Source organism: Staurois parvus, unplaced genomic scaffold (genome assembly GCF_062004578.1).
Source record: "Staurois parvus isolate SC_StPar_1 unplaced genomic scaffold, SC_StPar_1.0 ptg000172l, whole genome shotgun sequence".
In the NCBI taxonomy this organism is placed as follows: domain Eukaryota; kingdom Metazoa; phylum Chordata; class Amphibia; order Anura; family Ranidae; genus Staurois; species Staurois parvus.
Window position 1 is genome coordinate 5,091,526 of NW_028317968.1, and position 121,896 is coordinate 5,213,421.

The 121,896-nt window shown below is 43.8% G+C and overlaps 2 protein-coding genes and 1 long non-coding RNA gene across 4 annotated transcripts; 1 reads left to right on the forward strand and 2 right to left on the reverse strand.

The window, feature by feature from the left end:
* Positions 1 to 58,357: 58,357 nt before the first annotated feature.
* Positions 58,358 to 97,583, reverse strand: UNC45B (unc-45 myosin chaperone B). The gene is made up of 20 exons (XM_089676607.1): positions 97,357 to 97,583; positions 93,647 to 93,808; positions 89,922 to 89,958; positions 89,598 to 89,773; positions 88,305 to 88,394; positions 87,908 to 88,075; positions 87,105 to 87,270; positions 86,391 to 86,561; positions 83,703 to 83,874; positions 82,350 to 82,650; positions 80,493 to 80,587; positions 79,522 to 79,663; positions 79,298 to 79,438; positions 78,913 to 79,040; positions 78,016 to 78,082; positions 77,771 to 77,884; positions 76,564 to 76,679; positions 74,004 to 74,121; positions 70,126 to 70,284; positions 58,358 to 64,448 (listed from the first exon to the last, which is right to left on the reverse strand). The coding sequence occupies exons 1-20, from the start codon at positions 97,366 to 97,368 to the stop codon at positions 64,188 to 64,190; spliced, it is 2,796 nt and encodes a 931-aa protein (XP_089532733.1). The 5' UTR covers positions 97,369 to 97,583; the 3' UTR covers positions 58,358 to 64,187.
* LOC149462612 (uncharacterized) lies at positions 94,649 to 97,062 on the forward strand. The gene is made up of 3 exons (XR_016312637.1): positions 94,649 to 94,732; positions 94,828 to 94,944; positions 96,890 to 97,062. It is a non-coding gene; the product is annotated as an uncharacterized LOC149462612 (long non-coding RNA).
* A 6,870-nt stretch (positions 97,584 to 104,453) lies between the features above and the next one.
* On the reverse strand, positions 104,454 to 120,250 carry LOC149462613 (uncharacterized). 2 transcript variants are annotated; one of them, XM_089676609.1, is made up of 9 exons: positions 120,195 to 120,250; positions 117,885 to 117,948; positions 116,912 to 117,083; positions 114,662 to 114,724; positions 112,998 to 113,069; positions 112,829 to 112,885; positions 110,395 to 110,451; positions 107,002 to 107,054; positions 104,454 to 105,633 (listed from the first exon to the last, which is right to left on the reverse strand). In XM_089676609.1, the coding sequence occupies exons 1-9, from the start codon at positions 120,238 to 120,240 to the stop codon at positions 105,543 to 105,545; spliced, it is 675 nt and encodes a 224-aa protein (XP_089532735.1). In that variant the 5' UTR covers positions 120,241 to 120,250; the 3' UTR covers positions 104,454 to 105,542. The 2 variants fall into 2 exon arrangements, with proteins under 2 accessions (XP_089532735.1, XP_089532734.1); XM_089676608.1 differs by having other exon boundaries at positions 110,395 to 110,454.
* Between the last annotated feature and the right edge of the window lie 1,646 nt (positions 120,251 to 121,896).

Genomic DNA, 121,896 nt, shown 5'->3' on the forward strand with positions numbered 1-121,896 from the left:
AACGCTCACGACCGCAGGTGTGCGCGTGCGCGGATGGGCGAGGGTACTTTTCTGATTTATTTAATTATTTTTACACTGTCCCTTTAATTTTTTTTTTATCACTTTTAATGCTATCTCAGGGAGGGGGAGGGGGGAGCATTTTCTCCCGCTGCTTGTAAAAGCAATTCTGCAGCTAATTTGCCACTAGGAATGCTTTTACATGAAAGCCCATTGCCGGCTGAAACAAATGATACCAGGATGATGCCTGCAGCTGCAGGCATCACCCTGGTATAACCATTCAAAGTCCAGTGATGTACCAGTACGTCACTGATCCTTGTTGGGTGTATATGCTATGTTCTTTTTTTCTTTATGCAGCCTGTGGGCTGAATGAAAAAAAAGAGAAGAAATCTCTTCGAGAAAAAGTGTGTGCTATGCCCACCATTAGAAAACCTCCCTGCATCCACCCACTTCTAATGGTGGGCACACATGAAATGTGCCAACAAATATAAAATATATATGCCGAAGCATAGGGGCCATCCACCCACTGGCCACCCCAGGCCCCCATGCTTTGGCATATATTCTCTTTTTTTTAACTGTGGATGAAAAATCTCATCCGACAGCACTGCACACACCTACTTATGTCTATTCTGAAAGCAAGACCCTGTTGCTGTCAGAATAAACAGGTCAGTGCTGCAGTTTGACATTCCTGCAAAGAAGTCAACAATGGTTAACAATAAAACAAACTCAATAAAACAACTTTATAAGGAAAAGTGTGTGGTGGTATGCCCACCATTAGAAAACCTCCCTGCATCCACCCACTTCTAATGGTGGGCACACATGAAATGTGCCAACAAATATAAAATATATATGCCGAAGCATAGGGGCCATCCACCCACTGGCCACCCCAGGCCCCCATGCTTTGGCATATATTCTCTTTTTTTAACTGCGGATGAAAAATCTCATCCAACAGCGCTGCCCACATTGATTTATGTCTATTCTGAGAGCAAGTTCCTGTTGCTGTCAGAATAAACAGGTCAGTGTTGCAGCTGAAAACATTCCTACAAACAGAAATGATTAACAATAAAACAGTAACAATAAAACAGTAAAAGTAGAACAATCACAAAAAATGACAACAACAAAAAAAACTATAACTATTTTTGGTTTTTACATTTTTTGATTTTTGGGGGGGGATTTGTACTTTTAATTTTTTTTTTTTTTCAAACTTTAAACATTTTTAAAACAGATGGTCGGGTCTCTCCAAATGCGATAGCCAGTTTCCTGACTACCTAACATCTTTCGAGACCCTGTGTAAATGTGCCCTGAACTGTGCCGTGCTGTACCCTATACTAATAGTTCACTAGTGTATGGTAGAGGCGGAAGCAGGGCTTGACGCAGAGGCCAGGTTGGCCAGGACAGGAGGGACAACAATAGCGTCTGTCACGCCTAATTCCACATTTGCTACAGACACAACATCTTTTTTGGGGTCTTCTTTGGGTTGGGGTACCAGGAATGGTATCGGGAAATGTCTCTCATGCAGACGGCTAACTGCATCTGGGATGGGGGTTTGGGGCGCAGCACCTTCTGGATACAAAAGGGCCCTGATGATCTCTAACTGGAATTTTAGGTAGGATTCATTATGTCCAGTTGCTTTGTAGAGAACAAAAGCGTTATATACAGCCAATTGAAAGAAATAAACAGACCCTTTTTTGTACCAGCGTCTGGCTTTTCGGGAAACTAAGTACGGCTTCATCATCTGGTCGTTGAAGTCCACCCCTCCCATGTTAAGGTTATAATCGTGGACACAGAGGGGCTTCTCAACAACACCAGCTGCCGTGGCAATTTGGACGGTCGTATCTGCGTGAATGGAAGACAGGAGGTAAACATCCCGTTTGTCCTTCCACTTCACTGCGAGCAATTTTTCGTTTCTCAAGCAGGCTTTGTCCCCCTTTCTAAGACGGGTATTTACAAGCCGTTGGGGGAAGCACCGGCAATTAGGTCGCACAGTGCCACATGCGCAAATTCCCAGATTGAACAAATGTCTAAATAGTGGCACGCTTGAATAAAAAAATATGAAAAAAGGATGACACCAAGTCCCAAACTATCTTGCCACTGCTCCCCATGTAGTCTGGGCATCCGGGGGGCTCCACGTGACTATCTTTTCCCTCGTAAATCCGAAACTTACATGTATAGCCTGTTGCCCTCTCACAGGTCTTAAACATCTTGACCCCACATCTGGCACGCTTGCTGGGGAGAAATTTTTTGATTACAAGGCGGCCAGAAAATTGAATGAGGGACTCATCGATGCAGATGTTTTTATGGGGAGTATACATATCTGCAAATTTTTGGTTAAAGTGATTTACGAGGGGCTGAATTTTGTGGAGCCGGTCAAATTCAGGGTCACCCCGAGGACGACTGAGTGTGTTGTCGTAGAAGTGCATAAAACGCATTATCGTCTCATATCTATGCCTGGCCATGGCAGTAGAGAACACGGACATATGAACAAGCGGGTCTGTGGACCAATACAACCGCAATTGATTTTTTTTTATTAATGCCCATGTTGAGGGTTAGGCCCAAAAAAACTTTAAATTTGGAAACCTTAATGGGTTTCCATGCGAATGGTCTGGCAAGGTTTGAATTTGGGTTGGTGGCGATAAACTGTTGTACATATAAATTGCTTTGATCCACAATCAATCCATAAAGATCATCTGTGAAAAACAGCTCAAAAAAATCAAGGGGAGTATTTAAATTTGCTGTTTCCACCTGAATTCCGGGTTGGGCAGTGAAGGGGGGAAGTACGGGTGCTGCAGAATTTGTGGGCTGCCAATCGGGATTTGCAAGCACATCCGGAAGGATACTAGGGGTTCTACGGGCCTGTCTATGAATTCTTGGTGGCCGCGGGACACTACTTGTGCTTGCCACCGCACCAGCTTGTACTGCACTTATGGGACTCGCCACGTCACCAAGTGATACTGCAGTGCTGGTATGTATAAGACCAGGATGTACTAGGCCGCTGGTGCTCGCCAGTTCACCAAAAGGTAGTGCGGCACTTGTACTGACACTCTGCTGCATATGAGAGTCATCATGCAGTTGTACCACCTCAGCAACCTGGGAATGGGGTCGGGTACACCTGATCTTAGCAGGGACCTCTTCCTCGTCGTCTGAGCTATCTGTCAGGGTGCCGCTGCTGTCTATAGGTTCGTATTCTGAGCCCAATTCTGCCAGTGAGTCTTCCCCTTCGCTCTCACCTGACATGCTCAGAATCCTATAGGCCTCTTCACTAGAGTACCTTTGCTTGGACATTTTGGCCACTAAATTTACAGGTACCTAGTGCGACTCACGGGAAAAAGAGCGCCTGGCTGTCAGGGACTGCTTGAACCGCTACCAAAAATTTACCGACAAGTGCTAACAGAGATCAGGCCTGATTCTGTGAACACTGCGGTTTTGTGTGTAATGTATCAAGTGACAGTTATCTACTGACACTGCACTTGCTGGGGGAGAAGGGGGGGGGGCGTAAGGGCTAAATGCAGGTGCTAGCAGGTGTCGGGGCTGCGTTTTTCAGGATACTATAGTAATGTGAACGCTGGTATAGCGCTGATCTGATCAAAGATATTGATCCAATCAGACACTATACTAGCAATGGAGGTTTAGCATCTGACGCTATCTGGGAGGGGCGCTAACTGACGCTAACACTATCGGAAGTCACCAGTGACACTAATACAGTGATCAGTAAAAATCTGTTCACTGTAATCAATGACACTCGTGACAGGGAAGTGAAGGCGTTAACTGGGGGGGTGGGCGATCAAGGGGTTAAAAGGGATTACTGGTGTACTAGCGGGCAAACTGGCGCTATCTGGGAGGGGCGCTAACACTATTGGAAGTCGCCAGGGACACCGATACAGTGATCAGTAAAAATCTGTTCACTGATCAATGACACCGGTGACAGGGCAGTGAAGGGGTTAACTGGGGAGGGGGGAGCGATCAAGGGGATAAATGGGATTACTGGTGTACTAGTGGGCAAACTGGCGCTATCTGGGAGGGGCGCTAACACTATTGAAAGTCGCCAGGGACACAGGGACTGGGGTGACAGTGGTTGGGGGTAGGTGAGAGTCAGACGTTGGGGGTAGGTTTTAGTGGTTGGGAGTATTTGGGTGTCAGTCTAGGGTGTCAGTGGTTGGGGGTAGGTTGGTGTCAGTTTGGAGTGTAAGTGGTTGGGTGTAGATGGATGTCAGTCTGCGGTGTCAGTGTTTGGGGGTAGGTGAGAGTCAGATGTTGGGGGTAGGTGTCAGTGGTATGGAGTATTTGGGTGTCAGTCTGGGGTGTAAGTGGTTGGGGGTGATGGGTGTCAGTCTTGGGTATCAGTGGTTGGGGGTTGGTAGGTGTCAGTCTGGGGTGTCAGTGGTTAGGGGTGATGGGTGTCAGTCTGGGGTATCAGTGGTTGGGGGTAGGTAGGTGTCAGTGGTCGGGCATAGGTGAGAGGCGAAGGCTGGAGGCAACACAAAATACTGCCTCTTTTCTGACACATTGACACAGATTATGTCACGTGAGAGAACAAAAAACAGCCATCTCTGCCCCTGGTTGCCCCAACTATCTGTCCTTCGTAGGAGAGCGCGAGCGACATCAGTTACTTAGTGAACACTGCTTTGTATAGTGATTATTGCTCTTTGTCCTGGGGTGGTAGGTTGGTGTCAGTGGTTGGGGGTGATGGGTGTAAGTCTGGGATATCAGTGGTTGGGGGTAGGTGGGAGTCAGAGGTTGGGGGTAGGTGTCAGTGGTTGGGAGTATTTGGGTGTCAGTCTAGGGTGTCAGTGGTTGGGGGTAGGTTGGTGTCAGTTTGGAGTGTCAGTGGTTGGGTGTAGATGGGTTTCAGTCTGTGGTGTCAGTGGTGTGGGGTAGGTGAGAGTCAGACGTTGGGGGTAGGTGTCAGTGGTTAGAGGTGATGGGTGTCAGTCTTGGGTATCAGTGGTTGGGGGTAGGTAGGTGTCAGTGGTTGGGGGTAGGAGAGAGTAAGACGTTGGGGGTAGGTTTCAGTGGTTGGGAGTATTTGGGTGTCAGTCTGGGGTGTCAGTGGTTGGGGGTGATGGGTGTCAGTCAAGGGTGTCAGTGGTTGGGGGTAGGTTGGTGTCAGTCTGGGGTGTCAATGGTTTAGGGTGATGGGTGTCAGTCTGGGGTATCAGTGGTTGGGGGTAGGTAGGTGTCAGTGGTCGGGTATAGGTGAGAGGCGATGGCTGGAGGCAACACACAATACTTCCTCTTTTCTGACACATTGACACAGATTACGTCACGTGAGAGAAAAAAAAACAGCCCTCTCTGCCCCTGGTTGCCCCAACTATCTGTCCTTCGTATCAGAGGGGACTTATCTTCGTCCCGTTCATCACAGTTGTGACTGCGCACACAGACCAGATAGCAGGGTGGGATTTACACTAGAATATTGATAATAAAAATCATCGTCATCATCATCTGCGTTTATATGCAATCAGAGGCGCCCTCCCATCGCACATAGAGGCATTGTGAAGAGTGTAAAGGTAAATCCCAGGCAGGAGGAGGAGAGCGCGAGCGACACCAGTTACTTATTGAACGCTCCATTGTATAGAGTTTATTGCTCTTTATCCTGGGGTGGTAGGTTGGTGTCAGTGGTTGGGGGAGAAGGATGTCAGTCTGGGGTATCAGTGGTTGGGGGTAGGTTGGAGTCAGACGTTGGGGATAGGTGTCAGTGGTTGGGAGTATTTGGGTGTCAGTCTAGGGTATCAGTGGTTGGGAGTAGGTTGATGTCAGTTTGAAGTGTCAGCGGTTGGGTGTAGATGGGTTTCAGTATGGGGTGTCAGTGGTTGGGGGTAGGTGAGAGTCAGACGTTGAGGGTAGGTATCAGTGGTTGGGAGTATTTGGGTGTCAGGCTGGGGTGTCAGTGGTTGGGGGTGATGGGTGTCAGTCTTGGGTATCAGTGGTTGGGGGTAGGTAGGTGTCAGTCTGGGCTGTCAGTGGTTGGGGGTGATGGGTGTCAGTCTGGGGTATCAGTGGTTGGGGGTAGGTAGGTGTCAGTGGTCGGGTATAGGTGAGAGGCGATGGCTGGAGGCAACACACAATACTGCCTCTTTTCTGACACATTGACACACAGATTATGTCACGTGAGAGAAAAAAAACCAGCCCTCTCTGCCCCTGGTTGCCCCAACTATCTGTCCTTCGTATCAGAGGGGACTTATCTTCGTCCCGTTCATCACAGTTGTGACTGCGCACACAGACCAGATAGCAGGGTGGGATTTACACTAGAATATTGATAATAAAAATCATCGTCATCATCATCTGCGTTTATATGCAATCAGAGGCGCCCTCCCATCGCACATAGAGGCATTGTGAAGAGTGTAAAGGTAAATACCAGGCAAGAGGAGGAGAACGCGAGCGACACCAGTTACTTAGTGAACGCTCCTTTGTATAGTGTTTATTGCTCTTTTTCCTGGGGTGGTAGGTTGGTGTCAGTGGTTGGGGGTGTTGGGTGTCAGTCTGGGGTATCTGTGGTTGGGGGTAGGTTGGAGTCAGACGTTGGGGATAGGTGTCAGTGGTTGGGAGTATTTGGGTGTCAGTCTAGGGAATCAGTGGTTGGGGGTAGGTTGGTGTCAATTTGAAGTGTCAACGGTTGGGTGTAGATGGGTTTCAGTCTGGGGTGTCAGTGGTTGGGGGTAGGTGAGAGTCAGACGTTGAGGGTAGGTATCAGTGGTTGGGAGTATTTGGGTGTCAGGCTGGGGTGTCAGTGGTTGGGGGTGATGGGTGTCAGTCTTGGGTATCAGTGGTTGGGGGTAGGTAGGTGTCAGTCTGTGGTGTCAGTGGTTGGAGGTGATGGGTGTCAGTCTGGGGTATCAGTGGTTGGGGGTAGATAGGTGTCAGTCTGGGGTGTCAGTGGTTGGGGGTGATGGGTGTCAGTCTGGGGTATCAGTGGTTGTAGGTAGGTAGGTGTCAGTGGTCGGGTATAGGTGAGAGGCGATGGCTGGAGGCAACACACAATACTGCCTCTTTTCTGACACATTGACACACAGATTATGTCACGTGAGAGAAAAAAAACCAGCCCTCTCTGCCCCTGGTTGCCCCAACTCTCTGTCCTTCGTATCAGAGGGGACATATCTTCGTCCCGTTCATCACAGTTGTGACTGCGCACACAGACCAGATAGCAGGGTGGGATTTACACTAGAATATTGATAATAAAAATCATCGTCATCATCACCTGCGTTTATATGCAATCAGAGGTGCCCTCCCATTGCACATAAAGGCATTCTGAAGAGTGTAAAGGTAAATCCCAGGCAGGAGGAGGAGAGCGCGAGTGACACCAGTTATTTAGTGAACGCTCCTTTGTATAGTGTTTATTGCTCTTTGTCCTGGGGTGGTAGGTTGGTGTCAGTGGTTGGGGGTGATGGGTGTCAGTCTGGGGTATCAGTGGTTGGGGGGTAGGTGGGAGTCAGAAGTTGGGGGTAGGTGTCAGTGGTTGGGAGTATTTGGGTGTCAGTCTAAGGTATCAGTGGTTGGGGGTAGGTTGGTGTCAGTTTGAAGTGTCAGTGGTTGGGTGTAGATGGGTTTCAGTCTGGGGTGTCAGTGGTTGGGGGTAGGTGAGAGTCAGACGTTGAGGGTAGGTATCAGTGGTTGGGAGTATTTGGGTGTCAGTCTTGGGTGTCAGTGGTTGGGGGTGATGGGTGTCAGTCTTGGGTATCAGTGGTTGGGGGTAGGTAGGTGTCAGTCTGGGGTGTCAGTGTTTGGGGGAAGGTGAGAGTCAGACGATGAGGATAGGTATCAGTAGTTGGGAGTATTTGGGTGTCAGGCTGGGGTGTCAGTGGTTGGGTGTAGATGGGTTTCAGTCTGGGGTGTCAGTGGTTGAGGGTAGGTATCAGTGGTTGGGAGTATTTGGGTGTCAGGCTGGGGTGTCAGTGGTTGGGGGTGATGGGTGTCAGTCTTGGGTATCAGTGGTTGGGGGTAGGTAGGTGTCAGTCTGGGGTGTAAGTGGTTGGAGGTGATGGGTGTCAGTCTGGGGTATCAGTGGTTGGGGGTAGGTAGGTGTCAGTGGGTGGGGGTGATGGGTGTCAGTCTGGGGTATCTGTGGTTGGGGGTAGGTAGGTGTCAGTGGTTGGGTATAGGTGAGAGGCGATGGCTGGAGGCAACACACAATACTGCCTCTTTTCTGACACATTGACACACAGATTATGTCACGTGAGAGAAAAAAAACCAGCCCTCTCTGCCCCTGGTTGCCCCAACTATCTGTCCTTCGTATCAGAGGGGACTTATCTTCGTCCCGTTCATCACAGTTGTGACTGCGCACACAGACCAGATAGCAGGGTGGGATTTACACTAGAATATTGATAATAAAAATCATCGTCATCATCATCTGCGTTTATATGCAATCAGAGGCGCCCTCCCATCGCACATAGAGGCATTGTGAAGAGTGTAAAGGTAAATCCCAGGCAGGAGGAGGAGAGCGCGAGCGACACCAGTTACTTAGTGAACGCTCCTTTGTATAGTGTTTATTGCTCTTTATCCTGGGGTGGTAGGTTGGTGTCAGTGGTTGGGGGAGAAGGGTGTCAGTCTGGGGTATCAGTGGTTGGGGGTAGCTGGGAGTCAGACGTTGGGGATAGGTGTCAGTGGTTGGGAGTATTTGGGTGTCAGTCTAGGGTATCAGTGGTTGGGGGTAGGTTGGTGTCAGTTTGAAGTGTCAGCGGTTGGGTGTAGATGGGTTTCAGTCTGGGGTGTCAGTGGTTGAGGGTAGGTATCAGTGGTTGGGAGTGTTTGGGTGTCAGGCTGGGGTGTCAGTGGTTGGGGGTGATGGGTGTCAGTCTTGGGTATCAGTGGTTGGGGGTAGGTAGGTGTCAGTCTGGGGTGTAAGTGGTTGGAGGTGATGGGTGTCAGTCTGGGGTATCAGTGGTTGGGGGTAGGTAGGTGTCAATGGGTGGGGGTGATGGATGTCAGTCTAGGGTATCTGTGGTTGGGGGTAGGTAGGTGTCAGTGGTCGGGTATAGGTGAGAGGCGATGGCTGGAGGCAACACACAATACTGCCTCTTTTCTGACACATTGACACACAGATTATGTCACGTGAGAGAAAAAAAACCAGCCCTCTCTGCCCCTGGTTGCCCCAACTATCTGTCCTTCGTATCAGAGGGGACTTATCTTCGTCCCGTTCATCACAGTTGTGACTGCGCACACAGACCAGATAGCAGGGTGGGATTTACACTAGAATATTGATAATAAAAATCATCGTCATCATCATCTGCGTTTATATGCAATCAGAGGCGCCCTCCCATCGCACATAGAGGCATTGTGAAGAGTGTAAAGGTAAATCCCAGGCAGGAGGAGGAGAGCGCGAGCGACACCAGTTACTTAGTGAACGCTCCTTTGTATAGTGTTTATTGCTCTTTTTCCTGGGGTGGTAGGTTGGTGTCAGTGGTTGGGGGTGTTGGGTGTCAGTCTGGGGTATCTGTGGTTGGGGGTAGGTTGGAGTCAGACGTTGGGGATAGGTGTCAGTGGTTGGGAGTATTTGGGTGTCAGTCTAGGGTATCAGTGGTTGGGGGTAGGTTGGTGTCAGTTTGAAGTGTCAGCGGTTGGGTGTAGATGGGTTTCAGTCTGGGGAGTCAGTGGTTGGGGGTAGGTGAGAGTCAGACGTTGAGGGTAGGTATCAGTGGTTGGGAGTATTTGGGTGTCAGGCTGGGGTTTCAGTGGTTGGGGGTGATGGGTGTCAGTCTTGGGTATCAGTGGTTGGGGGTAGGTAGGTGTCAGTCTGGGGTGTCAGTGGTTGGAGGTGATGGGTGTCAGTCTGGGGTATCAGTGGTTGGGGGTAGATAGGTGTCAGTCTGGGGTGTCAGTGGTTGGGGGTGATGGGTGTCAGTCTGGGGTATCAGTGGTTGGGGGTAGGTAGGTGTCAGTGGTCGGGTATAGGTGAGAGGCGATGGCTGGAGGCAACACACAATACTGCCTCTTTTCTGACACATTGACACACAGATTATGTCACGTGAGAGAAAAAAAACCAGCCCTCTCTGCCCCTGGTTGCCCCAACTATCTGTCCTTCGTATCAGAGGGGACTTATCTTCGTCCCGTTCATCACAGTTGTGACTGCGCACACAGACCAGATAGCAGGGTGGGATTTACACTAGAATATTGATAATAAAAATCATCGTCATCATCATCTGCGTTTATATGCAATCAGAGGCGCCCTCCCATCGCACATAGAGGCATTGTGAAGAGTGTAAAGGTAAATCCCAGGCAGGAGGAGGAGAGCGCGAGCGACACCAGTTATTTAGTGAACGCTCCTTTGTATAGTGTTTATTGCTCTTTGTCCTGGGGTGGTAGGTTGGTGTCAGTGGTTGGGGGTGATGGGTGTCAGTCTGGGGTATCAGTGATTGGGGGTAGGTGGGAGTCAGACGTTGGGGGTAGGTGTCAGTGGTTGGGAGTATTTGGGTGTCAGTCTAAGGTATCAGTGGTTGGGGGTAGGTTGGTGTCAGTTTGAAGTGTCAGCAGTTGGGTGTAGATGGGTTTCAGTCTGGGGAGTCAGTGGTTGGGGGTAGGTGAGAGTCAGACGTTGAGGGTAGGTATCAGTGGTTGGGAGTATTTGGGTGTCAGGCTGGGGTTTCAGTGGTTGGGGGTGATGGGTGTCAGTCTTGGGTATCAGTGGTTGGGGGTAGGTAGGTGTCAGTCTGGGGTGTCAGTGGTTGGAGGTGATGGGTGTCAGTCTGGGGTATCAGTGGTTGGGGGTAGATAGGTGTCAGTCTGGGGTGTCAGTGGTTGGGGGTGATGGGTGTCAGTCTGGGGTATCAGTGGTTGGGGGTAGGTAGGTGTCAGTGGTCGGGTATAGGTGAGAGGCGATGGCTGGAGGCAACACACAATACTGCCTCTTTTCTGACACATTGACACACAGATTATGTCACGTGAGAGAAAAAAAACCAGCCCTCTCTGCCCCTGGTTGCCCCAACTATCTGTCCTTCGTATCAGAGGGGACTTATCTTCGTCCCGTTCATCACAGTTGTGACTGCGCACACAGACCAGATAGCAGGGTGGGATTTACACTAGAATATTGATAATAAAAATCATCGTCATCATCATCTGCGTTTATATGCAATCAGAGGCGCCCTCCCATCGCACATAGAGGCATTGTGAAGAGTGTAAAGGTAAATCCCAGGCAGGAGGAGGAGAGCGCGAGCGACACCAGTTATTTAGTGAACGCTCCTTTGTATAGTGTTTATTGCTCTTTGTCCTGGGGTGGTAGGTTGGTGTCAGTGGTTGGGGGTGATGGGTGTCAGTCTGGGGTATCAGTGATTGGGGGTAGGTGGGAGTCAGACGTTGGGGGTAGGTGTCAGTGGTTGGGAGTATTTGGGTGTCAGTCTAAGGTATCAGTGGTTGGGGGTAGGTTGGTGTCAGTTTGAAGTGTCAGCAGTTGGGTGTAGATGGGTTTCAGTCTGGGGTGTCAGTGGTTGGGGGTAGGTGAGAGTCAGACGTTGAGGGTAGGTATCAGTGATTGGGAGTATTTGGGTGTCAGTCTTGGGTGTCAGTGGTTGGGGGTGATGGGTGTCAGTCTTGGTTATCAGTGGTTGGGGGTAGGTAGGTGTCAGTCTGGGGTGTCAGTGTTTGGGGGAAGGTGAGAGTCAGACGTTGAGGGTAGGTATCAGTGGTTGGGAGTATTTGGGTGTCAGTCTTGGGTGTCAGTGGTTGGGGGTGATGGGTGTCAGTCTGGGGTATCAGTGGTTGGGGGTAGGTAGGTGTCAGTGGTCGGGTATAGGTGAGAGGCGATGGCTGGAGGCAACACACAATACTGCCTCTTTTCTGACACATTGACACACAGAATATGTCACGTGAGAGAAAAAAAACCAGCCCTCTCTGCCCCTGGTTGCCCCAACTATCTGTCCTTCGTATCAGAGGGGACTTATCTTCGTCCCGTTCATCACAGTTGTGACTGCGCACACAGACTAGATAGCAGGGTGGGATTTACACTAGAATATTGATACTAAAAATCATCGTCATCATCATCTGCGTTTATATGCAATCAGAGGCGCCCTCCCATCGCACATAGAGGCATTGTGAAGAGTGTAAAGGTAAATCCCAGGCAGGAGGAGGAGAGCGCGAGCGACAGCAGTTACTTAGTGAACGCTCCTTTGTATAGTGTTTATTGCTCTTTGTCCTGGGGTGGTAGGTTGGTGTCAGTGGTTGGGGGAGAAGGGTGTCAGTCTGGGGTATCAGTGGTTGGGGGTAGCTGGGAGTCAGACGTTGGGGGTAGGTGTCAGTGGTTGGGAGTATTTGGGTGTCAGACTAAGGTATCAGTGGTTGGGGGTAGGTTGGTGTCAGTTTGAAGTGTCAGCGGTTGGGTGTAGATGGGTTTCAGTCTGGGGTGTCAGTGGTTGGGGGTAGGTGAGAGTCAGACGTTGAGGGTAGGTATCAGTGGTTGGGAGTATTTGGGTGTCAGTCTTGGGTGTCAGTGGTTGGGAGTGATGGGTGTCAGTCTTGGGTATCAGTGGTTGGGGGTAGGTTGGTGTCAGTCTGAGGTGTCAGTGGTTGGGGGTGATGGGTGTCAGTCTTGGGTATCAGTGGTTGGGGGTAGGAAGGTGTCAGTCTGGGGTGTCAGTGGTTGGGGGTGATGGGTGTCAGTCTGGGGTATCAGTGGTTGGGGGTAGGTAGGTGTCAGTGGTCGGGTATAGGTGAGAGGCGATGGCTGGAGGCAACACACAATACTGCCTCTTTTCTGACACATTGACACACAGATTATGTCACGTGAGAGAAAAAAAACCAGCCCTCTCTGCCCCTGGTTGCCCCAACTATCTGTCCTTCGTATCAGAGGGGACTTATCTTCGTCCCGTTCATCACAGTTGTGACTGCGCACACAGACCAGATAGCAGGGTGGGATTTACACTAGAATATTGATAATAAAAATCATCGTCATCATCATCTGCGTTTATATGCAATCAGAGGCGCCCTCCCATCGCACATAGAGGCATTGTGAAGAGTGTAAAGGTAAATCCCAGGCAGGAGGAGGAGAGCGCGAGCGACACCAGTTACTTAGTGAACGCTCCTTTGTATAGTGTTTATTGCTCTTTATCCTGGGGTGGTAGGTTGGTGTCAGTGGTTGGGGGAGAAGGGTGTCAGTCTGGGGTATCAGTGGTTGGGGGTAGCTGGGAGTCAGACGTTGGGGATAGGTGTCAGTGGTTGGGAGTATTTGGGTGTCAGTCTAGGGTATCAGTGGTTGGGGGTAGGTTGGTGTCAGTTTGAAGTGTCAGCGGTTGGGTGTAGATGGGTTTCAGTCTGGGGTGTCAGTGGTTGAGGGTAGGTATCAGTGGTTGGGAGTGTTTGGGTGTCAGGCTGGGGTGTCAGTGGTTGGGGGTGATGGGTGTCAGTCTTGGGTATCAGTGGTTGGGGGTAGGTAGGTGTCAGTCTGGGGTGTAAGTGGTTGGAGGTGATGGGTGTCAGTCTGGGGTATCAGTGGTTGGGGGTAGGTAGATGTCAATGGGTGGGGGTGATGGGTGTCAGTCTAGGGTATCTGTGGTTGGGGGTAGGTAGGTGTCAGTGGTCGGGTATAGGTGAGAGGCGATGGCTGGAGGCAACACACAATACTGCCTCTTTTCTGACACATTGACACACAGATTATGTCACGTGAGAGAAAAAAAAACCAGCCCTCTCTGCCCCTGGTTGCCCCAACTATCTGTCCTTCGTATCAGAGGGGACTTATCTTCGTCCCGTTCATCACAGTTGTGACTGCGCACACAGACCAGATAGCAGGGTGGGATTTACACTAGAATATTGATAATAAAAATCATCGTCATCATCACCTGCGTTTATATGCAATCAGAGGCGCCCTCCCATCGCACATAGAGGCATTGTGAAGAGTGTAAAGGTAAATCCCAGGCAGGAGGAGGAGAGCGCGAGCGACACCAGTTACTTAGTGAACGCTCCTTTGTATAGTGTTTATTGCTCTTTGTCCTGGGGTGGTAGGTTGGTGTCAGTGGTTGGGGGAGAAGGGTGTCAGTCTGGGGTATCAGTGGTTGGGGGTAGCTGGGAGTCAGACGTTGGGGGTAAGTGTCAGTGGTTGGGAGTATTTGGGTGTCAGTCTAGGGTATCAGTGGTTGGGGGTAGGTTGGTGTCAGTTTGAAGTGTCAGCGGTTGGGTGTAGATGGGTTTCAGTCTGGGGAGTCAGTGGTTGGGGGTAGGTGAGAGTCAGACGTTGAGGGTAGGTATCAGTGGTTGGGAGTATTTGGGTGTCAGGCTGGGGTTTCAGTGGTTGGGGGTGATGGGTGTCAGTCTTGGGTATCAGTGGTTGGGGGTAGGTAGGTGTCAGTCTGGGGTGTCAGTGGTTGGAGGTGATGGGTGTCAGTCTGGGGTATCAGTGGTTGGGGGTAGATAGGTGTCAGTCTGGGGTGTCAGTGGTTGGGGGTGATGGGTGTCAGTCTGGGGTATCAGTGGTTGGGGGTAGGTAGGTGTCAGTGGTCGGGTATAGGTGAGAGGCGATGGCTGGAGGCAACACACAATACTGCCTCTTTTCTGACACATTGACACACAGATTATGTCACGTGAGAGAAAAAAAACCAGCCCTCTCTGCCCCTGGTTGCCCCAACTATCTGTCCTTCGTATCAGAGGGGACTTATCTTCGTCCCGTTCATCACAGTTGTGACTGCGCACACAGACCAGATAGCAGGGTGGGATTTACACTAGAATATTGATACTAAAAATCATCGTCATCATCATCTGCGTTTATATGCAATCAGAGGCGCCCTCCCATCGCACATAGAGGCATTGTGAAGAGTGTAAAGGTAAATCCCAGGCAGGAGGAGGAGAGCGCGAGCGACACCAGTTACTTAGTGAACGCTCCTTTGTATAGTGTTTATTGCTCTTTGTCCTGGGGTGGTATCAGTGGTTGGGGGTGTTGGGTGTCAGTCTGGGGTATCTGTGGTTGGGGGTAGGTTGGAGTCAGACGTTGGGGATAGGTGTCAGTGGTTGGGAGTATTTGGGTGTCAGTCTAGGGTATCAGTGGTTGGGGGTAGGTTGGTGTCAATTTGAAGTGTCAGCGGTAGGGTGTAGATGGGTTTCAGTCTGGGGTGTCAGTGGTTGGGGGTAGGTGAGAGTCAGACGTTGAGGGTAGGTATCAGTGGTTGGGAGTATTTGGGTGTCAGCCTGGGGTGTCAGTGGTTGGGGGTGATGGGTGTCAGTCTTGGGTATCAGTGGTTGGGGGTAGGTAGGTGTCAGTCTGGGGTGTCAGTGGTTGGGGGAAGGTGAGAGTCAGACGTTGAGGGTAGGTATCAGTGGTTGGGAGTATTTGGGTGTCAGTCTTGGGTGTCAGTGGTTGGGGGTGATGGGTGTCAGTCTGGGGTATCAGTGGTTGGGGGTAGGTAGGTGTCAGTGGTCGGGTATAGATGAGAGGCGATGGCTGGAGGCAACACACAATACTGCCTCTTTTCTGACACATTGACACACAGATTATGTCACGTGAGAGAAAAAAAACCAGCCCTCTCTGCCCCTGGTTGCCCCAACTATCTGTCCTTCGTATCAGAGGGGACTTATCTTCGTCCCGTTCATCACAGTTGTGACTGCGCACACAGACCAGATAGCAGGGTGGGATTTACACTAGAATATTGATAATAAAAATCATCGTCATCATCATCTGCGTTTATATGCAATCAGAGGCGCCCTCCCATCGCACATAGAGGCATTGTGAAGAGTGTAAAGGTAAATCCCAGGCAGGAGGAGGAGAGCGCGAGCGACACCAGTTATTTAGTGAACGCTCCTTTGTATAGTGTTTATTGCTCTTTGTCCTGGGGTGGTAGGTTGGTGTCAGTGGTTGGGGGAGAAGGGTGTCAGTCTGGGGTATCAGTGGTTGGGGGTAGCTGGGAGTCAGACGTTGGGGGTAGGTGTCAGTGGTTGGGAGTATTTGGGTGTCAGACTAAGGTATCAGTGGTTGGGGGTAGGTTGGTGTCAGTTTGAAGTGTCAGCGGTTGGGTGTAGATGGGTTTCAGTCTGGGGTGTCAGTGGTTGGGGGTAGGTGAGAGTCAGACGTTGAGGGTAGGTATCAGTGGTTGGGAGTATTTGGGTGTCAGTGGTTGGGAGTGATGGGTGTCAGTCTTGGGTATCAGTGGTTGGGGGTAGGTTGGTGTCAGTCTGAGGTGTCAGTGGTTGGGGGTGATGGGTGTCAGTCTTGGGTATCAGTGGTTGGGGGTAGGAAGGTGTCAGTCTGGGGTGTCAGTGGTTGGGGGTGATGGGTGTCAGTCTGGGGTATCAGTGGTTGGGGGTAGGTAGGTGTCTGTGGTCGGGTATAGGTGAGAGGCGATGGCTGGAGGCAACACACAATACTGCCTCTTTTCTGACACATTGACACACAGATTATGTCACGTGAGAGAAAAAAAAACCAGCCCTCTCTGCCCCTGGTTGCCCCAACTATCTGTCCTTCGTATCAGAGGGGACTTATCTTCGTCCCGTTCATCACAGTTGTGACTGCGCACACAGACCAGATAGCAGGGTGGGATTTACACTAGAATATTGATAATAAAAATCATCGTCATCATCATCTGCGTTTATATGCAATCAGAGGCGCCCTCCCATCGCACATAGAGGCATTGTGAAGAGTGTAAAGGTAAATCCCAGGCAGGAGGAGGAGAGCGCGAGCGACACCAGTTACTTAGTGAACGCTCCTTTGTATAGTGTTTATTGCTCTTTCTCCTGGGGTGGTATCAGTGGTTGGGGGTGATGGGAGTCAGTCTGGGGTGTCAGTGGTTGGGGGTAGGTGTGGGAGTCAGACGTTGGGGGTAGGTGTCAGTGGTTGGGAGTATTTTGGTGTCAGTCTAGGGTATCAGTGGTTGGGGGTAGGTGGGAGTCAGACGTTGGGGATAGGTGTCAGTGGTTGGGAATATTTGGGTGTCAGTCTAGGGTATCAGTGGTTGGAAGTAGGTTGGTGTCAGTTTGAAGTGTCAGCGGTTGGGTGTAGATGGGTTTCAGTCTGGGGTGTCAGTGGTGGGGGGTAGGTGAGAGTTAGACCTTGAGGGTAGGTATCAGTGGTTGGGGGTATTTGGGTGTCAGGCTGGGGTGTCAGTGGTTGGGGGGTGATGGGTGTCAGTCTGGGGTATCAGTGGTTGGGGGTAGGTAGGTGTCAGTCTGGGGTGTCAGTGGTTGGGGGTAGGTGAGAGTCAGACGTTGAGGGTAGGTATCAGTGGTTGGGAATATTTGGGTGTCAGGCTGGGGTGTCAGTGGTTGGGGGTGATGGGTGTCAGTCTTGGGTATCAGTGGTTGGGGGTAGGTAGGTGTCAGTCTGGGGTGTCAGTGGTTGGGGGTGATGGGTGTCAGTCTGGGGTATCAGTGGTTGGGGGTAGGTAGGTGTCAATGGGTGGGGGTGATGGGTGTCAGTCTAGGGTATCTGTGGTTGGGGGTAGGTAGGTGTCAGTGGTCGGGTATAGGTGAGAGGCGATGGCTGGAGGCAACACACAATACTGCCTCTTTTCTGACACATTGACACACAGATTATGTCACGTGAGAGAAAAAAAAACAGCCCTCTCTGCCCCTGGTTGCCCCAACTATCTGTCCTTCGTATCAGAGGGGACTTATCTTCGTCCCGTTCATCACAGTTGTGACTGCGCACACAGACCAGATAGCAGGGTGGGATTTACACTAGAATATTGATAATAAAAATCATCGTCATCATCATCTGCGTTTATATGCAATCAGAGGCGCCCTCCCATCGCACATAGAGGCATTGTGAAGAGTGTAAAGGTAAATCCCAGGCAGGAGGAGAGCGCGAGCGACACCAGTTACTTAGTGAACGCTCCTTTGTATAGTGTTTATTGCTCTTTGTCCTGGGGTAGTAGGTTGGTGTCAGTGGTTGGGGGAGAAGGGTGTCAGTCTGGGGTATCAGTGGTTGGGGGTAGCTGGGAGTCAGACGTTGGGGGTAGGTGTCAGTGGTTGCGAGTATTTGGGTGTCAGTCTTGGGTGTCAGTGGTTGGGGGTGATGGGTGTCAGTCTTGGGTATCAGTGGTTGGGGGTAGGTAGGTGTCAGTCTGGGGTGTCAGTGGTTGGGGGAAGGTGAGAGTCAGACGTTGAGGGTAGGTATCAGTGGTTGGGAGTATTTGGGTGTCAGTCTTGGGTGTCAGTGGTTGGGGGTAGGTAGGTGTCAGTCTGGGGTATCAGTGGTTGGGGGTAGGTAGGTGTCAGTCTGGGGTGTCAGTGGGTGGTTGGGGGTAGGTAGGTGTCAGTCTGGGGTGTCAGTGGTTGGGGGTTATGGGTGTCAGTGGGTGGGGGTAGGTAGGTGTCAGTCTGGGGTATCAGTGGTTGGGGGTAGGTAGGTGTCAGTCTGGGGTGTCAGTGGTTGGAGGTGATGGGTGTCAGTCTGGGGTATCAGTGGTTGGGGGTAGATAGGTGTCAGTCTGGGGTGTCAGTGGTTGGGGGTGATGGGTGTCAGTCTGGGGTATCAGTGGTTGTAGGTAGGTAGGTGTCAGTGGTCGGGTATAGGTGAGAGGCGATGGCTGGAGGCAACACACAATACTGCCTCTTTTCTGACACATTGACACACAGATTATGTCACGTGAGAGAAAAAAAACCAGCCCTCTCTGCCCCTGGTTGCCCCAACTATCTGTCCTTCGTATCAGAGGGGACTTATCTTCGTCCCGTTCATCACAGTTGTGACTGCGCACACAGACCAGATAGCAGGGTGGGATTTACACTAGAATATTGATAATAAAAATCATCGTCATCATCATCTGCGTTTATATGCAATCAGAGGCGCCCTCCCATCGCACATAGAGGCATTGTGAAGAGTGTAAAGGTAAATCCCAGGCAGGAGGAGGAGAGCGCGAGCGACACCAGTTACTTAGTGAACGCTCCTTTGTATAGTGTTTATTGCTCTTTGTCCTGGGGTGGTATCAGTGGTTGGGGGTGATGGGTGTCAGTCTGGGGTGTCAGTGGTTGGGGGTAGGTGTGGGAGTCAGACGTTGGGGGTAGGTGTCAGTGGTTGGGAGTATTTTGGTGTCAGTCTAGGGTATCAGTGGTTGGGGGTAGGTGGGAGTCAGACGTTGGGGGTAGGTGTCAGTGGTTGGGAATATTTGGGTGTCAGTCTAGGGTATCAGTGGTTGGAAGTAGGTTGGTGTCAGTTTGAAGTGTCAGCGGTTGGGTGTAGATGGGTTTCAGTCTGGGGTGTCAGTGGTGGGGGGTAGGTGAGAGTTAGACCTTGAGGGTAGGTATCAGTGGTTGGGGGTATTTGGGTGTCAGGCTGGGGTGTCAGTGGTTGGGGGGTGATGGGTGTCAGTCTGGGGTATCAGTGGTTGGGGGTAGGTAGGTGTCAGTCTGGGGTGTCAGTGGTTGGGGGTAGGTGAGAGTCAGACGTTGAGGGTAGGTATCAGTGGTTGGGAATATTTGGGTGTCAGGCTGGGGCGTCAGTGGTTGGGGGTGATGGGTGTCAGTCTTGGGTATCAGTGGTTGGGGGTAGGTAGGTGTCAGTCTGGGGTGTCAGTGGTTGGGGGTGATGGGTGTCAGTCTGGGGTATCAGTGGTTGGGGGTAGGTAGGTGTCAGTGGTCGGGTATAGGTGAGAGGCGATGGCTGGAGGCAACACACAATACTGCCTCTTTTCTGACACATTGACACACAGATTGTGTCACGTGAGAGAAAAAAAACCAGCCCTCTCTGCCCCTGGTTGCCCCAACTATCTGTCCTTCGTATCAGAGGGGACTTATCTTCGTCCCGTTCATCACAGTTGTGACTGCGCACACAGACCAGATAGCAGGGTGGGATTTACACTAGAATATTGATAATAAAAATCATCGTCATCATCACCTGCGTTTATATGCAATCAGAGGCGCCCTTCCATTGCACATAGAGGCATTGTGAAGAGTGTAAAGGTAAATCCCAGGCAGGAGGAGGAGAGCGCGAGCGACACCAGTTACTTAGTGAACGCTCCTTTGTATAGTGTTTATTGCTCTTTGTCCTGGGGTGGTAGGTTGGTGTCAGTGGTTGGGGGAGAAGGGTGTCAGTCTGGGGTATCAGTGGTTGGGGGTAGCTGGGAGTCAGACGTTGGGGGTAGGTGTCAGTGGTTGGGAGTATTTGGGTGTCAGTCTTGGGTGTCAGTGGTTGGGGGTGATGGGTGTCAGTCTTGGGTATCAGTGGTTGGGGGTAGGTAGGTGTCAGTCTGGGGTGTCAGTGGTTGGGGGAAGGTGAGAGTCAGACGTTGAGGGTAGGTATCAGTGGTTGGGAGTATTTGGGTGTCAGTCTTGGGTGTCAGTGGTTGGGGGTAGGTAGGTGTCAGTCTGGGGTATCAGTGGTTGGGGGTAGGTAGGTGTCAGTCTGGGGTGTCAGTGGGTGGTTGGGGGTAGGTAGGTGTCAGTCTGGGGTGTCAGTGGTTGGGGGTTATGGGTGTCAGTGGGTGGGGGTAGGTAGGTGTCAGTCTGGGGTATCAGTGGTTGGGGGTAGGTAGGTGTCAGTCTGGGGTGTCAGTGGTTGGGGGTAGGTAGGTGTCAGTCTGGGGTGTCAGTGGTTGGGGGTTATGGGTGTCAATGGTTGGGGGTAGGTAGGTGTCAGTCTGGGGTGTCAGTGGTTGGGGGTTATGGGTGTCAGTCTGGGGTGTTAGTGGTTGGGGGTAGGTAGGTGTCAGTCTGGGGTGTCGGTGGGTGGTGGTAGGTAGGTGTCAGTCTGGGGTGTCAGTGGTTGGGGGTAGGTGTCAGTCTGGGGTGTCAGTGGTTGGGGGTTATGGGTGTCAGTGGGTGGGGGTAGGTAGGTGTCAATCTGGGGTATCAGTGGTTGGGGGTGATGGGTGTCAGTCTGGGGTATCAGTGGTTGGGGGTAGGTAGGTGTCAGTCTGGGGTGTCAGTGGTTGGGGGTTATGAGTGTCAGTGGGTGGGGGTAGGTAGGTGTCAGTCTGCTGTGTCAGTGGTTGGGGGTAGGTAGGTCTCAGTCTGGGGTGTCAGTGGTTGGGGGTTTTGGGTGTCAGTGGGTGGGGGTAGGTGTCAGTCTGGGGTGTCAGTGGTTGGGGGTGATGGGTGTCAGTCTGGGGTATCAGTGGGTGGGGGTAGGTAGGTGTCAGTCTGGGGTGTCAGTGGTTGGGTGTAGGTAGGTGTCAGTCTGGGGTATCAGTGGGTGGGGTAGGTAGGTGTCAGTCTGGGGTGTCAGTGGTTGGGGGTAGGTAGGTGTCAGTCTGGGGTGTCAGTGGTTGGGGGTTATGGGTGTCAGTTGTTGGGGGTAGGTAGGTCTCAGTCTGGGGTGTCAGTGGTTGGGGGTTTTGGGTGTCAGTGGGTGGGGGTAGGTGTCAGTCTGGGGTGTCAGTGGTTGGGGGTGATGGGTGTCAGTCTGGGGTATCAGTGGGTGGGGGTAGGTAGGTGTCAGTCTGGGGTGTCAGTGGTTGGGTGTAGGTAGGTGTCAGTCTGGGGTATCAGTGGGTGGGGTAGGTAGGTGTCAGTCTGGGGTATCAGTGGTTGGGGGTAGGTAGGTGTCAGTCTGGGGTGTCAGTGGTTGGGGGTTATGGGTGTCAGTGTTTGGGGGTGTTGGGTGTCAGTCTGGGGTATCTGTGGTTGGGGGTAGGTTGGAGTCAGACGTTGGGGATAGGTGTCAGTGGTTGGGAGTATTTGGGTGTCAGTCTAGGGTATCAGTGGTTGGGGGTAGGTTGGTGTCAGTTTGAAGTGTCAGCGGTTGGGTGTAGATGGGTTTCAGTCTGGGGTGTCAGTGGTTGGGGGTAGGTGAGAGTCAGACGTTGAGGGTAGGTATCAGTGGTTGGGAGTATTTGGGTGTCAGGCTGGGGTTTCAGTGGTTGGGGGTGATGGGTGTAAGTCTTGGGTATCAGTGGTTGGGGGTAGGTAGGTGTCAGTCTGGGGTGTCAGTGGTTGGGGGTGATGGGTGTCAGTCTGGGGTGTCAGTGGTTGGGAGTGATGGGTGTCAGTCTGGGGTATCAGTGGTTGGGGGTAGGTAGGTGTCAGTCTGGGGTGTCAGTGGTTGGAGGTGATGGGTGTCAGTCTTTGGTATCAGTGGTTGGGGGTAGATAGGTGTCAGTCTGGGGTGTCAGTGGTTGGGGGTGATGGGTGTCAGTCTGGGGTATCAGTGGTTGGGGGTAGGTAGGTGTCAGTGGTCGGGTATAGGTGAGAGGCGATGGCTGGAGGCAACACACAATACTGCCTCTTTTCTGACACATTGACACACAGATTATGTCACGTGAGAGAAAAAAAACCAGCCCTCTCTGCCCCTGGTTGCCCCAACTATCTGTCCTTCGTATCAGAGGGGACTTATCTTCGTCCCGTTCATCACAGTTGTGACTGCGCACACAGACCAGATAGCAGGGTGGGATTTACACTAGAATATTGATAATAAAAATCATCGTCATCATCATCTGCGTTTATATGCAATCAGAGGCGCCCTCCCATCGCACATAAAGGCATTCTGAAGAGTGTAAAGGTAAATCCCAGGCAGGAGGAGGAGAGCGCGAGCGACACCAGTTACTTAGTGAACGCTCCTTTGTATAGTGTTTATTGCTCTTTGTCCTGGGGTGGTAGGTTGGTGTCAGTGGTTGGGGGTGATGGGTGTCAGTCTGGGGTATCAGTGGTTGGGGGTAGGTGGGAGTCAGACGTTGGGGGTAGGTGTCAGTGGTTGGGAGTATTTGGGTGTCAGTCTAAGGTATCAGTGGTTGGGGGTAGGTTGGTGTCAGTTTGAAGTGTCAGCGGTTGGGTGTAGATGGGTTTCAGTCTGGGGTGTCAGTGGTTGGGGGTAGGTGAGAGTCAGACGTTGAGGGTAGGTATCAGTGGTTGGGAGTATTTGGGTGTCAGTCTTGGGTGTCAGTGGTTGGGGGTGATGGGTGTCAGTCTTGGGTATCAGTGGTTGGGGGTAGGTAGGTGTCAGTCTGGGGTGTCAGTGTTTGGGGGAAGGTGAGAGTCAGACGTTGAGGATAGGTATCAGTTGGGAGTATTTGGGTGTCAGGCTGGGGTGTCAGTGGTTGGGTGTAGATGGGTTTCAGTCTGGGGTGTCAGTGGTTGAGGGTAGGTTGGTGTCAGTTTGAAGTGTCAGCGGTTGGGTGTAGATGGGTTTCAGTCTGGGGTGTCAGTGGTTGAGGGTAGGTATCAGTGGTTGGGAGTGTTTGGGTGTCAGGCTGGGGTGTCAGTGGTTGGGGGTGATGGGTGTCAGTCTTGGGTATCAGTGGTTGGGGGTAGGTAGGTGTCAGTCTGGGGTGTAAGTGGTTGGAGGTGATGGGTGTCAGTCTGGGGTGTCAGTGGTTGGGGGTAGGTAGGTGTCAATGGGTGGGGGTGATGGGTGTCAGTCTAGGGTATCTGTGGTTGGGGGTAGGTAGGTGTCAGTGGTCGGGTATAGGTGAGAGGCGATGGCTGGAGGCAACACACAATACTGCCTCTTTTCTGACACATTGACACACAGATTATGTCACGTGAGAGAAAAAAAAACAGCCCTCTCTGCCCCTGGTTGCCCCAACTATCTGTCCTTCGTATCAGAGGGGACTTATCTTCGTCCCGTTCATCACAGTTGTGACTGCGCACACAGACCAGATAGCAGGGTGGGATTTACACTAGAATATTGATAATAAAAATCATCGTCATCACCTGCGTTTATATGCAATCAGAGGCGCCCTCCCATCGCACATAGAGGCATTGTGAAGAGTGTAAAGGTAAATCCCAGGCAGGAGGAGGAGAGCGCGAGCGACACCAGTTACTTAGTGAACGCTCCTTTGTATAGTGTTTATTGCTCTTTGTCCTGGGGTGGTATCAGTGGTTGGGGGTGTTGGGTGTCAGTCTGGGGTATCTGTGGTTGGGGGTAGGTTGGAGTCAGACGTTGGGGATAGGTGTCAGTGGTTGGGAGTATTTGGGTGTCAGTCTAGGGTATCAGTGGTTGGGGGTAGGTTGGTGTCAATTTGAAGTGTCAGCGGTAGGGTGTAGATGGGTTTCAGTCTGGGGTGTCAGTGGTTTGGGGTAGGTGAGAGTCAGACGTTGAGGGTAGGTATCAGTGGTTGGGAGTATTTGGGTGTCAGCCTGGGGTGTCAGTGGTTGGGGGTGATGGGTGTCAGTCTTGGGTATCAGTGGTTGGGGGTAGATAGGTGTCAGTCTGGGGTGTCAGTGGTTGGGGGTGATGGGTGTCAGTCTGGGGTGTCAGTGGTTGGGGGTAGGTAGGTGTCAGTCTGGGGTGTCAGTGGTTGGGGGTTATGGGTGTCAGTGGTTGGGGGTAGGTAGGTGTCAGTCTGGGGTGTCAGTGGTTGGGGGTTATGGGTGTCAGTCTGGGGTGTTAGTGGTTGGGGGTAGGTAGGTGTCAGTCTGGGGTGTCGGTGGGTGGTGGTAGGTAGGTGTCAGTCTGGGGTGTCAGTGGTTGGGGGTAGGTGTCAGTCTGGGGTGTCAGTGGTTGGGGGTTATGGGTGTCAGTGGGTGGGGGTAGGTAGGTGTCAATCTGGGGTGTCAGTGGTTGAGGGTGATGGGTGTCAGTCTGGGGTATCAGTGGTTGGGGGTAGGTAGGTTTCAGTCTGGGGTGTCAGTGGTTGGGGGTTATGAGTGTCAGTGGGTGGGGGTAGGTAGGTGTCAGTCTGCTGTGTCAGTGGTTGGGGGTAGGTAGGTCTCAGTCTGGGGTGTCAGTGGTTGGGGGTTATGGGTGTCAGTGGGTGGGGGTAGGTGTCAGTCTGGGGTGTCAGTGGTTGGGGGTGATGGGTGTCAGTCTGGGGTATCAGTGGGTGGGGGTAGGTAGGTGTCAGTCTGGGGTGTCAGTGGTTGGGTGTAGGTAGGTGTCAGTCTGGGGTATCAGTGGGTGGGGTAGGTAGGTGTCAGTCTGGGGTGTCAGTGGTTGGGGGTAGGTAGGTGTCAGTCTGGGGTGTCAGTGGTTGGGGGTTATGGGTGTCAGTTGTTGGGGGTAGGTAGGTGTCAGTCTGGGGTGTCAGTGGTTGGGGGTTATGGGTGTCAGTCTGGGGTGTCAGTGGTTGGGGGTAGGTAGGTGTCAGTCTGGGGTGTCGGTGGGTGGGGGTAGGTAGGTGTCAGTCTGGGGTGTCGGTGGGTGGGGGTAGGTAGGTGTCAGTGGTTGGGGGTTATGGGTGTCAGTAGGTAGGTTTCAATCTGGGGTGTCAGTGGTTGGGGGTGATGGGTGTCAGTCTGGGGTATCAGTGGTTGGGGGTAGGTAGGTGTCAGTCTGGGGTGTCAGTGGTTGGGGGTTATGAGTGTCAGTGGGTGGGGGTAGGTAGGTGTCAGTCTGCTGTGTCAGTGGTTGGGGGTAGGTAGGTCTCAGTCTGGGGTGTCAGTGGTTGGGGGTTATGGGTGTCAGTGGGTGGGGGTAGGTAGGTGTCAGTCTGGGGTGTCAGTGGTTGGGGGTGATGGGTGTCAGTCTGGGGTATCAGTGGGTGGGGGTAGGTAGGTGTCAGTCTGGGGTGTCAGTGGTTGGGGGTAGGTAGGTGTCAGTCTGGGGTATCAATGGGTGGGGGTAGGTAGGTGTCAGTCTGGGGTGTCAGTGGTTGGGGGTAGGTAGGTGTCAGTCTGGGGTGTCAGTGGTTGGGGGTAGGTAGGTGTCAGTCTGGGGTGTCAGTGGTTTAGGGTTATGGGTGTCAGTGGGTGGGGGTAGGTAGGTGTCAGTCTGGGGTATCAGTGGTTGGGGGTAGGTAGGTGTCAGTCTGGGGTATCAGTGGTTGGGGGTAGGTAGGTGTCAGTCTGGGGTATCAGTGGTTGGGTGTAGGTAGGTGTCAGTGGTCAGGCATAGGTGAGAGGAGATGGCTGGAGGTACACAAATAATAAGGGCCGGTTCTCACCATCATTTCGGCATTCCGATGCGCTGATTCAGTTTTGATGCATTCCTCTTTTCTGTGCATTCTGGTGCTTTTTCCATGCATTCTTTTCCATGCGTTTCTGATGCAGATGAAGGATAATGTGGTGTGAAGCAGCCCAGACAAACAACACACAATACTGCCTCTTTTCTGACACACAGACCAGATAGCAGGGTGGGATTTACACTAGAATATTGATAATAAAAATCATCGTCATCATCACCTGCGTTTATATGCAATCAGAGGCGCCCTCCCATCGCACATAGAGGCATTGTGAAGAGTGTAAAGGTAAATCCCAGGCAGGAGGAGGAGAGCGCGAGCGACACCAGTTACTTAGTGAACGCTGCTTTGCATTGTGTGCCTTTGCTCCAGGTCCTGCCTTCTTTTTATAGACCTGTGTGGGGGTCCTTCCACTTGTTTACTTCCAGACTTCCAGGCGTCCTGGGCACTGCCTGCTGGGATTCTTTTTTTAGGTGTCCATGGCACTGCCTGCATAACCAGGACAACCCCTTTTTTGGCTGCCCAGTGAAAGAGGACCAACACCAGGGAGGAAACTGAGTGGGGGGGACTCAGGTGAGAAGAATCTCCTTTGCCCAACCAGAACCAGCAAACACCTGGCAGGGGAGTTAGAGGGGGCGATAGAACTATCAAGTGTATCTGAAACCAAAACCTTTGTGTGTCTCTAGTTAGTCCTCCTGTCAGGTTCCTGTTGCTGGATATTGTGACACTTCAGGGATTTATTTACTGACAGGTCCACTTTCTATCCTCTAAACCTTCTTCAGTCCAGTCCTCTCATTGTCACGGCTTTATCTGAACACGCGGCTGACATCTGTCTTGTGATTGGTTGATTGTTTTGTTTCATAATAAAAGGTTAGACATTGTCATATGACGGAGTAGAGCCTCATTTTTCCGTCCCACAAATATTCCTAGAAAAGGCCCATTGTATAATGCAGGGCTCTCCGATCCTTATCCCTTACACAAAGGGCCAGCTTTATGTCCTTCTGACTTTAGGGGTTCAAGAGGTGATCAGTGGGAGGAAACAATGCCCCATCCTTGGTGGCTGTGGGAGGAATATAGGGCCGGATAAAGCCAAGTACAGGGCCGCATCTGGCCCCAGGGCCACAGTTTGGAGACCACTGTTCTAAACAAATGGAAGTGAGGGGGAAAAGCACGAGCACATTTTTCTGTTTGATTACATATGATTTATGAAATTGTATTTATTGATCATTTTTCATATTGAGCTCTCCTATTTTTGGCTATAAGGATATGTAATCATTTGATATTAAAGGATAGCTGCTCTGTTTTTTTCTTTTTTTAAGTGCTTAAAGCACTATGGGGTTTATTGTGTTTGTTTTTTTTACTAAAGTAACCCCTGTCAGCACTGAAAAATACTGATCTTCATGTGTGTAAATGTTCATATTATTAACCGCTTCCCGACTGCCGTATAGCAGAAATATACTGCTACAGGACGGCACGGGTTCGTAAAATCAAGTATATATACTTGATTTGGCATTTCCAGGTAAGGGGCACACCCTACCTGTGCCGCTATTTGCGGCCACGGCTTTCAAACACCGGGTCCCAGCCTGTGATTACTGAGGATCTCCGACGAGGAGGAGAACTGTTTTGTTTACTAACAGTTCTCCACCCTGTCAGCTCGGGCATACTGCTTTGGATGGCTTACAGTGAAGCACACAGACACAGCCCCATAGTAAAACACACCAAGCACACAGTTAACCCTTTGATCACCCCTCACGTTAACCCCTTCCTGCCCAGTGCCGTTAGCACAGTGTCAGTGCTTTTTTTTTTTAGCACTCATCACTGTATTGGTGTCAATGGGGATGTCAGTGACGCCAAGTCAGTTCCCCCCAGTGTCAGAATGTCCGCCGCAGCCCCGCTATAAGTTGCTGATCGCCGCTATTACTAGTAAAAATAAAAAAATCCCAGTATATATACTGCCATTTATAAACGCTATAACTTTCATGTAAACCGATTAAACGTATTGGGATTTTTTTTTTAGCAAAGACATGTAGCAGAATACATTTTGACGAAATTTGACTTTTTAAATGTTTTTTACTGGACATGTTTAATAGCAAAAAGTAAAAAATATTGTTTTTTTTCTCAAAATTGTCTTTTTTTTTTTTTTACTAAAAACCGCACAGGCAATCAAATACCACCGAAAGAAAGCTCAATTTGTGGGAAAAAGAGGATGTAAATTTAATTTGGGTTTAGCTTTGCATGACTGCGCAATTGTCAGTTAAAGTAACGCAGCGCCGTAACGCAAGAAATGGCCTGGTCAGGAAGGGGGGGAAATCCTCTGGAAGTGGTTAATCTTTCTAGGGAGTATATTTATCACCTTAAAAGGCCAGCAAAGCTAGATTAAACTTATAAAAGAAGGATTTTCGCTTTGTTATGTTTTTTTTAAAGCATTGGTGTATTGTCATTGCTGCTTTCTGAATATTTCCATTCATGCACTTAAATGCTTTTGATTGTGTTGGCATGTGTTATAATGTAGTAAGACAATGAAGGAAAAATGAGAGAATCACGAAAATTACAGACCTTATAGAATATGGCATTGTGGATAGACATGTGCAAAACGAAAACATTTGTTTAGTTTTGATTCGAAATCTGTGTAGTTGGATTCGGTAAATTTCTTTTCGAGATTTGTTTCGGTAATTCGTATTCAAATTCAATTCGAAAACATTTTGGCCAAATTCGAAAAGTCGTTTACATTCAAAATTGGTTCAATCGAATTCAAAATTGATTCAGCAAGATTCGAAAAGTTGTTCGAAATCGAAGATTTCAACCGAATTCGAAAAAATTCGACCGAATTTGAAAAGTTAAGCTGTAGTAGATTTTCATCCGAAAATATTAGTTTCAAGAATGTTCATCTGATTTTCCAACCGCTAGTGGGGTCAAATCGATGTTTGTTTGCGACAGCAGTGAAGAAAATTCAAAGGGGCAGGAAGGAAAACTTTTTTTTCTCGATCAAACAAATTTTTGGCCATTGTATGTGGTTCTCATTCAGCAATTCCATTCATTTTAAAATTGAATGTTAAAAGCAAAAGACAATTTTCAAATGACATTCGTCCATTCATCGAATATGCAAAGAATTTTCATACAACATTTCTTACAAATATTCTCGGCTGAAAATCTAAACGTGTATGGCCAGCTTAAGGCTCGCCATACACATGTAGATTTTCGGCCGAGAATATTAGTTTCAAGAATATTCATTTGATTTTCTAATAGTTAAGCTGGCCATACATGTACAGATTTTCATTCGAGAATTTTCGTTTAAAAAATATTCATTTGAGTTTCTAATCGTTATTGGGATCAAATCGATGTTTGTTTGCGACAGCAGTGGCAGAAATTTCGGCAAGTGTATGTGATTATCGTTCAGAAATTACATTCATTTTAAAATCGAATGTTAAAAGCAAAAGACAATTTTTGAACAACATTCATCCATTCATCGAATTTGCAAAGGATTTTCGTACGATTTTTCTTACAAATATTATTGGCCGAAAATCTACATGTGTATGGCCAGCTTAAATCAGGGGGGGGAAATTAGAATTTCGAATTCGATCAAGATCTTTTCAAAGAAAGGAAGTTGATGGGACACTAGTAGTACCGAGTTTTCTGTGCACTGGTACAATTTTACAGTGATTTGTGGTGCACAGTAACAGATCTTCTTGTGCGCTGTTGCATTGTTGGAGATGTTTTTTGTGCAGGGATACACTGACAAATGTTGATGGGGCGCTGGTACAGTGACAGTTCTTTGATTTTCTATTCTAATCTTTTCTATTCTATTCTTTGATTTTCTTTTGTCTTGTAAAATATTGATTCTATTCCTTTCAATTCTATTCAATTTTATTCTTTTCTTTTGCAATCTATTTTATTATATTTTTTAATTTTTTTTTATTTTTCCTCTATTCTTTTCTACTCTACTATTTTCTATTCTATTTTATTCCTTTCTTTTCTTTTCTAGAATCTACTTAGTTGTATTCTTGTTTTCAAATTCGAGTTTAAAGTGGAGTCCCAGTGAAAAAAAAATAAATAAAAGGCAGCAGCTACAAAAACAGACACTTACCTGTCCCTCGATCCCGCGGTGTCCTCCCTGCAACCCGTTTCACTGGCCGCCCTATGTTCCCAGTGTCGGCTTCTTCAGTGTGGGCACCTGGATGTCACAGCTTGCAGCTTCACAGCTGGGTGCTCACTGCACATGCGCCAGTTTGGTGATTGAAAACAAGGGGTATAATTCCTGCCACTGCCTGCAGCTGTGAAATTTGCACACCCCTGGCTGCTGCCTCTGCAAAGGGGGTAGAGGTTAAGGGTGGTAAAACCGTGGTTTTACCATCCCCCAAGCTCAAGTGTGAACAAGCCCTAATATTGCAGCCAGTCACAGTGTCTCTGATCACCACCACCCCAGTCACAGGGTTGCAAGATCAGTGGAGCCAGAATTAGTGTTCCTGATTGCTGCCATACCACACCAGTGCAGCCAGAAACAGTTATCCTGATCACTACCATACCAGTCCCAGTGTCTCCAGAACAGTGTATGCCAACAACAGTGTTACTTTTCACCGTTACACCACTTGTGATGTCACCAGATAATTGTATGCCAAAACCAACGTTTCCAAATGATGCCACACAAGTCCTAGTGTCACCAGACCATTGTAAGCCATTGTTCCTGATCGCCACCACACCAGACCAGCCTAAGCCAGCAAGAGTGCTCCTGATCACCGCCAGACCAGTGTAAGCCATCAAAAGTGTTCCTGAATGCTACCACACCAATGACATTGTCTCCTCACCAGTGCAGTGGGTAACAGTGTTCCTGATTGCCATCATATCAGTAGTGTCACCAGAGCCCGTACAGCCAGCAACACTCTTCTGATCACTGCCACACTACTATAGTGTTGCTTCTGCCTGCCACATGTATGGACCTTGACCTTTTTATTGACCATGTTGCTGCCTGCTATCTCCAACAATCCTTTGCCTGTTTGCAAAACATGTCTTTGCCTGCCACCTGAACTTGACCCATCTGCATGTCCCATTGACTACGTTCTGGCAAGAAACTAGTCCCAGCCTTCCCCTGCGGACAACTGCCTTCCTGGAACCACAAGAATCCTTTTGTTCTTTTCTTCAGCCTTCTCCACTTCCTGGCCAGTGAACATGGCATTCCTGAGGGCAGTCATGTACCAATAGCCTCGGCTTGCTTAGCTTAAAGGAATGGGGACTGCTATAGGTGGTACTACACCAAAGTATATTCTCTGACCACTTGTACAGAGACACCCATTACAATTCACTGGTTTTGATAAAATTAGTTGATTATTGTCATACACAAGATACAATGTCCGATACATAATTAGTCCAAACACTGAAAATGTTTCACACGTGGTATCCATATACAGTTGTGTTCAAAATAATAGCAGTGTGTTGAAAAAAGTGAATAAAGCTCAAAATCCTTCTAATAGCTTTTATTTCCATACACACAAATGCATTGGGAACACTACACTATCTATTCCAAATCAAAACATGAAGAAAAATATATCACATTTGTGTTGTTCCTCTAAAAAAATTGAAGAAAAGTGAATATTAGAAAAAAAAATAGCAGTGTTTGTATTCTTTACAAACTCAAACATTCACTATATAAACTGAAAAATGTTTGAAGATTTTGCTTTCCTTTGAATCACTTAATGAATATTTAGTTGTATAAGCACTGTTTCTGAGAACTGCTGTACATCTGTGTTGCATGGAGTCAACCAACTTCTGGCACCTGTGAACAGGTATTCCAGCCCAGGATGATTGGACTACATTCCACAGTTCTTCTCTATTTCTTGGTTTTGCCTCAGAAACTGCATTTTTGATGTCACCCCACAAGTTTTCTATTGGATTAAGATCCGGGGATTGGGCTGGCCACTCCATAACGTCAATCTTGTTGGTCTGGAACCAAGATGTTGCACGTTTACTGGTGTGTTTGGGGTCGTTGTCTTGTTGGAACACCCATTTCAAGGGCATTTCCTCTTCAGCATAAGGCAGCATGACCTCTTCAAGTATTTTGATGTATTCAAACTGATCCATGATCCCTGGTATGCGATAAATAGGCCCAACACCGTAGTATGAGAAACATCCCCATATCATGATGCTTGCGCAACCATGCTTCACTGTCTTCACAGTGTACTGTGGCTTGAATTCAGTGTTTGGGGGTCGTCTGACAAACTGTCTTTGACACTAGACCCAAAAAGAACAATCTTACTTTCATCAGTCCACAAAATGTTGCGCCATTTCTCTTTAGACCAGTCAATGTGCTCTTTGGCAAATTGTAACCTCTTCAGCACGTCTTTTTTTTCAACAGTGGGACTTTGCGGGGGCTTCTTGCAGATAGCTTGGCTTCACATACGCTTCTAATTGTAACAGTACTCACAGGTAACTTTAGACCTTCTTTGATCTTCCTGGAGCTGATTGTTGGCTGAGTCCTTGCCATTTTGGCTATTCTTCTATCCATTCGAATGGTAGTTTTTCGCTTTCTTCCACCTCTTTCAGGTTTTGGTTGCCATTTTAAAGCATTTGCGATCATTTTAGCTGAGCAGCCTATCATTTTCTGCACTTCTTTATATGTTTTCCCCTCTCCAATCAACTTTTTAATCAAGGTACGCTGTTCTGAACAATGTCTGGAACGACCCATTTTCCTCAGAATTTCAGAGAGAAATGCATTGTAACCAGCATGTACAACATTTGCTGCCTTCCTTCCTTAAATAAGGGCAATAATTGCCACCTGTGTTTCAAAGAATGAATGACCTCACTAATAGAACTCCACACTGCTATTATTTTGAACATGCCCCTTTCAATTAGTGATTCAATTACACAGAATCAGCAGCATGCATGTCATGACTGTTGGGTCTGTTGGATTTCTATTACTCTACTACACCTGCTAGTAAATTATTTGCCATATAGAAATATCAATTCTACCAAAAACAGTGATTGATCAGGTTAGTGATGTCTGACTGCTATTATTTTGAACTCAACTGTACTTGGGAGGAGTACCAGAATGTGTTTTGGGGTGAAATTCCAAGTATACCCGTGCTGTGTTTGAAAAATATCTTATTAAATTAACTAATTTGTATTAAAAAAACAAAACACCATTCCTCTTAAAAAGTACCTTTGAGTTTTTACTCTCCAAAATGGGGTGATTTTGTAGGTGTTTCCACTGTCCTGGTGCTCAAAGGCCTCCATAATTGTGAAAGGTATTCAGAAGATGAAATGACTAGTTTATTGTGCAGGATAACGATATCCCCACAATGGCCAATCCAGAAGCCTAAAACCTGGCATCTGGAGGTGTAACCACCGCATCACTGAAAGGTGGGGGTTCTGGGGGTTTAGTTCCACTTCAAAGGACAGCTATAGACATAGCATAACACTTTCAAACAGTGGTCTCTAAACTGTGGTCCTTTGCATTCCTTTATCCAGGCTTTGGAGCGCTATTCCTCCCACTGACGCCTACACCGGGGCACTGTTCCTCCCACTGATAGCAACAATTGGCACTATTCTTCCCACTGATACCAACATCGGGGCACTATTCCACCCACTGATAGCAACAATTGGCACTATTCCTTCCACTGACGCCTACAGTAGGGCACTGTTCCTCCCAATGATAGCAACAATTGGCAATATTCCTTCCACTGACGCCTACACCGGGGCACTGCTCTTCCCACTGATAGCAACAATTGGCAATATTCCTTCCACTGACACCTACACCGGGGCACTGTTCCTCCCACTGATAGCAACAATTGGCACTATTTCTTCCACTGACGCCTACACCGGATCACTGTTCCTCCCACTGATAGCAACAATTGGCAATATTCCTTCCACTGATACCAACATCGGGGCACTATTCCACCCACTGATAGCAACAATTGGCACTTTTCCTTCCACTGACGCCTACACCGGGACACTGCTCCTCCCACTGATAGCAACAATTGGCACTATTCCTCCCACTGACGTCTACACCGGGGTACTGTTCCTCCCACTGATAGCAACAATTGGCAATATTCCTTCCACTGACGCCTACACCGGGGCACTGTTCCTCCCACTGATAGCAACAATTGGCACTATTCCTTCCACTGAGGCCTACACCGGGCCACTGTTCCTCCCACTGATAGCAACAATTGGCACTATTCCTCCCACTACTGGCAACAATTGACCTTAATCTTCCCACTGACATGAACATCGGGACATTATTCCTGCCACTGTTAGCAACAATTGTTACTATTCCTCACACTGACACCAACACTGGGGTACTGTTCCTCCTGGTGATACCAACAATTAGCACTATTCCTCCTACTGCTGGGAAGTGATCCTGTCAATCAACTCCAGTGGTGAGGGGCTAGGGGCTGAGCCCCGCTGTCTGTGTAAATGGACACAAAAGTAGAGCTCATGAGTGAGCTTGCACAAGTACCCTCATGTGAATCAGCTTCCTATTGGGGGCACCAGCAAAAGAAGAGGAGCCCTGGCGGGGGACCCGAGAAAAGGAGTATTGGGGCTGCTCTGTTCAATTCTATTGCACAGAGCAAGAAAGTATGAACATGTTTGTTATTTAATTTTTTTTTTCCTTTACAGCCACTTGCCCTCTGGAAAATTTACAGTGCCTTGAAAAAGTATCCATACCCCTAGAAATGTTCCACATTTTGTCATTTGTTACAACCAAAAATGTAAATGCAATTTTATTGGGATTTTATGTGATAGACCAACACAAAGTGGCACATAATTGTGAAGTGAAAGAAAAATTATATATGTTTTTTCATTTTTTTTACAAATCTGAAAAGTGTGGTGTGCATTTGTATTCAGCCACCCTAAATCAATATTTTGTGGAACCATATTTGGCTGCAATTACAGCTGCAAGTCTTTTTGGGGATGTCTCTATCAGCTTTGCACATCCAGACAGTCGAATTTTTGCCCATCATCAAAATAGCTCAAGCTGGCAGATTGGATGGAGAGCATCTGTGAACAGCAAAGTCTTGCCACAGATTCTCAATTAGCTTAAGATCTGGACTTTAACTGGGCCATTCTAACACATGAATATGCTTTGATCTAAACCATTCCATTGTAGTTCTGGCTGTATGTTTAGGGTTGTTGTCCTGCTGGAAGGTGAACCTCAGCCCCAGTCTCAAGTCTTTTGCAGACTCTAGCAGGTTTTCTTCTGATATTGCCCTGTATTTGGCTCCATCCGTCTTCCCATCAACCTTGACCAGCTTCCCTGGCCCTGCTGAACAAAAGCATCCCCACAACATGATGCTACCACCACCATGTTTCACGGTGGGGATGGTGTGTTCATGGTGATATGCTGTGTTAGTTTTCCACCACACATAGCGTTTTGCTTTTAGGTCAAAAAGTTCAATGCTGGTCTCATCTGACCAGAGCACCTTCTTGCATGTTTGCTGTGTCCCCCACATGGCTTCTCGCATACTGCTAACAGGACTTCTTGTGGCCTTCTATCAACAATGGCTTTCTTCTTGCCACTCTTCCGTAAAAGGCCAGATTTGTGGACTGCACAACTAATAGTTGTCCTGTGGACAGATTCTCTCACCTGAGCTGAGGATTCTTGCAGCTCCTCCAGAGTTACCATTGGGCCTCTTGGCTGCTTCTCTGATTAATGCTCTCCTTGCCCGCCCTGTCAGTTTAGGTGGACAGCCATGTCTTGGTAAGTTTGCAGTTGTGCATTTCCATTTTTGGATGATGAACTAAACAGTGCTCTGTGAGATATTCAAAGTTTGGGATTTTTTTTTATAACCCAACCCTGCTTTAAACCTCTCCACAACTTTATGCCTGACCTGTCTGGTGTGTTCCTTGGCCTTCATTATGCTGTTTATTCACTAATATTCTCTAACAAACCTCTGAGGGCTTCACAGAACAGCTGTATTTATACTGAGATTAAATTACACACAGGTGGACTCTATTTACTAATTAGGTGACATTTGAAGGCAATTTGTTCCAATAGATTTTATTTAGGGATATCAGAGTAAAGGGGGCTGAAAACAAATGAACACCACACTTTTCAGATATTTATTTGTACAAAATTTCAAAAACCATTTATCATTTTCCTTCCACGTTACAATTATGTGGCACTTTGTGTTGGTCTATCACATAAAATCCCAATAAAATACATTTATGTTTTTGGTGGAACGTGGAAAATTTCAAGGGGTATGAATACTTTTTCAAGGCACTGTACCCCCCCTTCCTTATCAGGCCGTTTATTGCTGTACGTCACTGCGTTACTTTAACCTCCCCGGTGGTCTGATTATGTCAATATTTTTGAATGTCAAAGCAAAGTACATTGTTTTACATGGAAATTTGTTGTTTTATATTGTAGGCCTGTAATTCTTAGGAATAACTCAGTTAAATCTGTCCAAACAAGAGTCTAGTAAACATCTCGAGTATGATAAAGTTTGAAACACGAAATCATAAATTATAATCTAATAAATAATTATAAAAAATAATATAATAATAAATTTAATTCAATAATGTAATCAAACGAAAAACACTGAAATTTGTCCAAACAAGGGTGCAATATTACTAGACACTGCATATTGGTTTAGTAAACATCCCGGGTAAGAAACATTTTGAAACATGGGACTGCACAAAGTTCGACGTCAGTATCAGGCACTGCCTGATCTCTACCACAGTCAATAGAGCACCAAGTTCACACATCATTGAGCTCAGACGCAATATAGTCGCTGTTGTCTCTTTCAGTGTCTGATGACGAATTTCCCCACTAATCACTCTGCAAGTGATTCTAACTCACTATTGCTGTTCTCTAGCTGCTCTAAAACCGCTTTTGACCTAAAGGGATGCTTTTTGGATGCCATGGACGTTTTCAAGTTTCCAGGCAGGATGAACGGTAAAAGTGCAGGCAGGGCTCTGGACAAAGCACTAGGGACAAAACTGAGGTGAAATGGTTTGATACAGTAATGTAATCCTAACAGATCACAATATATTGTGTGTATGTCATGTTTTGCTTACTTTTTTGAATCTCCCGCAGGTTCCGCCCTCCTGCGTTGCGGCTCTCGCAGGGAAAGGAACCTGGAAGACAGATGCCGGCATCAGCAGGAGGACACAGTGGGAGGACATCGGGGGATTGCAGGGACAAGGTAAATTACACGATTATGTAATCCCCTTGGAGACTTCAACATCCCTATCAACATCAAATACCCGGCTACATCCCAACTCCTCCACTTAACCTCGCCTTTTGCACTCGCACAGTGCATACAATCCACCATCCACTCCGACGGGAACATCCTGGACCTTGTCTTCCCTCCATCTCTGCACTCCCCACAACCTCACAAACCCCCCTTTCCCTTTCTCTGACCACAACCTTATTACCTTCTCTGTCTCCTCGTCCTCTAACACCTATCCCTCCAAATGGTAAACTATTACCAACCGAAACCTCCGCAACCTGAACCCTGCCCCCTTCCACTCTGCAGCTGATCAACTTTACGACAGTATCCTTCCCTGTCCTGCCCCAACCTGGCCACGACTGCCTATAACAACTCGCTGTCAACCGCTCTAGACTCACTAGCGTCTTTAATCACAGGAAACATTAGACCCCAACCGCTTTAGTCCTGGCAGACTGATCATACCAAAACTCTCAAACGACGCAGTCACGCGCTGGAGCGACTATGGCGCAAAATCAGATCCCAACTAGCGTTCACCCGTTATAAATCTTCCTTCCACACCTACACCTCCTCCCTCCATGCTGCCAAACAAGCCTACTTTCTGACCCTCATCAATACCCTCTCCTCCAATCCTCGCAGGCTCTTCTCTACTTTCAACTCTCTCCTCCCCAACCTCCACCCAGTACCTCACTCACCGCCCACGAGATTGCCAATCACTTCAAAAACAAGATTGACACAATTCGCAGGGACATCGCCGCTGCTCAGACTTCCACCCCGCCTATCACCTCTCACACAGTAACCCCCTTAACACCCCTCTCCCTTGGCCTCACCACTGTCCAGACCTCCACCCCACCTAACATCCCTCAAACTGAAGCCCCCTCAACACTCCACTCCTTCGACCTTACTACCACTGAGGAGGTCACTAAGGTCTTCTCTGAAGCCCGCCTCACCACCTGCCCCCTCGACCCTGTCCCCTCACAACTCCTACGATCTCCCTCCTCCTCCATCCTACGCTCCCTCACCCACATCTTTAATCTCTCCCTCTCTTCTGACGCTTTCCCCTCCCCTCTGAAGCACGTGCACATCACTCCCATACTTAAAAAGCCCTCCCTGGACCCTACCGTCCTTAAGAACTTTAGACCCATCTCCCTGCTGCCATTTACATCCAAACTCCTTGAGCGCTTAGTCTATAATCGCCTAAGCTCCCACCTCAACGACAACAACCTCCTCGACCCTCTACAGTCCGGCTTCCGTCCCCTACACTTCACCGAAACTGCCTTACTCAAACTCACCAACGACCTGCTAACCACCAAAGCTAATGGCCACTATTCAGTGCTCCTACTCCTCGACCTCTCTGCAGCTTTCGACACAGTTGACCACCCCCTCCTCCTCAAAAAACTACACTCCCTTGGCCTCAGAGACTCCGCTCTCTCCTGGCTCTCGTCCTACCTACCACAACGCTCCTTCAACATTACCTATAACGTTACCACCTCCCCCTCACTCGCCCTTTCTTTGGGGTCCCTCAAGGCTCTGTCTTCGGGCCCCTTCTTTTCTCCATCTACACCTCCTCCCTTGGCCAACTGATACACTCTCATGGCTTCAACTACCACCTCTATGCCGACGACACGCAAATCTATCTCTCGACCCCTTGCCTCACCCCTTCAGTCTCCGCCCGAATCACTAGCCTACTGATCGACATATCGGATTGGCTGTCGCTCCACTTTCTTAAACTGAACCTCTCCAAAATCGAGCTCCTAGTTTTCCCTCCAGCCCGTGCTTGGCCCTTGTTGGTCGCGATTTCTCCATCACGACCAACAATGCGACCATCAGTCCCACCCCGCAAGCCAGAGTACTTGGTGTCATTCTAGACTCCAATCTGTCCTTCCAGCCCCAATCGCTAACAAACTCATGCAGACTTCACCTCCGCAACATCTCCAAGATACGCCCATTCCTAACCCCGGAGACTACTAAGCAACTCATCCACTCCCTCATCATATCACGACTCGATTACTGCAACTCCCTCCTCACTGGCCTGCCTCACCACAGGCTATCCCCGCTTCATTCAATCCTGAATACGGCGGCCAGACTCATCCACCTTACCAACCGCTCCGTTTCCGCCACCCCCCTATGCAAATCCCTCCACTGGCTTCCGATTACCCAATGGATCAAATTCAAAATGCTAACACTGACGTACAAAGCTGTCTATAACTCTGCCCCAAACTACATCACCGACCTAATATCCAAATACCACCCAAAACGCACTCTCCGCTCCTCACAAGATCTCCTTCTCTCTAGTTCCCTGGTCTCCTCCTCCCATGCCCGCCTCCAGGACTTCTCCAGGGCATCACCCATCCTATGGAACTCCCTACCCCAATCTATCAGACTATCACCTACTCTCCTCTCCTTTAGGCGCACCCTGAAAACCCACCTCTTCAGGGAAGCCTACCCTGCCCTCTGCTAATTGCCGATCTCCTCCACTCTTCCTACCACTCCATCCCCCACAGTTATTCCTCCCGTACCACTATCCCCTCCCTCCTAGATTGTAAGCTCCTAGGAGCAGGGCCCTCGAACCCCTCGTGTATCGCATTGTATTGTTATTGTACTGTCTCATGTATTGTCTCACATTGTAATGTACAGCGCTGAGCGAACTGTTGGCGCTATATAAATACTGTATAATAAAATAATAAATACTGCTTTTGGTACTGAAAATTAACCCCAAGCCACACTCAGAATTATCGCCAGGGAGGTTAACTGACAATTGCGCGGTCATGCAACGCTGTACATAAATGAAATTCATGTAATTTTTTTTCACACAAATAGAGCTTTCTTTTGGTGGTATTTGATTTTGATTTTTTGTGCAATAAACAAAAAAAGTCTGTCAATTTTGAAACAAAATCCCAATATTTTTTACTATAAAAGATATCCAATAAATACATTTAGACCAATATGTATAACAAAAATCCAAATAAGCGTATATTGATTGGTTTGTGCAAAAGTTATAGCGTCTACAAACTATGGTATATACTGGAATTGTTTTTTACTATACTAGTAATGGTGGCAATCAGCAATTTATAGAGGAACTGTGATATTGACAATCTGACACTGACACTTTGTGGAAACTAGTGACACTAATACAGTGATCAATATTAAAAATACACACTGTCACTGTAATAATGACACTGGCTGGGAAGGGGTTAAACATCTAAGGTGATCAAAGGGTTAACTGTGTTCCTTAGCAGTGCTTTTGTGCGTTTGTGCACACAGTGTGGTGATTTTACTAGGCAATCTGCTGGATTTTCTTTCTCTGTTTAGCAGGGAATGAACATCCAGCAGATCACCACTGATAGGACACCAGCTCTGCCTTGTTTACATAAGCAGAGCTGTGTTCTGTCACTCTCCTTGCTGATCAATGGGTGTTAGCTCTCATCCATTGGCCAGCAACCATTGATCTACTTCTGCTGTGACTAATTACAGCAGAAGCAGCACGTTGGGGGCACATTCACTCCCCCTACACCAGGAAGTGCAAAATCATATATATATATATATATATATATATATATATTACAGAATTTATATATTGCCAACATTTTATGTGGCGCTTTACAACATAAGGGCAGACAGTACAATTACAATACAAATTAATACAGGATTCAGAGGGTCCTGCTCATTACAGCTTACAATCTAAAATGGAGGTTATGTGATTTTGCACAGAACGGCTGCCCTGTAGCAGTATACCCATTATAGGGTGGTTGACAAATGGCTTATAAAAGGTTGTGCAATATATTGGAGTGCTGGCTGACAGAGTAGAGGATGTAATTGTTTTTAGGGTGGAACTTTATGTAAATGTCACCCTTAGAGGGTATGATGCCGAATGCCAGTGTTACAGAGGACATGGGTGCAATGTTAGAATTGCAGGGTGACATGGGGGTGCTGGGTGAGAGGAGCTAGATGACAAGGGATACAATGCCAGTGTTACAGAGGACATGGGTGCAATGTTAGAATTGCAGGGTGACATGGGGGTGCTGGGTGAGGGGAGTTAGATGACAAGAGATACAATGCCAGTGTTACAGAGGACACGGGTGCAATGTTAGAATTGCAGGGTGACATGGGGTGCTGGGTGAGCGGAGTTAGATGACAAGGGATACAATGCCAGTGTTACAGAGGACACGGGTGCAATGTTAGAATTGCAGGGTGACATAGGTGTGCTGGGTGAGAGGAGCTAGATGACAAGGGATACAATGCCAGTGTTACAGAGGACACGGGTGCAATGTTAGAATTGCAGGGTGACATGGGGTGCTGGGTGAGGGGAGTTAGATGACAAGAGATACAATGCCAGTGTTACAGAGGACACGGGTGCAATGTTAGAATTGCAGGGTGACATGGGGTGCTGGGTGAGGAGAGCTAGACGACAAGGGATACAATGCCAGTGTTACAGAGGACACGGGCGCAATGTTAGAATTGCAGGGTGACATGGGGGTGCTGGGTGAGAGGAGCTGGACGACAAGGGATACAATGCCAGTGTTACAGAGGACACGGGCGCAATGTTAGAATTGCAGGGTGACATGGGGTGCTGGGTGAGGGGAGCTAGACGACAAGGGATACAATGCCAGTGTTACAGAGGACACGGGCGCAATGTTAGAATTGCAGGGTGACATGGGGTGCTGGGTGAGGGGAGCTAGACGACAAGGGATACAATGCTAGTGTTACAGAGGACACGGGCGCAATGTTAGAATTGCAGGGTGACATGGGGGTGCTGGGTGAGGGGAGCTAGACGACAAGGGATACAATGCCAGTGTTACAGAGGACACGGGCGCAATGTTAGAATTGCAGGGTGACATGGGGGTGCTGGGTGAGGGGAGTTAGACGACAAGGGATACAATGCCAGTGTTACAGAGGACACGGGCGCAATGTTAGAATTGCAGGGTGACATGGGGGTGCTGGGTGAGGGGAGTTAGACGACAAGGGATACAATGCCAGTGTTACAGAGGACACGGGTGCAATGTTAGAATTGCAGGGTGACATGGGGTGCTGGGTGAGGGGAGCTAGACGACAAGGGATACAATGCCAGTGTTACAGAGGACACGGGTGCAATGTTAGAATTGCAGGGTGACATGGGGTGCTGGGTGAGCGGAGCTAGACGGCAAGGGATACAATGCCAGTGTTACAGAGGACACGGGTGCAATGTTAGAATTGCAGGGTGACATGGGGGTGCTGGGTGAGAGGAGCTAGACGACAAGGGATACAATGCCAGTGTTACAGAGGACACGGGTGCAATGTTAGAATTGCAGGGTGACATGGGGGTGCTGGGTGAGGGGAGCTAGACGACAAAGGATACAATGCCAGTGTTACAGAGGACACGGGTGCAATGTTAGAATTGCAGGGTGACATGGGGGTGCTGGGTGAGGTGAGTTAGACGGCAAGGGATACAATGCCAGTGTTACAGAGGACACGGGTGCAATGTTAGAATTGCAGGGTGACATGGGGGTGCTGGGTGAGGTGAGTTAGACGGCAAGGGATACGATGCCAGTGTTACAGAGGACACGGGTGCAATGTTAGAATTGCAGGGTGACATGGGGGTGCTGGGTGAGAGGAGCTAGACGACAAGGGATACGATGCCAGTGTTACAGAGGACACGGGTACAATGTTAGAATTGCAGGGTGACATGGGGTGCTGGGTGAGCGGAGTTAGACGACAAGGGATACAATGCCAGTGTTACAGAGGACACGGGTGCAATGTTAGAATTGCAGGGTGACATGGGGGTGCTGGGTGAGGGGAGCTAGACGACAAGGGATACAATGCCAGTGTTACAGAGGACACGGGTGCAATGCTAGAATTGCAGGGTGACATGGGGGTGCTGGGTGAGGTGAGTTAGACGGCAAGGGATACAATGCCAGTGTTACAGAGGACACGGGTGCAATGTTAGAATTGCAGGGTGACATGGGGGTGCTGGGTGAGGGGAGCTAGACGACAAGGGATACGATGCCAGTGTTACAGAGGACACGGGTACAATGTTAGAATTGCAGGGTGACATGGGGTGCTGGGTGAGAGGAGCTAGACGACAAGGGATACGATGCCAGTGTTACAGAGGACACGGGTGCAATGTTAGAATTGCAGGGTGACATGGGGGTGCTGGGTGAGGGGAGTTAGACGACAAGGGATACAATGCCAGTATTACAGAGGACACGGGTGCAATGTTAGAATTGCAGGGTGACATGGGGGTGCTGGGTGAGGGGAGTTAGACGACAAGGGATACAATGCCAGTGTTACAGAGGACACGGGTGCAATGTTAGAATTGAAGGGTGACATCAGAGAGATTGGTGGGGAGGAATGAGAGATATGGGGGTGCATTGTCATCTTTACTAGGTGACATGAAAGTGCTGGGCTAAAGAACATGGAAAAGTAGCACTGGACCCATAGGGGTTATCACTATTGCTATCTTAACCACTTGCCTACTGGGCACTTTTATTATTATTATACAGGATTTATATAGTGCCAACGGTTTTCTCAGCGCTTTACAATATAAAGGGAGACAATACAGTTCAATACAAGAGTGATAGGAGGACCCTGATCCTGGGAGCTTACAATCTACTTTTACCTTCCTGCCCAGACTAATTTTCAGCTGTCGCACTTTGAATGACAGTTGTGCAGTCAAAAGATCGAAAATCCTCCTGCGCTTTACAAATGGAACTAACTAAACCTTTAACTTTAAGCTGCCAGCACTCAAAAACTGATACCAAATAACAGTGTCAATGAATAGTAAATGAACAGTGCAGCGCTCTGAAAAACTAAAACTCAATAATAATAATAACAACAAAGATAACAATAGTGATATGAATAAAAAATTAGTGCCAACCCATATAAAAATAAACATAAAAAATTAAGTGCAAAAACCGTGACCATAAAAATAATGTGCCCGCGATTAAGTATGATATTTGACACACCAAGCGTCATCCAAAGAAAACTTTAGCAGTGCTCACAAAGTGCCACAACAATAAATCCACATAATATATATATCAAATGCAATATCCAAAAATGAATCAACATAGGTATATACAATATATATAAGGACATTGCTCTAAATATTGTATATACCTATGTTGATTCATTTTTGGTGATATATATGTCGATCTATGTATATTTTATATCACTGCTGCACATCGCATGATTTGTTTTATATTCCACTAAAAGGATATTGCATTTGATATATATATTATGTGGATTTATTGTTGTGGCACTTTGTGAGCACTGCTAAAGTTTTCTTTGGATGACGCTTGGTGTGTCAAATATCATACTTAATCGCGGGCACATTATTTTTATGGTCACGGTTTTTGCACTTAATTTTTTATGTTTATTTTTATATGGGTTGGCACTAATTTTTTATTCATATCACTATTGTTATCTTTGTTGTTATTATTATTATTCAGTTGTGCAGTCAAGCAACACTGTACCCAAACAAACTTTTTATGATTTTTTTTAAACAGAGCTTTCTTTTGGTGGTATTTAATCACCATTTTGTTTTTTTATTTTTTGCTAAACAAGCTAAAAAAGACAATATTTTGAAAAAGAAAAGTTTTTTTCTTTGTTTCTGTGATAACATTTTGTAAATAAGTAATTTTTCTCCTTCACTGATGTGCACTAATGAGGCTGCAGTGAGGAGGAACTGATGGGCATTGACAGGCATCACTGGTGGGCACTGATAGGCGGCACTGACTAGTGCCAATAGGCGCACTGATTAGTGGCACTGATAGGCATCATTGACTGGCACTGAAAGCTATGAGGGGCTTTATGACGACTTAAATATTTAGCCGCTTGCTCGCCACCCTGTAGTGGAAGTACTGCTGCAGGTCTGTGATTTGCATTCCGCTATTGGTGGCTACAGATGTCAATCTCTGGGTCCTGGCCGCTGATTCTCCGCCGGCACTCAATGATTGTTGGAGAAAGCTGACAGAGGAGAGACCTGTATGTAAACAACACAGGCCTCTCTTGTCAGCGAGGACAGCAGAAAAATACAAAACAGCATGTCTCCATAATAAACCACACACAGCACATAATGTGCAATACACACAGCACAGTTAACTCTTTGATCGCCCCAGATGTTAACTGTATTAGTGTCACTGGGGATGTCAGTGGCAGTCAGTTCCCACTCAGTGTCAGAATACCCGCCCCAGTCCCTCTATAAGTCCCTGATCACCGCCGTTACTAGTATAAAAAAAATATAATTCCAGTATATACTGTATATCACCATTTGTAGATGCTGTAACTTTCAAATAAATCAATTTATTTACCGTATTTTCCGGCGTATAAGACGACTTTTCATCCATTAAAATCTTCTGAAAAGTCGGGGGTCGTCTTATACGCCGGTATACGGCGAGCCGGTGTCAGGACGGCACTTTTTCGAGGGGCGGCGCCCCCCTCCTCCTCCAACGGACACTAAGTACAGGGGTGGGTAGAGGGGCTGCTGTACCTTACCTGGCTCCGGTCCTGGTCCCACGACGATCCGGTCCAGGAAGCGCGGCTGCTCCTTCTTCAGTTCGGCCGCTCAATGGTCGCGCGGCCGCTCGGCTCCGCCTCCTCACCGGTGATTGGGCGCCAGCACTGGAAAGGCACACAGGCGACCAATCACCGGCGAGGAGGCGGAGCCGAGCGGCAGAACTAAAAGAAGGAGCAGCCGCTCCTCTCCCCCACTGACACTAACGATGGGCACTATTCCTCCCACTGACACCAACGATGGGGCACTATTCCTCCCACTGACACCAACGATGGGGCACTATTCCTCCTCCCCACTGACACCAATGATGGGGCACTATTCTCCCCACTGACACCAACGATGGGGCACTATTCCTCCTCCCCACTGACACCAATGATGGGGCACTATTCTCCCCACTGATACCAATGATGGGGCACTATTCCTCCTCCCCACTGACACCAATGATGGTGCACTATTCTCCCCACTGATACCAATGATGGGGCACTATTCTCCCCACTGATACCAATGATGGGGCACTATTCCTCCCACTGATACCAATGATGGGGCACTATTCCTCCCACTGATACCAATGATGGGGCACTATTCCTCCCACTGATACCAATGATGGGGCACTATTCCTCCTCCCCACTGACACCAATGATGGGGCACTATTCTCCCCACTGACACCAACAATGGGGCACTATTCCTCCTCCCCACTGACACCAATGATGGGGCACTATTCTCCCCACTGATACCAACGATGGGGCACTATTCCTCCTCCCCACTGACACCAATGATGGGGCACTATTCTCCCCACTGATACCAATGATGGGGCACTATTCCTCCTCCCCACTGACACCAATGATGGGGCACTATTCTCCCCACTGATACCAATGATGGGGCACTATTCCTCCCCCACTGACACCAACGATGGGGCACTGTTCCTCCCCCACTGACACCAACAATGGGGCACTATTCCTCCTCCCCACTGACACCAATGATGGGGCACTATTCCTCCTCCCCACTGATACCAATGATGGGGCACTATTCCTCCCCCACTGACACCAACGATGGGGCACTATTCTCCCCACTGATACCAATGATGGGGCACTATTCCTCCCACTGACACCAATGATGGGGCGCTATTCCTCCCACTGACACCAATGATGGGGCGCAATTCCTCCCACTGACACCAATGATGGGGCGCAATTCCTGCCACTGACACCAATGATGGGGCGCAATTCCTGCCACTGATACCAATGATGGGGCGCTATTCCTCCTACTGACACCAATGATGGGGTGCTATTCCTCCCACTGACACCAATGATGGGGTGCTATTCCTCCCACTGACACTAATGATGGGACACTATTCCTCCAACTGACACCAATGATGGGGCACGATTCTTCCCACTGACACCAATGATGGGGCACTATTCCTCCCACTGACTAATGATGGGGCACTATTCCTCCCACTGACACTAATGATGGGACACTATTCCTCCCACTGACACTAATGATGGGGCACCATCATTGGTGTCAGTGGGAGGAATAGTGTCCCATCATTGGTATCAGTGGGAGGAATAGTGTCCCATCATTGGGGTCAGTGGGAGGAAAAGTGCCCCATCATTGGAATACCATACTGAAATAGCATACCATATTGAAATCAAATCTGATGTTTTTTCATTTTTATTTGGTGTGCGTTGGAAGAGGGGTAGTCTTATACGGCGAGTATAGCTCAAACCCTATATTTTAACAGGAAAAGTAGGGGGTCGTCTTATACGCCGGAAAATACGGTACACATATTGGGATTTTGTTTTAGCAAAGACGTGTAGCAGAATACATTTTGCCCTAAATTTATAACGACATTTGATTTTTTACTTTTTTTTAGTGGATGTTTTATAGCAAAAAGTCAAAAATATTGGGGGGGTGTTTCAAAATTGTCGGTCTTTTTTTACAGCACAAAAAAAAAAAGCAGAGGCGATCAAATGCCACCGAAAAAAGCTCTATTTGTGGGGGAAAAAAAGGACATAAATTTCATTTATGTACAGCGTTGCATGACTGTGCAATTGTCAGTTAAAGAGACGCAACGCCATGTCGCAAAAAATGGCCTGGTCAGGAAGGGGGTAAATCCTCTTGAGGGCAAGTGGTTAGCATTGCACTGTTTATCTCCTCCTTGCCTCCCTGCCTGTCTCCAGCACTGTACCCGGGGACTAGCAGGGAGGGGAGAGACCTTGCAGTGTAATGAACACCAATTGGGTGCTCGTCAGGAAAGGGAAGTGTCAATCTTATCCTTTATCTCTTTCACTGCTAGAGTCATTTTTGGACACGTTTAAAAAAATCATTTTAGGCCTGAACATTACACAAAACACGCAACACATATATTTTCTGAAAGCAGACAACCTAGAGAATAAAATAGCGGTAGTTCCAAATTTTTATGGCACACGATATTACCACAAAGGGCTAGGAAACGCAAAATTTCAGTCAAAATTACACTTAAGCTAATTTTAGGACAAAGAAAAGCAATAAATTATGCAATGTTTTTGTAAAATATAAAAGATGAGGTTGCACTGAGTAAATAGATATCCAGCATGTCAAACAATAAATTTGCATGTGCTCATGAAATGGCGACAAACTATAGTACCCTATATTTTCTATAGGGGACACTTTTAAAGCCCCTTATACAGTGGATATAAAAAGTCTGTCAAAATGTCAGGTTTCTGTGATGTAAAAAATGAGACAAAGATAAATCATTTCAGAACTTTTTCCACCTTTAATGTGACCTATAAACTGTACAATTCAATTGAAAAACAAACTTAAATCTTTTATGGTGGGGAAGTAAACATAAAAAAAACTAAAATAATGTGGTGGCATAAGTGTGCACACCCTCTTATAACTTGGGATGTAGCTGTGGTCAGAAATAAGCAATCACATTCAAAATCATGTTAAATAGGAGTCAGTACACACCTGCCATCATGTAAAGTGCCTCTGGTTAACCCCAAATAAAGTTCAGCTGTTCTAGTAAGTCTTTCCTGACATTTCTTAGTCGCATCCTACAGCAAAAGCCATGGTCCGCAGAGACCTTCAAAAGCATCAGAGGGATCTCATTGTTAAAAGGTATCAGGAGAAGGGTACAAAAGAATTTCCAAGGCATTAGATATACCATGGAACACAGTGAAGACAGTCATCATCAAGTGCAGAAAATATAGCTCAACAGTGACATTACCAAAAACTGGGCGTCCCTCCAACATTGGTGAAAAGACAAGAAGAAAACTGGTCTGGGAGGCTGCCAAGAGGCCTACAGCAATATTAAAGGAGCTGCAGGAATGTCTGGCAAGTACTGGCTGTGTGGTACATATGACAACAATCTCCCGTATTCTTCATACTGTATGCCTGGATATGGGGTAGAGTGGTAAGACAGAAGCCTTTTCTTACAAAGATAAACATCCAAGCCTGGCTAAATTTAGCAAAAACTCATCTAAAGTCTCCCAAAAGCATGTGGGAAAATGTTGTATGGTCTGATGAAACCAAGGTTGAACTTTTTGGCCATGATTCCAAAAGATATGTTTGGTGCAAGAACAACACTGCACATCACCAAAAGAACAGCATACCCACAATGAAGCATGGCGGTGGCAGCATCATTCTTTGGGGCTGTTTTTCTTCAGCTGGAACTGGGGCCTTAGTCAAGGTAGAGGGAATTATGAACAGTTCCAAATACCAGTCAATATTGGCACAAAACCTTCAGGCTTCTGCTAGAAAGATGAAAATGAAGAGGAACTTCATCTTTTGACTTGACAACGACCCAAAGCATACATCCAAATCAACAATGGAATGGCTTCACCAGAAGAAGATTCAAGTTTTGGAATGACCCAGCCAGAGCCCAGACCTGAATCCAAAGGAAAATCTGTGGGGTGATCTGAAGAGGGCTGTGCACAGGAGAGGTCCTTGTCACGAACCGACTGACGGTAGCCTCTAGTGACCCACAGGCCGGAGTCCCTCAGGGCGCGGAGTCTAAGCCTCAGTCTGCTGGTTCACCAGAGCCCCTGATGGTGGGGATGGACTTGAAGCAGCCTGAGACCAGGTCGCGACCCCCGAGTAACACCAGCTGTGGTAAAGGCAGCCGCCAATGGCGTATAGCAGGTAAGAGCCAGATGTGAAGAGGTATAACGTGGTCAGACAGGCTGGGTTGGTAACAGCGGAGCAGACAGTACAGAACGGCAGGCAAAGAATAATCAGGTCACAGGCTGGGTTCAGCAACAGGAGGTCAGGCAATAGGATCAGTCAGAGAATGGTCAGGACCAGCCAAGGGTCAGAGCAGGAGAAGACAACAGTATCAGGATCAGGCTGGGTCGGCAACAAGGCAGTCAGAAGTACAGGACAATCAGGAACAAGACCATAAGGAGATTTGGAGATGCACAGGGCTGGTTTAAATAGGGCGCCCTGTGCTCTCATTGGTGACAGGCGCGTGAGTGCGCATGTGCGGCTGACGCGATCGCCTAAGTCTCAGTGCTCGCCGGTGATCTGCGCATGCATGCACCCCCTAGCGGTCGGGATCCCTGACAGCCCTTGCAATCTGACAGATTTGGAGTGTTTTTTGCAAGGAAGAGTGGGCAAATATTACCAAGTCAAGATGCTGATAGACTTATACCCAAAAAGACTGAGTGCTGTAATAAAATCCAAAGGAGCTTCAACAAAGTATTAGTTTAAGGGTGTGCACACTTATGCAGCCATATTATTTTGTTTTTTTTATTTTTACTTCCCTCCACCTAAAAGATTTCAGTTTGTTGTTTAACTGAGTTGTACAGTTTATAGGTTACATTCAAGGTGGAAAAAGTTTTGAAATAATTTATCTTTGTGTAATTTTTTTTACATCACAGAAACCTGACATTTTAACGGTTGTGTAGACTTTTTATATCCACTGTAGGTCATCAGTATAGTGTTACGTAAGAGGTCTTGTGCTAGAATTATTGCTCTCATTCTGGCATTCGCGGTCATATGTAACATGTATCGCAATCAACGTTTTCATGCATGGGCACCCCAGCATGTGCACCTCCACATATATATGTGCTTTTGCATATATATGTAGGGGTGGGAGGCCTCAAACTTTTTTGGGGGGAGGGAGGTTATGTGCTTGGGTGTAATTTTAATGTTTTACAATTAAATTTTTTTATTTTTGTTCATTACATAGGGACCTCTATGTGATGATTTTTGGTGACAGGTTCTCTGTATTGAGACATCCAGGGTCTAAAAGACCCTGGATGTCTCCCCTCTACTCAATTTGATGTAAAGCAGTGCATATCACACTGCATTACATTCTTTCCCGGCCACAGTGGCCAGGAAATCTGTCAACGGGGTAAAGAAGGAAGGGGAGGGGAGTGGATATGTCCGCTTCCCTATATCTTCTGGCACCCACTGAACCGATCCCAGGTCTGCAGATGGGCAAGCGGAGCCTGGGACACATAGTGAAGGGAAGGGGGGGGCGGCCACAGGCTGACTTTGTAGCGGAGTGTGTGGAATCATTCGGGCGGCAGTGAGCTCTGCTGCTTGCCCTTTAGCAGGACTAAGGATTAGAAAAAACTACATGCCTGGCGTCTGAAACTGCATGTCCTGGGCGTCAGGCGATATAAATTCAACATCCCTGAAAGGGTATGGGGTTTTTTTGGGGTTTTTTTTTTCTAATAAACAGGTTATACTTTTTCATACTACAATGTAGCGCTCGAAGTATTAAAAACAAAGACATTTAAATGCAAATCCAGCTATTACCTTGTAAAGCTCAATACATAAATACATCCATGTAGCAACAGTGAAAATTCTTCAATATCTCAACCATTCAAAATATGTGCAAAACATATACATTTGATAAACTAAAGTCCATGAATAAAAGTCCCAACTCCATGTGAAGCCAAACAGGTATAAAGTGAATATCAATCGCTTGGCAATAAAGTATTGTCTTCACATGCAAAACGTGTCACCCCACTCTGTGCTCCAAAAGGCTTACCATATATGTCTGACCATCATAATATTGAGTGCTCAAAAACAGCTCAATGTTAACAGATAATGCCGACTCAAGCCTCCTCCACACCATCCAATGTAGCACAAATAGCGTTCACCCACTCCATGGGGACCATTAACTCCTAATGCGGCAGACATCCAAATGGCATGTATATAAAATAGTAGCCCTTCCATAGTGTAAATCCTTCTTAAAATTATTTCTGAAAATCAAGGTATGCACTTATAAAGTCCAAAGTGAGATATAACGCTGTACAATCAAAAAACTTGACATATTCCCACATCAAAAATGGCTGTGAAAGTGTACGCATGCGTGGTGACGTATGCCCACACTCTTACCAACGCATTTCGTCATAATTGACATCAGTGGTCAAAATTCTTTCTTTTTTTTTCATTGCAAGTTCCCCTCTGATCTAGAGCAACTGCACTTCCAAGTGCACAACCTATTCGCCTTTAGTAAATCAACCCCTTAGTGTTGCCATGCCTTGTCCTTACCTCTGTCACGTGTTCATTTGGAAAAAAAAAAAAAGGCTTGTGAAATATAAATAAGAAAGAAAAGTAACTTTACTCTTAAATTAAATATCGATCTTGGTTCTTTAACCCTTTTGCTGACAGAACCCTTTTTTCATTTTTCACACACATTCTCATATTTGGCCCGAAGATTGCCTAAAACCCCCAAAACATTACATATTTTCTAAAAAAAAAGCATAAAGAATGAAATGATGGTAGTCACATTTTTTTGTGTCAAACGATGTTAATGCAACTGTTTACCAAATCTATATTTTCAGTAAAAAAAACTACTGAAATAATTTTTTTTATACATTCTTTTTTTATGTTCACCAGTTAAGAACATTTCCAAAGTAAAAGAAAGACCACAGTGGATACAGTAGCTAACACCAGTTAGTTTAAAGTGGTTCTAAAGGCAGAACATGTTGTACGCTAACGCATTCCCCCTTATACTTTCCTGAGTCCTATCTCAATCCAGCGCTGTGCCCATCCACGGTGCTGGTCTCTCTCTTTCTCCTCACAGGACGTAGCAGCAGTAGTCATTGGTGAGATATGTGTAAACAGTAATTGTACCACATGTGAGGTATCACAGTCAATGTCAGAAGGAGAGCAATAATGCTAGTGTCCAATTCTTGATTACCGTATTTTTCACTCCATAAGACACACCTAACCATAAGACGCACCTAGGTTTTAGAGGCAGAAAACAGGAAAAAAAATATTCTGAACCAATGGACTGCAGACATAGTACAGGAGATGAACAGAGACTGCGGACATAGTACAGGAGATGACCAAAGACTGGGGACACAGTACAGGAGATGACCAGAGACTGGGGACACAGTACAGGAGATGACCAGAGACTGCGGACACAGTACAGGAGATGACCAGAGACTGCGGACACAGTACAGGAGATGACCAGAGACTGCGGACACAGTACAGGAGATGACCAGAGACTGCGGACACAGTACAGGAGATGACCAGAGACTGCGGACACAGTACAAGAGATGACCAGAGACTGCAGACACAGTACAGGAGATGACCAGAGACTGCGGACACAGTACAGGAGATGACCAGAGACTGGGGACACAGTACAGGAGATGACCAGAGACTGCGGACACAGTACAGGAGATGACCAGAGACTGCGGACACAGTACAAGAGATGACCAGAGACTGCGGACACAGTGCAGGAGATGACCAGAGACTGCAGACAGAGTACAAGAGATGACCAGAGACTACAGACACAGTACAAGAGATGACCAGAGACTACAGACACAGTACAGGAGATGACCAGAGACTGCGGACAGTACAGGAGATGGACCAGAGACTGCGGACACAGTACAGGAGATGACCAGAGACTGCGGACACAGTACAGGAGATGACCAGAGACTGCGGACAGTACAGGAGATGACCAGAGACTGCGGACAGTACAGAGATGACCAGAGACTGTGGACAGTACAGGGGATGACCAGAGACTGCGGACACAGTACAGGAGATGACCAGAGACTGCGGACACAGTACAGGAGATGACCAGAGACTGCGGACACAGTACAGGAGATGACCAGAGACTGCGGACAGTACAGGAGATGACCAGAGACTGCGAACAGTACAGAGATGACCAGAGACTGTGGACAGTACAGGGGATGACCAGAGACTGTGGACAGTACAGGAGATGACTGCTGACCTTTGGGGAGGGGGGGGAGCGGGTACCTGAATTTGACAGGTACCCGCTCTTACTTCCGCAGAGTTGTTCTTTGGTTAGTGTCCGCACTGCAGCGGGACCTTACCTGTTCCTCTATCCAGCGGCAGGCTGTCTTCACGGCTTCTGTAGTGTGGGCGTTCGGCTTGACAGCCGGGTGCCCAGTGCGCATGAGCGAGAAGCTCTGCGCTTTGTGATTGGTCAGGCGGCTTCTGGGACCTGTCATGTGTCCCAGGTGCCGCCTTACCATTCACAAAGTGCACCGCTTCTTGCGCATGCGCACTTGGCACCCGGCTGTCAAGCCGAGTGCCCACACTACAGAAGCCGAGAAGACAGCGCGGCACTGGATAGAGGAACAGGTAAGGTCCCGCTGCAGAGCTGAGCGGCCGGCCCGGTATTCTGACACGACGGCGGTGGAAATACCGGAGCAGCCACTCCATATTCGCTCCATAAGGCGCACTGACATTTTCCCCCCTTTTTTGCGGGAAAAAAAGTGCGTCTTATGGAGCGAAAAATACGGTAATTCTAAATTGATAACCTGTAAAGGCTTTTTTTAAAGCATCCCCTAAGGACAAATGTAGGTAAATTGGTTTGCTGCCATTTCACTGGCATGTACAGTTTTTATTCTTGACATGTTTGGTATCTGTTTACCTGAAACAACGTCATCTTTTTATATTTCACCTAAAAATGTGTATTATATTGTGTTTGTATGAACTGAAATTCATTTAAAGTGGTTGTAAAGGCTGAAGGTTTTTTACCTTCATGCATTCTTTGCATGAAGGTAAAAAACCTTCTGTGTGCTGCTCCCCCCACAGCCCCCCTCCAATACTTACTGAGCCCCCTCTTGATCCAGTGATGTGCCTAGAGCGCCTAGACGGTCCTGTTTTTCTCTCTCCTCTTTGGCTGAGACACAGTAGCAGAAGCCATTGGCTTCCACTGCTGTCAGTCACAGCTAGTGAGCCAATGAGGAGAGAGTGGGGGAGCAGGGGTGAGCCACAGCTCTATGTGTCTTATGGATGCATAGAGCAGGGCTCAGGAGCGAGCACACACCAGTGCCCCCATAGAAAGCGGCATGCTATTGGGGGCACTGATCAAGGGGAGCAACCACCAGCACCGGAAGGGGACCCGAGAAGAAGAGGATGGGGGCTGCTCTGTGCAAAACCATTACACAGAACAGGTAAGTATGAAATGTTTGTTATAAAAAAAAACCTTTAGAATCACTTTTAAGTGTATTTTTATTTGCATTTGATAAACGGCTGCACAAATATGTAACATAAAAATTACTTCCACCATTTTATTCTCCAGGGCCTCTGTTTTCAGAACATAATGTTTGCGGTTTCTAAGTAATTTTCTAGCCAAAAATGCTGATTTTAAAAATGTATGTGAATGTTTTCAAAGTGGTTAAAGTGCATGTATACCCCCAATTTTCTTTTGTTTCGGATAGAGTAGGAAAGCATTAGAACCCCTGTCAAGTTTATAGTGCTGTTGATGTCTCTGCTGGGTATATTAATTTTTTCTACTTGTCCTGGTGAATTGATACAAAATAGGAAGGAAAGTTCAACATTTTTCACATTTGTCATGCAATAGGAATTTAGGGAGATGTATAAATTTCCCTTTCTTTCCTCTTACATCCTATTGCCTCTCTGGGACAGAAGAGGGAAAGAAAATCTCCCCAAAGCAACACGGACACCTAAAACAAATAAACCGACAAGGACTTTAATTTTTTGTTATGCTAACCAAAGTTTAGAGTGTTTGACCAGTCAAAACTTTTTCTCCTAATTTTGGATAAAGTAGGGAAGGTTTTGAACCTCTATCAGGTATTAACTGTTATCCAGGGCTGATTTTTTTTTCTCGCTTCCTGTGTTGCTGATATTTTGAAGTGAACTCTCCAACAGCAATACAACCACACATTTTTTTTTTACTAGAGTAGGGGATAGGCTAAAAAAAAGTGTCTGCTTTTTGTTTTCTCTCTTCTCTTCACTTGTGGTAAAACCATTGCCAAAAGGAAAAAAGTGAGGGGGAAAAAAAGTTCCAGCATGTGTGGTAATCATGTGGGCCATCCAAAAAAAAAATAAAATCATCTATTGCTCCAGCCCAATCCCACTAGGTAGTTTAGAGCAGCAAAAATGGCCTCTTTCACACAGGTCAGACTCTGTTATGATCAGCAGGGGATCTGTCCCGCTGATCCACTGATGATCAGAACAGAGCAGGTGGATGACAGGTCCGTATCGGTTCAGTTTATGAAGAGCAAACATGGACAAAGCCCACTCTGCTGTATGGGTGGCCGGGGGTAAATGAACTCCACTGTCCATTTAGACCCTGTGACAGAAGCGTAGGCAGGACAGAACACACAAAGAAGATGGGGAACACACAAAGCTTTATTGAACTATGAAAGATACTAAATCAGGACAGTTCAAGGCACTCCACGACATGCGACTTGTAGGGACACCCACGGTAAGGGGGCTCACGGGGACTCAATGGGACCTTGGCTGTGGAGTCTGGCCTCAACACAGCTCCCACCCAGCTTTCTAGGGACATCGGGCACACAGGGACTCAAGGGGACTTGGGCTGTGGAGTCTGGCCTCAACACAGCGTGCTAGGGATGACATCAGGCTCACGGGAACTCAACGTGACTTTAGCTGTGGAGTCTGGCCTCAGCACAGCTCCCACCCAGCTTTCTAGGGACATCGGGCTCACGGTGACTCGACGGGACTTGGGCTGTGGAGTCTGGCCTCAACACAGCATGCTAGGGACGACATCGGGCTCATGGGGACTCAAGGGGACTTGGGCTCTGGAGTCTGGCCTCAACACAGCGTGCTAGGGACGACATCAGGCTCACGGGGACTCAACGGGACTTTAGCTGTGGAGTCTGGCCTCCGCACAGCTCCCCCCCAGCTTTCTAGGGACATCGGGCTCACGGGGACTCAACGGGACTTAGGTTGTGGAGTCTGGCCTCAACACAGCATGCTAGGGACGACATCAGGCTCACGAGGACTCAACGTGACTTTAGCTGTGGAGTCTGGCCTAAGCACAGCTCCCACCCAGCTTTCTAGGGACATCGGGCTCACGGGACTCAATGGGACTTGGGCTGTGGAGTCTGGCCTCAACACAGCCTGCTAGGGACGATTCAGGGTACGGGTGGTCTGTGCACACAACAGGGACAGTTCAGGAAACGGGTGGTCTGTGCACACAACAGGGAAAGTTCAGGACACGGGTGGTCTGTGCACACAATAGGGACAGTTCATGACACGGGTGGTCTGTGTGCACAACAGAGACAGTTCAGGACATGGGTGGTCCTGTGCGCACAACAGGCACAGTTCAGGACACGGGTGGTCTGTGCACACAACGGACAGTTCAGGACACGGGTGGTCTGTGCACACAACAGGGAGAGTTCAGGACACGGGTGGTCTGTGCGCACAACAGGGACAGTTCAGGACACGGGTGGTCTGTGCGCACATCAGGGACAGTTCTGGACACTGGTGGTCTGCGCGCACAACAGGAACAGTTCAGGACACGGGTGGTCTGTGCGCACAACAGGGGCAGTGCAGGACAAGGGTGGTCTGTGCGCACAATAGGGACAGTTCATGGCTTCTAGGGACACTCACAATAGGCGTCTTGCAGGTGCTTAGCAGCAGGCGGCTTCCAGGAAGGTAGGCGACTTGCGGACGCTCAGCAGCAGGCAGCCTTCAGGGACAAAGCGGCCAGCAGACAGGTCGGCTTCCCAGGGGCCCCACGATCAGCAGACAAGGTGGCTTCCCAGGGCCCCAGCGATCAGCAGACAGGGCGGCTTTCCAGGGCCCCAGTGATCAGCAGACAGGGTGGCTTCCCAGGGGCCCAACGATCAGAAGACAGGACGGCTTCCCAGGGCCCCCCAGCGATCAGCAGACAGGACGGCTTCCCATGGGCCCCACGATGAGCAGACAGGGTGACTTCCCAGGGCCCCAGCGATCAGCAGACAGGGCGGCTTCCCAGGGGCCCAACAATCAGCAGACAGGATGGCTTCCCAGGGCCCCCAGCGATCAGCAGACAGGACGACTTCCCAGGGGCCCCACGATCAGCAGACAGGGCGGCTTCCCAGGGGCCCACTGATCAGCAGACAGGGGCACAGCGGGCTTCGGCAGGTAGGGGCACAGCAGGCTTGCAGGGGCTCGGCAGGGTCTTGGCAGTGCGGGGTCTGTGCCTGGGATGGTTCTGAGCTTTGGGAGAGTTTCATGCAGAAGGCTCAGCAGGGATGGCTGCGGAGGCCCGGTCCCCACCCGGACCTCCCAGCGGCTTCCAGGGAGATGATTCCAGCAGCATGCACAGGGACAGAGAGGGCGGCGTGGTCCCGCGCCAGCCTTTTTAAAGCCGTGTGGGACACTTCCGGGTTGCCCCGGCAATGGCTGGCCCAGCACCGCGTTGCCGAGGCAAGGAGGCACGCCCCCCTCACTCCTGCCACGTGGGGGGGAGTGCGGCCTTTGTACCCAGCTGTTTTGCCAGAGGAGAGGTGCTAACCGCACAACAGGGGGCATTTCCTCCCGTCCTGCACAGCCTTTTGATGTAGGCTGGCAGGACTGAGGAGTCTGCAAGGGGGGAGGGAGGGGTGGAGGGATCCGGCAGAGGGACAGCAGGCAAAGGGGGGTGTGGAAGGCACGGGCACTCCGTGACAGACCCAACTGACCTCCAGTCTGCCTTGATGGAAGGGGCAGTTCCCCTTCCATTTTTGATCAGACTGGAGGAAGGCAGTTGTAAACAAACACTGACCCATTTACACCTGTCAGTCCATAGGGGTGAATGGACCATCTGATCAAGTCCACCTGATAAACTGATCTCAGCCTAATAGTGATTTGTTTCTTATTAAAAAACAAAATGGAAAACACAATAAATACTAATTCAGTTTTATTACGCATCAACTATAGAATTTATATGAATGCTGCCATATTTAAAAATGGGAACAAGAACCTCTAAAAAAACAACCTCATGTCACTCTTCATAATAGAAAACATTGAATACATTTTATACCATTTATACAAATGCATATATTTTTTTAAACAAACATTTAAAACAATAGGAAAAACACCAGTTCCATTTCATACAGCATACAAACTTAAAATACAGGTGTACCTTTGGTTAAAAAAATGTGTATGCCACGCCCTGTTTGATATTACACCAAAAAATGACTGCAGCATGGTGCCCTATTACACTGTCTGTATTTCCTCTGCATTAAGTATTGTTTACTTTCAGTTTTCCTCCAGGCCAAGCCCAGCTCTCCTATTCATCCCTATGAAGGCTGTGATTGTGCATGTGCGCTGGTGCACAGAAGCTTGAAGAAAAATTTAAAGTAAACAATGCTTGGCACAGTTGTAAGTTGGGCAATCTTGACATTGTGCTGCATCTGAGGTTCAGTTTTTTTGTTTTTTGATAGAAAGCTAATGTAGTGGGGAACTGCGTAGACAGTCTTTTTTATGCAAATGTAGAGCTGTCCTTGAGAGGACAAGTTCACTTTAGTAAAAGTCCACGCTCCCTAGCCCCAAACTGAAGCTAACCTATAAACCAATTAGCCGAACGCTTACCCCTTACCACAACCCTCACTGCTCTTTACCTCTTCTGGGCCTAAATCCTCTTCAACACTGGCCAAGCCTGTGCAGTAAGACCTTAAAGCTTGAATAGAGTCAAATTCTTTGAGTCTCAAGATTCATTGTGTAGAGGGTGGACTTGCAGTTTTTTATTTTAAAAGTAAACTTGTCTTTCAACCATAATTTGAACAGTCCAATCACCGCTGTATTACAAATGAGACATAATACAGATATAACCACAAACCTGTACTTAAAGCGTATCTATGGTCAAAAAGTAAACTCATGTATTAAAGTGGAACTTCACTCTGTCGATCAGCATTGACTATTTTTAATCCTTATGCTGCTAGCATTAGTAATTAGATAGGAACATACTTACAGGTGAAACTCGAAAAATTAGAATATCGTGCAAAAGTTCATTTATTTCAGTATTGCAACTTAAAAGGTGAAACTAATATATGAGATAGACTCATTACATGCAAAGCAAGATAGTTCAAGTTGTGATTTGTCATAATTGTGATGATTATGGCTTACAGCTCATGAAAACCCCAAATCCACTATCTCAGAAAATTAGAATATTGTGAAAAGGTGCAATATTCTAGGCCAATGGTTCTTAACCTGGGTTCGATCGAACCCCAGGGGTTCAGTGAGTCAGTCTCGCGGGTTCGGCAGAGGTGAAGACCCACACCCGACTCATATGATTCGTGCAGTAAATATTCATTATTATGTTTTTGTTTTTGTGTGAAAATCATGTTTTAATGGTTTTGTTCTTTGTTCTTAACGGTTTTGTTCATTTTGCGCACCTATGTATAAATATATACCTATGTTTTGAATTTTAAAAATCATATTTTATTTTTCCAATTAAGAAGGGTTCGGTGAATGCGCATATGAAACTGGTGGGGTTCAGTACCTCCAACAAGGTTAAGAACCACTGTTCTAGGCTCAAAGTGTCCCACTCTAATCAGCTAATTAAGCCATAACACCTGCAAAGGGTTCCTGAGCTTTTAAATGGTCTCTCAGTCTGGTTCAGTAGGAATCACAATCATGGGAAAGACTGCTGACCTGACAGTTGTGCAGAAAACCATCATTGACACCCTCCATAAGGAGGGAGAGCCTCAAAAGGTAATTGCAAAAGAATTTGGATGTTCCCAAAGTGCTGTATCAAAGCACATTAATAGAACGTTATGTGGAAGGGAAAAGTGTGGAAGAAAAAGGTGCACAAGCAGCAGGGATGACCGCAGCCTGGAGAGGATTGTCAGGAAAAGGCCATTCAAAAGTGTTGGGGACTTTCACAAGGAGTGGACTGAGGCTGGAGTCAGTGCATCAAGAGCCACCACACACAGACGGATCCTGGACATGGGCTTCAAATGTCATATTCCTCTTGTCAAGCCGCTCCTGAACAACAAACAACGTCAGAAGCGTCTTACCTGGGCTAAAGAAAAACAGACCTGGTCTGTTGCTCAGTGGTCCAAAGTCCTCTTTTCTGATGGGAGCAACTTTTGCATCTCATTTGGAAACCAAGGACCCAGAGTATGGAGGAAGAATGGAGAGGCACACACTGCAAGATGCTTGAAGTCCAGTGTGAAATTTCCACAGTCTGTGTTGATTTGGGGAGCCATGTCATCTGCTGGTGTTGGTCCACTGTGCTTCATTAAGTCCAGGGTCAATGCAGCCATCTACCAGGAGATTTTGGAGCACTTCATGCTTCCTTCCACAGACGAGCTTTATGGGGATGCTGACTTCATTTTCCAGCAGGACTTGGCACCTGCCCACACTGCTAAAAGCACCAAAACCTGGTTCAAAGACCGTGGGATTACTGTGCTTGATTGGCCAGCAAACTCACCTGACCTGAACCCCATAGAGAATCTATGGGGCATTGCTAAGAGAAAGATGAGAGACATGAGACCCAACAATGCAGAAGAGCTGTAGGCCACTATTGAAGCATCCTGGTCTTCCATAACACCTCAGCAGTGATAGCTTTCTTAGATAGATTTCTGATAGCTTCCATGCCACACCGCATTGAGGCAGTAATTGCTGCAAAAGTGGCCCAAACCAAGTACTGAGTACATATGCATGCTTATGCTTTTCAGAGGTCCGATATTGTTCTATGTACAATCCTTGTTTTATTGATTGCATGTAATATTCTAATTTTCTGACATTGTGGATTTGGGGTTTTCATGAGCTGTAAGCCATAATCATCACAATTATGACAAATCACGGCTTGAACTATCTTGCTTTGCATGTAATGAGTCTATCACATATATTATTTTCACCTTTTAAGTTGCATTACTGAAATAAATGAACTTTTGCACGATATTCTAATTTTTTGAGTTTCACCTGTATATACTTATATATACTTGTTTTAAACTATTGTTTTACATTTTTTGAAATCTTGCCTAGGATAACGATGTCATACATCCCAGGCGGGAAGGAGGGATTTCTCAGCTAAACACACCCTCCTGCTTGTATGCCTGAGCTTAGTGCAGATGGATTCCAGGAAGTAAATACTACATTAATCGTCTGCCCTTACTCAAGATGGCCATGACCAGAAATGCTGAAAGTGACCATGACCTGAAATTTCAAAGTGATTTCTCAGCAAAATAAAGCATGGAGACATAGAATAATAAAAATGAATTAAATAGCAATTTTGTTTTGTGGTGCTCAGATACAGTGTAGTTCTGCTTTAATTTCCACATTATTGTTAAATTATTCCTAGGCTACTACTATTTACCTGAATGATCTTGAAGTCTCTAAACTTACTTTGTGAGATCTCCACACATTAACTTCCTTGAATTCTGTAACATATATTCACTATGTCCTGCGAGTAGAAATTGCTGTGTCACACATTTCACAGAGCCTGCCTTTTGAAGTACAGAGGTGCTGAGAGGAGGAGGTTCTAGAGTCAGTACAAAAGTCGCTGCTTGCAGGCAGCAAGGTATTTGGGGTATGTGTGAACACCAGTAAAAAACAAAAAGGAGCTACAACCCAATTAGGGTTATCACTAAGACTGTTTTCAACCTATTGTATTTTTTATGTAATTTGTTGTGGTCGTTTCAACAAAGAGGAAAATTTTAGTGCAGTGGCAGTTGTGCTGATCTTTTTTCCAATTGTGGAGTATGTAGTCCTTTGAAATTAAAAGTAAACAGCAGAGGAGAAGCTGCAAAGCATGCAGGGAAAACAGAACGTTGTGGACAACATGAAAGGAGATTTGTAACCACTTGCCCTCCTGAAGATTTACCCCCCTTCCTGACCAGGCCATTTTTTGCATTAGGGCGCTGCATTACTTTGACAATTGCGTGGTCATGAAACGCTGCACCCTAAATTAAATTTACGTCCTTTTTTTTTTCATGAATTGAGTTTTCTTTCAGTGGTATTTGATCACCTGTGCATTTTTTAATTTTTTGTGCTATAAAAAAAAGACCGATAATTTTGAGGAAAAAAAACTATATTTTTGACTTTTTGCCTTAAACATGTCCAGTAAAAAAAATGTTAAAATCAAATTTCGTCATATATTTAGGCCAAAATGTATTCTGCTCCATGTCTTTGCTAAGAAAAAAATCCCAATACATGTAAATTAATTGATTTATTTGAAAGTTATAGCGTCTACAAACGGCGTTATACTGGAATTTTTTATTTTTTTTATACTAGTAATGGCGGTGATCAGTGACTTATAGCAGGACTGCAGTGGGTGTTCTGGCACTGGGTGGGACCTAACTGCCACTGACATCCCCAATGACACTAATACAGTTAACATCTGGGGCGATCAAAGGGTTAACTGTGCTGTGTGTGTTGCACATTATGTGCTGTGTGTGTTTTACTATGGAGACATGCTGCTTTGTATTTCTCTGCTGTGCAGAGAAATACAAAGCAGCATGTTCTTGCTGACAGGAGAGAGAACTGTTTTGTTGTTTATACCCAGGTCTCTCCCCTGTCAGCTTTCTCCGACAATCATCAAGTGCCTGCGGAGAATCAGCGGCCAGGACCCGGGGATTGACATCTCTAGTCACCAACAGCGGAATGCAAATCACCCTGCAGCAGTACTTTTAATATAGGGTGGCTGGCAAGCGGCTAAATATTTAAGTCATCATAAAGCCCCTTTTGTTTTTTAAAAGCCCCAGACGTAATAAGACACTTGTAATGGTGGCAATCAGCGACTGCGGGATAGCGGGACTGCGACAGGTATTCTGACACTGGGGGGAACTGAGTTGGTGTCACTGACATCCCCAGTGACACCAATATAGTGATCAGTGCTAATAAAAAGCACTGACACTGTACTAATGGCACTAGGCAGGAAGGGGTTAACATGATGGACGAATAAAGGGTTATTTCTGTGCTGGGAGTGTTTTACTGGGGGGGTGTTGTTGCTTCACTGTAAGCACTCTGTTCTGGGTGGCTGTGCTGTGCACAGCCATCCAGAGCAGTGTGCCAGAGCCAACGGGGGGGAGGACTGATAGTAAACAAAGCAGCCCTCCTCCCTGTCAGAGATCCTCGGTAACCACCGGGTGCCGGCGGATAATCACCAGGCAGGACCCGGTGATTGACAGCCCGGCTGCGAATGGTGGCGCGGGTAGGGTGCATTCACGGCTCGCGCTCTCCCCCTACCAGCAATTACAGAATCAAGTATATATACGTGATTTTGCGCACCCCTGCTGCCCTTTAGCAGTATATCTGCTATAGGACAGTCGGGAAGCAGTTAAAGGAACCTTAAATGACCATAGAACTCCTTTAATATGTGGCAGGTGTCTGCAGACATTGAGGAGTGAAGTGGAATCAATATACTAAAAATGAACACATAGGGGTATATTTACAAAGCAGCATGTGACATTCACCCATCAGTCACTGCAGGTGAATTAGTCCCCATAATTTAAAACACAAGAACTAGGAAGGTGCACCTGGCAGAGAATGTTTGGTGAATGACCAATTTTACTGTTTCATAAAAATAGTCCATATTGTTGTTGCTTTCATACTTTAAAGATAACTGGACAATAACAAGTATATTAATATGTTTGTTTTAGTTTATGTTAAGAGGGAATCTGTTTTAGCTGCTGCCTCAGACAGAATGACCAAGTGTACCCTCACTCCATTTCAACCATCATACAAAAGGAATGCAGCACTAAGTGGGTTTGTGTTATAGAGCACTCAGGAAACAGGCTTAATGAGGCTATAATCTAGGCATTTGACCAGGGCTTCTCTGGCTACAGCTATAATGTGTTCCTTCTTTGGATTGTTCTCCTCTTTTCCAATAACCGTTAGGATCTCCAGCATTTCAGCCTCCACCAGTTTCTTTGCAAGCTCTTTGTCAGCATTAATCAGGTTGTAGGTAATCACAACTCCACGGTGCTGAACCTGCAAGTCTTCATTAAGGCAAAGTCTCTGCAGGATCTCCATCCACTGTGTAGTCTAAAAAATGCATGCACACATAAATTATTTATATATAAAGGGATATGTCAAAATGCAAAGCCAAATTTAAGAATGATAAATAGAAACAAACACTAAACTAAAAGCTTCCCATATAATGTTCCTATTATACTGTAGCTTTTGCACAGTCCAAAAGAGTTTTACAGTTCTGCCCAGTGCACTGACCAACATACCTGTCATAAACACCCCTTTTTTCCAGCAATACAAGTATGCGTGAGGATGAACTTAGAATCCATAAGATTCAACTAAATGTGTCTTCTCTTTCACTTACATTTTAAGACAAAACCTGTTTCAGCTTGCACTAATTACTTGAGATACCCACTGCATTGCTGGATGGACACAAATGGTCAAAAAACATCTTGTGTATGTAAATACTTCCAGTGACCTATGCCATGTCTCTCTCTTCAGAGAGAAGACAAGTGAAGGCTTCTTTACGTACAATTACTGATAATGATGTTACTGTTAAAACATAGACCACCAATGTGAAGATGCGCAGTGGTTGCAGCCAAGTCACTTGAAGATCTGAGGCCTATGGGACTAATTACATAATCCGGCTTATATATGTAAAGGAGACCTTTTCAAGGAGAAATATGGAGGACATCACTGTAAACTTTTCCTTCTGCAAAACGTAGTTTCCTGTCAATCATGCTGACCTTCATGCTTCAATATTTGATTCATTTACCAAAAAAGTATGCAGATAATATGATTATGATTTTACTCTGGCGTTTGTGATATCAAGAATGGTTCCAGGTCAATGACTTCGAAAGAACTGAAGCTAGTGGGTCAGCGTAATAGCCAAGTAACTATAATTTCAGAAGGAGGTAAGCTATGGCAGCCCCATATTACTCTCTAGGTTTACTTGAATCAGCACGTTCTTTGTTCAAATTTTAACTGCTTCAAAACCAAGTTACAACCCCTTCCTATCCACTCAATTTGACAGTTTTCAGTGCTGGGATTATTTGACTATTACTTGGTCTCCTTGTCTTCCTTATTTTCTAGTATAAAACATATTAAATAAAAATACCAATACCGTATGTAATGCCTATGAAATGTGTTGGCCTTTGACCCTTTGTTTTTTGTGGAATCATTACAATAAAGCATCGTTGCCCATATGCCAGAAGCACGAGAAATGACATTGATGTCATTTCTCTAGGCTAATGCCGGCCATAGAGGGTTCGTTTATGGCCGAATTTTCAGCCGAAAAACAAAAAATCGGTCATTCTGTTGCCACCAATGCTTACGAAAATCGGTCGTTTTTTGTAAATTTTCCAGCATGACCGATAAAAGAAACGAGGAGGAACCACGAAAATCGGCTGACGACATTGCCCCACTAACAGTGTGAATATCGGCCAATTATTCTTTCTGACGAAAATTCGACCGATAAACGAACTGTCAATGGCCTGCATAAAGGAACAGAAGACATTAGACTGCTTAAAGCAGATAAGAAGTGTTTGTGGGATTGAATGTGTTTGTGACATCTAGAAATGTTACATTGGACTACTTAAATTAGATAAGATCTTGTTTGTGCATTTAAAAATGTTTACTTGTTAGAAATCTTTAAGTTAAGGGTAGATAAGAAGCTGATTTGTGAAAAGTGTGATAATACTAGAGAAGATGTTTGCTAGTAAAGTGACTGGGTGTGACTAACGGAACCTTTCTGCTAACTCCTCCTAGAGTGGGCGTGATGCCTGCCCATTTTGGAAGAGTTGCCATGAGACTTTAACAGGGAATATAAGGAGAGGCTGAACACGGTCAATTTGGGGGAGCCTTTCTATGCGAAAGGGGACGCTCTGACGCTGGGATTTTTGCCAAGGTTATGTGGGCTCATCAAATTGGTCGTGTTTAAGGCTTCTTCGCCACCCCCTGTGCATTATGGTTCCGATGGGGTCTGTTCCTTCCCGTCTTCCCATAGTTTTGGTAATGTATTAATTCTATGCTGTGACGCTGTCAAAAGATGTGTGTATCTCATGCTGTAATGCTCACATTATTATTGGTGTGTGTTAATATGCAGATTGTGAGGCCTATAAGATATATCCTCCTGTGTGTCATGTGATAATAAAAGTGGAGGTTTTGACAGTGCAAGAATAATGCAGTTGGAATCTGTTATTTCTTGGAGTTTTGAGTGAATGCTATGATGTGCCAGGGCAGGTGTTCATTTGGTAGTGGGTCTCTCACATGCTTAGAATAATTAATGGTGTAAATGCTGGATAAATCATACCTGTGTAGTGTGTGTGACTTGTTTTTGGTGCTTTAATCCAGCATTGCATTACACCGTAGAAACACAGCCAAAATAAAAAACATTGTAAAATACCCCCCCTTCCCCAAGGTGATTCTTTTTTGTCTGCATTATTTGGAAATGAAATATGCTGGTACTTAGGTGGCTTAAGGTGTGCATGGCCTTTAACACATTGTTACTGTTTCACAGGCTCGCACAATTTTAGGGCTTAACATGTTTGGTATCTATTTCATTGGCACAACCTCATCTTTTATATTTTACAAAAATGGGTAATCTATTGTGTTTTGTACACTAAAATTAATGTTGGTGCATTTTTTTTTACTGAAAACATGGGTTTGATAAACAATTGACAAAACAATCCCACAACCATTGGTGGTCATTGGCATTTTAACTCCACCCCCCCCCCCCCCTTTCCTCACTGGATTGCAAGCCACCCTCTGCTTCCTTTCTCTTCTCTTCTTTCATCAGGCTGTGATCCTTCCTTTTGCATGCTTTTGTTATGAGAAGGAGTGGCGAGCACTCAAATGTAAATAGTAGTATAGTAAGTCCCTGACTTACGAACATTTGAGTTGCAAACTTTCACAGATACAAATGGACCTTGCATTATGAACATTCGTAGATGTGAACAAAGCGCTGGAAGTAGCTCACGTGTCTGCCGGACATTGTCACAGCTGCGCTGCTGTGTGATTACTGTACATTACAGTGCGATAGTGTAATGTACAGAGCCCAGGATGTCCGGAAGCAAGAGGAAAAGCAGTGGTGATGTGGGGGGGACTGCTAGGAAGCGCAAAGCAATAACCATGGAAACAAAGTGAAAATAATTGAGAGATTAGACCGAGGTGAAAAGATGATAGACATTGCTCGTTCATATAACTTGAATCGCTTAACTATTGGCACAATTCTAAAGAACAAGGCCAAGATCATGGAACATGTGAAGTCTGCTGTGCCTATGAAGTCAACAGTAATATCCAAAAAGTGTGGTAAAGTGATAGAGGAGATTGAGAAACTTCTCAATGTGTGGATGCAGGATCTGCATCAGCGTCAGGTCCCACTCAGCTTAATGCTTATTCAAGAAAAAGCTAAAAGCCTGTTTTGAAGACTTGAAGAAAAAATGGGGTGAACCGTGTGCATCTTTTACTGCCTGCCATGGATGGTTTAACAGATTCAAGGCTAGAGCCAACCTTCACAATGTAAAAGTAAGTAGTGAGGCTGTGAGTGAAGATACCATAGCTGCCAAAGAATTTCCAGCAACACTTACAGAAATTATTGACAAAGGTGCTTATATACCCCCACAGATTTTTAATGTCAATGATACAAGACTGTACTGGAACAGGATGCCAGAACGAAGTTACATCAGTAAAGAGGAAAAGGTGATGCCAGGCTTTAAAGCAGCAAAGGACAGACTTTCTCTGTTGTTTGGTGGCAATGCTTCTGGTGATAAGAAACTAAAGCCTCTCTTAGTTTACCATTCAGAGAACCCAAGAGCCCTCAAAAACATGGCCAAGGGCTCTCTACCTGTTGTGTGGAAGAGTAATTCCAAAGCCTGGGTTACACAAGCTATTTTCCGGGACTGGTTTTTCAACCACTTTATCCCAGAGATAGAGAAATATTGTTTAAGAGAAAGATATCCCATTCAACATTCTTTTGCTGCTTGACAATGCACCAGGTCACCCCCAATTCATGGATGACTTTCATCCCAACGTCAAAGTAGTGCATCTGCCCCCCAATACTCAAACCTATGAACCAAGGAGTTATTGCGACTTTCAAAAAATATTATTTATGTCCCACTTTTCATCAGGCAGTGACATTGCCTGACAATTTGCGACAATTTAGGAAGGACTATAACATCTACAGGCCATAAAAACATCAACTTTGCTTGGGGTGAGGTTTCGGCTGTCACCATGAATGGGGTTTGGAAGAACCTTTGCCCGCAGTTAGTTCATGGACTTGAGAAGATGGGTAAGGAGTCCAAAGAGGTCTTCAACAACTTAGTGACCCTTTGCACGAAGCTGGAGCTAGATCTGCAGGAGGACAACTTTATTGAACTCCTTACTGTGCAACATGAGGAGCTTACTAATGAGCACCTGATGGAATTAGAGGCCCAGCGAAAATACAAAGACAGCCAAGAGGAAGATGTAACTGAACCAAAGAGATTCACAACACAGGAAATGACAAGGGGATATACTTTACTTGAAGAGGCAATGTTAGTTTTTGAGGTACAGGACCCCATCGTAAAACGATACACAAAGGTTGCAGCAGCCGTTCAGAATGCCATCCAGTGCTACAGAGTCATCTATGATGAGAAAAAAAGAGCTACTACTCAGACATTTCTGGATCATTTTTTCCAGAGGGTAGTCAGAAGTGAATCCATCAAAAAACCTGTGTCATCAACATCAGGTGTGAGTGAAATTCCATCTTGCCCTCCATCTCCTATTGTTGATGATCCTTCAGCTCCATCAACATCAGGTATGGGCCAAATTCCATCTTGCCCTCCATCTCCTATTGCTGATAATCCTTCAGATCCATCAACATCAGGTGAGGGCCAAATTCCATCTTGCCCTCCATCTCCTATTGCTGATGATCCTTCAGCTCCACCATCTCCCACCTACCTTCCCTCTTCCAGTTAGTAACTCTCTTTCACTACTTGCCAGTTGTGGTACTGTACTGTACCACCATTTTAAGGTAACTGTTAAAGTGAAAATTTTTACAGTTTTCCTATACCACCATTTTAAGTTACAGTAACTGTAAAAGTAAAACATTGTTTATTTACAGTATTTTTTTGTGTGTGTGTTTTTTTTTATGCTTTACATTGTATATTTGTGTCAAAGGTGTATAAGACTCACTTTGTCGGACTTACGAACGAATCCGATTTACAAACGTTCTCCCGGAACGGAACTCGTTCTTAAGTCAGGGACTTACTATACTGTTTACATTTTTGAATGCTGTGTTGGTCAATCTGATTGGCTCTGTGTCTTTTGCTTTTGATATCTGCTGTCTAATGACAGTGGGATCATAGGCATTTTGTGAAAGCCTGGCCTGCTTTAAGAATGAGGATGTTTATAAATGACCATTTAGAACTGCAGCACTCCTGACTGGCCATTTATCTACATCAGTTATTGAAGTGGTAGTTAAACATGATCATTGTATTTGATTTTGTTTGGGGTTTTTTTGCATTAATGTGGTTTGTTTTTGTTTTTACATTATTTAAGAGCTTTTATGAGATATAAAAATTAATTACCTTAAACAAAAATTTTTTTCTTCTGAATGAGATCTCATTTACCCTAAAGCTGCTTAGAAGCATGGCTTCTCATTTGTTTACTGAATTATTCACCCCTATTTTAAGTTAATTTTTGAGCCAATAATTCCATATATTTTCATCTAAATATGTTTTTTTAATGTTAGCTTACAATGAGCTGTACTCACCACTTCTGTCATCTTGTGGCATAGCTTCTTCTCAGATGCCGTCAGAACAGCTAGGGTTCCTGCTGCAGCTCTTTGCAGTTTTACTTCATCCTCTTCACCGCACAATAACACTACCAATTTCAAACGATCATTTCCTTCTGCCAAGAACCTTTCCTGGATCTACAAGAATGCAAGAATGACACCATGAACTAAAGTGGGTAGAGATTTTTGTATTTTGACTATTAAAATGTAAAGTGGTTTTTCACTTATTAAAAAAAAAAAATGTGTAAAAATCCTTCAGGGGAGAGGTTAATTTCCAGCATTCAGTTTTTGTCTTGTAGCCATTATTTGTAAGCTCAAAGAGGTTATGAATGTTCCATATTACATACTAAGTATGAAACTTTACATGGATAACATAAACATGCCTAAAAAGATTAGAGCAATATGATAATGTGCTAAAACTGAATAGTGCCATGAAAGAATTTAGAATTACTGTCAACAAAAGAAATATTGTTTTACAAGAATGAATCTGTTTAACTATTATGTTTTATTAAAGAACATAGTGGTACACAATGCAAAGTTTTAATAAGTATGGCATAGCCCAGACAAGCTGCATCATGTGCCACTGTGTGCTTCAGTAAAAGATGACTGTTAGGGGCAGAACTGTTCTCTGTGGCCTTAATGGTTGTGGGACTCCTGGGTAGGACACCTGTCACATCCTTTAGTGTTCCTCAACCCCCTTGAAGCCATCATGGTCTGCATACTTTAGAATGGATCTGGTATTCAGTGACATGAGAGCCTCTGAAGAAGTTTGTTTACTGAGCTAAATCAGTCCCTTGATGTCTTGGGACTACTAAGTTGTGAAGATGGACATTTTACTTTGTCTATTCTCATGGGCGCAGTGAGTGATTTTTATTTTCTTTATTTATCCTGGATGGTGATTTCTTTCTGAGGGTTTCAATGCAAACTGTAGACATATGCTCTGGCTTCTGATGCCTCAGTCGTCCATGAAATTCACTGTGAACATATGGATTTCCTCTCAGTATACCTCATTTCAGGATAAATCCACTGTGAATGCTAAAGACATTGTTATCCATTGACCCTTCGTGGATTGACATTTGCTTTTTGGAAATCTTATATATCTGTGTGGATTCATGGAATTTTTTTTCATTATTCACCGCCAGGCTTAATGATTGATGGAACACCCAGTATGTCTGTCACATTATGAGGATATGATGTACAATCTTAATCACTCAATGCAGCTAGTGGTCCCTGATGAAGCTGACGGTAACAGTATGGATGGATACTGTCCATGGGATAAATCCACCAGCCTGTTGTGACACTTTATATGATACAACAATATCCATATTCATCAGTCTATTTCTTGCTTAGCCAGGGGCGTACTGACAACTCATGGGGCCCCCAGGCAATAGGGGATCATGGGGCCCCTGTGTTCTTGCCCAAACTCAAAAAAACCTATGAAAAAGGTACCAGGGGCATCTCATGGGGCCCCCTACTGACCTCGGGCCCTCGGGCAGTGCCTGAGTTTCCAAGTGGTCAGTCCACCCCTGTGCTTAGCTATTTTATGGGTTTTGGATTTCCTGCACCCAATCTTTATAATGGCCTTGTACTTCCGCTATATATAGAAGTGCAAGTAGTAAAGTAAATCTTTAGAGCCATTTATTTAGAAGCTTCACTATATAAGTATTCTAGATTCAATACTCTATATTTATTCTATATTTTGTGATTATATGATCTAAACAAGAACAGGGAAGGCGGATTATGTATGTGTTTTTTTATGGTCTACCAAATGTTGTTTTGTCTTGGTTTTAATATTTGTGATTATGAATAAATTTTGTAAAGTGAATAGTTGATTAAGTTTATACATTTTTGCTCCAAGGGATGTTAGCCCTGTGAACAGTAATTCTGTGAGATAAAGGTGTTTGTTAAATTAAATACAGTTGTGTATGGCCAGCATAAGGAACTACAAAAACACCAAGATAGAAGTATTAACAAAATCCACATCAAATAGCACATATGTTTGGCCATGTGTTTCTAATTTTGTTTCCTGGTTTGTTTCAGCTGTGAAAATGCTAGTGTTTCAGATATATAATAAGTTTAGATTTTGTATGGAAATTTCTGAGGGAAATTAGTCTGATTCCTATCTTAACCCGTTTTGATACATCAACATATGAACCAAAAACTGGACGCATTAGGGAAATGCCCAAAACATACAGAATATCACTGTATATAACGAAGCCCTGATGGATTCAAATGGTCAAAGGATGCAGAAAATAAGCTAGTTGTGGATTAAGACATTAATAATATTGTAAACGGCTGCCCTCCTCCATTCTTTTAGTTACCTAAATGTTTTTCTTCTACTATACTATACTCCTCAGTGACTGGCTGCAATTTATCCTGGCAAATCGATGGCATGTCCCCGCTGTAGTATGGTTGAGGGCACATTTAACCACCTTTCGGTTATGTTCGTGGCTGCATCCCTTTTGGAAAGGGATATTGAACACTATCAACACAGTTGGTAACCTGGCTGTTCCTATGGACCCTCTGATATGGCTGTTGGGACTTACTGATCTTATGGAGGCACCTAAGCATAGTAAGCTGTTTGTCTTCTTCTCTACTTATTGCGCTAGAAGAGAAATGTTGAGATGGAAGCTGCCAACCCCACCCACGGTCTCTGGTTGGAAGGCAGCAATTAATGGTGCTCTTCCTCGCTATAAGCTTACGTACATAAGGCACAACTGTCCAACAAAATTTTAGAAAATCTCGGCTGGTAGAGTGGAGGCACAGGGTCTCTCAATATAGGTTGTGATGTCTCCAGTTATTTATTTGAAGATTTTTATAGCACCCGAACAATGTGTTGCTACCTGTACCACCTAATCTCCTCCCAAGCCCTCTGTCTTGCCCTTCTTCAACCCCCCCCCAGCTCCTGCCCTCCACCCCTTTCTCCCCACTTTATTCCCCTCATCCTCCTTGTCCCCCCCGCTCCCCTTCCCCAGCTGGACACCGGCCTTTGGGTCACACTAAGTTCCTGTTTGACTAGCTTGCTCTGGTTGTGTCTTTGGTAGAACTCAAAATTTTGTCAGGATGCTATTGTAGGACTCTTCTGTTTTAGGATATTAGTGTATTCTGTTTACCTTGTTGTATATTGCACGCTTGATTAGGTTTTATGTACCTCTGTTTGTATGTACCACTGTACATCTTGAATAAACACAACTGTAGAAAAAAAGTTTCTCTTCTGGGCTCATTCCAAATTCATTGGTTGTAGCTCTCACCCAAAATTAGGTGTTGTACACATCCAATAAGCTACCACGCCATCCACTTTAACAAAGCTATTTCTTAGCAAACAATGATAAGCATAAGTGGGAAGGATTAGCTCGCCTTACAGCTGCTAGGAGGCATGTAAACAAGGTGGAATAGTGTGGGCACCTACCTGTTTAGGTATCCCATACAGGACACAGAGTAGATGTGATATCTGCACATCTGAAGAATTCAGACAGTATGACAGACCCTGACCAAAAGGCATACTCAATAAAGAAGCTTAGAATTCTGCTCAACATTCGTACATTTTTGAATTGGTAAACTCTACCCCAAGAGCAGCATTCTAATCCATTGACTATGTGTTATTAAGAAATATAATCCAGGGATTTTAAAATCTATTAATATTAAAGATACATATGTAAGTGAATTGACATTTAATTTCAAAATATATTAAGCTGACTAATATATTAATATGTTAGCCCACAATCGTATCCCTTGTATTTTGTAATTTCTTGCATTCCCATAAATGGAACAAGCCTCCAACTACACATAGGTGAAAACCTCATGAAGCAATTGTTGCCCTAGCTGGTACCAAAGCAAGTAATGTATGTCTCACTTACCTCTTTATTTACTACCAAGTTGCACATGCATTCAGTGGCAGCTTGTCGAATCTGTTCATGATTCTCAAACATGTAATTCTCAATGTCAGGCAGGGCCTTCTCCTTAATGATTTTTTTCCTTTACAAGAAACATTTGAAAAAGATCACTTAGAAATGTAATGCATTGCTTTTCAACTTTTAGCAACATTTTCACTTTCAGCATTTTCAGCATTCATAGAAGTTTCCACCATTTACTGCTTGTGAAGTGAGAGGTTTTTTAGCAGCTAGCTGAGAAGTGCTCAATTCTGTAATCTAAATTATATAAAGGAACAATATGGTGCCAAATTAATACAATACCAGTTAGTTTTCAAGGTTAATAGAATTATGTATTTTCTATATGTCTTTATCAATGAAGTAACAGACCTCATACTGGACATACTTTGTAAATGCCATGCAGACTGTGCATTATGTTTATAGGGCCAACTTTCCCGGGGATCTAAAAGCTATCCCAGATCTGCTGGAAGTTATAATCATTCTAAATTGCTTTGGAACTACTTCAGCACCTCCACCCCAATGGAGGTGCCTGATATAACTCTTAAGGGAACCTCCCAGGGACATTTGAATGTAGATCTTTAGCACCAAGAATGTGGTACTGATAGTTCTTGGTGTGGAGTGTGCAGTTCTGCAAACAGGTACAGTGCTGTAAAAAACTATTTGCCCCCTTCCTGATTTTTTTTTGTGTGTGCATATTTGTCACACTTAAAATGGTTGTAAAGGTTCAAGGTTTTTTTAACTTGATGCATTCTATGCATGAAGGTAAAAACCCTGCTCAGTGCAGCAGCTCCCCCTACCCCTCCCCCCCAATACTCACCTAAGCCCCTTCTTGATCCAGCGATGTGTACTGGAGTCTCTGTACTGAGTCTCAGTCTCTGTACTGAAGGACTCAGTTAAGGTCAGTGTTCATGATTCAACAATAAGAAAGAGACTGGGCAACAAAAGCATCCATGGGAGAGTTCAAAGGCGAAAGCTACTGTTGACCAAAAATAACACATAGGCTCATCTCTGGGCTTTAACCTAATCCTTAGAATCAATTCCTAACAATCACCTTAGCCTAACCCAGTGGTGGGCAACCTTTTTTTTCAACTGAGCCAAATCTCGCCAAAACCACGATTGAAATGTATTTTGAGAGCCACATTTTTAAAACTGAAAATACATAGGATGGTACACTGTTTTTAGTTTCAATAAGTTTTTATAGTAATTCATCCCCCATAGTAATTCATCCCCCATAGTAATTCATCCCCCATATAGTAATTCATCCCCCATAGTAATTCATCCCCCATATAGTAATTCATCACCCATATAGTAATTCATCCCCCATAGTAATTCATCCCCCATAGTAATTCATCCCCCATATAGTAATTCATCCCCCATAGTAATTCATCCCCCATATAGTAATTCATCCCCCATATAATAATTCATCCCCCATATAGTAATTCATCCCCCATATAGTAATTCATCCCCCATAGTAATTCATCCCCCATATAGTAATTCATCCCCCATAGTAATTCATCCCCCATATAGTAATTCATCCCCCCCCATAGTAATTCATCCCCCATAGTAATTCATCCCCCCTATAGTAATTCATCCCCCATAGTAATTCATTCCCCATATTAAGTCCCCAAGTCCCCCCTGTGTCAATTCACTTACCTTTGCTCCGCGCGTTCCTCTCGCCGTGTTCCCGCGCCGTTCCGGTCTTCAGGGTGGACTGTGAGAGGAGCCTAGCTCCCCTCCCCTCACGCTCGTCACGCTGCCCCGCCTACACACATCCTGACAGCCACATCCGCGGGCCGGAATAAAAGGTCCTGACTTTTGGGGCGGCCGTCCGAGAGGAGGGAGGGGAGCGGGCGCCCGGCACACAGAAGAGCCGCATTAGCGTGTGTAAAGAGCCGCATGTGGCTCGCGAGCCGCGGCTTGCCGACCACTGGCCTAACCAATAACCAAATTTCTAACACTTAAATTGTGCTGATCCATATTTTTTAGCGTCTTACTCTAAATTCAATACAGCTAATGCAAAAAAGCTCATTATTGAGAGCCAGGAACTCTCAGTCTTTGCACCCCCAGATCTGCTTACCCTACTACACTCAGTAAGCCAAAACTTTTAAAGAAGCATTATTTCTGCCATCTGCATCCATGGCCTTGTGTATTTGGTAATTGACATAGACGAGTATAAGTACATACACTGTGTGGCTTACGCTGAACCTTGTTCAAAATCTCAGTTGTTTCATGGTAACTAACAACCAACGCAGGAAGGTCATGTTTGATGAAGTACTTATTTTCTCTTTCTACGTATTCTTGCCATCTTTATTCTACCGAAAAAAGTCACCATTGCAAGGAAGGCACTTGATGCACTTTGATATGTAGTAATCGCTGACACACATATAGTACAAGCAACTAGTGTTAAACATAGTGATCTGAACCCATTCTTTAATTTTAGAGGAATTTAATTTATATGTTAAAAATGTAAAGTTTTATATGTTAAAAATGTAAAGATTATGATTTATTGTGTGAATATAGTACCAACCTTAATTTGTCACTTTTCCCAGCAAAATTGGTAAGGCCTAAAAGTGCTTCATAGTTCTGCATACCATCTTTCTCTGTGTTTAGTAAACTGACCAGGGGACGTACCACTTCATATACCTGGAAGTATACCAAAAGGCTTATAGAGAGCGGACTCCAAAACACATTTATATAGCAGCATTTTCTCATCCAAAAATAGTTAATTTATAAACTGCTTGAAAACATTTACATTTTAAAAGTAAGAATAGTTTCGTAGTTCGGTTGAGAAAAAAGACCCATTGTGTTCAACCGAAAGACAAAGATTTAGAAAAATCATATTAGGAACGACAGTTGATTAGAAGGAAAGCAAAACACTTATGAAACACGGTCCATGGAAAATGGAACTTGAAGGGGGGGGCGGGGACAAGAATGGATCCCTGGATCAACAACCAACGGTGTTATTTCTTATAAATATTAGTAGACACTTATAGTTTTGCATTCAGAAGCATATCCAGTCCACTTTTAAAGCATTCTAATGAACTGGATAGAACCTGCTCCTGTGGAAGACTAATCTGTTTGTACAGCCCTTTTTACATTAGAACCCTTAAATAATACTTTGCTGGTTAAATACATTTGTGGCAAGTTGGCAACTAACAAAATAATAATTTATATAAAAATGATTATCTATACTGATTCATTTACAGGTGAAAATAGACCATAATTTTGTATGTGGAGTTGAAGCTTGTTTAATCATTTCCAATGCACCTTCGTAAACTCTATGGCCTCATGTGTAAAGGCATATCAATCCGTACATCTGTGTGAAGGGGCTGTCTTTATGCAGACCTGTGCAGGCAGCCTGTTCAAAACAATGACATTTGATCAACTGCACAGATTTTCATGTGCATCCCAAAGTGTACATCCATGCGGGTTTCATACACAGATCAGAACACACTCTGTCTGTGTCCTTATTCATGCATCAAACACTCCAGGATGCACATGAAGATCCGCCCAAGTCCATGCAGCCAGGTGCATGTCATTGATTTGCTGCCTGCACACATCTGCACTGAACAACTGTGCTTCCCGCAGAGGTGAATGGATTGCTACACCCATGTGAATGAGGCCTATATCTCTCCACCTAAACCCCTGTTTGTTGAGGCTCAGTAGTAATTTGTCCTCTCAGCTGTCATGGTTAGGAGGATAGCTATAGGCATTGATCTTTTAATAATACATACCCTTTCTCCTGGGAATGCAATGTCAGGGTTAGATATAGCTGCTATTTTGGCAAGACCATGAGCGGCTTTTGTCTTCCCAGCTTCAGTACCTTCCAGAGCCAGTGGGATCATGACCTATCAACACAAACAGGAATGGGTGATATACAGTAGTTCAACCTTTTTGTTTAGGTATAACTAACAACTGAATAATTTGAGGACCTTCTGGATTATTAATTTAAAAAAAGCGATATTGTAAAGCAGCTTACCTTGCCACCCCCTTGTGCTACAATAGTTCCTCTGTCCTTTGGATCTTCACACAGGGCCAGGAAAACCCTAGAAACAGTGAAATGTAAATGAACGGAAACAGCTTCTAAAAATGTATCTCGCTTTCTCTGATCTCTGAGCGTTTAAAGCCGTTGAAAAGGCTACAGCCTTTTTACCTTAATGCATTCTATGCATTAAGGTAAAAAAACCTTCTGCATGCCGCTCACTCTCCACCCCCCCCCCACCCTTCCCAGAGTCCCCCAGTGCTGTGCATGAGAGCAGAGGCTCTCACCGCATTCTCTCTCCTTACTGGCTAAGAGGCAGCAGCTGGAGCCAGTGACAAGGGAGCTAGGGGCGTTTCCAAGCCACGCTCTGTGTTTCTATGGCCATTCACATGGCAGAAACTCAATGCATTTAGGCATCTAGAGGTGGTGAAGGTGACTTGCTGAATTTCAGAATGGAGAAGAAAAGGGATTTAAGTGACTTTGAATGTGGCATGGTTGTTGGTGCCAGACGGGCTGGTCTGAGTGTTTCAAAATCCGCTGATCTACTGGGATTTTCGCGCACAACCATCTCTAGGGTTTACAGAGAATGGTTCGAAAAAGAGAAATATCCAGTGAGCAACAGTTGTGTGGATGAAATAGCCTTGTTGAGGTCAGAGGTCAGTGAAGAATGGGCAGACTGGTTCAGCTGCGATATTCAGATGGTAGGGTCAGAATTTGGTGTAAACAACATGAAAGCATGAATCCATCCTGCTTTGTATCAATGGTTCAGGCTGGTGGTGGTGTAATGGTGTGGGGGATATTTCCTTGGCACTAACAAGGTGTACCTAATAAAGTGTCCGGTGAGTGTATTTGTCCTTTAGCAGTAAAGATAACTTTTGTTCCAGGTGATTTTACCTGGCTAGCTGCTCTTTTGTTTGATCTGTAAGGATAGAGCTGTCTGCTTTCAACATGCATGCAAGGGTGGAGATCACATCGGCCTTCAACAGTCTCTTGACTCGCTTGGTCACAAAGTCTTTCTTATCCTAGCAGAACACAGAAGAAAATCGAATAAATTCAGAATAGGATAGACAGTTATCTCAAATGGCCAGATACTACGCATCAGGACAGAACCAAATAGATTACAGTATGTGCTTTCAGGGTGTGTTCAGATGTGCAAGATGTGGCATGCCTCTGGGTACCAAATATTTTATGGATACTTAACCAGATAATTGTGCAAATGAAGATCAAACACAGTCCATTATTTGTTTTATAATGTCCCATTCTCCAGTATGAGACTTACCTTTGGGTGCTGTTCAGGAACATGCTGCTTTGAGAATTTGGCCAGCTCTACCAGCTCAGGAATGACCTCTTTCACCTCATAGCTGTTTGTACAGTTGACCAGTGTGGTAGCCACTGAGTACAAGACTGTCTTGTCACTTGTCTGACAGAGTGAAAACAGAGATGTCAGCTAATTGGTACAAAGCAAGCATTAGTATGTCCAACTGACATATCAACTGTACAAACCTTAGCCAGTTCAAACATGGCCTGCAGAGCTTGTTCATCTTCAACAAAATCATCCTTTACATCAGCATCTAAAGTTAGATAGGCCAAGCCTTCAACTGCCCACTTCCTTGTTTGTATGTCAATGCTGGGATTACATAGCCACCTAATAAGAGACACCAATCACTTTCCAGGTGAGAATGAAAAAAAGACAACTAGACACTCCATACACTACAGATTTTATAAAAAAAATACTTTTTTCTGAGTAATATTATTTAATTAGAACCAAAGCTAGCATATAGTATGTACTGTAAGTAGTATATTGTGCATGCTTAGTATCAGGGCCAGTGCTAGACTATTTTGTACCCTAGGCAAGACCAGCTGCTTGCACCCCCCCCAAAAAAAAAAAAACTTCACCTGTAGTTGTACTTCTCCCCTCCTAGCACACATTCGATTTCCCCTCACATTTTCTACCCTTGCACAAATCCTCTCCCCCAATTCCCCCTGCTAGCATAAATTTCCTTAATCCTGCCTCCTAGCACATATCCCCCTAAATCCCTCCTTCTTTCACATCCCTCTCCAATTTACCCTTCCCAGCAACAAATCCTTCCTCCCCACCAAAATCCCCCTTCCTAGCACAAATCCCCCCTCCTAGCACAATCCCTCCCAATCTCCCCTTCTAGCACGGTTTTTTCCCCCAATCTCCCTCTCGTGACACAAATTCCCCCGAATCCCCCCTCCTAGAACCCCCCCCCCCCAATCCTCCCTCCCAATCCTCATCTCCTTCAATGACCGCTCATCTCTCAGCAGCAGGGAGCCAGAGAATGAATCAAACACTGTACATGCCCTGCTTAGTATATTCTAATTCTTTTTTGGAAAATGAAGTTTCAGTCCCTTTGATGACAGCTTTTACACAGCTTTCATGGTGCAGACTCTTATATTTAGTGAGGAACAGACATGAATGGTGAGAGACATTCATTGTATAAGGTACTTACTTCCTGCATTGTTTAGCAAGTTTGTCTGTAGATCCCTCTGCAAATTGCCTTAAAGCATAATCTGTACCACCAGCTGATCCCAGCTTGCAAAGACCCTGAAAATCGAAAGTCAGACAAAATGAGTAAGGCACTCAAAGGAGTATTTATCAAATGTCCAAAAACATAATCCACCTATCTAGAGCAAATATGACTACCTACTTAATATATTGCAACCCATGGACCTGCTATCCTGGACAGTCAACTGGTGAGTTTTACAAAACATATAAGACATATTTACCAAGTTGCTTGTATCTGATCACAGCCATGTTTTATGTTGGTACAATACTACTATGGGAGGAATTAATTAATTGGTCTTTAAACTTGTAAATATTTTTCTCATCTTTCCTGTTTTCTACATCCTGCACTCTAGCAAAATGGAGAAATCCCCCCCATTATTACAAGGTCAAAATTTAAACCAACAATTGATGAGTGAGGTCAGAGAAAAAAATTTTTTACATTTGTGCTCAAAAGTTTGCACACCCTGGCAGAAATCGTGAAATTTTGGTATTTATATTAAAATCCTGTATTTCTCCTGAGGTTACCTGTGTTTTTTCTTTTCCAGAAAATTTTTTTCTGGCAGTTGTGGCTGCAATCTTTCTTTGTCTACCTGACTTTGGCTCAGTATCAAGAGATCCCTGAACTTTCCACTTTCTAATAAGCAATTTAACAGTACTGACTGGCATATTCAAAGCTTTGGATATCTTTTTTCCATCTTTATAAACTTCAATTACTTTGTTATGTAGGTATTTTGACAGTTATTTTCTGCTCCCCATGGCTCAGTATGTAGCCTGCTCAGTGCATCCATGTGAGAGCTAACAAACTCACTGACTATTTATACATAAACACTAATTGCCATTTAAAAGTCACAGATAAGGGAAATTAACCATCAATTGCCATTTTAACCAGTGTTTGTCACCTTGTGTGTCTGTACCAAACATACCGTTAACTTTTGATCAGGGCTATCTGGGTGATTTCTGTTATCATTATAACATTATCATTATGATTTAAAAAGGAACCAAACAACTGCGTGCTAATAAATGGCTTCAAATGATCACTATCCTTAATAAAAGACAGTTCTTTGGCATGATCAGTCATATTTTCAATATAAATGCCAAAATTTCACAATTTCTGCCAGGGTTTGCAAACTTTTGAGCACAACTGTATATGAGGGAAAATGACAGGAGGCAGCAACATCTGCTGAGATGGTCTGAGTTGTATAGCAAGGGTCATCAGAATTCATGAGCTATGGTCTCTAAAGTGAAAGCAACAATGATCAATGTCAGGAATATTGTGCCAGCTTGGATTCATGTGCGTAAGTGTGCACATGTTTCTGTGCATAGAATCCCAGCCAAATAAGTGACCCTTGCGCACACATATGCACATTAACATGTTAACATTCAAGCATGTCCACCATAAATATTTAAATCTTCATAGGATCACTGCCGAATTGGCTTTTGGATGTATTCCTGTGACCAATGATCTCTGATCTTGAACTTTGTGCCTGCACTTGATTACTGACACAGCCTCACCTAGGCACTTGTGCCTTCCATTGTCCTTGCAGGCCCTATTGTATTTTATAGGGGAGGTTGGATAGGAACTGTGCAAGAGGACATGTCCTCTTCAGGGGCTCCTCATACAGGTGCATGACACTAAAGATTACCTGGTCCTATGCACTCTTTGAGCTTGCAGCAACTGTTAACTCTCACTGTTAAGCACCTATACTTTTATGTACTGCAGATTTTTGGAAGCCACATGGTGAAAACAGTAATCAGAGGTTTTGATAGCATAACAGAAAGATTTCAGTTTGCTCATACTCACCACCAAAGCACGGATCTTAATCTTTTCGTTCTTTGTTTTCTTGTAAATGTCTTTTAACATAGACACTCCATTAGTGATGATGAAGGAGGCACGGCTGAATTTTGTAGAGGCATGAATGAGAGCTTCCACTGCAACCAGTTGGTCTATCTCATTGTCTGATGCTGTCAGTGCTACCATCATTTCCATGACACCCTGCAGCCCAAGCAATTTGTTTCCTAGATCAAATGGTCCTTGCAGGATACCTGACACAGTCTGTATGGCATGTAAGTTCTTCTCCATATTCTTGGGGTCAAAATTACCACTGAGAGAAAAAATAACAAATGTTTGTAGTGAGACTAAACAGTGAGACAGAAAATAGATGATATACAGTGTAAAGAAAGATTTCTCAAATGTATTGTAATATGCAACATGTACCCTCTGGTATGGCCTACCCACATCACAAGTAGTCCTTGGCATACATATTTATATTCTTATATCAGTGGTTGTTTCTTACTGTTACTTAAATGGAGGTATCCATACCTATTTGTGTATGGAAACCAAATCATGGTGATATTAACTTAGATGCTTCTAGGATTTTGTTTTAATTATTGCTAGATTACAATATTAACTATTGATTGTGGTAGTGGAGGGGTTAACCAATCAGCAATCAGATCACTCAACACAGATATCTTCGTACTTCCCAGTATTGCCGGTTGATATGGTTAAAGTTTACATGGTCTGTAACTGCACCTCAATTCTATGTTCTGAATGCACACAAAAAAATAAATAAATGTGACTAGTTCTAGTACACTTGAGTTTTTGTGATTTGCTGTTTTATAGTAATAATATCATACAATTCTTATGATTTTTCTTTCAGATGTACTGTTCTTAGCTATCCATGTGTAAAGTAAAACATCCTACTGATATTTTTTGAAGTCATACTGGTAACTAATAGGACAGGTGATGATGAAGATTCCAATTTGATATAGGGGTATGGGGACATATCCATTGGGGGGTTGTTTTTATAAAAAGGTTAAGAAACAATGCCGTTATGTTTTTCAAATAAGTAAACATCTATTCGAATCTGCTTTAAATACAGCATGATATGCTATTTGCTAAGACTGAAACTAAGACTGTAAATCTGCTAATAAAAAGCAGAGAGAAAATTGTCTGTATTATTCCTTGGGTACATGTACCATTGCTTAAGAGACAATAGTGCAAAACATAAATATTAATTCAAATAAGTATTTCTCCAAATAAAAACTTTACATTTTAATGATCATTTTCTTCACTGGGGATTATGTTAACCAAAAAGGGCATTGTGGTACTGATCACTGACTTTTCAAATGTGTAAATTGTCATTAAATTACTTACGTTATGTACTCCTCACATATTAAACGGCAGTTGTCTCTTTCAGGGTCACAGCGTAGGTCATCATATAGCTTATTCAAAAGGATAGAAGCATTTAAACGGGTGTTCACTGTGAGTGGAAGGCTGTTTGGCAATTCTGGGATTTGCCCCATAACCTTTAATATCTTCTTCAGTCCTGTAAGTAAAAATTGTATTGCTTTATATCTATACAGATCTAATCACTGACAACCTCAGTATTTTAAAGACTTGAATTTATTTTCCCTTTTACAGTTTTTTACACTATCTTCCTTTGGCAATGTGTTTCCTTAGTGGTAGCTAGAAGGGGGGATTACATGCACTATGAATGTTATTAAACAATAAATATATGGTTTTCAAATAATTGTCTACAGGCTTTATAGAGGCTAGAGAAGTACCTATGACATAAATTATTAAAGTATAACCAAACGCAAAGCTTTTTTTTTTTTAGTTTTGGATAGAGTGTAGATGGATTAGAATGCTTGTCAGTTTTTATTGCTATCTGTGCTCCCGTTAAGGTGATATACCCTCACTAATTGTCCTGTTTACATTATTATTGAAAGTGAAAGTAATAGATAAACCCAAATTTTGGGGTTTTCCCCAGAAAAGGAATAGAGGGGAAATCTTCCAATGGAGACACTAGTTCTGGTGACCTGGGACCAAGGAATTCCCTTAATTTTCAGGGATTCCCTCTCTCTTCCTGTCTTGGCTATGGGACAGGAAAATCTCCCCTAAGGGAAACAAATGGTGAAAAATCTGACAGGGGTTTTTTAACCCTCCCTTACTCTATCCAAAAATAAATAAAAAGTTTTGCATATAGTTGTACTTTAAATTAGATAAACATACAGTAAAGAACATGTATGTGGTAATCCTTGGGTGCCAAGGGTGCATGTTTATTTTACAAAACAAAGATTTTACATAAATAGTATGAATTTGGATATAAAAATTTAGTTTGACACCTTGGCACCAGCATTTCCTGGCCCTTTTATGGGGTTTGTGATACCTGGAGACAGGGCAGAGTTTAGGGTCATGTAATCGCCGTGATTGCCTGTCAGGCTGGTCACATGATCAAAAAGCTCCCATCCGCAAGTGGCGATCAGGACATTTCCATGTGGTGCCAGTAGATGTGCTGGGAGCATGCAGGGCGTGCGCTCTCGGCACATGTTTTGTTTACATTGGGTAAGCAAATATGCGGCCCCTCAGCACCAAGGCCCAGCCGCTGAGAGGCCGCATATTTGCATGCGCTCCACACCAAGGAGTTGAGATCTTTACACATTAAGTACATTTGACCAAAAGCCTTTATAGTTTATATATATATATATATATATATATATATATATATATATATTGGGGCGCCTGCCTTTACACGCACATGAACTTAAATGGCATCTCAGTCTTAGTCCGTAGGTTTCAATATTGAGTTGACCCACCCATGGCAGCTATAACAGCTTCAACTCTTCTGGGAAGGCTGTACACAAGGTTTAGGAGTGTGTCTATGGGAATGTTTGACCATTCTTCCAGAAGCGCATTTGTGAGGTAAAGCACTGATATCGGACAAGAAGGCCTGGTTTCGCAGGCTTCACTCTAATTTATCCCAAAGGTGTTCTATCAAGTTGAGGTCAGGACTCCTAACAGGCCAGTCAAGTTCCTACACCCCAAACTCACTAATCCATGTCTTTGTGGACCTTGCTTTGTGTACTGGTGCGCAGTGAGGTTGGAACAGGAAGGGGTCATCCCCAAACTGTTCCCACAAAGTTGGGAGCATGAAATTGTCGAAAATGTCTTGTATGCTGACATCTGAAGAGTTCCCTTCATTTGAACTAAGGGACCAAGCCCAACCCCTGAAAAACAACCCCACACCATAACCCCCCCCCCCCCCCCACCAAACTTTACACTTGGCACAATGCTTTCAGGCAAGTACAATTCTCCTGGCAACTGCCAAACCCATACACGTCCATCGTATTGTCAGGCAGAGAAGCATGCTTCATCAGTCCAGAGAACATGTCTCCACTGCTCTAGAGTCCAGTGGCGGCGTGCTTTACACCACTGCATCCGATGCTTTGCATTGCACTTGGTGATGTAAGGCTTGGATGCAGCTGCTAGGCCATGGAAACCCATTCCATGAGGCTCTCTATGCACTGTTGTTGTGCTAATCTGAAGGCGGTCTTTAGTTACCGACCCTGCAGACAGTTGGCAACTTCTGAGCATTGTGCGCTTCAGCATGCGCTGATCCCGCTCTGTCAGTTTACGTGGCTTACCACTTCATGGCTGAGTTGCTGTTGTTCCCAGTTACTTCCACTTTGCTATAATACCACTAACAGTTGACTGTGGAATATTTAGTAGCAAGGAAATTTCACAGATGGACTTATTGCATAGATGGCAATCTATCACATCTTGAATTCACTGAGCTCCTGAGAGCGACCCATTCTTTCACAGATGTTTGGAGAAGCAGTTTGAATGCCTAATTACTTGATTTTATACACCTGTGGCCATGGAAATGATTGGAACACCTGAATCCAATGATTTGACAATAGTATACAGCCTCATTTCTAGCTTCCATATTGCATTTTTCCTTTATATTTGTATTACCAATGTACTACCAATGTTTCACTTTATTTTGAGAGTTCTAAAATATTTGTTTTTTTTGTTCCATAATAAAATATTTGTTATTGTTACCTGAATCAACCACAAATAGAGTTTTGGAGTTGTCTTTATTCTTCAGGTCTCTGCGAGGGATGTTTTTATTAAGCAGATTTAGAGCTTGATCCCTGCCATGTCCAGAGACCTTCTTACTAACAAGCATGTCCAACAAGTTGGTGGTGATCATTTGGAGGTCCTTCCTGCTGTCTGTAACAAAACGTTTAGACGGAGATGTAAGAATCACTCTTACCTACATTCAGATTGTTCCAGTATGTACTATAATACAATCAAGGAATATTTTATTTAGCAAACAATCTTATTATTACAAAGTAAGTCTTGTAATGACAATGAATGGAAAAAAAGTTGGAGAATACTGCCAAGCCAAGCTTTGTTTCTTAGCACAAGGAGTAAAGCTGATTAAATATGTCACAAACTCATTGTAAAATCTTTCTTAAATTTACAACTAGTGCAGGAGCCCCTTACTGTATGCAGGTTAAATGGGTTGTTCAGATAGGCCTTTACTTTTTTTTTCTAGACACATCCTAAGAAGATTTGAACAGGGCTTATTCAGATTGTAATATATATGACCAGTTGAGGAGGCTGTGTACTGTGTACTGTGTATATTTTTATTAGTACAGTCCCAACCACCTGGAACTGTTCTCTAGAGTGCCTGTTTCATAGACTGCATTTAACGTACAGGTTCAGCCTCAATGTACAGCATAATGTATCCACTTTTTCCAGAGTTCTTACCTAAAACCAAAGCTTCTTCTTTCCCATGGTCCTTTCGATCCTCTCCTGTCAGAGAGTCCACAATGTTCTGTACCAGATTGCATGTAGCTAGAGCAATTTCTTCATTATCAACTGCCATAATGCTGAAGATTTTACTGATACCCACAAGATGTAGGATAGCTGTAGCCTTGAGAACAAAACATATGTAATGTTTGAAAAACTGGAAAATTCACATACTTTGAAAAAGTATTTTCCATTGTACATTTCTTTAGAAAAGCCTTGTTTTAATAACCTGAAACCTGTTCATTGCATTTGCACTATACTCATATTGCAGATCCAGCCAAACCTTTCTTTTCCTTTATAGTGAGAAAGGGTTAGAACATCTGTCATGTTTTCATTGCTGTTTAAAGTTTTTCTTAATATGGAGATTTCCCTTGATTTCAGTGTTCTCACAGGACATACTATTAATCCAACCAATTTCTGGAAGAGGTTTTAACCCCTTTTGTATTTTAATTGTTTTGTTGTCTATGATTTTCCCTTACTTCCTGACAACTTGCTTCCAAGACAGAAAGTAAGTGGAAATCTCTCTGCACAAAGATCAGTAAAAAAATATGTGGCTGCTAACCTTGCCCCCAAGCTATCCAACACTTTACCAAAGGATTTGGCTGGATATATGCTTTCTGTTTTGAATTAATAAACTCCTTTTGGGTAATGAAATTCTATTCAGGTAACATGTACAATGCGGAATTTAAAGTTTGGCAGGTCTAGATTTCCAAGTTACGTAAGTGGAAAATGACAAGCTCCAAAAAATGGCACACACTTACTCTTGCCCTGTGGCCAGTGCACATGCCAGAAAGGGTCCTCACTGCAGAAAGAATCAGCTCTGGGTCTTTAGTATCCACCAACTGCATTAAAAGGTTCACACCATTGTTCTGGAAAATTCTCTCAGCACCTGCATCCTCCCTGCCCAGAACGATCAGATTGTTGACAGCCTGCAAGAACATTTAAATATTAATAAGAGATTGCACAACAAATGTTCAACATATAAAGTTTTATAGACAAAGCCACAAATTTAGTACTGTTCGGCATGTATATAAGGTACATAGAATGATTATTGCTATAATATTATGTTTATTTACTGTTATTATTTTTGTTCTGTGCTTTCCAAAAAATGGCTGTTAATATTACAGAACTTCAGAAATCAAAAATATATTTTGTTACCTTTTCTCGTTTTTCTTTTTCACTGTTTGGGTCCAGCAAGATCTCAAACATCTGCTGAACACGAGAGTCAGTTGAGAACTGGACACGAAGCTGTAGGAGTTAAGAGAGAGGTCAATGTAGTGAGGTAGCACATGATTTATCTATTTAAATTATTTAATTCCAGGGAACAGTAATGCTTGAGGTGATTGTAGCCGTATTGGTGCACTTGCGACAGAAACAATTGAGTACTGTCCTTGATACTTTTTATATTTGCACTAACATACAATTTTGAGGACAAGCTTTCAGGGTATGTCCCCTTCTTCAAGGTCGGAGCAGTACTATTACAATGTTTTAGCAGAATGTTACAAGTTGGAGATGAGAGGGAAAAAAAAGCAGAAAGAAACAAGCCTAGGGTTAAACTAGAGATAAGATACAGCAAAGCAAAAGCAAAGACTGGGGGGGAGAACAACAATCACAGAGAGAGTCATAAAAATGTCAGATAATGATTGAGGAATCCCATGTCCAAATTAAGGCCCTTATCTCTTGTGTCAAATAGAATTATCATTCTTAGTTCAAAAGTTTTTCTTTCCTGAATGGATTTGAAATTTCCTTTCAGAACTAAAACATTGAGGTCTCCCAAAGTGTGATCTGGTTGTGCGAAATGGTGTCCCACAGGGAACAGTAATAAAGGGAATGGGCTTTCCAATGCGTAATGTGCTTAAATGTGCAAAAACAGCAAGCGAGAACACGTTTCCCACTACCCAGAATGCAAATGGGTCCCTATGTGCAATGTGCTGTAACCCAGAGCAGCCAATCAATTTCTTCTTTTATTAATGTGACCTCATTCTTGCAAAACATAATGGGGTTGATTTACTAAAGGCAAATATTGTTGTTCATTTTGCATAACTTAGTGATAGTTGTAAAAAAAATATCACTTTGCAAAGAATATACAATCATAAGCAAGGAAAATAAAAAAAGAAAAACATTATTTTTGCTTGCACATGATTGAATGGTGGAAGTCAGCTGAACTTCACCTCATTCCCTAAGCTCTGGGATAATTCCCTTGCAAAGTGATTAGCCTACAATATGTGTCTTTAGGAAACTACCCCCAATATACAGCTTTGAGATATATGGAATTATCAATTATATATTTCTTTAAAGCAGCTAGCACATCTGTGCTGTGTGATCTATTACAAAGGCTTTCCATAATATAACTTGAATACATGAGTTAGCAATTAATGTGTGTATAAAGAACTATATATACAGTACAATATATTTTACTGAAGTGTGGTTTTGCAACATGCAGGATCTTACCTTTTCTTGAATATTACTACCTAAGCGGTGCAGAGTCTCTATAAAGGTCTTATTCCTTGGCTCTATTGTTGCACATCTCTGAACATCCTTATATGCTTGATCCAGCTTCTCCAGTTTCTCCAGAGCCTGGCAGCGTCTAAACAAGGCTTTGATATCTGATGCATCAACATCAATAGCTGAAATTGAACAAAACAATGTCTGACCTATCTTTGTAATGCTACGTTGTAGCCAGTTGATTAGATACATCTCCCAATTTGAATTATTAGTAAAATAACAGTTTACAGATATAAGACAGTCAAGGAAAATGTTCTACAATTTTTTTACCTTTAGTGGCATCTGAGGCTGCCTGAACATAATTTTCCTAGGTAAGGAGAAAAAAAAAAGTCAGTTCCTTAATAGTTGGAGAAAGTAAAATGTGGCAGGTAAACAGATTTTACCAAATATTTCCTCTCAGCACAAAGCCACACAAAACACATTAGGCTAAATTTACAAAGTTTTAATGCAGGGATAAGGATTTTTATTTACCTATGTGATTTTTTAAAAATTAATTGCATTGCACAATTTTTGAAAAAAAAAGGATCCTAATCCTGGTATGTTAGCTTTCTGTATAGCAAATATTTACTTATGAATAGAATTAAGACTTGATATATAGATATATATACACTATATTGCCAAAAGTAATGGGACACCCCTCCAAATCAATTAATTCAGGTATTCCAACCACCTCCATGGCCAAAGGTGTATAAAATCAAGCACCTAGGCAAGCAGACTGCTTCTACAAACATCTGTGAAAGAATGGGTCGCTCCAAATTTCCTTGCTACTAAATATTCCATGGTCAACTGTTAGTGGTATTATAACAAAGTGGAAGCAAATGGGAACAACAGCAACTCAGCCACGACGTGGTAGGCAAACTAAAATAACAGAGTGGGGTCAGCGCATGCTGAAGTGCACAGTGTGCAGAAGTCACCAACTGTCTGCAGAGTCAATAACTAAAGACTTCCAAACTTTGTGTGGCCTTCAGACTAGCATAACAACAGTGCGTAGAGAGCCTCATGAAATGGGTTTCCATGGCTGAGCAGCTACATCCAAGCCTTACATCACCAAGTTGAATGCAAAGCATTGGATGCAGTGGTGTAAAGCATGCCGCCACTGGACTCTAGAGCAGTGGAGACGTGCTCTCTGGAGTGACAAATCATGCTTCTCTGTCTGAAAATCTGATAGACATGTCTGGATTTGGTAGTTGCCAGGAGAATGGTACTTGACTGACTGCATTGTACCAAGTGTACCAAGTTTGGTTGAGGGGGGATTATGGTATGGGTTGTTTTTCAGGGGTTGGGCTTGACCCCTTAGTTCCAGTGAAGGGAACCCCTAAGGCATCAGCATGCCTAGACATTTTGGACAATTTCATGCTCCCTACTTTGTGGGAACAGATTGGGAATGGCCCCTTCCTGTTCCAACATGACTGCGCACCAGTGCACAAAGCAAGTACCATAAAGACATGGATGAGCGACTTTGGGGTGGAGGAACTTGACTGGCATACACAGAGTCCTGACCTCAACTTGATACCTCAACCTTTGGGTCGAATTAAAGTGGAGACTGCAAGGCAGACCTTCACCTCAGAGATCAGTGCCTGACCTCACAAATGCACTTTTGGAAGAATATTCAAATATTCCCATAGACACACTGCTAAACCTTGTGGACAGCCTTTCCAAATTAGTTGAAACTGTTATAGCTGAACCCTACAGACTAAGACTGGGATGCCATTAAATTCATCTGCATGTATAGGCAGGAATCCCAGTACCCAATATGCTATGACATCCAACTACAAGCAACACAATGGCTGCCAATGCAGTTTTGGTTATACTTTAAGCCAAGGTTTCAAAACAGTATCATCTATAATCTTGTGCAACAGCAAAATTAAAGTGATTGTAAACTTTTTTCCATTATTAATGATAATGTCATACTTGCTCTGCATAATGGTTTTGCAAAGAGCAACCCCAGTTTTCTTCTGGGGTCCCCACCAGCGCTCTCTCTCTCTTCAGTGAGTACCTCTATAGCAAGTTGCTTCCTATGGGGGCACTCATGTGTGCTTGATCCTGAGTCGCGCTGACTGTGTTTATAGAAACAGGCAGTGTGGGTCAGCCCTGTGTCCTGCTCCTTCATCACAGAATTTGATTGGCAGCAGCAGGAACCAATGGCTCCCGCTTCTATCAATCTGCCTTCTGAGGAGGGAGAGAGAGGAAAGAGCACTGCTCTCAGGCACATGGTTGGAACAAGATCAGGCTCAGGTAAGAATAAGGTGGGGCTGGGAAGGATCCTGTGGCACAGAATGCATTCAGTTAAACAAAAATTAAGCCTTAACCACTTTTTTTGTAGATAGAGTGAGAAAGGGTTAGAACCTCTATTATGTTTTGATGGTCTCTTTATGTCAAGGAGATTGTTAAAGCAGAGCTCCACCCAAAAGGGGAAGTTCTGCTTTAAGGGCTGCTCCCCCGCTCCCCATTAAGGATTGGGACCTTTGGGGGGCGGGGGGGAGCGTGTACCCGAATTTAACAGGTACCCGCTCCCACTTCCAGTCCGATCGCCTAGAAGACCGTTAGTGAAAGGTGTCCTCCCTCCCTTCCTGCCTGTAGTCTTTTGGGACACGTGACAGGTCCCAGAAGACTACAGGACCATTCATGAAGTGCAGGACTGACGGACAGGTAATTGGCTGTTTTTTAAAGTCAGCAGCTATAGTTTTTATAGCTGATGACTTTTATTTTTTGACAGGGTGAGTGGAACTCCGCTTTAATAAAGTGCAGCTTACCAGTCCTTAGGTGTAGTAGCTGCATTAGTTTTCCCTTTTTTAAGCTTTTTTTCCCTTTTTTTCACTTGGGGATTCTCCCAATTATACCCTGGTGGCTACATTCACTCTTTGCCGTATCTGTGGAGGAGTAGTGTAGTCACCTTTGGACAGTAGCAGTGTCAACCTGTGCAGAGGGTATTGTTAGGTGGACTAGTAAATTTAGATGGACTTTAGGTAGGTGATCAAAGTGTTAAAGCGTAAGTCCAGCCAACACTTTCAGTTATAGCATTATTTTTTTCCTTTTGAGATAAAGATTTTACATATATAAAAGCTGACAACTTGGTCTGTTAAAGGAAGTTGGAAAATAACAGACTTACTGGCTGGATCACTAGGTGAAAATAGAAAGAAAGTCTAAAAACAAAAAAGAAAACTAATGAAGCTCTCACAACTAAGGTTTGGTAATTTTCAGTATATAAAATGTTTGCTTGTTGAAATTTAGATTCACTTTAACTTCCTGATGTGCCACCTGGATAGGAAGTATTGAACAGCCTATGCACAGGCACACAGACAAATAAAAAAATTAACAAATTCCAACTTTTCCCAATTCTATACTGTAGAAGAGTAAATTGCTGTTGCTGATAGGAAAGAAAAGAGGAGAGGTACCTTCTAAGTGCAGTATTAAAACATTTATTTAATAAGCCACAAATGTAAAAACTCACAAAAATTGGGTGGTAAATTAGAGGCCTCTGGAAGGAGCAGTAAGCTCTGAGCGCGTAGCCTCTCTCTTTTCTCAATGCCGAATTTCCTCCTGTGTGACGTCACGTCCGACCGGCTTGCGGTTCACACTGGTTCCAATCCCATTTGGCCAACAGTTCCTGAAACTCCTGACCATCCACAACATATTGGGACCCTCACCACCCAAACACCATCACCCCACCGGACGGATCCCTGCAGGACACACCTACAGCTAACCTTAATGATGGGCTAATTTACCTCCCCACTTTTGTGAGTTTTTACATTTTGTGGCTTATTAAAAAAAGTTTTAAAACTGCATTTAGAAGGCGCCTCTCCTCTTTTCTTTCCTATCATGTACATAGAGATGGCTCACTCTGGGATGGGTGCCACCTAAAGCGGTTATACAGTTATGGACTTTATTTGGGACTTACAGACTTTTTGTATGTTTGTTCTAATATCACTGGAGATTGGCCAACAGTGCGTTGAGAGTTCTATAAATTACTGCAGTTTAAGTTTCTTACAACACACCTTTTTAAGGTAACAGGCTGATCTGTTACGATACAAGACAGCCAGCAGCTTCTTGTCTTTAGCAAGCTTTATGGCTTTGCTGTAACAGTCAATAGCCTGGACGTAATCATTTTCCTTGAAAAACGAATTCCCATCTTCTTTCAGCTGAACTGGGTCTTCCATCTGAAAAAAAAAACATAAAAAAAAAATACATTGTTGAAACACCGTAGAGATGATACCTATTTAACATTACCTAGCACAAGTAACTAGATGGGGCTGATTATACAACTGAACAGCAATGTGCACCTACTGCTGTACAGTACAATGACAGTAATATAAAAGGTAACAATTGTCCTTATGTATCATCAATGACAGCTTATCACTACATATGCCAATGCTAGCATTAATAAATACATGTTTATTATGTAGGTTATAGGATCACGACGCCTTAGTATGTACAAGAATATTTCTTTTCAGCTATAATGTGTATCATAAGAAAATAATCATAGAACGTTATAGATAAATTTACATTATCTGCAGATTGATTGTACTGTATATGAGGCAGAGGCTGTTAGTACTGGGGTCTGGGAAATATCCTACACGCTACACATTTGTCTACACATTTGTCTACACGCTACACAAACAGCTGTGTGTATTCAGATGACAGGCAGCTTACCATATATGGAAAGTGAGTTGTCCCCATTGAGACAAGTGTCCCTGTCACCTGTCCACAGACCACCACAGAACAATGTGTTTACCATGTACAGAAAATTACTATAAAACTATAGATTTTTATAACTTCTATGGAAGAAGTGATATTAAAGACACTCTTCACCCTTTCTACACCTTACATTGAATGGGAGCAATTCAATAAAGCATCTGAGACACTTTCCTGGGGTTATGACCATGATAAATAAGTCCTGTGCCAAATTCACAAGACATACAATAGCTTTTTCTTGTCATTGCCAACGTATGTGACAAATTCAGCTCGTTCTTATATGCAACCTTTTTACATTCTTCTGCAGTAGCTGCAACAAATTCATTAAGGGATACCACAATATCAAGGATAAGAAAAGTGGAGACCTCTTCCATGATGGAGAAAATGGTGTAAGTTCTGAGATCAGTATTTACAGTTACAAGTTGCGCCAATTGTTGCACAGATGGGAAACAGATTTCTAATGAGTGTTCTTTATCATTTCCAGGCACATTAACAATTCGTGAATGAAAAAATTGAATGGGATAAAGGGTCATTATCAATGGCTTTAAAGAAGCTTATGCAATAAATGGCGAAAGGAACAACATTCCAACTGTAAAGTACAGTAAGCAGAACTGAATACGCTAAATCCAGAGCAGTGTATAGCTAATTTTAATTGGTTATATTAGGTTACTGAACCTAAGCTGGCTGTACACTATACGATCTGATTGCACAATCTCCTTTAGATCTACCAAAACTATATAATATGGACAAACCTAACCGATGCATTCAATATATCAAAATAGGCAGGCCCTGTCACTATACAGTTGATGGCGGATCTAAAGGAGATTGTACAATCAGATTTTAACATGTACGGTGAGCTTTAGATCCTTGTTCCGTGCACTATTTTATGAAAAGAAAGCTAAACAGTGTAATAATAGTCTTCACCTAGAAGAAGGGAATTTATTTATTGGTGTCATCAGTTACTGCATTTTACACTTCCTTCACTGAGTGAGAATGTAACTATCCATAATCATGTAAAACATCAGTAACATAACATAGCACCTTATTAGGTTTTAGTTTTCATTGCAGTTATTGTTACCTTGTCAGCATCAACCAAGTAAAATACAAATAGATGATCACATAGATATTTACTGTATATCCTAGATTTAAATAGTATCAATATACTCAGAGCCAAACAGTTTAGTTGGTTTCCTTATACATACAGTACCTCCCAACTGTCCCTGATTTCGAGGGACTGTCCCTGATTTGGAAGTCCCTCTGTCCCTCTTTCCTTTTCATGTGCTCTCATTTTGGTCTGATCTATATATCTATATATAAAATGCACTATTTATCTTTCAAAAAGTGTTTCCCCAGTGCTAAGCCTTTCATCCAATTTCTAAATTGTTGCATTTGTAAACTTCAAAATCCAATAAAAAGTAGTATTGGTGGAAAAAAAATCACTTTAGGCAGGTTTAACTAATCTTTTTTTCTCTAATTCTCCTTTAAGGGGACATGGCAGGGCTGTGTCCTATGCCTACGTATATTTGCTAATAGGTGTCCCACGTTCCCATCTCAAAAAATTGTGAGGTATGCGTATACTGCAATGAGTTAGGCCCAGGGGCAGACTGACAACTCATGGGGCCCCGGGCAATAGGGGACCATGGGGCCCCTGTGTCCTTGATCAAACTCAAAAAAAGCCTATGAAAAAGGTACCAGGGGCATCTCATGGGGCCCCCTACTGACCTCGGGCCCTCAGGCAGTGCCTGAGTTTCCAAATGGTCAGTCCGCCCATGGTTAGGCCTCATGCACAAGGGCAGAAAAATGTCTGCTTGCTTGCCTCTGAATGTAGCTCTGTTTTAGCCAGTGTGTCTAGGCACATTGTAATGTTTAGGCTGGCAGTCGAAAACAGAATGTTTTGTCGATCAAAAAATTCAAATGGTGCATATGATTGTGCGATCATTTTTTTGTTTCTCTAAAACAAAAATCCAGCATGCTGGATCAGGCACTTTCAATTGCGGCAATTAGATCGCGTGTTTAAGCTGGCACACTAATGATGTGAAAAACAAACAATCTGACGATCGACAAGAATTTTCATTTGGTTTTCCACTATATGGCCTGCTTTAGGTTTTGGAAATGAAGGGCAGCATTTTGGGGCTAAAAAAATTTTCAAAACCTGCATTTAGGGTGGAGGTTAATGGCATAATTTACAAACACACGCAAGTAAATGCATATAAACATGTGTAAATTCATTCAAGCACCTAGAATAAGTGAATATTCTAGCCAAAAAATTGAGTTTACGCACATATGCTTCTAAACGCCATGTGACCATAAACGCACATAATTGCATGTAATTACACGCCAAAACAGGCATTTTTTATGCTGGATTTTTCTTCCTGAGAGAAGAAAGATTCAGCGTAGGTGCAAATATTATAAAACACACGTGTACAGCCAGCCTTATACTATAATATGTATTATACTAAGGGTATGATGATAAATCTTGGAATGACTTATTTGTACAAGTAAAATAGCGTAACATGCTGTGATTACATCTACGGTTGATGTTTTAGATGAAAATGACTTCAACAATCTGACAACCAAAGCAAACATTGTGGTAGACTACCCATAGACAAAGAAAACCAAAGTAAGCAGTGGAATGAAACCAGTAACCACACTATTAATAATAATAATAATAATAATAATAATAATAATAATAATATCATCCTAGATTGTAAGCTCCAAGGAGCAGGGACCTCCTATCCCTCTTGTATTGAACTGTATTGTTGCTGTATTGTCTCCCTTTATATTGTAAAGCGCTGATCAAACTGTTGGCGCTATATAATTCCTGTATAATAATAATAATAATCAGTAGAAAACAAGACACATACAAGAATGGCAGTTGTCAATATATATAAATAATCAAGCATTATTATATAGACACCAAACTTCCCTTTTTGCCCAGTTGAAGTTTTTGTATTACAAAAATGGTAAACCTGACTGTAGAAATTTGAACTGTGATCTCAGCATATAAACATACCTTGATCGGCATTATGGGATCCTGGACTTTTCCTAGCTCTTCTCAGGCAGCTTGTGTCCTTTGTGATATATATAGAAGTGAATGAAATGGTCCAGGACTGTGGAATGCTGGGACACCAAACACACACAGGGGTGTCCTCTTATAAGAAAATATTTAAAAAATTGATAGACAGGATCCTCATTGATGAATTGTCAGACATAAGTTTAAGCTAAACAAAGTTTCTTCACGTTCCACATGTTGGCACAGTAATGTACATGCAAAGACTTGTAGAGCACTTAAGTAGTGGTAAACCCCCCTGTTGGTGTTATCAAGCCCACCTGCCCTGCCATTTATGGAGGTGACTGAAAGCTGACCACTGGGACAGCTATAGGCATGAAGCTGATATAGTGGGAGACGATCCAGAGCAGCTGTCAGTGCTGGAAGTGCCTAGTAGCTTCTGGAAAATCAAGTGTGCCCATGTCACTGGCCAGGCTCATCCACTCCCAATTTTGTTTCTTCTTCTGTTATGACGCTGCAGATTTTATGTCTGTCATCCCATGGCCTATCTAGTTTATTATTTCACAATCCAAAACAATTGACATTCTCTAGCAAGTAAAATAAAATGTATGGTGTTATGTTGTGCAGCCCCATTATATATACATGTATACATGTTTAATATAAAGTGTCATATTCCAAAAAATGTCATTGCAACTTCAGGCTGACAGGATCTTCTCATCCTACATGTACAGCTTGTGCCATCTTGCTACTGTTTCCCCAGATTGCAGAATCAGCTTAAACTAAGCCTGCCATTTGAGAAATACAAAGGATGCCCTTGATGTTTGGCAGGTTGTTGTGCAGATTCATTAGCTTCAATATTTTATGAGTCATTAAAGCGGTAGTAAAAAAAAAAATTAAAAAAAAAAAAATTCCCTACAAAATAATGTTATAATGTACTAGTATTCATCACATACCAGCACATTATGAAAGACTTATGCAGGCCATACATGGTTAGAATTCCGAACGATTATTCGTCCAAAAATCGAAAACGTTGTTTGCTCGGTAATCCGATGGTGCCATCAATGATTTCGAAAATCGGCCAACCAAGTCATGAAATTCACCCAGGGGCGGACTGACAACTCATGGGGCTCCCGGGCAATAGGGGATCATGGGGCCCCTGTGTCCTTCCCTAAACTCAAAAAAGCCTATGAAAAAGGTACCAGGGGCATCTCATGAGGCCCCCTACTGACCCCGGGCCCTTGGGCAGTGCCCGAGTTTCCAAATGGTCAGTCCGCCCCTGAATTCACCCCATATAACAGGCAAAAGTTCTGTTCCTTCCAGGTCATGGCTCATGCACATATTCTTTTCGGAAAAATTATTGTACAATTTGACCATCATTGAGTCGAAAATCGGTCGTTTTTCAGGAATTTTCCAACATTCCCGATCACTGAAAAAGAGAGGAACCACAAAAATCGGCCGGTGCCATTGACCCACTAACAGAGTGAAAATTGGCCGATTATTCTTAGGTCCACTTTTCGGATGAAAAATAGATCGAATTTCGACCCATGTATGGCCGGCCTTACTTTAGAATGGGCTCTGTCCGCTTGATTGGCTGAGCTGCGATGACATCATTTCAACACATGCATGCGGGAGTTTAGTCCGCGGCACAGAGCTTTAAAGGTACAACACAGGTATGCCGTTCCTTCAGAGCGCATACGCCTGTGACATCACCGGATGCAGGGACACTGAATATCGTTTAGGAGATATTCCTTGTACCTATAATGTAAGCTTTATTATAAACTTACCTGTAGATGCAAGTGTCTAGTAGGAGCTTACTTCCACTTTAGGCTCCATACACACGGGGCGTTTTCATAATGCTGGTAACGTTAGCTGTGTAAAGTCACATTAAAAACGTGAGTTTTTCAGCTTTTTAAAATGTTTTTCCATTAGCATTTTGCCGCAATCAGCAGCGTTTTCCCACGTTTTACCACGTTTGCATTTTATCAAACAAAAAAATTTTGGGGGGGTCAAAAAACATCCAAAAACGTCAGTTTGTGGTGTTTTACCGCGTTTTACAATGCTAGAGTGTTTTTCCAGCTAAAAACCTCCTCTAGAAACCCACTAGTCCTGGGGGTTTTTTTCCAGCCAAAAAAAGTCCCAGTCAAAAAATGTTGAGTTCAGTCTATATGTGCATGGACACAGGATAACATGCTGGGGGGTTTACTGGCTGTAGAAAAAAACGTCAAAAGCCAAAAACAGCAGCTGTAAAAATGTCAAGTGTGCATGAGGACTTACAGTGATTCTAAAGGCTTATTTTTTTTTTTTAAGAAAAAATAACAAACATGTCTATATTTACCTGCTGTCTGCAGTGGTTTTGCACAGAGCAGCCTGGATCCTCCTCTTCTAGGGTCCCCCGCAGGCTCTTCTGGCTGTCAGGTGCCCCCACAGCAAGCAGCTTGCTATGGGGGCACCCGCTGCTCCATGTGTCCATTCACACACAGAGCTGTGGCTTGGCCCTGCCCCCTCTCTCTTCCCAATGGCTCACTGTCTGTGATTGACAGCAGTGGGAGCCAATAGCTCCCACTTCTGTCTCAGCCATTGAGACTCCAGTGCACATCGCTGGATCAAGACGGGGCTTAGGTGAGTATTGGGGGGGTTGGGGGTGATGCTGCACACAGAAGGTTTTTTACCTTTATGCATAGAATGGATGTGGTGGCTGCATTAGAGTTCTTTATCAGGTTTTTTTTTCTTCATTTTCACCTGGTAATCCTGCGAATAACACACTTCTTGTCCATGGGTGGCTACACTCACTCCTCCACTGAGTCTATGGAGGGAGCCAAAGCTGGACTTCAAGCCTGTCCTTGGTTCATCTCCTTTACATTGAGGTGATTGGACTAGTAGTGTACACAATAAAGATAAGGTTTCTTGTGCTTTCTTTTAAACTCACAGAAAGTGACAAGGACATTGGAAATATGGCAACATCAACAGGTATTTTCTGTACTTGCTAAAAATGTGCTTAGTCTAAAAAATGTAAATCAATGCAGCCACCAAATCTAATGACTGTTAGGATGCAATATATTAATTTTTTTTAATACAAACACAATTTAACCCAGAGCTAGCTTACAGCTAATCTGCACAATTCTTCTGGGTTTGTGCTTCTTTTGTCAGTGACTTTTTGAAAAATTGAAGCGGAACAGCCAGCAAATGAGTGTTTCAGAAAGACTGGTCAGAAATGGCAGCCTCTAAGTTTTGTTTATAACAGGTTTACTTTAACCACTTCTTGTCTGGCCCATGTTTATAAATGGCTGGAAGGGAGCATGCAGGAGCAGGTGGCCATTTATAAATGTCCTCCCGCATTCCCTGCCTGTGCACGCTCCCTGGGAACACACACACCGCAATCCTCCAGGCACAGCGGAACACCGATCGCTGTACAGGACCCGATCATGTGATCACTGATTGGCCAATCAGTGATCACATGAATAGTAGTAAGCAAGATGTCACTTCCTGACATCATTGCTTACTACTAGTGAAATTTGTAATAACCACAGAGGTCACATGGTACAAGCCTATTCACAATAGCCTTGTACCATGTGACAAGCTGTGACCAATCACAGCTCTCACAGTATTTCTCAATGGCTGCAAGAATGCAGCCAGAGAGAAGTCGAAATGATTGCTTTCACAGCCTTTATGGGTGTAAAAGCAATCAGTGTAAAGAAAAAAAAAATCTTCATCACCCCCCACAAGTAGTACAGTGTCACTATGGTGATACTGTACTGCTAGGGTGACAGTATGTTAATAAAAAAAACATAAATAATAATATTAAATAAAAAAGTAAAACAAATTTTTGAAAAATTATAATGTTTGCTTATAAACTAATTTGGGTTATTTGTTTTTTTACTAAAAAGATAGCTGAATACATTTTGGCCAAGATTTATGAAGATTATTTATTTGCAAAATTTTATAAGAAAAACACTTTTTTTTCAAAATGTTTGGAATTTTTCATTTATATAGCAAAAAAATAAAAATCCCAGTGGTGAATAAATACCACCAATATAAAGTTTTATCTGTCTCAAAAAAATCATATGGGTACAGTGTTGCATGACCACGCAATTGTCATTCAAAGTGTGATAGCGCTGAAAGCTGAAAATTGGCCTGGGCAGGAAGGGGGTGAAAGTGTCCGGACTTCAAGTGGTTAAGGCCCTGTTTACATCTCCAGTATGTGTCACAAAATGCACCTAATGCCATGAAGTTTGGCATCCAAATGTTTTTAATGGGTCTGTTTTACATATATACGTATTATTGTGGTCCATCATCAAAATAAATTCAGGTACATTTTTGTTCATTATGGGGCTCATTGGAGCATTTGAAAACACAGGATACACGCATTTTGATGTGCTGCAATGCATGGCCACTTAGAACCACCACTAGCAAAAGGCCATGTCCTCTTGACCTAGCTACATTTGGGAAATTCAAGGCTCTTATCACACCTCCCGAGATGCTAAGCACATAATTTGAGAAAACACATGATGAAAACTAATAAATGCAGACAACCACACATTGGAAAATGTCTTGGATTTTTTGGTAGAGTGGACAAGGAAAATATCCTTGCCTTAGCACTCTGCAAATGCATGCCAAACACCCTGGGAGCCCTCAGAACATATTTTTAGTGCACTTTTATTGACATGAATAGTGGAGTTTGGCAAACTATGCAAGCTGTAATGCCTGCCAAAGGTTACAGGCAAGATCAATGCTAATGTAAAGTGACCCAAACATACTGTGCTAACACTAGACTATTCACTATTCATGTAAAGAACATGCAAAGCATTTGGAAAACTTTATTAATGGAAAATACTTGCCTGTTCTTTACGCCCATGTGAATAGGATATTAATATAAGGGCAGTGATTATAGTTCACAGGAAGTTTTATTTTTATTAAGTTTTTTACAGCATACATCCCCTGTAATGTGGAAGGGAGGGTGAGACTCTGATGTAATGGTGGGTCTGCAATGTGAAGAGGGGTCTGTGAAGTTAGGGGAGGTGGTACTATGAAGGGAAGGTTGTTTTGTAAAGAAGGGGTAGGGGGGACTATGATGTATGATGTAGAGGTTGCTCTCGGTCAGACTTTTATAGATTTACACAGGTCCTGTGGGTGGATATAGGGGCGGAGCTCTTTTACATGTCTGCTGCCATGGATTGGAGTCAGGAAAGGAAAATTACGGTAAGTATTTGATACAATTTTCCATTTTTTAGTTTTGGATAGAGTGCAGAGGGATTAGAACACCTGTCAGTTTTTATTGATGTCTGTATCCCTGTTTCACTCTCTCTATTTCTCCTGTTTACCATTATCAGTGAAAGTAAAAGAAAATCTCAAATGTTGGGTTGTCCCCAGAAAAGTAATAGAGAGGAAATCGTTCTGATGGCCTGGGGGTCCCCAAGAAATTCCCTTAACCTCTTCACACCGAGCGCACACAAATGTGTGGCCTCTCGACGTCTGGGCCTTGATGCATGTTGCCTGGCCGTACAGGTCTATAGGGGGACCCAAAACTCAGCAATTCCTAAGGGGGTAGTGCTACATAAGTTTATAATATCTATATTGTTGTAGTTTATATAACACAAAAAATGTTTCTTCTTACATTGTGATGGTCTCTCTGTACGATTTCTTTAGGGCATATGCACATGGCTGTAAGAGGGCTTTACAGTGCTCAAAGCTCTCCATAAAAACTTTCCCATGATCTGTACAGCTGTCCATAGACAACAATGAGGAGACTTAGTATGAGGTTATGTGCTGGGCGTTGCGCAAAGTGCATGTGCAGACAGATTTTGTGGAGCACACGTCCATATGTCTGGGTTTGCTTTACATACCCCCTGGCACATAACTGTGCACAGCTGCATCTTTCAATTGTTGTCTATGGACAGCAGTACACAGCAGCTGTGGGTCCTGGGAAGGTTTTACGAAGGCTCTGGAAACGGTACAGTCTTCTTGTAGCCATGTGCATGAGCCCTTCAGCTCACCGCAACATTACAACCTGATTGTACAATCTCCTTTTCATCTACTAACAACTATGTAGTGCAAGGGACTGCCTGATTGGATTAAAATGGATTGGATAGATGTGGTAGGTCCTCATATTATATTGTTTATTATCTCATTTTGGTAAGTCTAAAGTTGATTGTACAGTCAGATTGTAACGTGTATGATGACCCTTAGATGTACCAACAGCTATGTACTCTGAGATTAATTTCAACCCAAACTACTTTACCTGAAGTTCTCTGTTTTGTACAGATTAGATTTCAGGTCAAGCCACTGAACCCTCTATGGTTAATTTGTATGACTATGTTTACATGGCTGTGTGAAGAGCAGGCAGTTGAAGCTTCAGATCTGGAAAACAGTGGGGGGTTATGTGCCGCAGGCCCATTGTGACTAGGTCACACCTCCTTCAATTCCGCATTAAGCCATACCCACTTTCACATGACACAAGCTTGATGTTTGGATTTTTCTAGATCTGGCACATTTTTATGATTTCACTGGCAATGAAGCAAATTATGACACAGATATGAAGTACTATTATCTCCCATTAAAGTGAACCTGTGGCCAGGAGCTTTAAAACAGGCCCACCCTGACCTCAGTAGCCGCAGACACTGTGGACCAACCCATCATCAATGTTTACAGCAAGGCACCGAGTTTCTTCTTTCAGCAGCTTAGCTCCCCCTTCTTCCCATCCCAGCAGTGACCCAGCAGCAATCCAGTCTTCTAATCCATTATGTAAACAAAGAGCAAGTGCCCCAGGAGGGAAGAGTAGGGTGAGATGCGTTGCTGAAAGAATCTCTTGAAGGACTTCAGTACCTCTGCTGTGAACTTTGATGCTTAATTACTCCCCATTGCCTGCAACTACAGAGGTCATCGAGGGATTATTTTAGAGCTCATACTTGTTAAAAATATGTAAATACTTAAACATCTATAATCTCGCGCACAGCTTCACTTTAAATTCAGTAAAGAATATATTTATCTATGAAAACGTAGGGGGTGATTTATAGCAGAGAATAGATACTATCAAATTTCTTTTGGGCACTGCACATTTAAAAGAAGTCATTAGGAGGAAATACTACAACATGTTACTACAGGGAAAGGTTCTTCAGTAGATCAAGAATTTATTTAAGGTTGCCATACATTGCAAGCTTTGGTCGCTATAAAAAAAATCTGATCTTTTTGTATGTAAAGTGTAACAACCAATCAGCCAGCAATTATGTTTTGCTATTCTGGCAACTTAGTAAAGAGGAATTCTGGTTGCTGTGGGTTACTTCACTTGGCATCTCAACATTGTTCATTTCCCTGCCATATTAAATACACCTAAGTGCACTCAGGATGCATTTGCTATGACCGCTTCAGTCACATAAGGTCTCTTGCACAGAGGCGACTGAATCAGTGCAATTTACATTCCAGTGTCTTTCCCCTGCCCGGGAAGTCTAGGTGCAGAGTACAGCTTCCCATAGGCATGAATTGATGTGCGTGGTTAGACAATAACATGGCATATACCCGAGTAAGGCTATGCACAGCCATTCATGTCTATGGGAGGCCTACATTTCACTGTCTCAGCTGCCGTGTGCAAGAGGCCTTATCCATATAACAATGAAAATGTTTAAAACAGTTGTTTTGAACTAGAAAAAAACAGTTTGCTCAATCTTAGTATGTGAACTACACAGTATAGCATATAGGCTCAAGTAACAAACCTAACAGGATAAGTAATTACAGTCAAATGGCTAAAAGGAAGTTCCTTACATTGGGGGATAACATATTTAAGGCAGTACAGTTCTGTGTGACCTATTCCCACTGCCAAGTTGTGGGTACTTTTTGTATTATTGTCATTCTTATTTTGCACTTTTTTCTCAAAAAAACTTAATAAAGTAGAATTTAAAAAAAAACTGTTACATTTAAGGTATGTGGAGAATGCTGTCACATTTGCTTGTGCTCTCAACAGAACTGTCAAGTCATCAAATGGCTGGTGTGATAACTGATCACATGTGCAGCACCAAGGCAACTGCAGATCAAGCAGAGGCTAAGATGACAGCTTCATGGCTGAAAAGGATAAGAGGGTTTAGTTCTTCTCTAAAGCTTTGTGAACTGAGCCTAATATTATGACATCTCAGGTCATTTTATTTAGTTTATGACCATCAGCAATGTTGGATGAAATATCAATACTTTATTATTTAGAACATCTATTTTCTCCAGCTGAGCCTTCGGAATCTCAGGCATTTTCCAGTGGACTCTTCTTCCTCATCCTCTCCTTTTGAGCCTCTGCGGTTCATTCTGAAAATGAGGACAATTAGCATCAATTAGCAGATCAGTGATGAGCACTGCCCCACAACTGCATACCAGAAACATATTTGGAAGATACAACATTAGGGAGTTCTAACATATATGAGATATAGGGTTCCAGTGCTGGATTGCCAAATGGCAGAGTAGGTACAAGCCTATGGGCCCCATGCTATTTAAGAGCCCCACGACAACAGATCAAAATAATATTGATTTAACCTTGAAAGAAAATTACAATAAGGTTTCTTAAATTGTTCACAAAAGATGAAAGAAAAGAAAAAAATTAATCAACTCAAATTAGTGGGACCCAATAGCCCCATCTAGACATTTGAGGTGGATGGGGGAACCACTCCCGCTGAGCTATTGTGTTCTGTATTGTGTTGAGACCTCCCCACCATCAGAAAACAATGATCAGTCTGCTGGCTATAGCCTGTTGCATTGATCGAGTGGCATTTATGTGACAGGCTGGTTGTACAGAAGTCAATTGGTTGATATCTTTTATATTTCCTGATGGTGCCAAGCCTGCCTGCCCCTGCACATTCCTAATGACCAGTGAGGCAGTCCACTATAATGATAGGTCATCAAGAAAGTGTGGGAGTATTAGGTAGCAGTATGCCCTGACACTAATTGCAAGTGTCAGACCCTTTTTTAGAAAGTGCTGGCATTTGGCCACAAAATCAGGGTATTAGAATTTTCTGCAAATATGTGCAGGTATCCCTAGTTGTATGTATCTTATACCTGTTGCAGTTTTTTTTAATTGCAAGTTCTCTTTAGGCACCTCACTACAAATGTTCAGTATAAGGCCCATTTCAGACGGGGAAGACCTGTGTATGGATCCGCTTGCTCAGTGGGAGATCTCTCCGCTGATTCCTGCTGAGCAAGTTGATCTCTGGTCTGTGTCCGCTCCGCTGCTGCAGAACGGACACAGACACAGCCTGCTGTTTTCTATGGGGCAATCGGATTGAAACGGACCACCTGTCCATTTCGACCTGACTGTCATCCGTTCCAATCCGCCGGACAGATGGGAAACAGATCCCCAACCATCTGTTTTTAGCGTAGAGAATTGGATCGGATGGCAGCAGGTGTCAACAAATACATGTCCGCTGATACCCCACGCTCCATAGAGAGCTATGGTTGGTCCAATCGGGTCCGCCTGAAAAATTGACAGGTGGACCCGATTGGACCGTCAATTTGAAAGGAGCATAATGAGGTAAGTTGTTTTTACAAACAATGCATACGTTCTTAAAATTTCTCCATTTCTCTATACTGTGCAACTTTCATCAACCTGAGTCAGAATGTATTGTTGTTTTTTGTGTGCTCTGGGAAAATATAGATGCAATTAAATTTTCTGTTAATGCTTACTCTTTTTCTTGTGAGATGAAAATACATAAGTCTTCTTTATAAAAATTAAGACCCTATGGTAAAGAACAGAAGAAAATAAATAGGATAAATAAAAGCACAAACATGACTCCCTCCTTGGTTCTAGGCAATGCTTTCTTTGTGGACTACATATACAATATATATATATATATATATATATATATATATATATATATATATATATATACACACATACATATACATACATATATACATATACACACACATACAGTTGTGACCAAAATTATTCAACCCCCACTGAAATTGAGTGTTTTGGCCAGTTTGACATTGCTTTTGATCATTCAGTCATCTTGCTTACATTTACATTAAAGAGGCACTTGTAGGTCAGACAAATATAACATAACAGTTATAATGAAATAACCACAAATGTCTTTTCTGTGCTCACAGCATTATCAGTTTTATTCAACCCCCAAGTGACATTCAATCTTAGTACTTAGTACAGCATCCTTTTACAGTTATAACAGCTTTTAAACGTGAAGCATAGCTTGACACAAGTGTCTTGCAGCGATCTACGGGTATCTTCGCCCATTCTTCATGGGCAAAGGCCTCCAGTTCAGTCACATTCTTAGGCTTGCGCACTGCAACTGCTTTCTTTAAGTCCCACCAGAGGTTCTCAATCGGATTTAAGTCTGGTGACTGCGATGGCCACTCCAAAATGTTCCAGCCTTTCCTCTGCAACCATGCTCTAGTGGACTTGGAGGTATGCTTGGGATCATTGTCCTGTTGAAAGGTCCAACGTCTCCCAAGCCTCAGGTGTGTGACGGACTGCATCACGTTTCCATCCAATATCTCCTGGTACTGAAGAGAATTCATGGTACCTTGCACACGCTGAAGCTTCCCTGTACCTGCAGAAGCAAAACAGCCCCAAAGCATGATTGACCCTCCACCATGCTTCACAGTAGGCAAGGTGTTCTTTTCATCATAGGCCTTGTTCTTCCTCCTCCAAACATAGCGTTGATCCATGGGCCCAAACAGTTCTAATTTTGTTTCATCAGTCCACAGAACACTATCCCACAACTTTTGTGGTTTGTCCACATGGCTTTTGGCATACTGCAGTCGACTCTTCTTATTCTTTGGAGACAGCAAGGGGGTACGCCTGGGAGTTCTGGCACGGAGGCCTTCATTACGCAGTGTGCGTCTTATTGTCTGGGCTGAAACTTCTGTACCCACATCTGACAAATCTTTTCTCAGTTCCTCAGCAGTCACACGGGGACTTCTCTCCACTCTACGCTTCAGGTAGCGCACAGCAGTCGAAGTCAGCATCTTCTTTCTGCCACGACCAGGTAGCGTTTCAACAGTGCCCTTTGCCTTGAATTTGCGAATGATGCTTCCTAAGGTGTCTCTTGGTATGTTTAACATCTTTGCAATCTTCTTATAGCCATTGCCCTTCCTGTGAAGAGAAATCACCTCTTCTCTTGTCTTCCTGGACCATTCTCTTGCCTTCACCATGTTTGTAACCACACCAGTAAATGTCTAGAAGGAGCTGAGTATCACAGTCATTTTAAAGCTGCCTAATTGGTGCTTATTATGCTTGATTGCTGCTCGGTGACATCCACAGGTGTTTTCAATACCTGATGGAAAGCACCTGTATGAACCTCTGTTCTTCAGAGTGGTAGTCTTTAAGGGGTTGAATAATTGTGGCAATGAAGAAACCACATAAGAACCATTTACTACTGTATTACATAAACAATTGATGTCATTTTAGTTGCATTTGGGTAGTTACAACGTCCTTGTAGGATTTGATTCTGAATACAATTCCAAATGTACACTATAGTCCCTAAACCCCTTTACAGCATTGGGGGTTGAATAATTTTGGTCACAACTGTACATATATACACACACAGTATATATATCTCAATACACCAATACATATTTTTTCTAACACATTGTGGGATTTTCTATTATAAAATGAATATAATGAAACAAATATAAAATAGTAAAACAATTTTGGGTACTAAGGACAAAAGACAAAAAAAAGGAAAATAAAGAGAGAAAAAAGTGGTTAATGTTGGCTAACAGAAGCTAATTAGGGCTACTTTTTTACTATGCCGTTTTGTTGTAGATTCTACTAGGAAGAAATCACAAAATAAGCTAGTTTTCTACACTGACAGAAGCCACAGATATTTAAAATATATGTCCAACCAAATTTTGTTTTTTAAGTTTTCTATAGAGTGGGGCAGGTTAGAACATTTGTCTGTTTTTACTGCTATCCTGAATTCCATTTTAGCAGACAGAAAGTGAGAAAAAAACTCTCCAACAGCACCACAGACAGAAATAAAAAAATGTTTTTTTGGCTGTGCATACACTTTAACTTGGTAACATTTTCAAGTTACAAAGAGTAGTAGCTGCAGCTGGCTGATTCAGACGTCATTATGCCAGTGGGTCCTGGCAGGGGCAAATATGGAGGTGAGATTACTCAACTTCTTTCATCAGTTTGTTAATTAAAATCAACAAACATTTTGGGTGATTCTAATAGTTATTTATCATAGTTAGGGAGAATGGGTCAAGTAATTCATTTAGGATTTACTTAATACTTTCTATTCCTCACACTGGCAGATTAGTGGTAAAAACAGCACTCGAAAACATACATAAAGGCTCAATTAATGTAACAGGTTAGGTACACTTATTTAAAAAAAAAAAAGTTAGCTGTATTCAGCTGAGACCAATAAGATTTAAACATTACAGACACATGGCTATACTAGAGAGCCTTCTCCTTGTGTTAAAGCTTTGTGAATTGAGCTTGTAGTATACAAAATAACATGTGTGGTGTAAAGCCAGCTGAATCGGTTGAGATTCCATCGATCTGTGGGCAGGCTGGTTTTACTGAATTCGACCCATCAATTGATTTCAGTACAATCAGCCTGTCGAATTTTTTACATGTGATTACTGCTGGCGACTATAGCCGCCAGCAGTGAACACTGCGCTCTGCCAGCTTCTTCTATGGGATGCTTAAGCCAAAACCTTGATGTGACTGATATAAGCATCTGTTTTATTTTATAAAGTTGAGCAGGTGAAATAGGTTAAGGCAATGCATCAAGGTGGGTTGAGTTCAATTTTGTGATATTGCTGCTAAAATATCTCTTCTTTATTAGTTTAGGTGGTCATGGAAATGGTAAGAAAAGGTAGTTTTATTGTAACAAACATGAATTTCTCGCCAGCAAAGTGAGAAAAAAGGAAGGAAAAATTAGGGTAGTTATTAGGTGGTAAAGAAAGTGAAAGAAAAGAAGAGAAAATTTAGATAAGAGAAGGTGGAGGGGAAAGGAGAGAGAGGAGAAGGGTATTCCCTAAAGCAAACTCAGGAATATTTGCTTTTCCTATAATTTTTCTGGTCATACTCATTAAAATAATTTTTACCGTTTTCAGTGGCTGCGTTCCAATCAAAGCTTCTTTAATATCTTGTAATAATGAATGCTTCTGAGAATAAAAAATAGTTCATTAAATTCATATTGGTGTCTACACAGCTATCTTTCCTCCACAATGATGATAAGCAACCTGCCCATGAAGTAAATGCATACCAAAAATAACTAATATGTATGCATTTTACAGTATATTTCGAGTATAAGTGATTTTACAGAAAGGTTTGATGCAAGGTACTTAAAGGGGCAGTCCACCCAACAGACGTATTTGGTCATAGATAGGTTTTGTCTGTTGAATCACTTTTCATATTTTTGGTTTTCCCCAGTGTGGTTTTTACCCCTACCAAAGCTGTGAAGTCTCAAGCCTTAAGCCTGGGTTCACATATATGCAGAGTGGTATATTGCATGTGATTCGCACGCATTCCTGTGCAAATCACATGCAATTTGTGTGTGGTGAGATTGGAGCCATACATTTTGTGCAGGACCCTTTTTTGGGTCCACACTAGAATCGGATCGCATGGGTGGGTATTCCCACCAATGTCATCCGATTCTGCACATTGCACCGCGTTTTGCGGACCACTTTCAGACTGTTGTTAACATACACAACCGCAGCGGTTTGCATGAACGGGGTGCGATTCTGATGTAGTGCAGAATTTGCACAGAAAACGCTGCAAATTCCGCACTGCATCAGCGTGAACCAGGGCTCAGGCTCAGTTTCAGTAATGTAACGTAATGCCACTGTATTGGTGGTGAAACAGAGAACACAGATTTATAGATTGATACTAGTAAGTCTCTAAGCTATATACATAGGAAACTGATGAGCAGTTCAACTTTGCTGGGATTTTTTTTTCCTTCCTCTGGATCAATTGTGGGTATAGGATTTTTTTTATAGTTGAACTGGATGGAGGTTTGTCTTTTTTCAGCCAGACTAACTATGTAATTGATACACAGGTATTAAAACTAAATTAAGTAACTAAGTAAAATAAAAAAAAAACACCCTTACAAGAAATGCCATAAATCTTTTGGAACTAAGACAATAGCATGCATGAGTGCTGACCTTGATATCTAGTAAAGGCAAAGTATCGTGGAGGGAGATGTATGCCTTTTTTACAAATGTATAATTTTAAAAGCTGAGTCATAAAACAAAATGCTTATATAATCTAATCTTATAACCTAGATTGTTTTTTTGTTTTTTTTCGGAAAATTGCTAAATCATATGTTTGAATGGTATATTTTACATTTCTCTAATTGCATTTTAAGGGGAATATTATCCCAAGTATGGCTGACTCTGCCAATCTCATCTTCATGTAGAAAGGAGCTGCTTTTACAAGTTTGAAATTGTTAGCTAAAACATGATTGGTTGCAATGTATTCAAATTAGCTTCATGCCATCAGCTGATGGGTCAAATGTAGACCAGTTACAGGAAAATCAGTGAAGGACACACAAGAAGCAACCCCCAAATCTGTGAAATTCTGAACCTAAAATCAAATGTATGTGTTCTCGTGTGATCCTAGAATTATTGCATAGGGTAGAAGCTGTGCACACATCATGTACAGTATGTATATCTAACCATTCTCTAAAGTTCATGGCTAGCTGTAGGAAGTGCATCAAACACACGCAAAGAAAGATCAACTCCATCGATGACTACTTAATTATGTATGGATACTTAGGGACACAAGAAAAAACATATTCCAGAACAAACTGGCAGGAAAAAAAATATTAAGAGAGAACCCTGGATTGTAAGGCGCTTTAGATGAGGGTAAGATAAACGTAACTGTGTACATCCCCCCTACTTCCACTCCTCTTATACGAAGATCTTCATACATGGTTGGATGTAAATATAATGTATATTATTTCATTTAACTTACCCCAGGTTAGAGATGTACTCAACCCAGGTGTTTTCCTAAAAGCAGATATAGATATACTATATGTGACCTGTTTCATCCACCAAAGGATCTGACATTTTGTCCCAATGCTTTAGTGATTTATACACCCCTGCCAGAAAGCACAGTCAGGAGGGTGACCCCACTTTCTCTGTTAGGTCTAAGGAATACATTGGTGTCACCTCCCCACCGCCAGCCTGCTGATTGGACCATGAAGGAGCAGAAACACACTGATAAGTCATCATATATGTCCACACTCCTACCATCAGCCCATGCACATGCAGCAGATCCTATTGCTGTCCCCTGCCTCTTACAGTCTGAGTACTGCTGTGCAGAGTATGACCGAAGGCTGATCAGCACACATTCAGTTTACGTATCCTAGCTGTGTATAAAAGTGCATCTAGTTATTATAGGGAATACCCAACTGGTGTTTTTTTAGTATTATCAGTTTAGCTGTAACTGTACACTACTTGTCAAGCAATAAATATAAGGAAAAAATATATTTAACCGTGCAATACAGCAACCTTATCCAACAAATATTTCTCTCACCTTGCGCATTCTGTGCCTCTTTTGAAACGATAATAATTTTTCCTGTTCAATCTGGTTCTGGAAAGTAAATATTTTGTCCAAGATACAATATTACAATATTGTATTAATAATACAAAGATTAATTTATAGAAAAGGCAGGAAAAAAAATTGAATGACATAATATTTTTACCCTAATTTGCTGTATTTCTTTCTTCAAAACAGTATGTTCCTGCTGTTCACATTCTTCAAGAATGGAAAATACCTTTAACAACAAAAGTATGATGAAAGGCACATTAATGTTAACTGTGAGTCCACTTGACAAGTTCATTGACCCTGTTATGTAATGCTATAGAAATATCTCACATTTCCAAACTGCATTCCCCTTTGTTTTAGAGAATACTGCTGATGCAGCATGGCACGTCTCTGTATTTTATACACTATTAAAACTGAACTCTGGGATAAGCTTATATTGTCTAAATTCAAGAGGCATGTGGATAATTCCTTGAGTTTTGGTGTGCTTTGTAGTTAGTGGTATTATAACAAAGTGGAAGCAACTGGGAACAACAGCAACTCAGCCATGAAGTGGTAGAACATGTAAAATGACAGAGCAGGGTCAGCGCATGTTGAAGCGCACAGTGCATAGAAGTAGCCAACTGTCTGCAAAGTCAATAACTAAAAACCTCTAAACTTTGTGTGGCATAGAGAACTTCATGGAATGCATTTCCATTGCTGAGCAGCTGCATCCAAGCCTTACATCACCAAGTGCAATGCAAAGCGTCAGATGCAGTGGTGTAAAACACACTGCCACTGGACTCTAGAGCAGTGGAGACGTGTTCTCTGGAGTGACGAATCACTCCTCTCTGTCAGGAAATCCAATGGACGTGTGTTTGGTGGTTGCCAGGAGAACGGTATTTGCCTAATTGCACTGTGCCAAGTGTAAAGTTTGGTGGAGGGAGGATTATGGTGTGGGGTTGTTTTTCAGGGGTTGGGCTTGGCCCCTTAGTTCCAATGAAGGGAACTGTTAAGGCGTCAGCATACCAAGACATTTTAGACAATTTCATGCTCCCAACTTTGTGGGAACAGTTTAGGGTTGGCCCCTTCCTGTTCCAACATGACTGCACACCAGTGCATGAAGCAAGGTCCATAAAGACATGCATGACTGAGTGTGGGTTGGATAACCTTGACTGGCCTGTACAAAGTCCTGACCTCAGCCCAATAGAACAACTTTGGTATAAATTACATCTGAGACTGCGAGCCAGGCCTTCTCGTCTGACATCAGTGCCTGACCTCACAAATGCGCTTCTGGAAGAATGGTCAAACATTCCCACAGACACACTCCTAAACCTTGTGGGCAGCCTTCCCTGAAGAGTTGAAGCTGGTATAGCTGCAAAGGGGGGGCCAACTCAATATTGAACCCTACGGACTAAGACTGGGATGCCACTAAAGTTCATGTGTGTGTAAAGGCAGGCGTCCCAATACTTTTGACAATACAGTGTGTATGTATGTATGACATTTTAGATTCATGTACGCTAACTTATTACTCAAGACTGAATCAGCAGGGTCAGCCTATAGTACAACTCTCCTACTGGTTGCCAACTACTAGCTTACATCCAATTGGATAATGATTTTTATCACCTGGTTCAGTAAAGAAGCTGTAGAGAGCTTTGAAATCTACCATGTCTTTTATCTGTGCAAATCAATGACAGAGAAGTTTGTAAAATGTTTACCTATCTCTTGTAATGAAAGCATCTTAAAACAATAAATCACTTAAAATATGCATACCAGGATTAACATTTTAACTTTTCATTAGCAGTATGCATGTCTTTTAATGACTTTGAATGCAAATACACTTACCTGTGTACAAAGTTGCTCTTTGTATTCCTGCAGCGCTTCTGAGACCTTAGCGACCCGTCTATTCTGAAATGTAAACAGTTAAACCAAATGAGAGGTTTATTCATTCTTAACATACAGTGTATTCTACACTTCTTACATTACTGTCCGTTTCTTTAGTTTTTAAAGTAGATGGCCTGACAAAACATTTGTTTTATTTTTGGAGAGCATGGAGAGAAATTAGAACTTCTCAGGTTTTTATTACTTGTGTCTGTCCCTGTTAGGCAGGATTTCCCTTGAATTCCTGTTTCGATGATGGTAGCCATTAAGGCAGAAAGTGACAGGATATACACAGAGAACAATAAAACATTGAAAAGGTTGAGAAATTTTAAGACATTGTTGGGGATCTCCCCCCAAAACGATCCCATTCCCAGCTGCAACCACACTTGTCCCAGTATCATTTGGGTTTTATGTAGACCTGGAAGTGCTCAGTGATATTATGGGACCTTCCTGATTTTTCCTATATAATAAAAAGATACACGCATCGTACATCTTCCCTTCAAGATTCATTTAATTTGTGCTGAGAAGTCAAATGACCCATTTCTCATGACAGGAAGAAGGGGAAAGGTGAAATCTTTTATTTCATGGGCTGTCTGATTTAATCACCACAAAGAAAGTAGTCATGAGATTCAGGAGCTGTGGTTCAACTGCCGCCCATACATAGATCGAAATTCATCCAGTTCAGCAGGGACCGGCTGAATTTCAATCCATGTATGGGCCTTCTGGTTGAACACAAGTAAAACTATAAATCCACTTGTGTACAACCAACCTGTCGGGTTTTTCCTGAATGATTAGTGCCACCGGCTATAGCCAGCAACACTGATCATTGTATTCTGCTGGCAGGGAAGGCTCTCACTTGCAGAATACAGTAGTTCAGTGGGAAAGATTACCCCATTCACATTGAATGTGTGGCTGGGGGAATTTGCTCTTTTTTTTTTCTTTCCTTTAACACACTGGTTAAAAAAGAAAAAAGAATCATGTTAGCAAGATCTACAGGACTGTGCTGTACACTAGCGATAATGCTAACCAGGTGGTGCCCCACCCCTTTTTTGTCCCTCCCCCCCGGCCCTAGGGTAAACATCCCATAATTGGCCCTCATCTCATTTATTCATTCATTTATCCATTCCTCCAACAGAATAAAAGCATGATAATAACAAAAATAGAAAGAAGAGAGATATGTGCAACTACAACAAAGTGAAAATCCTCCCCTTATCCCCTATGCCCCGGATCTTGTGACATATGTTGTATTCACATGACTGGTGTGTTCCTAATCTGTTTCCTTGTTTGGGCCCCAGCCTGCTGTTACCTAGATAGCAGGGAGACCACCAAATGGGGTTGCAGGCTTTAGGTCCATAAAAATACAAAGGGCTGGGTTGGAGGATATGACTTGATAGTCATGGTTTAAACCTGTAACTTTAGCAATGCAGTTGAGTGAGTATCAGTTCTGTAAGCGGTAGGCCACAGGCAAGCAGAGACTGAGTGATTCTCCTACATTATACTCATCTGGATGCCACATAGAGCTGGTTGCAAAGAATTCAGTGGTGTCACAAAATTTTCCACTTCTGTGCCCACAACAAGCAGTAACTAGTCATAGGAGTAAAAGTGTCTTCACAGAAAAGATTTGCCCTCTCTATTTGTTCTGGTGACCCTTGTCGCAGGAGGGGAATGTGATGGGAAAATCCCAAAGTTTAAGTTGCCACCAAGCGGACAGAGTAGAAATAGTCAAATTGGGAGGCTTGATGTGTTGACAACTGTCTAAGATGGTATTTTCCTCATATTGGAGAGAATTCCACTCATGTCCTGTTGTGTCTACAGAACAGAAAGTGAAGATAAATCCCCCAATGAGACATAGGTGGTAAAAAAAAATATATCTTCGTTACTCAGCCAAACAGCACCGAAATCCAATCAGATGCATACACTGTTTGGATATTTTGACAGCAGGCAGGACTGGCTGTCAAAATACAATAGCTGCAGCTGGAGATTCGTCCATCTGCAATGTGCAGGCTGACTAGAAAAAAAATCTATATGTGAGTGGCCAGCTTTAAAAACCCTAAGTGGGTGTTCTAGCACTGCCAGTAGGTGTGTTCCAGGATCACCAGATAACAGATCAAGGCATTGAGGTACAATATAGAAATATCTGGATGAAAGGATTCTGATACTGAGAGCAGTGTTGTCACCTTGGATTTCTGAGCATTAAAAATCTTAAAAACTTACCAGATAAGTATTGTAAACCCGAGATTGCTTGCTTTCTTGAGGAGCCAGTTTGAGTCCTTGCAGAATTCTGAGTATTTCTATTGCAAGTTTAAGTGGTGGATCCTGTCCTTTCTCCCAAATGCTTATATCATTCCATAGCTGGGTAAAAAGTGGTATACATGGTGTAGAAGGCCTAGGAACATAAAAACAAATTTATCTTTAAAATTAGTTAAGGCTATGTGAATAGACTGCTAAGAGGAATACAAACTGAAGTGATGCAATTCATCTGGTATATTGTACAGGATTAAAATAAATATCCAGTATAATACAGCATACCAAATTTATCAGATAGATGAGTTCTTTCTGATTAAATCTAGGCTAACTACAAGCAGGGAGACATCTGTCCAATACTTGTAGTGCCCAACGCTACCTCTAGTACAATGATAAAATAAAGCATTATGTACACAGTTAACGCCATCTGCCGAAGTGTGACACAGCTGGCCAGCTTGAACAGGTACAGTATTGCAATATATGCAAACTAAGAAACCCCATTTTATAAAAAAAACTCTTGCTATACATAAATGTTAATAAGCCATTACACCTCTTTAGTATTTCATGTGTTGTGTATAAAGCTATTTAGGACTTGAACACTTGTATCTCCATTTCCACTGCACAGTGCAAGCTAGTAATTAAAAAGGGCACGGATGCCTGAGATACTATATTATTTTTGATGAAGCTTATAAGATTTATGCTCATTGTGCTGTAACCCTCTTGTAATATATATATATATATATATATATATATATATACACACACACACACTAATTATATATATATATATATATATATATAGATATAGTTATATAGATATAGTTATATATAGATATATATATATAGAGAGAGATAATATATATTAGATAGATAGATAGATAGATAGATAGATAGATAGATAGATAGATAGATAGATAGATAGATAGATAGATCCTTGTCTTACTTGTAATCATTTTCAAATCCTTCATCTTCTTCTTCACTGTCATTTGCTCCAATATAGAAGTAAACTGAAATAAGAGAGAAATTCATAAAATGACAAGTGTAGTTAAACAAGAGCACAAGCTGATGAGTTTATTTAAAGGAAATCTGTTCTAGAATTATGATAAATATGGGGCCAGTAGATTGACACTCCAAGTATGGCCACCTTAGACTGTATAAGATCTTAGTTAGGTTAAACAATGATTGTAGATAATGCTTTGTATCTTGGGTGTGGCTACATACTAAATCTACTTATGAACTTACTTTTGCATAAGAAATATACCTCCAGATCCTTGAAGGGGTCTTTCCTACTGCAAAATATTTCATCAGAGACACAATTTAATGCCATGGGGAAGTTATTTGGCTATGACATGAGTAATGTGTTGTAATTTTTACCCCCGTTTATGACAACTGTTTTACCCTTTGTTTATTGGATTGCTCATTTTGTGTAATACCTCAATGTACTTTGTAAAAGCCATGACTGTAAAGTGTGATATGTAATCTTTAACCTGTCCAGAAACAAACAATATATGGGAAATGCTTTGATTTTTCACAAAATCCTCCTACTTTGAGAATTTTGCTGCTTCAAAAATACATGTATTCAACAAAAATGTTTGAACTATACAACCAACCATTGAAAAAAAATATTGTATTTAATGCTACTTAGTAAAACATATTTTGTATGCAATATTGAAAATGAAAGTATAACTAAAGGCAAAACATATCTAGTTTTGGATAGCATGAAGAGAGATTAGAACGAGAGATTAGAATGCTTGTCAGTTTTTATTGCTGTCTGTGTCCCCCGTTAAGGAGATCCCCCCTCTCTATTTGTCCTGTTTACCATTAATAGTGAAAGTAAAAGAAAATCCAAATTTTTGGGTTGTCCCCAGAAAAGTAATAAAGGGGAAATCTTCCAATGGATACACTAGCTCTGGTGACCTGGAGGTCCCCAAGAAATTCAGTTAATTTGCAGGGATTTCCTCTCACTTCTCGTTTGGCTATGGGATAAGAAGTGAAATCTCTTAAATTGCAAAAAAAAAACTGGCAGGGCTTATAACCCTCCCTTATCCAAAAGGAAAAAAAATGTTACCTATAGTTGTACTTTAAGGCCTATCATTTCACAAGTAATGGTGCATTTATCTAGGGACATAATAGAAAATCCTCTGGTGCAAAACCTTTTGAACATGTACCGTAACTAAATACTATTAGATTCTTTATTATAATATCAAGAATGTAGACAGCATAGTGGCACTCCTGTTTACACCTCTAGGTTCATTTGAAGCTGTGGGGTAGATTTACTAAAACCAAAGCACTCAGATCTGGTGTAGCCACTCAGCCTATAACTTCAGCTTGTTCAATTAACCTTTGACAATAAAACCAGGATGCTGATTGGTTTCTATGCCAAGTTGCACCACATTTTGCACTCCCCAGTTTTAGTAAATAACCCCTAGAGACTGTATCTGCATGAGGTCTATATGCTCTTCCTGTGTATGTGTTGAATCCCTCCTACAATCCAAAAATGTACTGGTCGGTTAAATGGCTCTCTTTTCACATTGTCCTGGGGTGTGTTAGGGGGACAGGCACTGATGTGTAGTCTGTAAAGCTCTGTGTAATCAGTTAGCACTATATAAATACTTAAAAAGTATACACATCAGCAGGGCTTTTTTTCTCAGAGAATAGGTTCAAGAACTCCCCACCGTTTGAGTCACCCCTTGTCTCAGCCCCCTACCCACCTCCAAACACTGCTCCTTGGTTCCACCCACTACCCACCTTCCAGTGCTGTACTTTTTAGAGAATCAAGTATCTTTTTGTGGTGCTAAGTAATTTCTATATAATGTGTTAATCAAGAAAAAACGTAAAATACAGTCGATCCCCTGCAGCCAGAACCATAGATCCCCCACACAACAATAGACCCCCAGCAACAACAGACCCACCACAAGCATAGACTCCCAGCAGAAACAACAGATCTCCCAGCAGCCAGCATCAATAGGCCCTCCAGCAGCCAGCAACAATAGACTCCTCCCTCAACAGGAGATCCCTACCAGCAACAACTGACCCCCTAGCAACATAAGACCCTCCCAGAAACAATAGACCCCAATGCAAAAATATATTCCCACCAGTGACAATAGATTCCCCCAGCAGCCAGCATCAATAGACCTTCGGCAAACCCCAGCACCCCTTGCCATTACATATATTCAGTGCCATAGGTGACGGAACTGTGTTCCCCCGTGTTCCTGCTGAAAAAAAGCCCTGCACATCAGCGAAGATTACTTACCACTTGATGAACAGTCCGAGATATCCACAGACATAGTACACTGCATGAAAGGCGTTAATATCCTGTTTAAAGAAACAAAGCAATAAGTAAACTATCTCTGGAAGATACTTCTAGGTTTAAAGGGTCCAGTCAATCCAAAAGGGATATAGATGGAGCCCAGTGGGCTGAATCAGCCCGTGGATTTTTATATTTATTTTTGAATGATCTGGCAGTGAAATCTCCATGAAGCAATTACTGACTCCTGTTGCTTTTTCATAATGTCAATCCAACAGTGAGTGAGAAAATTAAAACGCATTGTGCTTAAAGGAAAACTCAACTAACAGAAGTATGCAGGTTGCTATTGTTTACCTTCAAGCCAATGCAATTGCTTCAATACTTTCTAACTTTCAGATCCATAGACGCTACTGTCTGGTTGTTTAATATTCTATAGATCTATCAATTGTAATGCAAAAGCCTGTAATAGACTATAGCAAGTTCCTTAAAAGATTTGATTGTACGTTTCCACTGTAATGTGGAAAGAGAACCCCTGTTCTTTGCCAATTAGGGGAAAGAGTGCTTGTTACCGATCTGTGAAGGTTGGGCAACCTCCTATTTCATGCTTGACAAGAAGCCAGGTTGTACTTTGTGAGCACCAGAGTTCCCCTGTCCTGGGGGACCATGGGGTTGGAACTCTGTTCCCCAGGGAATCCTAGAAATTGTGGAAGCCAACAGTACACTGATCAGTTGGACTGGTAAATAGCAAGAGTATCAGCTATCATTCAATAACTTTATTGCTGTTGAAGTAAGTGCCTTTTCTGAGGATTAAGATGCTGTTTTGTTTCACACTTGAAGTATTGGGTACAAGTTCCTGAGCATGCATTTGAGTGAGTTTCCATTTTTTCAAATGCAACTAAAAAAAGAACCTATAAAGTGGGAGGTGATGTGAGTTATGATTAAAGGAAATAGAAGACTGGCCACTGGGTGCAGTGAAAAGACATTGGTGTACCACAGTTTTAGATGCCCCTGCTCAGAGAGACCAATGAGTGCTGCAGGACCTAGCTTGGGCATACTGGCTGAGTGTGCAACTCTGAAGCTCCTGATGTTACAAAGTTGGCCGCAGACAGACCGAAATTTGGCTGGCCAAATTTTGATCCCTTTATAGGCAGGCTTATTGTACAACCAGCCTGTTGAGCTTGTTTTCTACCAGTAGGGAAGGCTCCCTGCGCTCCCCATTGGCAGAACACAATAGCACTGTGGCCCATGAACACTGACTGTGTTTATGGTGGAATCTAGCAATTTTCTATCCCTCAAACTGTCAATTAAGGAAAGAAAATTGCATAAACTACAGCCTGCCTATGAATGTGTGTTTAAATTTCTCTTTCTTTACTATAGGTGTCGCCATCAGTGCTTGACATTAAAAGATTTTTCAGTGTCAACCAGGTCTTGCAAGACTACCAGGAGTTTGATTTTATTATGCCCTAGCTGACTGCACACTTGTTCCAAAGCAGGCCATAGATGGGGAGAAAACCGGCTGGTTTTTTTTTGAAAAATGAAAAATCGGTCGTTCAATCAGCCGACATTACCGCTATTGGTAAAAAAAGGTCGGCTGATTTCCGTCTACGGCCGGCAATTATATAGAATATATGCAGAAGAAGAAGAAATAGAATATGAAGAAGAAGAAGTAATAGTATACGAATAAAAAGAAGAAATAGAATATGCAGAA

Bases quoted from the DNA above. Each gene is read 5' to 3' on its own strand.
- UNC45B (XM_089676607.1), bottom strand. The intron at 83,875-86,390 runs GTAACAATAACA...TTTTACTTACAG, and splicing joins TCTATTTGTGGTTGATTCAG to GACTGAAGAAGATATTAAAG. The intron at 80,588-82,349 runs GTGAGTATGAGC...TTCGATTTTCAG, and splicing joins TTAAGATCCGTGCTTTGGTG to GGTCTTTGCAAGCTGGGATC.
- LOC149462613 (XM_089676608.1), bottom strand. From the start codon at position 120,240: ATGCAGTGTACTATGTCTGTGGATATCTCGGACTGTTCATCAAGTG. The intron at 117,949-120,194 runs GTAAGTAATCTT...CTCTTATTTCAG, and splicing joins CTCGGACTGTTCATCAAGTG to TTTACTTCTATATTGGAGCA. The intron at 113,070-114,661 runs GTAAGTGTATTT...TTGTTGTTAAAG, and splicing joins AAGAGCAACTTTGTACACAG to GTATTTTCCATTCTTGAAGA.